Genomic DNA, 128,490 nt, shown 5'->3' on the forward strand with positions numbered 1-128,490 from the left:
CGTGTTCCAGTTCCTGCCAATATCCAGCAACTTCGCACAGCCATCGAAGAGGAGTGGACCAAATATCAACAACCTGATCAAGTCTATGCGAAGGAGATGTGTTGCACTGTGTGAGGCAAATGGTTGGTCACACCAGATACTGACTGGTTTTCAGACCCCCCCAGACCTCCCGATACAGTGGCCAGCCTAAGGCACACCTGAGCAATAATCATGCTGTCTAATCAGCATCTTGATATGCCACACCTGGGAGGTGGATGGATTATCTCGGCAAAGGAGAAGTGCTCACTAACACAGATTTAGACAGATATATGAGCAGTATTTGAGAGAACTAGGCCTTTACATAGAAAAAGTCTTAGATCTTTGAGTTCAGCTCATGAAAAATGGGGGCAAAAACAAAAGTGTTGTGTTTATAATTTTGGTCAGTGTACATACAATGAGATACTGAGTCTATTAAACAGAGAGATCAGGCATAAGTGTATAATTACTGTTGATCTGTTGCAGAAATTCATGATTAGAAGTGATGCATGCGTTGTTAAAGCAGGATATGGGTGTTTGTTGTGCTATGTGCATATTTAGGTGATGAAAAGAACAAAATAAAGATATAAGGGGAAAATAAAGATGAAGGCAGATAAATAAATGGTGTCGGCAGCTGCAAAGAGAAAAGATAATCAGACGTAGCAGACTCCACATCGTGCTGAGGTGATAATGTCAAACATGAACTTATGGCCACAAACCAATCAGTGACACCACAGGGGGTGTTTTGTATTTTAGGTTCAACAAATGCTGTGAAGCTTAGACCTGACAGATCTGATGCGGCTCTACCCTTTACGACACAAATTAAACTGCTTGTTCTAAATATGGCCATTAGGTGGCAGTGGAGGTCTGACCTACGTGGCTGTGCTGCAGTAGAAACATGCCTTTGCTGGGACAAAGTACGCAGGGATTTTTAAACTTTTTAAATATTTTCTCTTGTTTCCTCACAGTGGTTGGTGTTGATCCTATTTTTGGATTTGATACAAGCTGATTTTTAATGTTTCACCTTATGTCAGACTAAGAGGATGTTATGTCGATAATGATGACTGACTGTCCTAAATGCTAAAAATAAATATGATGAAATAAAAATGGAATTACTACTGATGCATTGTCTTGGCTGACACATTCGACTCCTTTCTTTGTTTGTTCTGGAGGAGTATAACACAAAAACAAGTCTGAGCTCAGTGGCTTTTTCACAGATAAACAAAGCCTCTCAGACACAGCCGGTCCTGGTGGTCTGTTTCTTATCCAAAAATGTAGCGCCTCTAATCGATTCTTCTGTCTACCATTAAAGCCTCTGAACAGCCATAGTCCACCCACACAGTCATTTTCACTTATGGTGCTTGATTAGACTTCTCATCAGGACTGTGTAGGCGTGTTCGAACTGACATCTCCCTCCCTCATGTGCACCTGCACTATTTGACAAAGCACCTGTACAAACGTTGCCCTTCACCGTGCATGAATTGTACGAGTCCATTTGCAGTAATATGTTTTTTTATTTATTTATTTTTTTAAATGCAGGCTCCACATTCATTGTGACAGTATAGTTGGTAGTATTACAGCATCTATAGATGAAGTGATGAAAAACACAGATGGTCAAAGTAAGCAGCACACCTACCTGCACAGATGTTTCGAGATGTTCACCTTCAGCAACAACATATTCAGCTCATCTACAAACCAAACGAGTCTGTGTCTGCTGGAGCGAGCAGAGCACAAACAGAGCCAGAGCTGCAGTAACTGGCAGTAATTAAAGCTCATTTCACAGCGCTGCAGTTTGTGATGCTGCACACATGGAGCTATTTGTCAAAATTAGTTGGGATGCTCAAAAGCACATCATACCTGTCAATCAATGCACAACCTCTCTGACCACTGATGAACAACACTGCTGCTGGCGAAGGCTACGAGGCTGAGAGGCTTTGGAAATGGCTGTGAGGAACCGTGTTTTATCATCACTTGCGTTGTTTAATCTCAACCACTCAAATCGCTCAAATTGCAGGGAAGAAGGATGTGTATGAACCCAGTGGTTTATCATTCTTAATTTGCAGATGAATATAGTTGGTCAAATGAAAAAGACAAGAACTCTGCAAATGTATATTTATGTGACAGTGACAGTGAGTTTATGTCCCCAAATCTTTGCTTTTCCTTTGGTGCTTTTCTGAGGTTTAGTAGAGTAACTGTTTTCTAAAGTTATTATTTCTGGCCCTGAGAAGTCTCCAGAATTCCTCCGCCACTATTTCATTTGAGGATGGCTCTGAGAGAAGCACTTAAGATGTTCATGTTGGGGAATCAAAATGTACAACACTTATATTTAAGCAGTTGATTTTCTCAGAGTGCTGACAGGTGCACTGGGGGAACTGTGTTTTCAGTGTTTTTAACTGATTGTCCCTGACAGCAGCAATGCAAAGAGCTTCTGAAACAAAACATGTTTTAGTTGGTTACTGCTGGAGGTACTGGTGGATTTAAGCTGCAGCAGATGTTGATGAAGAGGAGAAATCTGTCTGTATATTCCTTTCCATGCCAAGTTTTCCTCATTACGAGATTTAAACCTTTTAGTCTCGACCTCATAGGTGTAAACTTTATAGCATCTGCTGCCTGGCTTGGCGTTGCATGGAACCACTTAGCTTTGCTTTATGAGGCTGGTTCAGAGCTTTAGTGTTAGGACAGCTGGGAAAAGAGAGACCTTCCATCACAGGAGGGTCACAGGGACAATTATTCCACAGTTAACATGTCTGTCTTTGGTGAAACTCTTAATCTGTCCTAACCGATTCCAGACCAGGAGCTGCCCCTGATCTCTGAGCCCTCTTGGTAATGTGGGCTAGTCATGTGTCTATCCAGTTGTCATGCATACAATGCAATCGATAACGCAAGAAATGCACTTGTTTCACACATTAGTATGTACTGTGATGAATAAAACCTGTATCCCCCCTGCAGAATAAAGCCCTAATTGATGTGCAGTAAAATTAATTTCTGAGTTTTATGCCTTTATCTCTGACATCTGAAGAGATTTTCTCTCAGTTGAAAACAGACACTTCATACAAACCCAACACTTTTTTCAACGTTAGTCCAGAAAGTTTCTTATTGGTTTTCAAAAAAACCCAATGTACCATGTCCATGTTCATGTTCTCATAATTACAGGTCATATTCTAACCCCCACTCCCCTCCAGCCCATCTGGCTGTAAAACAAAGCTGTAACTAATAAACAAGGATCCAGTGTCACAAATGCATGAACAGGTTTTTCACACCTTGAAAGAAAACACAGAAAAGATGCTGATCACAATCTTATAAGTGTTTCACAGAAACACACAACAGCGAGGGAGGAGTCATCAGCCTCTGTGGCATGTGAACGATGGCATGAAGTTATTCCCAGTAGACAGTGAAAACCATCAGGCAGCTGACAGACAGTTGGAGCAGAAGCCATCAGAGGAGAGTGAAAGCTCTTCATGTGTCCAACTGAATGTTGTCAGTCAGACACACAGATCCTCCACCATCTCCTCACAATATGACACAACACGGACAAAACTGCTGTCACTTACATCACGAGGCTGTTTAAACATAATATGCACTATATATATACTTGGCACAAGCTAGTTTGTTTAACGCATAGTCCAGTCTTCACTTCCTGCAGTTGGAGCTATTAGAGAGCTGAGCACAGTGAGGATGAAGAGGGAAGATTCAAGGACAGTAGGTCATTTGACTTTAAAGCAACAAGCTCTCTGTCATCCAGCCTCTGTCTTAACCTGATGAGCAATCTGGAGCTGGAGCCACATCTGCTCACATAAGGCTGAGTTTATCACTTGATAAACTTTATTGAGGTGGACAAATTATGTATGCAACATTACCCAGAACTGATGTGTGTGTCGGTAACGTTAGAGCGGTGGGTTTAACGGCAGAATGTGAACTGGTGGAGGAAGAAAGAGCACGTTAGATACTGTGACAGTGGAGCTGACTGTCTTTATCACCCCTGCTGTGTAGCATCGTTTTGATTTGTTGGTGAAAAACCTTTTCAGTGCAATAAACCATAAAAACTGAATTTCATCCCTGAGTGAGAGACATGAGAGTTGAATTGATTGGACGGACATTGGAAGAGAAATAAAACCTGAGATGGACGTCTGGTGTATACAGTATATTCCACGGTGGGTGTGTTTGATCTCTACCTTTCTTTATAAGCTTTTATTATGACCACTCACAACCCTGAGACAAAGCTGGGTTTTTTTTTTCTCTACATCGAAGAACCTTTCACTTTTTATATGTGTGCACTTTCATTCCCAGCAGAGTTTTTTCGATTTTCCAGCAGGGAGCATGTTAATGTGTGTGTGTGTGTGTGTGTGTGTGTGTGTTGGGGTTTGTCCCAGTAATTTGTTTGTCCCACAGAATGAGTTTGCCTCCTGTCATTAAAGCAGCCATGCAGGGAGAAACAGTTCGTCTGTCATGGGCCCCTCCGTGGCTGTGAGTTCAGCTCTCCCCCAACTTGCCCTTCATGAATCTGAATCTCCTTCTTATGCAGACACCATCTCTACCTTTAACTCCAAGTGTCTAATCAATGTTCTTATGCAGAACAACGCACTCAAGTGGAACAGTAAAACAAAGATCTTAAATAAATCTCTACGCAACAAGCTGGTAGGCAACTAGTAATGCAGGCAGGGAGAGCAAAAACACAACACGGTATTATCCATTTATGCCTCACAAGAGCCCAGAGGCAGGATTTACTTCTACAGACAAAATGAATTTCTCAGCAAGATTAGAAATGTAGATACAAGAAACTGTTTTCATAGTCCATAAATCTTTTTAGAAGAAAAAGGTGAAGAGCCTTGCACTTAAAGACTAAAAGGGTCAACATCCAAAGCACAAACATGGTTTGAAATGTGTGTTCAAGGCTGCTTTAGTGAGGTCGACCCACCTTTTAACATCCTCACAGAATCTCGTGAACACAGATTCTCCAGACTGATTCATCAAAATCAACAATAAAAATGAAAACGTTCTCAATCTGTGAGTATTTACAGAGGTGATGCCTAAAAATGGGACAGCCTGTTTGTTAACCCTTTCCAGCCTACCGGTCTCAGTACTGGAACCAGGTCCTACCTGCCACCATCATGTGAGGAAGGCTGCAGAGCGTGAATCCTTTGGCTCTCCAAAGCTACAAAATGACTAACTATTGGTGCCGGAGCGGCCGACCTCCAGAGCGACCTCAGTCACTCAACGGCCCAAAGGGTGGTCAACTTGGTCCACACCTCCTTACAGGCCAGTATAGGGGCAGACCCCCAGACTTTGGACTGTCTCACCCCCACCCGCCCTTTGGCACCTATCTCCTTTGTCCCCTCCTCCCGCCCAGGATCTTTGTATGCACTGTGGCCGTCTGGGAGCCGACCCTTGAGGGAGGGGTACTGTCATGATTCCCTTTTTGGGAATTCCACCTTCACTTTGTATTGACTTCCTTTTTCCCTGCACTGGTCTCCGGCAGATTTGTGTTGATTAACCCTAACCAGTTTCATCTGGGTTCAATTACCCTTTTGTTCTTCCCCTGTATATGCGCCCTGCTTCCCTTTGTGTGTTATGGAAGCATGCTGAATGCTTACTGTGAGTTGTTGTTGCTATTTCAAGCTACCATTATATTTGGTTTATATTCTGTCCTGAGCCCTGAAGAAAACCAGAGAAATAAACCTTTTTCAGTGTCCTGCCTTTGGGTCCTCTGCCTCTCCTTCTCAGCACACTACCACCACGTAACAAAGGGAATTTGTAGCACCAAACCTATTTAAGAGCGTCATAACAAAGGGGGTGAATACAAATGCACACACCAATTATCTGTTTTTAGTTTTTATCACCCTTAAGTATTTTTCATATTATTTCATCAATGTGGCCTATTTTGTGCAGCTCCACTACATAAAAGCCGAATAAAAATCCATTTAAATTCCAGGCTGTAATGCAACAAAATAGGAGAAAGGCAATGGGGGCTGAATACTTTCGCAAGGCACAGTACTGCTCCAGTGCTATTGTATCCACATGAGTCATCAGCAATGCCAGTATTCAAACAGGAAGAAGGAGAATTGCTCTACAACAGGCCGTGTGATATAGTGCATATTGGAATGGCCATGATCTGAATATGAGTACGTCTGCCAGTGTGGATGGGTTATCCGTAAATATGTGTGAGTGTATATGTGTGCTGTGATCCTTTATCTGAACCTCCCAGCTCCAGACATTTCATTTACTGTATATATGGATTATTTTCTGACAGCCCAGTCTATATTAAACCTGTTTATTTCCTGCTATGTCTCTGAATACTCCCTGAGCTGCAGCCTCGTTCTCCACTCTGCTGATGTGAAACTCTCAGGTCTCATACATTTCAAATAGTCATTTCTTTTATGGATGAAATGAGATCTGGGTACATGTCTGTCTTCCAGCTGTCTGTTAAAGAGCAATTCATCTATATTTTGATATTAATAATGACGGCTATATGACTGCAATGTGAAAGGGGTCGCTTGTTAAGACAAACCAACAGAGGACTATTACAAACCTTTACAGCTACATAGCATTTAAAGCTGCATTCACACTGAAAAAAGAGTTGCTTTATATAATATAATATAATATAATATAATATAATATAATATATGGACCCAGAGGAACAAAACAAAAACAGCTGTTAATGTGGTGTAATCATGTCCCCCCAATTACATCCAGGACCAGAAACACATGTCAATTGGGGTATTGGAGGTGATCTGATAATATTTAATATGTAATGTAAAGGTAGATACAATATTTTAAATGAGCAACCACAATGTGAGTGCAGATTTTGGTCTCCATAGTACGAGTAATACCAGGCATGCACACACACACACACACACACACACACATGCACGCACGCACGCACGCGCGCGCACACACACACACACCTACAGGTTTTGTGCTTACCATGGAGTTCCTGCCTGTGCACATGTACCCTGAGTTTTCTGTTTGTTCTGAAGTTTTCCTTGTTTGATCTTTGTTTGCTTTGTGGATTCTGACTCCTGTTGGTTCATTTAGACTTCAGCTGTGTTACATTGGATTACTTCTGGTTGGACTAGTTAGTTTTTGGATACTTACTCTTTGTTTTCCAACTGTTTCTGCAGTATGGACTCACACTCAGCCTCTGATTCTCGTTGCCTCCTTATTAGAAAAGTTATGGACAGAAGATCAAAATAGTTACCAACACTTCCCAAAATATATAATATGTTTAGGCACAGTTTTAGATTTTTGTAGTCCCTGAGCTGCAGCCTCACTGCTCTGCTGATGTAAAACTCTCAGACATTTCAAAAAGTCTTTTATCTAATGGATGAAATGAGATTTGGGAATGTTTTTCTTCCAGCTATCTCTTAAAGGGCAATTCATCAATATTTCTATATTGACAATGGGCTGTATGGCTGCAATGTGAAAGAGGAACAAACATGCACCTCTGCAGCAAGAGACTATTTAATCCTCCACAAAGTGACTCATTTGTGGGCAAATTTGAAGAATAAATAAACATAACAGCTGCAGGTTTGGAGGGTTTCATATTTTAATAAATTTTGAAGTATTAAAAAGCATCAATGTGTTTTAGTTCAAGCCCCAGCAAGCTGTCTATTAGCCAAACAAATTACCCAGAGGAAGTAAAAGGAGAAAATGAGGACGAACCCAGAAAACAAAGGTTATATTAACCCAAAGACTTAGAACAAGAGAAACACCTTGGTGTTAAGATGCTTTTGGGAAATTGAGTCCAGGTCTAATACCTGGAGATGTAAGGCTGGATCATATGTTGATATATTGGTGATATTTACTGTGGTTTACTGACTTTCTGATTCTGTGTGTGTGTGTGTGTGTGTGTGTGTTTGTGATCCTTTTTGCACCAAGAGAAAAATGAGGTAACAAATCAAGTTCAGTGTTTGACAACAGATGTGTCTAGACCATCAGGGATCACGATAGTTATTGATCCTTGATCGCTTGATGACTTGACTCCTGTCAGAGACAGAAATACAGACTGATGAAGAATCAAGTGCTGAACAACAACCAAACCAACCACCAACCAAATCACAAACCAGAAAAGAGAAAACAGATACAGTTTCAGAAAGACGTCTTCAGTTATTACAAACTGTTGCACATGTCATTTTAAATTCTGACTGATTTCAGTTTGGGTTTGGAAAAGTTTTTAAACATATTAGAAATATTTAAAATCTTCAAAAGTAAAGGGGTTGAGTAAACAAACTGTCATGGTCCACGACCTGACTTCCTGTTCTGGACTCTTATTTTGGGTCTTTGTTCTGGTCTAGCCCCTGGTAGGTTCATTGGTTTGATCAGTTTCACCTGTGTCTGCTCTGCTAACGTGTCTCTCTCGCTCTGTGTCTATGATCCAGGCAATGAGGTGATGAGCCACACCTGTTCCCCAGTTGTCCTTGGGAGGAACCTTAGATCTAAAGCCAATTGGGTCAGGGACTCAGGGGTTAGGAACCCAGGCGCTTTAGTGTTATCCTTAGAATACGGGTCTAAACAGCTGTAGACTTAAATAAGGGGTTTGGAACCTCCAGCTGTAGTCTACTTGATCCTAGACGTAAGAGTCCGGGACTCAGGATCGTCTCCGCAGATAGTCTGTGTTGAGGTACTTTTAGTCCATCAGGGATGGGACAAACTGAAAGTAGGGGACCCACAAATATGGGTCAGCGTGGTCCGATAGTCGATATTATAAGGGGCAAATATGGTGACAAAGCGGTGGCATGCCTTTTATTTTTTATTCTTGCTTATGTATTTTTAACCTGTCTTTTATTTCTGTAAAGCACTTTGAATTACTCTGTGTATGAATTGTGCTATATAAATAAACTTGCCTTGCCTTGCCTTGCCTAGATATAGACCAGCTCTCCTCTTCACCTCATTGCTGGATTGTACTGTGCCCTGTGCTTCTCCATATCCTGTCTTTCCCTGTTCCTGTGATCCATGTCCCTGGACTCCAGTGCTTCCCCCGGCTCCGGTCTTCCTCTGGCTCCAGCTCCTTTGTGAGTAAGTCACGCTCCCGTGAGTCTCCTGGATTTCTCCCTCTTCTGGTGTTTCCCCATCATCGGACTCCAGGGCCCCTGGTTTTTCGTCCAGTTTCTCCGGTTCCATGTTTTCTAGCTCCTGTGTCTCGTATTGGTGACCTTCACTGTAAATACTTCAGTTCTTCTGAGTTTCCCTGGTATGTGTTTCGTCTGCAACCTTGGGCCCAACATAAATTTGATGACATCAATCATGACACAAACAAAACCTCATATTTATGATGATACAGCTAAGAACAGTGAAATATTCCAAAACCCCAGAGAGTCCAGTAGAAAAATTTTATTATTTCTCACACTGGGCTTTGGTCCAGTGAAACATGTTATAGAGCTGTTTAACATCCCAGGTCATTAGACAGTGCAGAGAGACTTTTAACTTTATTTCCCCAAAGAGGAAGAAGTGAGCCCCATTTTACTAATGACACTATCATCACTCTATCAGTACCGGTATAAGCAAAGATTTGAAAGTAATGACACCTGCTTATTCATTTCTGGGGCTGGTGAGGATGTGAAGACGATTTTATTTCAAGCTGGAGAAGTGATTTTCCTGCATCACAATGTGTAAACTTAATTAATCTGGTGCCTTATAGAGGTCATTAGTTTTAGAGTTAGGCTGGGAGTTAGTAGAGTTAGATGAAGTGAATTTCCCCTACTGTAATCACATGGTTATTAGTGCAATAATATTAGCAAAGTCTTTTTCCATTTCAGGCTTTTAGTTGGCATCATAGGTGGTAGTAGCTGTTTTAAAACCCAAACCACAATGGGTTTGGGTTTGGGGAAATACCGCAGCTAAAAAAAAAGTTATCCTTTAGCGTTTGATCTGGAGAGAAATGCATTAAGTGTTTGGATCAAATCAAGTTATTTTTATTCTTTTAAACTTTATCAAACCTGTTATTGACTCTAAGTGCTTCATTATCTTCCACCAGGTAGTTGCCAATTTCCTCTGCCTGCAGTTTGGTGCTGAGCGGGTAGTCCACACTGAGTCCTGAACAGTCCTGACCTGAACAGTTTCAATGAGCTAAACCAGGTTATAAAGCCATAGATTCCTGTGATAATCCCATTCATGATGTTTTCATGGAGTTATTTGATACATTAGCAGCTTTAACCATAGGAAAAACTTTTTTATTTGAAGAAAAATGTCTTCTCCTGTGTAAACACAAATAAATAAACAGGTTTTTGACAAATACATTTAAAATGGTGTCATAAATATCAAGGAGACCAAAGACAGATGCCAAAAACAGACCGTAAAGGTAGTAAGTACCGAGGTACTAAGCTCTTTAATAGAAGTCATTAATAAACATCTTTAAAAGGTCATTAGTGAGAGCCAGTAAATTTCTGTAGTAAAAGTCCTGTCAATGTGTTTGCTGAGGCCCATTATTGGAAACCTTTATTCAAAGAGTTTTTAGAACTTACCATGCCGTTCTTTAGTAGGAGTCATTAAGAGTCTGAGTAGAATAAACAGCACCCTGCTCTCCCTCTGTGACACTGCAGCTCATTAGCCTTCACTCTCCTCCTCCTGCACTTTCTCCCCTTCAAGCCTCTTTCATCCTCACCCTCCTAACCTTTCTTCATAAGGCAACCCTTTGCTCTGACTCTCCAGCCTCTCATCCCCTCCTTCACTTTGTCCTGCATCCTCTCCTCTGGCATGAAAGTCTTTTCTCTGACAGAATGATGAAGAGCTGGTTTGGCTCCATCTCATCTTTTCAGTCGGCAGTAAGTCAGTCTCGTGAAGCAGTTGGGTGTCCCAGTATAATCCCTGCTCTCATTGTTTGCTCTCACAGTTTGTCTCATAACCAGAGGAAAGCATAGTTTTGCTGTGGAGAAGGGAGTGTTTTCTGTCTCGATTGGTGTTGTAAATGAAGTGATCGTTGGAAGAGAAAAGGATCTAAATTTCAGTCCCTCACTTTGAACTCTGTTTCTTGTCTTGTGGTTGTAAGCACTTTTTTGCTGCTTTTTCACCTAAGGCAGAGTTTAAGATGTCAGAGTTTCATTTGTTAACATGCCTGTGGAGAGAAAGTAGAAAGTGGAGACACTGATTTAAAACTGCCTTGAACCAGGAGCATTTAGAAATGATTATGAATTATCCTTCCAGACTAATGAGATAATGACGTGTTGGAGACTGGGCAGGTTGGTGGTGACCAAAATGATTTCTTTAACTTTTTGTAGTGAATAAGAGTCAACAGCCACGCTAGTGTCTGTGTGGGAACAAAAGTTGGTGTGGGACAATTAATTTTTAGACTTTCTGATAGAATAAAATGATCTAATGTTGGCAGCAAAATAAGGTTCATTGGCAAGTTGAAGGAATAATTGTTTTGCACCCATTTTCAAATTTACTGGGCTGGTTTATTTCAATAGGCTGGTACAAAGGTCAACATGTGAGGTCACTTCCAGGTCATGTCTAGTGGATAGGTGGGGAAAGATGAGAAATGAGAAGCTAGAGAGAATATTTCTACATTCCTGTCAAGAAAAGCAACATTTAACCCAGAGGTCAATTAAGCCTGAGAGGAATGTTGTCAATTCTGAAGATGTCTGGTCGTGAACCAAAGTAATTTTGAGCTGCTAGAGGAAATCAATGGCAGGATTCATCCTCTGAGGAATATAGGAACCATCCACTGCTTGTTGAGATATTTGAGTCTGATTCATCCCCAGAATATCAGGATGAAATGAGAATAAAAAGCCAGTCCTTGTGTAAAAGCACCATAGTGGGTCTAGAATTGGTTTGTTTCTCAGTGTCTGAACCCTGCTCTTCACCCTATGGGACCCTGTATGTTATGCTGTCAGCATGTTTCAGTTCACGGCACTGCTGTTCTGGGATCCTTCAACCCGTCCAGTGGAGAGAGGAAATAAGCAGAGCTGCTGAAGCTTGAAGAGAACCAGCAGAGTTGACAGCACGTTACCATTTCAGATGCAACCACAGCTTCAACAGGAAGATGACGGAAGGTCCTCCTGCAGGTTAGACAGTGGAAAAGTGAAAGTCCTCAAACCAGCTGAAGGTCATTGCAGTAGCTTGTTGAGAAAGTATTTTTAAATGCAGCAGATTTAAGTTCTGTGGATTTTTCTTAAGACTCAATCAAGTCTCCCTCCGCCTGGGGTTATATTTGTCTTCTGACCTTTCCATCCAGCTCCAGGCCAAATCCTCTGTCCAGTCCCTCTTCACTAATCAGTGTCAGTGAATCTAGGTCCCAAACATGACTGATGGCAAGCTGCCCTCTGAGAGACACAAATGAACAGCCTGTGGTACAAAACAACCTTGAAAGTTTATACGAGGCTGTAAGAAATTAAATTGGGCACATAATTAAAAGCACATGATTTGGCATTTCACTCTTCAGTGACATACTTTGTATGAATGTTCCCTCTGCACCCTGTGGGCTGATGTGGATGATTTATGAGCGCTTGTGACTAATAATATTTTGTTCGCAATCTGGAAGAGAAAAATGGATTTTGGTCAGAAAACAACATGCAGCCTGAAGTAGTGACACAGTTCTTCCGTTTACATTCATTTAGAGGTGGAAGATGAGCTGTCATCAACACCAAGAGCAACACTGGGCAGACTAAGAAAAAATGATTACCAGCTGAAAGTGAGAACGATCAGGCAGGAAGGTAAGAGGTGGCCCATTTTAACACAGTGCCTTAAAGTCCAACTTGATTCCTCGCAGTAGTTGTTTGGTTTCTCCTCCAATGTAGAGTTCTGAGCAAGCTTCTCTGCACTGGACCACATAACTAGGGTCTTATATAATTCTTGTGACAAACGCAAACACTGTGTTGATGTAGTATTAGTTCAACAGTTCAACAAAAGTGCAGTTGAAGATGATCAAAGTCTGAAAATCAGATCAAAAGTGATTTCAGGGCAGAAATAGTCCAGAGTTAAATCAACTCTTCTTAATGACTGGAGCACCAGCGCAGACACCTAAGAGCAGTTTGGGTTCACACAGAATGTAAACCTCAACACAAAACCTCACCACGACCCTTTCTTTTGGATCCAGCCCACCAGTTGAGCTGTTGTTTCTTTTTACCTTAGGTAGTGTAACCAATTAGCACCAGTGTTGAGCTGCTTGTCAAATTTCTAAACTCTTTTCTTGTTACCACCAAAGTCTTGTGGTCTGACCTGTGTCAGGGACAGGAAGTAGTGTGGCAAAGCAATGCAATGTTGGAAGCACGACAGCAGCCATTGTTTTTCTTTCTCCTTTGGATGTTTAGTTTGTTGTTGGGAATGACAGTAATTAAGTTAAATATCTGCCTTTGCTTTTTTCAAACTTTGTAAGTACAATGGATCAATCTTAGAGTTTTGTTTGATAATGAAATATGTGCAGTGTTTGGATGTAAACAAACAGATTATACATAAAAAACATGAAGCTTGGATTATTTATATTTGTAAAGTTATTCATTTATTATTGAATTAAAAAGGTACAAGTTTTGACCAGGGCTCTGCCTATTATTCCATTATTGGAGGCACAACTTTGTTGAAACTCATATCAATGAAGGTGAAAACATAATGAATGAAATGATGTTATGTAAGAAACGTGTTTGAGATGATTGTCAACCACATCAGTTATGACCAATTCAAGTGTGTACCTGTGTGTAATCATGTTATCTGTTGGTCCACATTCTGCTGTGCTGTTTGTACTAAACACTCAGCTGAACTGATTTGGATTTTTCAGGCTGCTCAGCTTCATTTGCACTTTCAACAGCACAAAGAGCCAATCTCCCTGTTTCCTGCCGCTGGTGTGAAGACGGAGCTCAGGAGATTGGAAACTGGTGATTAGATTCTCCTCAGAGATGTAATATGGCTTTTAAAAGTCAAGATGTGAGCCAGATAAAGTTGTGTTTACGGGCTTTGCCTCAAAATAAATCAGATGTCAGTGCAGTGTGGTAGGTGTTGATCATTTAATTGAATCAGTCTGATTTCTACAAACAGAGCAATGAAGTGTCACGTCTCTCAGGTCCATTTTGCAATAACATCACTTGAAAAGCGAGCAGAAATGTAGAATCACTGTGCTAATGTAGCAGTTAAGAAAAATAATAAAAAAATAAACATCAGACAATGAGGCTGAGGTCCTGCTAAATGAAGTTTGGTTAAATCAAAATGGCTGTGGCTTTTCAAAAGTGGCTGCTCTGAACCCAGAGGCAATGATGCAGTAAAGAGACAAAGTGAAATAGAAGAATAGAAGAGTCTTTTTACTGGATGCTGGCACAACAAGGGGACAGTTAAACCCTTTTAACAAACCATATGCATATATATGTCACAAGCAATAGATTCAGTGCACACATTAACACACCTAACATCTTCTTTTACACACATCTTTGGGACTTTATAGAGAAATAATTACATCAGCAGTAATTGTGATGTGAGGGTCTTGGTCAATGAGTCTGAAATATTCAGCAAAATACAATAGCACTGCTTACTCACATACACTGGAACACAGATTACCCATGAGCCTCTGAGGCGAGGCCAAGGCCTGCAGACAGAGTTGACACAGTAACAAGCAGTGACCCGGCCACCTTCTTGGAAGGCACAGCTGTGACAAAGTCCAGACTGAGACAGAAACAAAGACTCAGAAGGTTCGGACTCATGATGAACAGCTGCTGGTGGTTTTACAGCAGTGAGGATTATAGAAGGAAGTGACACTGTAAGAGAAGCAGGAAAGTTGTTGCTATTAGAAGAGAATAACAGGTATTAGAGTTGGAGAATAATAAATGGAGCTGCAGAGTCATTCGTTGGTCCCTATGTTTTGGTGTTGGGCTCCAGAGTAATGAGAAGGTCTGAGAAACTGCACAGAAACAAGCCAACAAAGGGCTGTACAGAGGAGATGTGAGGCTCCTGGGAAATCAACATAATGAAACCTTCTCACCTGAAAACAGACCGTTGGGCTGTGGAGCGACTGCTGGATCAGACAGAAAAATGAGCAGATGACAAACAAGATTTTTAGAGAGACGCGTTTAGGTGGCTTGTAAAGACCTACCTCTGGTGTTATACAGGGTGTTAGACTGTAAATGATGTGCTGCTTTGGAGAACTGAATACGGAGACGCAAAGGGAAACATTTGTTTAGACATATGTTAGTTGCTTGAGAGCAGAGTGATGGGAACAGACTTAAGGAGTAAAAATGTCCCATAGAGGTAACACTGGAGCAATGTAAGGCTCTGAATCTATAAATACAATAAGACAACAAGGCCTGCATCAACAATGGAGAACACATGAGTAATGGATGGTACTGGGTTGCACTTCAGGCTGGGTGCTGCAAAAACTACAAAACAGCTCAGAACAAAGCTGTGACAGGTGGTAAACAACAACAAAAGAACATGTTCACATCTGTAACCCGTCTATTGTATAATGCACTAATGCACGATATCACTATAGAGCAAAATGAGCTGCTAACACATTAAATGCTATGTTAATGCTGCTAACTTGGATCAGATCTCATTATGACTGCAGGTGTTTTCTTTCAGCCATCTTTCTAGTCATCCATATCTGTGTGTGTGTGTGTGTGTGTGTGTGTGTGTGTGTGGAGGAGAATCCAGCATGGCAGGGAACATTTGGTGTCAGATAGTTTTTCTGCTGACTGCCATTATGAAATGATGAACATCCAGCTCTGTGACATCTGTTCTGCTGGTTTGAACCAAAGGAAGAAAAGAAACTGTGACAAGTGTGTGGATGCATGTATATCCATTTGTCAGCGGAGGCTAAGAAAAATATATGTAAGTTGCCAGTTAGCATCATGCTTCTCTGCAAAAATAGGCTTGAGCCAATTTTATTCTAACTTAATGCAGGTCAATCAACAGATATGCTCAGGATATATGCAAAGTTCTGTTCGTGCAATATGTGGTGAAAGAAGGTGAGTCTTCATACTGAATTGTTTTCCTTTGAGATCAGTTAAACTCCCTTATGAGCTGCACACAGAGAGCTTTGTAGAACCACTATTTCACATTTTTGCTGTCATTTTTCTGTTCATACCAAGGCTTTTCAGAGCTGTGAAACCCCTGAGGAGAGTTCAGCCATGCCAACTCTTATCAAAATTCCCAAGACAGGAGCTGGAAACAACAGCAGGGCCGTCGAACAAGGAGACCCAGCAGTGGAGGCTGAAGTAACGAGCTGCTTTATTGTGCAGGTGTAGTCAGCTCAGCCGTGACTGAACATGAAAAGCCCACAGCAGGTTGTTGTTTTCCTCCCCAGATGAATCCCCAGAGATCTCCTTTCCCACTTTTCAAATAAAACAACACTGATTGTGTAGTTAAGAGCGAAGAGCGGCACAAACAGAAGTTGAAAACAATTGTTAAATAATGATTTAAAATTGAACAGTGGGAAAAAGGTAAGACAAAGTTGAATCAGTCTGGATGAGATGCATCAGTGCTTGAGTATCCAGACCAAGACAGGCTGCTGTGAAATATCCATAAAATTAGAATCACTATTCTTAGACTTCAGCCCATATTTCACTTTCCTCTTTACTAGCAGCCATCAACTATTTTGAAAAGAGGTTTACGTAAAAATAGGAGGCACAGTTTGTCAATGAGGTGGACCACTTTATTTTTTATTTAACTTTTATTTAACCAGGAAATAACTAAAACTTAAAAGTTAAAAAATCTCTTTTGCAAGAGTGTCCTGGCCAACGCAGCAGAATTACATAGATCAGTTACAGATTTGAACCGTTCATCCATACAATAAAACATACGACTAAAACATCACATGCAGTGTTAATTTTGACAACAGATTTTAATTGAGTTTTAGTCATAGTCTTTTGACTAAAATGCAATTTTAGTTTTAGTCATATTTTAGTCATCTGCTTTGTTTTAGTTTTAGTCTAGATTTAGACTAAATCTATTGGGTTTAAGTGTAATTTAGTAAAACTATTGTAATATACAAAATATTCTAAATTAAAATTAAATGAAAAACAAGTTTCATTAAACATATATGGAATATGGCCTTTCCATGAAAGACCAAAAATTAGATGTGCGTTGTTTATAACCTGCATATGACATTCTTCATTCTTTAAAGCAAAAGAGAAACTCCAAAATATTTCAGAGAGAAACTGTATTTAGCAGTAATGACATTACATCAAACTGACCCATATATCTTCTCTTTGTTTTCTCCAGCTGTTTCCATTTCATTATAGTTGAAGTCAGACACAAACCCACATCCCGCTTCACTAAGTGGATCAGTAACTTTTCAAATGTGCGTCTAAGAAGATTAATTCTGACTGGGTCTTTTCTAAAAACGTCCCTCACTCAGATTTTGGTCTCGTTTTTATTAGTCAACGAAAATGTGAATATATTTTTATTTAGTTGTCGTCGTCGTCACTTAATTTTTATTTAGTTAACGTCTCGTTTTCGTCAGTGAAAACTTGTCGTTGACGAAAATTATAACGAAAATACTTCGTCAACGACATTAACACTGATCACAATAAAACATACATGCAATACAAGGTACCAACAGTCTGCATTGTTCCTAAAGCATCCATTAGCTAAAACATCCGCCGCCAGAATTTACAATTAAGAAGTTACGCAATCTTCCTTGATAATGTGCAAAGTGACTGCAGGTGGAGCTACAGGTGACACAGATCACAGCTTGATCACTGAGGACGCAATTACCCAATAGGACGCTTTGTAGATGTTCCCAACTCTGTATATAAAGCGCTTTCTGTCCTTGCCTCAGTTTGGCCAGTTGCTCTCATACTGGCTGACTGAAGAAAATAATCTACCTCAAGTGTGTTTTGTCTCCCTGGAAAATTCAGCTTTTTTGGGTCCATTTTTCAATTCCCTCTTTGCTTGTGTGAAAAGCCCTGAAAAGTCTATGAAACGTTCAGTGTTGATTTTATGTTACTTACAGTCTCTGTCAGACTGAAGGATGAACAACATTCCTACACTCTCCCTTTGTGGATTCACTTGTGTGTGTCAAAGCACAGAAAATACCATTTTAAATCACATGCTAGAGGCTTCCATTATATATTTGATAGCAAGTCTAATTTTCTCTTTTGTTTGCTGGAAATTTCAATTCAGTTTCATTATAAAGACTTTCAAACACTCATTAAGTTAATTATTGTGAAGACTCAAAAGCAGCTATATAAAAGTGGGTCTTCAGCCAGGATTTAAACACAATAGCCAAAGGGGAAGACCTGACACTAAGTGGTTACCTGATCCACAGCCTCAGAGCTGTGGTGGTAAAGACTTTAAGATCTGACGAGAGCAGGGGTGTCAAACGTACGGCCCGCGGGCAAGATCAGGCCCGCAAATGGGTTTTATCCGGCCCGCGAGATGATTTGAAGTTTAAATTAGCTGCAATTTTTCAATGAAAGAAACTGCTGTTCTAAATGTGTCCACTGGGTGTCGCAATAGCGATTATATTAAGCAGGCAAACTGTTTATACCGGGGCTGAGCAAGTAGGCCTATACCTGTCAGCTGGCCCGGAGCTAGCTGCCTTCTGTTCTGCCTATTAAATCTTATACTTCGAACATTAGTAGTAGACTTCAGTAGGTTTTACCTCCGTTTGTATGGTGTGGTGAGTTAGCTCAGGATTAAGATGTGGAAATGACGAATGAGGTATTTGATACCTAGAAGAGTATTCTGTTCAATCCCAGATAGGCTGTGACTTAAAGTTGTATGCCTTTGTAGATAGAGTAGATAGTAGATACACTACTCACAAAAAGTTAGGGATATTCGACTTTCAGGTGAAATTTATGGAAAATGTAAAAAGTTCATACTACAGTGATATTATATCATGAAAGTAGGGCATTTAAGTAGAAGTATGCAATGGTAATTTCTTCATCTCAAACAATTTATTGAAACAAAAGCTAACAACAGTGGTGGGTATACCACAACAAAAAATGTCAGTGTCTCAATAACTTTGTTAATTTTTAGGTGTCGTCTTGGTCTCATGATGTCAAAATGTGAACAGCATGATGAAGAGGACTGTTTAAATACGAACTGTCATTGAACTTGAACATTTAGTGGTCAATGGTCATGGATCAGACACTTGTGATTTTTGTGGTTAATCACCTTGTTAGATAACACCATGTTATGCAATAAGTACTGAAACATTGAACAGTTGGACATGTGCATTCAAAAGTTTAGAGAAGGTCAAATTAAGTTCAGCTGTAAAGGTTATAGTGCATTTTAGGTGCATTCTGAAATTCTGAAAAAGTCAAATATCCCTAACTTTTTGTGAGTATTGTAGATATGAGACCAAGGCAAGGCAAGTTTATTTATATAGCACAATTCATACACAGAGTAATTCAAAGTGCTTTACAGAAATAAAAGACAGGTTAAAAATACATAAGCAAGAATAAAAAATAAAAAGGCATGCCACAGCTTTGTCACCATATTTGCCCCTTATGATATCGACTATCGGACCACGCTGACCCATATTTGTGGGTCCCCTACTTTCAGTTTGTCCCATCCCTGATGGACTAAAAGTACCTCAACACAGACTATCTGCGGAGACGATCCTGAGTCCCGGACTCAGTAGACCAGTAGACTCGAGTAGACTACAGCTGGAGGTTCCAAACCCCTTATTTAAGTCTACAGCTGTTTAGACCCGTATTCTAAGGATAACACTAAAGCGCCTGGGTTCCTAACCCCTGAGTCCCTGACCCAATTGGCTTTCGATCGAAGGTTCCTAACCTAATCACCTTAGAGTACTGACCGTGAGTCCGATTGTCTTCCCCAACTGGACAAAAGTAGTGACAAGACAGTTTTAAAAAGGTAAAAATAAATAATAATAAAAAGTTAAAAATTAATATTAAAGGAAACTGAGTGCAGATAGATCGGTTTGGATAAAACACTGTCAGGGCTAGTCTGGTCATATGTCATATGCCACACTAAAAAGAAAGGTTTTTAGCTTGGACTTAAACATTGCCAGAGATGAGGCTTGTCTAACATCATCAGGAAGACTATTCCAGGTTTTAGCTGCATATAACTGAAACGCTGCTTCTCCCTGTTTAGTCCTGACTCTGGGCACAAGCAGAAGGCCTGTCCCTCATGTTCTCAGAGTTCGAGATGGTTCATATGGCATCAACATGTCAGAGATGTACTGTGGTGCTGAGCCATGAAGAGACTTATACACAAGCAGTGCTGTTTTGAAGTCTATTCTCTGAGAGACAGGAAGCCAGTGCAGAGATCTGAGAACAGGAGTAATGTGGTTGTACTTCCTGGTTCTAGTCAGGACCCGAGCAGCAGCGTTCTGAATGTACTGTAGTTGCCTTACAGCTCATTTTGAGAGCCCTGTGAACAGGCCGTTACAGTAATCTAACCTGCTAGAGATAAAAGCATGGATGAGTCTTTCCAAGTCTGGTTTAGACATGATCCCTTTGATTCTGGCAATGTTTTTGAGATGGTAAAATGCTGACAATGTTATCGATTTAATGTGGCTGTTAAAATTCAAGTCTGAGTCTATGATTACCCCTAGATTTCTAACTTGATTTTTAAATTTCACAGAAAGAGACTCGAGGTGACTGCTGACACTTTCTCTTTGTTTCTGAGGCCCAAAGATGATTATTTCAGTCTTGTCACTGTTTATTTGGGGAGAGTTGTTTTGCATCCATAGAGTGATCTGTTCAATACAGCTGCACAGTGAGTTGACTGGTCCATATTCACCAGCTGTGAGTGAAATGTAAATCTGAGTGTCATCTGCATAGTTATGGTATGACACATTATTGCCGTATATTAACTGGCCTAAAGGAAACATGTAAAGATTGAACAAAAGGGGTCCCAAGATGGACCCTTGGGGGACCCCACATGTCAACACCATTTGGTCTGAGACACAGTTACCAACTTCAATGAAATACTTCCTGTCTTCGAGATAAAACTTAAACCATTTAAGGGCAGTACCAGAGATGCCTATCCAGTCCTCTAACCTTTGTAGCAGGATCACATGGTCCACTGTGTCAAAAGCAGCACTTAGATCCATCAGTACTAAGACAGAGACTCTGCCAGCGTCGGTGTTCAGACGGATGTCATTTGTCACCTTGATGAGGGCAGTTTCAGTGCTGTGATGGGGCCTAAATCCTGACTGAAAATCATCAAAGCAGTTGCTTAGCATGAGAAAGTCAGTAAGTTGTTGGTAAACAACTTTTTCAAGGATTTTGCCTAAAAACGGCAGGTTTGATATGGGCCGGTAGTTGTTCAGTACCATGGCATCGAGACTGCTCTTCTTCAGGAGAGGCTTGATGACAGCAATTTTCAAGGCCCTTGGAAATGTTCCAGACTGTAATGAGTTATTAACTAACTGAGTGAGTTGTAGTAACAAACTGCTTAGTACTGATTCCAGAAACTTAGTGGGTAAAACATCAAGGCAACAGGTGGATGAGCTCAGACTTGAGATGGTCTCTTCAACTGTTATGTCATTTACTGGTGTAAAGTGTGTCAGTTCTACCAAGTGTTTCCTGGGTGGCTGCAGAGTTGGTATCTGCCTTGTGCAATTTATTGCTTGTTTAATACCCTGAATCTTGTCATTAAAAAATAATGCAAATTCATTACATTTAGATGTTGAAATTAGTTCCAATGGCAATGGAGATAGAGGGTTTGTCAACCTACTCACTGCAGCAAACAGGACACGTGAGATGTTACTGCTGTTGTTGATGATTTCAGAAAAATACATTTCTTTCTTTCTACGTAGAGTTTCATTGAACACACACAGCATCTGCTTATAAATGTCATAATGAACCTGGAGCTTTGATTTACGCCATCTTCGTTCGGCCTTCCGGCACTCCCTTTTCTGTGCCCTGACCGAGTCATCATCTCTCCACGGTGGCTTTTGCCTGTTCCTGATTAATTTATCCTTAACAGGAGCAATCACATCTATGACATTTAGAACACTTGAAGTATATGAATTCAACAAATCTTCAACATGAGAGAAAGTGGTATTTTCAAACCTAATCATCTCCATGAACAGTGTAGGTTCAGTTGCATCTTTGAGAATTATGGACAAATCAAAAAAGACACAAAAATGATCAGACAAAGCAACATCAATCACAGTGATATTAGAAGCGTTAACACCCTTAGTAATGACAAGGTCCAGAGTGTGACCTCTATGTGTCGGCTCCCTAACGTGCTGGCTAAGGCCATACGTTTCAAGGACGGCAGAAAGTTCTTTAGCATATCTGTCACAGGCCTTATCCATGTGAACATTAAAATCACCTGTAATAACCAAACAGTCAAACTCTGTGAAGACAACTGAAAGCATCTCAGTAACTTCATCAATAAAATCTTGACAGAATTGGGGAGGTTTGTAGAGGATAATAAAAAGTACAGAGGGAGATAATTTTTGCTCCATTTTAAAAGATACATACTCAAATGATAAGAACTCCCCAAATGACAGCCTGTGGGTAACCATATTATCCCTAAAAAAGGCACAGACGCCACCACCCTTTTTGTTTTCTCGTGTTTCTGATAGAAATGTAAAATTAGGTGGGGTGGATTCAATAAGAACTGCATTTGCTGTCCTGCTATCTAACCATGTTTCTGTTAAAAACATAAAATCAAGATTGTAAGAGGAGATAAAATTATTGATTAAAAATGATTTGTTACATAGCGATCTAACATTGAGCACTGCAAGTTTCAAATTAGTTTGAGTAGGACCTGAAACTATCTGTCTGCAAGGGATTTGAATTAGATTTCTCTGATTGGACAGTCTTACTGTCACTCTTTTAGCCACTCTGCGTGTTTTGACTGGAGCTATAGCACTAGGGGAGAGTGTTCTCTCCCTGGGCCTCAGGTCGATAAGTGGTTTATTATGGCTATAAGTCCTAGAACAGCAGAGGCCCTGGGTGTCCTAGTTACTGATAGCAGCATTAATGCTAGTCAGGATCTTTGGTCCGGGAGCAGGTGCGGGGGGTCTGACAGGGGTACTCTTAGGAAAGACAGGTGTTTGCTGAGGGGATGAATTGACTGGCGTTGATGATAATACCCGTGACCTTGCCAGGTTGGGGATCAGAGGCACCATTTTAATTCCTGATTTCACCAAGGTTTCCAAATGATTTGCAAATCCCATTGGTGAAGCCGGGGATGGTATGGTCAATGATGAGTCTGCAGAGGATGCGGATGCAGCTGGGGGGACCCAGGGCAGTGAAGGGGGCACCATTGAAGGTGCTGTTGAGGGGGGATCCTTGGCTGATGAGGGGTCCGTTGCTGGTGTGGAGTGAGTGTTTACTTCACTCCTCTCTTCTCTCAGAGGAGCCTTTAGCTGTTCAGACGGCCATCCAGACCCAGTGTGGTGTCAGAGAGTGGAGGTTATCCGTTAACCGTCTCACTCCACTCCTGCTCAAATATGGGCCCTTTCCCTTGAACAGGTCGTCGCGTTGCCAAAACAGGTTGAAGTTATCAATGAAGTGCACTCCTCTTATCTCACAGGCCTTGGACAGCCATGTGTTCAATGCAAGCAGCTGGCTGAATTTATTAATCCTCCTGTCGATGTTTGGGAGAGGTCCACTGACAAATGACTGGATTTTCAGTTTGTCAAGTTTCTTTAATAATTTAGAGAAGTTCTGTTTTAAAACCTCTGATTCTTCCTTTCTGGTGTCCACTGCACCCACATGCAGGATCAGCTGTTTGACTCCATGGTGTTTTGAGATGACCTGGGGGAGGAGAGCTGCTATATCAGTGACCATGGCACTTGGGTAGCTGCATGTAATAATTCTGCTGTTGTTTATGTCACTGATAGCACCGTCTCCAAGCAGAAGGATATCTCTGTCCTTCACATTTGTCACAGATTCTTTGTCTCTGTTTCTCTGACTGGCTCCATGGCTCCTGTTTTTAAAGTTATTGCTTTTTTGATTTTCAGGCACAGCAGACATTTCTTGCTCAATAAGATTTAGTTCAGACAGTGGTTGAAACCTGTTACTGAGCTGTATGTTTGTTAATGCTACATGTGGTCCTGGGGTGCCACCATTCTTCTTTCTAATTCTGTGACGCTTTGGCTTGGCACCAAGTTTATGCCAGGTGGCTTCATTTTGATCAATTCCCACTCTTGAAAGTTTTGGGAAAGACACTGTATCGTCCAGGTTCAGAGTAGCGTTTTGGTCAACATAACACTTATTATTGATAGTAGGTTTTGGTTTCTTACCTGAGAAACTTCCTGTTTCTCATGTAGTCCAAAGCCTTGGAAGTGATAATTATCCATCACTGCACTCTGACCATGGGCCATTATCAGCATCACTTATGCGTTGCAGCAAAACCGTTGTCATGTTATTTATAGTTCTCAAACAGCAGTAAAATTAGCTCCTATAATTGTCTGTCTCACTGTGGTTTTTGTAGTTTCCATGATCACAGAGAATGACCAGTTAGAAAAGTTGAAAACTCAAAACATGTGGGAGCAAGAAAAAACTGCACTTCTTCAGATGCTTTAGTTTTCAGAAGGGAAATGTACCTAGGGTAGAGGGGGGAGGGAAAGGGAAAAAAGATGGGGGAATCGAGGGGAGGGAAGGGAAGGAAAAAGAAGGGAAATCCAGGGTAGGGAAGGAGGGGAACAGAAATCAAGAGGAGGGAAGGGAAATCTAGGGGAGGGGAGGGAGGGGAAAGGTAGATATGGGGAAGGAAGTGAAATCAAGGAAAGAGAAGGGAAATCAAGGGGAGGGATGGGAAATCTAGGGGAGGGGAGGAAAAGGAAGGGAAAAGAAGGGAATTCTAGGATAAGGGAGGGAGGGAGGGGAACGGAAATCAAGGGGAGGGGAGGGAAGGGAGGCAAGGACAGATATGGGGAAAGAAAAGGAAAGGGAAAAAAACAAATCAAGGGGAGGTAAAGGAGGGGAAGACAAATCTAGAGTAGGGAAGGGAAAAGGGGAACTCTCGGGTAGGGAAGAGGAGGGGAAGAGAAGGAAATTTAGGGGAGGGAAGGGAAACTAAGGGGAGGAATGGGAAGAGAAGGGAAATCTAGGATAAGGGAGGGAGGAAGGGAAGAGAAGAGAAATCTAGGGGAGGGAAAGGAAACAAGGGAAATCTAGGAGATGGAACAGAGGGGAAAGGAAAGTTTCTGGATTTTACAAGGAGCCAATGAAGGATGGGAAAGTTATTTTGAGAGAGGATGTTCCTAATTTTGACAATATTGCACGTAAGTGAAAGAAAGCCGTTCTAGAGATTTGTTTTATGTGTGAATTAAAGGACATATCTCTCTTAGTCAAAAAGAAATCCTAGGTTTTTCACAGTAGTACCAGAGGCCAACACTATGGTTGAGGTTTCTATGAATTTAATAGCAGAAAGTTACTGGTCATCCAGGTCTTTAGACATGCTTGTAATCTACCTAACTGTTTTTTGTCATCAGGTTTCATAGATAAATATAGCTAAACCTCATCTGCATAGCAATTGTGCAATGGAGTGCTTCCTAATAACATTGCCTAGGGGACGCATGTATAAGGCGAAGAGAATCTGTCCTAGCACAGAACCTTGTGGAACCCCATAACTAACTTTTTTTTGTGTGGAAGGTTCGTCATGAACATGAACAAATTGGAATCCATCCATCAATGATCTATACCCACTTATTACTAATTTGGGAATAAGCAGCTCTCCTTGGGTGAAAAGCAGGGGTAGATCCTGGACAGGTCACACCCTGGACAGGTCACCAGTTCATCACAGGGCAAAAATTGGAATCTGTCCATTAAATAAGATTGGAATCACTTTAATGCTGTTCCTTTGATTCCAATTGCACACTCCAGTCTCTGTAATAAGATCCTGTGGTCGATAGTGTTAAATGCAGGACAAGTACAGAGATGAGTCCATTATCTGAGTCTAGCAGAAGATTGTCTTCTCCACTGTCAAAAATTTATTGGGCCCTCCCGATACTCCTCTCTTCCCTTCACTCTCCACCATCTTGTGCAATAACTTCCTGGATTTCTTCTCATCAAAAATCGAAAATATACACCAGCAATTTCCCCCCATCTGTGACACTGCGAACTGCCTCCACTGTACCCTTCCCTCTCTACCAGTATCCTCCCTGCTTTCGAGTTTTATCATTCCACCCACCACGGTTATCTCTTCCCTGATCCTCAAATCCAAACCCTCAACCTGCAAACTTGACCCCCTACCAACCAACCTCGTCAAGCTCTGTCTCCCCTCTCTCCTTCCTCATCTTACCCACATTATTCACACTTCCCTCAGTTCTGGCATCGTACCCCCATCACTCAAGACAGCCATCATCTCACCAATTCTAAAAAAACCTGGTCTCGATCCTGCCGACCTTAACAACTTCCGCCCTATCTCCAATCTCCCGTTCCTCTCCAAAATCCTGGAAAAAGTTGTTCACCACCAGGTCCATACCCACCTTTCCGCCAATAGCCTATACGAACACTTTCAATCTGGTTTCCGCCAACTTCACAGCACTGAAACTGCCCTGGTCAAAATCACCAACGACCTCCTAGTAGCCGCAGACTCTGGCCTTGTCTCCATCCTCATCCTCCTTGACCTAACTGCAGCTTTTGACACCATCTCACACAATATTCTCCTCCATCGCCTTGCTTCCATCGGCATAGCCGGCTCGGTCCTCTCATGGTTCACCTCCTACCTATCTGACCGCACCCAGTCCGTCCATCTCCAGAACTTCCACTCCCAGCCCTCTACTGTCAGTTGTGGCGTGCCTCAGGGCTCTGTCCTGGGGCCCCTCCTCTTTATTATTTATCTCCTTCCTCTCGGAAATATCCTTAGGCAACATAACATCAATTTCCACTGTTATGCAGACGACACCCAGCTCTACCTCTCTGCTGCTCCATCTTCTACCCTCCCCCCTCCCTCCCTCCTTACCTGCTTACATAATATCAAATCCTGGTTCACCCATAACTTTTTGAAACTCAACCCTGACAAAACTGAAATTCTCCTCGTGGGCACCAGATCCACCCTTTCTAAAACCAGCACCTTCTCCATTCAAATTGACAACAATACTGTCCTCCCCTCCCCCCAAGTTAAAACCCCCCAAGTTAAAAGCCTGGGTGTCATCCTAGACGGTACTCTCTCCTTCACTCAGCATATCAATACCACTACCCGGTCGGCCTACTCCCATCTCCGTAACATAAACCGCATCCGTTCCTCACTCACCACCGATAGCACGGCAATACTCATTAACGCCTTTGTCACCTCTCGTTTGGATTACTGTAACTCACTCCTCACTGGTCTACCTCTCAAATCACTTCGCAAACTTCAACTTGTCCAGAACTCTGCTGCCCGAATCATCACCAGAACTCCATCCTCACATCATATCACCCCTGTCCTTAAACAACTTCACTGGCTCCCTGTGTCCTTCCGTATAAACTATAAAATCCTCCTTCTCACCTACAAAGCCCTCCACTCTATTGCCCCACCATACATCACTGAACTACTTCATATCTATTCTCCGCCTCGGCCTCTCCGCTCCTCCAGTTCCACTCTCCTCTGCACCCCTACAGCGCGCCTGGCCACCATGGGCGCTAGATCCTTCAGCCACACTGCGCCCCACCTTTGGAACATTCTCCCTCATCGCATCCGGTCGTCTCCGGACTTATCAACTTTTAAATCATCACTCAAAACATATCTGTTCCGTATAGCGTTTTCCACCTAACTCTCTTAACTTCTCAAAGCAGCCCGTGATGTCCTACCACCCTCTGCCTATTTCATATTGTCTCATACTGTTTCATATTTGTTGTTCTGTCATCTGGGTTTCTGTATTTCAATTTACTTTTACTGTACTTCGCCCACTTCCTAGATAATCCACGCTTTTGCCTTTACATTCTCTCCCGCCGTTTATGTATTCTTGTTACTGTTGTTTTAATGCACTCTATGTACATCATGCTGTATGCTTCCTTTTCTATCTGTAAGGTGACCTTGAGACTTTGAAAGGCGCCATGAAATAAAATGTATTATTATTATTATTATTATTATTATTGTTGGTGCCTTTTAACAGTGCTGTTTCTGTACTATGATGTGCTCTAAATCCTTATTGAAAATCGTCAAATAGTTCATTCCTGCGTAAGTTGGTCTGATAGGTGCTTAACAACAGCTTTGTCAAGGATTTTAGACATAAAAGGTAGGTTGGATACTGGTCTATAATTAGCCAAGACTCCTGGATCAAGACTGGGTTTTTTGAGTAAAGGTTTGATTACTGCAGTCTTAAAAGCCTGTGGTACGTAGCCTGATACTAGAGATAAATTGACAAGGTCTAATAAAGATGAGCTCATTAATGGCAGGGTGTCTTTAAGCAGTCTAGTTGGGATGGGGTCTAAGAGACATGTTGATGACTTAGATGAAGCAATTGTTGACATGGTCACATGGTCAACAGGAACCAATCACCACCCCATACAGGTCACACCTAGCCACACCTGTTCACATGCAGACACATATGCACACTTGTGCAACTGCCTACTAATGTGCCTGCGTATTTTCACACCTGGTATGTGTAAAGGGACCAGTATTTGACTATACTTTCTAAAACCTTCATTTCAACAGAGTTAAATTTGCCCAGTGGGGAAATTAAAGTGTAGCTGTCAGCTCTACCTCAGCTGTGCTGCTCCTTGTATATACACACAAACTTGCAGAGAAAACCTATCTTAGTTTAAATGGATTCATTTGGAAATCCATTATTCATGTTCCTCCAGTAAGCACTAATATATTTTTACCTGCCACTATGTTTAATTCATTATTTGGAGACATTTCTCTGCCTGTAAACTGGTTGAATAAATTCTGAGATGTGCTGTGTAATATTTCTCTGAGACTGTGTCCACTCAGGCTGCATGTCCCAGATGGCACTAATGATTCCTCCAGCACCGAAATCAACCTGACTTTAGCGGTGAATGTCTCTGTAGGGGTTACTAAATTGGGACAAATAACGGGCGCTATGAATGTCAGTTTGTGACAAAACTGTTTTTTTCCTGACAGGGTCTAAAATGGCATCAAGACTAATGAATAACTACCATCACCCTGCAACACCATTACAGCAACTTATCTCAAATGTTGCCAGAATGCAACTTTGCTGAACTTTGTGTCCAAAACACTGACACTAATGGATCACAGGTTTGAGTTGTGCAGGATGGACCTGGCAGAAAAGATGCTCGAAACCTTGCTTAAATGACTTCCCCTTTGCAGCCTAGTTATTGGTTATGAGTTTTAAGGTTAGAGTTTTAATTCCAAAATGTTGTGAAATGATGCCACTAAACTAATATGCCACAAAAAACAGCAGTCGAATTAAATTGTCAGTGGAATTAAAATGTTGTAGGTGGTGTTAAAAATGACATATTTTACTGTGAACTGATTTGAGTTAATAATGTTGCACCGCCATTAATTGGTAAAGTTTGAGAAATGACTCTCCCTGCGATTTATCTGACCTCAAAAGTACAATTTGTATGAAATTATAACACAAAGATAAGAAGAAAAGCAAACAATAGTGGAGCCAAGGAACAGTGTAAAAAAAAGCAGAAATTAAACATGGAAAGACAGGATGGGAAGAAACGGTCCACTTAGCTAAAAGTCACATTACACTCTGTGTGCAAGAGCAGCAGAAAATAGGACTCCAGTGTAGAGTAAATGTCAAGATGTAAATGTGCGTAATGTGAGAGGAGCAGCGGGCTAAATGACACTTTAGTAAGTGATGGCCTGAAGACGACAGTGTGGAGAAAGTCTGCAGAGAAATAAGCTTAAAGTGTATAATTGAAAACAGAAGTCTTAGATGAGTTTCATCCCTATAAAGTCACAGATTGTTCTCACTGGTGTACCTTCCACCAGTAAGCACTGACACAGAGGTGGTTAATGTTGTTAGCTTTATCAACAAATCCCATTAAAAAAACAAAAGAATGTCCAGTTGTAGCAATTCAAGATGTCACTTTTTTACTAAGGGTGCTGCAAAATCTTTCAGCCTGTTTGTGGATGTGCAAATATACAGCAGCAGCTCAATAATCATAATCTGTTACATTGGGTTTCATGTACTGTATCTAGTCAAAGACCCATTAAACACAGAGCACAACTCTATAAGTTACTAAAATAGTAAACACTGCGTACAGTTTGCTAGAAATAAAACATCTTTGTGAAAACTCATTTCCAGTCTGATGTCACACAGCTGTTGTCACAACCACGTCTTTAATTTTATTAGCAGAAATATCGTCATCTGTGCTTCATTAAAACACAACAGCACTGACGACAGAGAGGGGAGACAGGATTTAAAATCAACTCACCCAGACTTATGACCACTTTGGATGTCAGAACTTTTCCTTGTTTTAACATACAACCCGATGCAGGCTCTGAAGGATGCTGATCCAAAGAAAAGAACCCTTCAGCTGTTTTTATGTTAACCATAAGTAAACATGGACATTTTAAGTCCCCTGTGCATAAAACTGAAGAATTAATCCACAGGGAAACAACTCCAAATGTTTGATGTCTTTAAGCTCATTACCTTAGGGGGTTCGAAAGTCGAGGTTGTGTGGATGTAGCAACAGTATGTCGAAGGTCTGCTCTGATAAGACTATGTAGAGGTGAAACTGAAAAAATGGTTTTGAAAAATCAATTTATTATTGGATAACAAGCCTGTAAGGTGGCTCATCTGTGATACAGTAACTGATATGCATCAGGACAAACACTGACTCCTGTGTGGATACAGACAGAGGAGACACTGGAAATGTTTTAGAGCAAGAGGAGGTGATGAGTGTGGGGATAATCCTTTAAAAGTACATGTCCCCTGCAGACAGCCATGTTTAAAAATTTGTCCTCCACTGCTGCTATTTCACGGTCACAGATTAGCTCTGTTTCTCAGGGAACTGTTATTTTTCCATTAGAGATTAGACCAGCGTTATCTCTTATTAAAAAGGGAAGCTGGTAGGAGTCAAGGTGCTCTTAAAGCAAAGCTGTGAGACTGTACAGCAATCTGATAAAAATTCTCAATTGGCTTGAGCTGTTCCATGATAAAATAAAATAAATTCACTAAGAACCACAGGAGGGACAGAAACTGTTAACTGCCCTCTCACATTTCAGTTATTTATCAGAAGCTTGATGAAAACTGATGAACCCTCTTTTAATCAATGTCATGACAAGGACTTTTACAAGGACATTGGAATATCAGGTCATTTCTGGGTGCCAGACAACAGGGTCTTGCTCTGACATAGGAGCTTGTTGTAATTACTGCATCAGTGTTAAACATTTGGTAAGAGAAACTATTTAGGCTTCACTGGTTTAACTGAGGAGGCTGGAAGTTAAAATTGTAATGTTGACAGGAAGGAGACTGGTGAAAATCGGACTGGATATAAAGCCAAAACCAGCAGAGTGCAGGTCTCTGACAGACTGAGCTGTGATCAGAGTAGACAAACACAAGACAACATCGTCATTACCAACAACAGCTAAAAATGTCAGATTTTGAACAGAACTTACACACATTATCACATAAAAGACAAAACATCATATGATAATGTGTGACTCGTGAAGGTTGTCCCTATTTTATCATTATATAATAGTGAAAATATCAAATTGCAATGGTACAAGTCCTGTAAAATGACTGTACTTTCTCATTAACTCTGGTGTGTGCTCTTCCTCATATAGACTTCACTTTCTTAAATGGTAATAGATTTTAATGAGCTGTTCATTTGAAGCGGGTCCCACATTCAACAGATGTTTTGCATTAAAAAGACCACACATGAATGAAATGAAAGGCGTGTTAGATCATTTGTTAGATAAGAGAAATGAAAAAGGAGAGACAGTGGACTGACTGTGTTCTCTCCTAATGCTGTAGGTGGGCTGATAATTAGGGGGACAAACACTGCCATCTGATTGAATTCAGACTCCACAGTCAGAAACCTTCTCACAGCCGCTCAGATTATTAACTGTAGGTGGGCTGGATAACTACCAAGAGCCTTCTTCTCTCCCTCCTGCAGAGCGGCATAACAAACCATCAAGGGCTTTAAGCTGAAACTCAACTGTTTAATAAGACAAGATCCTCCTTCATCCAGTAGTGTCCTCATCTCATCTCGTCTGCTGCCAACCACAATCACACAGGAAGCCAGTCCAAACCCAGCGAGTTGATGGTTCTAAGGTCTCTGGGGGAATAATCTTACCCCAAGGTTCATTTAGAAAGTTTTCCTGGAACTTTCAATTACATTCTGCAGCCTTCACCATGTAATGTTTGAGTATGTCCCTGTAGTGAGTGAAGCTTTCATGAAGCTGTGCAGCTACACACAAAGTGAAGGTGGAGGAGAGGACAGCCGCACAAGAACATTTAAAATGTTTTATCGCATCACTGATCTAAACTGACCTTTCAAAATAAGACTTTAACTTTGGTGCTTTGCCACTTAATATCTGCAAGAAATAATCTCACAGGCTAAAATTCCAGCTCGACTGTTTAAATCTTATCCTGTCATTAGTTTTAGATGGGATAAGGAAAATCAATATGAGGAAATGGCAGATTCATCTCATCCGTGCATGTCGTGGAAAGAGCAAGTGTCCCTGGTATTTGTACATACAGTGTATATCCGCTGCCTAATGCTGGACAGATGACAGGAGGTGGTGATGTTGATTTGCTGGTTGATGATTTTAAAAACAGCAGCACAGGAATCTTGTGACTTTGACCTTCTGAAAAGCTGCAGTGAGTAGACACTGTGGGTGTGGGTGCTTAGAGTCAGTGAGGTAATGCAGTTTAATTACAGAGTACAGAACAACACATGATTCTCCTCTACTCCTACATTTTAATCTTGTTTTAATCATTTCGGTTTATTTATGAAGCTTCAGTCCAGTTTGGATTTAACAATAAATTATTACACTTGAGTGGACCATTAGTCCCCACCTGAATGTCAGAAATAATAACTTCTGATATTATGAGAATGTGTAACCATAGCAATTACCCTGAAACAGTAATCAGCAGTTCTGGTAATAGCTGCAGAGAAAATAGCCTGAAAAACAGGAAGCTGATTCTGGATTTGTGAGCCACTCAGAGCCAGAGCCAAACATTTTATTTCACTGAAGTCAACATGTGAGATCTTTTACAAGTGTGGCGCTGCTGTAATATCCTCAAAGGAATCCTGGAAAACACACACAAGCACATTTACACAATAAGGAGAAGTTGCTGTGGATAAACTGTGAAATAAAATTGCAGGCATGCTGATTTCATAAACTCTAGTCTGAAAATAATCATTTATTCTGTTCATTGCTTTTCAACCACATTAAAAAATGCTGATCTTAATCTTTAAATTACTTTTAAGAGGAAATATGCGATACAGCATATTGTTTGCCAGCAACAGTGAAAATGCTGGCCATTTAAAATCACTGCAGACTTACTGTGTTGAGCTATTCTTCATATAATTCGTTCAGCTTTGCTCTTTCACCTCAGTGAATAAAATAACACAAGATCCTAATCTTTTAATTAAACCCTGATTTTTACATGCTAAGCCTTATAAATGAAACCTGTGGATGCACAGACATGAGTGAGTGGGTGTCGGTCAGCAGGAGTCAGAAGACATGATGTTGACATGATCAACCTCATCCTGTTAAATATCTGCATCACCTGGAAAGCAGAAGGGGGGCTGCTGATCTGGTCTGGATGGAGAGAGAGAATCCTGGATCTCTGCAGGAATCAGATTTTCTTTGTTGTGCTTCATCACCACCACAGCTGTTTGTTTCACTCCCAGACTGGAGTTGGAGTGTCCCTAACAGAAGAAATCGTCTAATGGATGTTGTTTTCTTTCACTGCAATTATGAGTCTTAGTTTTCACGGCAGGACATGGGACAAGTTTCTACAAGCTTTCCTGAATTACTTATAATCCACTTTTCTTCTGTCCATCCATTATCTTATTGACCATTCTGATAAAACCGCTAAATAAAAGCAACTTAAGTTTTTCATGTGACGTGAAAAATCGTGATGACAGCTAAGTAAACACCCTTGAGTTAGTAAAGAACATCATGGCAAAAGTAATTTCAATGCCCCTATTTGCTTGTGCTTTTTTGATGGAAATGTATGTAACGTACTGAGCATACTGCTGAACAGAGTTCTTTGCAGTATACACTGAGGACAGGGTGGAAATTCTGCTTATTGTGCTTTATAGTACTTTAATTACAACTAGTGTCTCACTGGCTTTGTCTTTTTAGCACAGATTTACAATCTGTGTTGGTGGCTGCGTATCAGCAGCTCATTCCCTAACCACAAGGTCCAAATCTCTGACTCCTTCGGTCAGTGGGCAGCCATCGCTGCGGTGCCCGGGGAGCAACTGGGGGTCCGGTGCCTTGCTCAAGGGTCTCACCTCAGTCGTGTTGAAGGTGGACAGAGCGCTGGCTATTCACTCCGCCGCACCGACGATTCCGGGCGGTCCTGAGACTCGAACCCGCAACTTTTGGGTTGCAGGTTAACTTACGGTTATTGATCCTCTTACACCACAGTTTGAGGTAGATTCATTGATCCTTAGATTGTTTGAGTTTCCTTCAGCTGCTTCAGTTTGAGTCCTCGGGTTTTAAAGCAGGCAGAGAAGTCAGACAGATCCCCGTCATCCTCTGATCATGAATGCTTTGCAGCTTTACATATTTCTCTTCTCTGCATGAAAATGCATGTTAACAGGCAGTGGAGGTGTTATGATTGGTGCTAAACTGATGGCTCATCCACAGAATAAAGGCTACAGAAAACCATACGAAATGAAAAAAACAATGTTTTTTTTTATTTTCATCAAACAGGATTTTGTCTATAACCAAACAACCAGAATATAGTTAAAATCTTCTGGATATTATTTTTTATGGCATGTCACTCAGACTCACTGATATCACTGTTATTCACCAATACCATGAACCATTACATTATCATAGTCACACTGATAATTCTTCAGCTTAACTAGAAATCTAGCTGGGAAACAAACCAAATCACCGTGAGGCCAAATACTGTATGCACCCGTTAAAATTGTCATTTTCCAGTGTAAAGGTCTGTTTTCTTCTCATTCTAGTTTCTTGGTGTGATTAGACCAGTTAAGGTAGTAACATCTTTTCTTTGTCTTGTTCAGAAGTGAAAGATCATGATTTGACATATCTGTTGGAAAGATATTTGAGTGTGGATGAAGGGGTGGATCAACCAGCAGATACTGGCATCCTGAGTTTGTTACCATGCACCTCTTTTATATAGCACAAATATAGACAAGGTTACATGCTGCTGCTCAGTGTGTCGAGAGCGAGCGGCTGCTGCAGGAGCGATAGGGCTTGTTAAAAAAGACAACACAGGCACAGCTGAGAAGAGTCTTCATCAGCTACTCACTTTGTTGTGGGATGAGAAATAAAACATGAACAAAAGGATGAATTTTAAAGATGTACTTGTCCTTTTAGGATCCCATCCTTGCTTTGGTCTTGCAGATGGATATTGGTGCGTGTGTGTGTGTGTGTGTGTGTGTGTTTGTCTGACAAACATCTGCTTCTCAGCTTCCCTCTATCAGCAGTGCTTCTTTACACATGAGCTGTATTAACACAGAGGGACTGGCTTCATTTTCAGTGTTGGTATAAGAATGTGTTTCGACTGCATCTGTGTCTGCTTCACACTCTCTCGGAATATCTCTCCATCTCGCTCTGATCATCTCTCTGCTTTCTATTGAGTCACAATCCACCTGTCAGGCTGAAGCAGATTAGCATTTCAAAAATACATTAACTGTCTCTGCGGGCAGTGAACGAGGTGACAGACAGCCACAGTGTTACAGAGTCTGTGCTGCTGTCGCTGTTAAAAGCTTTAGTGTTCAGAGATGCTTAGAGAGCTGGGAGAGGACGGCTCCCGTCAGGCAGCATACAGCAGGGAGGAGAACGCTTTCAGGTAGAATAGAAAGAAAAAGCAGAGTGAATTCAACGTAAAGGCTTTTGAGGGACATAAACGTGTGATACAAGCGTAGAAGTGATTAAGATTCATGGATGTGATCTGGTTTCTTCACTATTCTTTGTTTCTGTGTTTAGAAAAGAAAGGAGGAGGAAAAAATAACTCGCTCCCTGCGTCAGTCCACCACAACACTGATTTTACACATCTCAAACCTTCACCGCTGCACACATCCACATAAAAATGTGTCTAAAAATCTTAGAAATGAATTCGAACTACTGACAGGGAACCTAGTTTTACTAGAACTAAGTTTTTAGAGTTGTTTGAACCATTCGACGTGAAGAAACTGCACTCTGCACAGCTTGACTTTTTTTCATGAAAAGTTTCAAAAAGCATTTTTCAGGCTACAGAACATAAGAGAAGCTGCGTTCATATGTTTTAGATCAACCTTTGTATCTAGAAGCTGAATCATGGCAAATGGAACCAACCTGAAAGATAAATTTGAGTTTCCTACCATCTTTCCCTTGGACTGACGAAGCCACTTGGATTAGTGGTGAAATGTTTCCACCTAAAACCAAAAAGGACTTCAGTTAATTAACCACTACCACACAGATCTGCTCAGACATCTGAAGCTACAAAGGTTAATGTCTGGGAAGATTCTCACTGAAGTCCTTAAGTCGAACAATTGTATTTACATTTTGCAGCTACCTTTCACATAGTAATTTTACTTGTTAGTTGTGGAATCCATGGTTTCTGCTCTGGATTCAACCTGAAACATCGATTCTGGTGCTGCATCAATTTTACACATCATCTGTAAAGAAATGTGTAAAACATATATAACGCCTTTTGTGTGAAATCTGAATTATCTGAAGTGAATTCACTTGAAACCTGTCCAGGGTGAACCCCTGCCTTTCACCCAAAGAGAGCTGGGATAGGCTCCAGCAGATCCCTGCGACCCTGGTTAGGAATAAGGGGGTCTAGATGATGGATGGACTTAACTTGAGTGAGTGTTGGTTGGGCTGAAGTTTGGGGTTCAGAAAGAAGTGAGTTTACCAGACAGCTGCAGCTGCTCCTCATCTCTGCTTTAGGCAACATTAGTCCAATACTAGCTTAACACACGCCAATTTTCACATGAACTGGTTGACTTGCATTATGGGTAATGTGAGCCATAAGGTTTTCGCAAGGAAGAAAAAACAGACCAGATCCCTGGTTCTGCTGTCCATTGTCAGTCTGCTATAAGAATATGATGTTGAGTTGGTTGTTTTTTTAGCCTAATAAATGCACAATGATTTTCATGTATTTGCAATTTGGTGAAAGAAAACCTTCACTCTAAGTATTACAGACCTTGATGTGAAGGAGAGGGGATGAAGTTGAACGTATTGTGAAGTATCCCTGGTGCGATCTTGTAAAATATGATTTAAATCATATGATCATAACCAAATCCTGAAGATTGAACTTCCAGGGGAAATCCATGTAAAGCAGACTCTTCCACTTCTGTCCCTCCATGAACTCAGTTCTCTCCAGGAGAAACCCTACCACCACAGACACTCCCACAGCGCCATTATTTCAACATTTCAACCTGACAAAGTGATGTTAGCCAGAGATTGTAACAAACACAATAATTCAACTCTTACATTTGAGAATATTTACAGCAGAAACGAGGATACCGACACCTTAAAGTCCAACACTGTTGCCTGTTTGTATCAGTGTATTCACAATTTACAATAAAGCAACAGAAAGACAACACTGTGAATAGTTAATGTTTTGCCTTCCACACGCTGTAGTGCCACAAGCCTCCAACAACGTGTCCGAGTGGCTCTGAGTGCAGTGTCCTGAGGCGTGGAAGAAAACCCTGTCTGCACCCTCAGCTCCAACAATCAGCAGTTCATCAGGTCATAGAGGCCTCCAGTTAGATGAAATACTCCTTTGGGTTTTCACTGGAGACGTTCTGGGAGTCAGTCTGGTTGTTGAAAGGGAAATCTGGGCTGTCCTCCTGTTTGACTTCCTTCACATCCTGGTTTCGATATGTTTCTTTTCTCCGGTACAGGAATCTGGCAGTAACTGCCAGGCCAGTCACAATCACAAAGATCACCACTGCTATGACACCTGCAAGGCAGAGGAGTTAGGGAGACTGATATATCTGATAACTGTCAAATTTCAAAGCACATGAATTCTGATACTTCAACACCGAGAAAATTACAGGCCTGTTTTATCAACTCCCATCAAGTCTTTCCAATCTAATTTTCAAGTACTGTCAACACTATTTCAAATCATTTGAATAAATCAGGTTTTACTGTTGAGCACATTTAGGAATATGTTCCATTTAGCTGGAATTCTGAAATACTTCTGAAATCAATTTAATACTATGCTTTTTAAAATAACAGCACAAAAGTTTTCTCATCAGCAGGTCATTCCTGCGTAGGTTTAATTAGGTGAGCTGGCCTTTGTGCACCGAGACAGTGCAGTTAAATGGACAGTCTTAAATGACTTTTCTGTGGGTCTCACCCTTTTTCTATCTGCACAATTATAGATTGAACCTTTTCAGTCTTCACTTTGAATCAATCTGTGCTGGCAGAGCAGCAAAGTTTTAAATGAGTTTTAAATGGATGCTGCACCTGAGTAATGGTGATGTGTGACCTTTAAAGTCGACTTTTTTAAACTTTGTTTAAAATATATTTAAGCATTTTTTATTTATTGATGAACAAAGTGTAAAGAAAACAGAATGGTTCACTTGTCTCTGTTGCCAAAAAGGTGTTAAAAACCAATATGCTGGTTTTATACCAGTACAGGGTGAAACAGGTTCTTTTACCAGTACAATGAAAGATGGTGAAACAGTCCAGTACCTCCAATGAGAGCCGAGTCAGTCCTGATGGCATTGACTAAAGGTTGACCTGAACCCACTGAACCAGACTGGTCTACAGCAGAGAAAGAAAATGAGCAGATTGGCAGTGGGAAAATGGAAAGGAGGAATATAGAAGAGCAAAAAGAGTAAAACCAACCACCAGGAGAGAAGGTGTTGAGAAGAGTGAAGGAAAAACCGAAGTTATGTAGAAAACATGAAGAATAAATCAAAAATGAGAGAAAAAAATGAAAAAGCAAAAGAAAAAAAAAAATCCAAATTGGGTAACAGTGTAGAAGAAAAGAAAGACAGAGGCAGGATCAGATCATCATCATTCAGAGCAGACGGGGAAATACAACAACTCTCTAAACGAGTCTATAAACGCATCAAATACTGGATGAGCATGAGGCCTGAGGAAAGAAATCCCAAAGGAAACTCCTCCTCCCCCTGTGGTCCAAATGAATGAAATCGTTGATCACACTGTTATTACCCAAAACAAGGAGCATATTGCATGTGATTAATGAGCCCATGATGAGCAGGAAAAGCAGCTTTCAGTTTACACAGACACACTGAAAGGCAACAGGAGGTGCATGAGACTCAGAATAAGCTCAAAGACACACAGAAACATAGAGTCCTCCCTGATTTTAACCTTTAAACAGTGATTATTGAAGAGAGTTGGTCAAAAGCAGCTGGTTTGTTAGTTGCCATTCACATTCACATTCTTGTTTCTGGCGTCATAGTGTATTGAGCTTCTTGTGACATCAACAGCGATAGTACTGCAGCCTCGGACCAGCTCGGACAGAAAGGAACTTTGTTCACCCATAGTGGGCAAACTGAACAACAACACAGTAAAAACATGTCAGGTCTGAATAGTCTGAGCAGTGGAGCGTGTCATGCTCCATAATAAAGGCTTCAGCCTTGACAAGTTAAGCCCAATACAAAATACAACAGCGCTCCACTGTCACTGTCAGCTGCACTGACTACATTTTCTTTTGTGCTACTTAAAGAACAGAGTTGACAGTACTGACATTTTTGTTGCTGTCAGCAAAAGCAAAACAATATAAAACCACAATATGTTGGTAAATCTTCCTTTCCCTGTCTGTAGAAAATTGTATTTATTTTATTTCATATCTTCTAAAATTCAATCATGTGGAAGCACAGATATTACGAGTCTCAATGCTACAAATAAATATTTAAAACAAAAAATGGAGCTCATTTTTGGTATTTGCTCTTTGTTGTTGTTTGACAAAACTGCGAAGAGAAACTTAATTTTATGCACGACACTGCTGACACAGTGATGGTTTTATTAACAGACCCGACTGCTGCTCTTACCTGACAGATGATGTGTGTTTTCAGCTGAGTAGGGATTAGCTGAAGCAGAGGATCCACAGCTGGACTGGACTAAAGGTCCAGTGATGATAACAGGGCTGGTGTCTGGGTGGAGCAGGGCAGCTTTCAGAGGGCTGATGGAGTTAAAGTGAACCACTGACAGACAACCGGTAAAACCAAGAGACGCCAACCTGGCCAGGTCTGGATCCATCTCATCTGAATCTGGAGACAGGAAAGTCAGTCAGTAGGAATTAACCTCTGGGGAACATGAATATCTGGAGAAAAGATCCTAGTGATCCATCCAGATGTGAATATGTATCAGACTGGACCAAAGCCATGGTTGTAATGCCAAAAATATGAGAGGGACCTTGCAGCAGACAAGATGGCAAATTGCAACCAGGAACCAGGTATTGCAACCCTAAGCCATAACCCTCACACCAACCTTTAACCATAACCCTAACCCTGAACGTATAATCATATCTCCTACTTCCATTCCTTGCTGAACTCTGACCCTGGAGCCATTTCAAGACCAATATCTAACCCAACCTGTTCCTAACCATACAAAGAGATGATCCATCTAACCCCAAACAAAATGATTCTACTAACTCTAACCCACCAGGACCCATGCCAGGAAGATCTAAACCAGATCCCTAAAGCCAATAGCCAAACCAAACCCAGTGTAAATGTCTGTAACCCTAATCAGACATATTAAAGGTTATTTGACTAAATGTTTCACTTATTAATGTACTGAAGGGTCTTCTGTTATCCTGCAGGATAATCCTTCAGGGATCCTGTAGGGAACAGTCCAATCTTTCTAAGTGATAACCTACCATCTTCCTCACTCTAACTCAGCACATAGTGAGAGTATACACTGACAGGTTCACTGACCAAGCTGCAAATTCCCCTGATATTTATCTCATTGTGGGAGCGTTTGTTATAGTACACTGACTTGAACTAATTAATTAAAAATGTCTGTCATTAACTCCTGCTGGGTTGAACACTCTTATCTGTTGCAGATGTATTTTTTCACTCTGCAGCGACATGGCACAGACTCACATTGCATCAGCAGCCATCATGTTCATCCCTCAACCAACCCAAAACAATGCCTTATTACAACATACTGTCAATTTCATCTATCACTCCACAAGCCATACAGGTACTCCTGTCCTCTGTCTGTTCAGTTTATTAAGTTAAATCCCTTCATCATTCACCTCCACTCCTTGGCAGCAGCGTAAACAGCAGCTGTGAAAGCCGACATTACCGCTGGGACCAGCTGCATCAGTGTCTGTTCAGGTGACTGAGAGGTGACTGTGGTTTTACTAGGACACATCTGCATGTCGGAGAGAGCAGCAGGAAACATTACTGCAGCCTGTAAGAGCCTCTCAGCTGATCCTCTCTTCACTCCATCACCTCTCTCCATCTGTCTGTCTCACTGTACTCCTCCTGGCTCCATTAGTTAGGCTGATGGATGACAGGCTTGGGAGGAAACAACAGAAAACCCACTTTCTCTGCTGCTTTTCGGATCCTGATCTGACTCTGGTTTGACAGAGGGGAGGACCGGTCACATGCGGACATGACTGTTGAAACCCTCTGAGCTGCTTGACTCACTGGAGTGTTGCAGTATAAAAGATAAAGCATCTTGGAGAATGTTTATTAGTTGTGCAGTGTCCATGGCTGACATAAAATATAGATTTACTCAGTTGTATAATTAAATTAATTTTCCTTAAATAGCGTGTAAAACCTATGCTCTGCCAGATATGGGTAACCAAAAATCACCAATCTGTGTACTTGGTATGAAGATACTGATGATTTTTTAACTCTCAAAAGCCTCAGTGAACTGAAACATCAGCTGAATTTAGTAAAGTAAGAAAAAATGTAAAAGTTTGAAGTCAGTACTGCAAAACTACTGGAATGTTACATTATATATTAAAAAATACATAATGTGCAGTACTACATAAAAACAGCACACACACTTGGGCAAGCTTTAGCTATGCAAAATTAATTTTCTTATTTGGAATAAGTGAAGGACACCTCTGAAGAAAGCTGGTCTAAAGAGCTGAGTCAAGTTTTACTAATAGCGATAGTGTGTTTCCTTTAAACTGACAGTCTTATCAGAGAGCAGTGACTGCAGCCTGTGGCCTTTCAGCCCCTCATGTTATTAACAGCTTATATCTCTGTCTGTCTCTGAAGGGGCTGCTCAGAGGGAATATGAATAAGTCATGACAGCACCAATTACTGTCACACTCTGATTCTGTTACAGGTCCCTGCCCAGAAATTCAGCGCTAAATGGGTGAAGCAGTGCACTAAAACACCCTGTGTTGGTGGCTTTGCAAAAAAAGCATCTATTTAAAAGGCTTTCTCATTTTCACATCTGCAGAGGTGATAATGAAGACACGGAAGCGACAGTTAATTAAGACAATTGACGTCATTTGGAAAAAAGATAATGACGCAACATTTCAACATGCAGATTCTTCACTTTGGAAAACAAAATGAGTTTTTCAATTAGGGCTGGAAAGTATCACTAATAACCACCATGATGGTTCATTTAGAGGAAATTCACTCTATAGTATCTTCCAGTGTCTGACTGGCTGAACACACCTGATCCAGGTAAACAGCAAAGGGTCGGGCAGGGATAGATGGAGAACAAGCATGGCAGTGGCCCTTGAGGACCAGAACTGCACATTCCAACACTGATCTCATAACTGGCTATCAACACGATCTGAAAGACTTTACTCAAAAGATGTGCTTCCTGCAATAAACATGCATGTTCTTGACAGTTCTAACAAGAATAAATTATGTGGCTGCAGCCAACTTAACTATCCGCTGAAGTAGTTTTCTGTTTATAAGTCAGCTCAGCACTACTTACCACTGTGATAAAGTGATTTCCTTTTCAACATTTCACCTTTGGCTACATTTATTTCTGTAGATTTTCAGAAGAAAGCACACACACAGGCACACAGTGTTGTATGAGTCCAAACGTCTTGGAGCTGTTAAAATGTCTAAATGAGCACTCTAAGTAAAAAAGCCTGGTCTCTGCTTTTACTGCCTCCTCACTTACTATGTACTTTGCCCAACACCAACGACTTGATGGCGTTGAATTCTCCATCGGACGTCAGGTTGAAGTCTTCTCTGGCATTCTCGCCGATCTGAAACAACCAACACATTTCTCTTATTAACTGTGGTAAAAACTTTTTTGTGCTTCACCAGACAAATAAAAAAGAGTAACTTCAAAAGGTTCTGTGCAAAGCATTATTCTCCCACTGTAGAAGTCTAAAAGTGTGGATATCTAGTTGAATTTTTAAACCAGCTTTCGACTCCCCCTTTATGTCGGAGTGAGTCCATACTTCCAGTAAAAACACTCAGCCAGTGGGGGTGAAATTCTCCACTGGATATTATTTTAATGAGGGATTTCTACAGAGAAAGTCTCACCATGTGGCTGTGGAGATGAAAGCCAGTCAGAGCCAAAACTGAAAGTCAGCATTTAAAGCATATTTAACACCAAAGCTGGAAGAGATACTTAGCTTAATATTTTTTTTTCTTTTTAATCCCATTTCACATTGCAAGTAAGTTTCAAATACTGTTTACGTCAAGGAGGTCTCACTTGACCTGAAACTGCGGTTGAAATAGCACTGGGATCATAATAGTAGACTTTTATTACCTTATTGTAAGTGTGATATATGTGACCAATGGTAGTAAACGCAAATACTTGAAACCCCCTTTGAGATGGAAACCGTGAGGAGGGTTAAACCACCACTACTGCAAAGAATTTGTTAAATGCATGACCTACCATAGTTTTGGATACTGGGTGTAGCTGGATGAAAGTCAACCAGAAGGGGTACACACTCTGCTTTTCAGTCAAGTTAGTTTTCAATAGGATTGAAAGTGGGTTGAATGTTAATTTACAAAAAACTCTTAACTCACTTACCCATGTAAAACATTCATCCATTTTAAGAGCTCATCTCCACATCACTAAAACTCGCACACCTATGAAAAACTGCAGATGTTGCAGTTAAATAGTATTATTAAGAAATATGGAAAGAGGTTACAGGCACGGCCCCTACTCATACTGGAAGATAAACTCTAGATAGGGTTTTGTTTGACTTTTATATTGATATGATTTATTTCACAATAGGATTCTAGATATTATAACCTGGAGTATGTTGTGAGATGAAGAAACAACCCTCAGGTGGAAAACACTGGACTCTGGCCTCTCTAGTATCAGTATGAAAACAGATGATGCAGGATAGCCCAGAGTGATTTAAGTTTCTGCGAGTCATTTTTCAACAGGACATCTGTTCAGGGTATGACAATGTCCACTTGTGAGAGCAGCGTGGAGACTCTGCAGTAAGTTGCTAACAATATAATAATTCAAAGTGATGGACACCAAGATGAGATGCAAGTCATATTTTACAACACAGTGAATCAGAAGGCTGCATCCATGCAAGACGAGGTCACCTTGTTATTTATTTCACTCTGCTGATAATTATTTAGACATGCGGGCTGCTGGGTCCTGGTTAGACGATATTTGCCTCATAATTTGAAGCTGCTGTTAACAAGAGAAGAGACTAAGTAGATACAGAAATGATTATGATGCTTCATATTTCATCTGGAGCTCTTCTGATGTGTAGTTTGTCCCTGGTGCCCAGCTGTCATAACTGGGGGTTTATTAATACTGAGAATAACAGATCTGCAGAGAAGGCACGCCACACATAATTTTAATGAGTAAAGAGTATGAAATAAACCCATGCATGTGATCTATCAGGTGTTTCTGGGAGATCAGTTCCTGTATTATGTGACAGCAGCTGTGTTATTAATATTAGTCTGATTACAAAGGCCTTTGGGCAGAAAACTGGAATTTGGTGGATGTCAGGTACTGATCATCATGATGTGTGTAGAGAGTATTAGCATGGAGTCCAAAAAATAAATGCATAATATATGATGTTTTCTGAACATATAAACTGTTGTATAGACAGTTTGAATTCTGTACAGGAGAACTGTACAAGAGGAGATTTATACAGTGCATTTAGACAAACCTTACAATCAAGAACTAACAATAAAACCTTATTTTGCAGGTACTGACAGGCTGCACATTACACACGTTAATTTGAACAGTCCACAGAATTAGATTTGTACTGAAATCTTTTGTCATTTATATATAGCCGTACTTTTCAGTCCAATTTCCCAAATTATGTTACGCAGTATGTAGCAACAGGTACCTGGTGTCACTGATACCTTTGAACCGTGTGTGTGTGTGTGTGTGTGTGTGCGTGTGTGTGTGTGTGTGTTACCTGCACAGAAACAGAGTCTGCCACTCTCCTGATGGTAACAGTGTGCAGCTGTCCATTTGCCAGGCTCCTCCCTCTGCTCCTCAACACTTCAGCTTCTCTGCTGCTGTCCAGCTTGTATCTCACTTCCAGCTTATCTTCACACACAACAAAGTTTTTTCCAGTTTAAACTTTTCTCCTGCTAGAAAACATGCAGGTATTCATCTCTTATCATTACTTATGTTTTTTTTTTTTTTGCCTGTGATGAATCTGAATGATGAATATCTGAAAAAAAAACCTATTCATAAACCTTTCCATATTAAAAGGATTAGAAGTTAATCCCCTGTCAATAACAAAACTCCAAATCTGATTAATTTTAGTAATATTTGGAATATTAAAAGTTGATTTAATGAAAGCCCAGTGTAAAAACATGGAGAGAAAATCACATGTGCATATTGTCCTTCAGATATTTATCATATTTTAATCACAGTTATTAAACCCATGAACATGATTGTTCATGATTCACTGTTTTCGTTTATTACAAATGTGTATTGACCAAGAAGGACTAATTACTTGGTGTAGGAGCTCATCCAGTAAGCTGTTGTTTTGATAAATCATGCATGTATTCTTGAAAACAGGTATTAACTGACTGATCAGGGATTTCTGTTTGGGCTGAGGAGGTTCACCTCTAGCAGTGAGCAAAAAAGCCAAACAAGAGAAAGCTCTCAGGGATTTAATTGGACACTTTAGTTTAAGAGCATTTACCTGACGACGCCACAGTCAGCACGAAACCTTAATGCTCTGCTGTCCATCAGCTTTCTCATGTCATTAACACCAGAAAAAAATCCATTTCCAGCTAATCAAGCAGCAAAGTGCTGGTTTTATTAGACTCCTGGATGCTGAAAATGGAAGTTTAAAGTCAAAGTGCCTCCTACTACTTTTAAAAGCCAAAGTCACAACATAATTATTGGACTCAAAAGTTTCTAAAACACTGTTTCCACTGTTTTATTCAGCACATGCTGACCTCCCAGCATTAGCAGCCCACTAAATCTTTACATCCTCAGCATCAGTCATCAGGTCTCAGTGATGACACCACTGAGTACTTTTCAAACTGAGACAAAACAGAATAGGCGGCCCAGCTGGACGGATTGAAAGGCAGCAGAGGCTGATGGGGTGAATCTTAGAGAGAGGAAAGATCTGACAGATCCTGATAGATCAGGTACAGCTGCAGAGCAGAGGATGAGGAGGGAGGAGTGGAGAGACCAGGTGGAGAGGTCGGTATCAGGAGAAGATGACAGGAAAGATGATGAGAGGAATATAGAAGGAGAGTTTAGAAAAGAGGCTGGGAGGAAAGTGTGTTTGGAAAAGGTTCACAGAGGAAAAGGAAAAAAAATGAAAATATACACAAAAGAAAGAAAAGAGAGAGAAACTAAAAAAGGAAAAGGCAAAGAAGTAAAAAGATGTAATTAACTAGAAAGCCAAGATCCAGGGATGTGTTCAGAGGGTAAAAAGAGACTGTGAGGCAGCAGTAGGCAAACAGGCAGAGAGGATTATAAGAAGCTTTTCATAAATAATATAACACATTCAACCTCAAAACTGGATGGCTTGGAGGAGAGAAAAGAAAAGAATGACAAAAAGAAATGAGAGAGGGAGGTAAGCAGGAGGAGAGGTGTTTCAGAGGTTTTTCCCTAAAGAGAGACACAGTTAATCTTGTGTGGAATCTTGCTTTAAAAAGCATTTAAATAAATAAAATGTGCATGGAAAAAGAAGTAGGGATATAAAAATTTAAAAGACAGATACACAAACTCCACCTTGGCCACCCATTAGAAGAAAGCACCTCCTTCAGAATAAAAGCCTTGACTGCGTCCTCCTCACCATGCTTGTTGATGAGCAGGGCCAGGTACTCTCTGTAGTAAGAGCTGACGTAGAGCAGCAGAGCCGGACTCTGGTTCGTCCTGAAGCTCAGGGAGACGTTCTCTCCTCTCAGGGTCATGTCAGAGTAGATGGAGGAGGGCAGGGCGCTGCTGTTCCTCATTAACTCATATGGCTCTTTGAAGGTGTAGCTGACGGACGTCCCCGACCTGAAGCTGGCTGACACCTCTGGAGGAAGAGACACAGTAAAGCTCAGTAGATGTTGATATCTGGGAACAGCCGAAATGGAAAAAAAGAATTATACAATATATAAATATAAAAGGTTCTTCAGAAACGTGCATCATATATATACATATATATATCTATATATAAATGGCCTCATTTTCTCCTACTGCAGCATTAACTTACATTCCCTGAGTTATAACGATATCATTTATATAATAATATAACAGTGCTTTGGGTCTGAGTAGGAGTGGGGGGTAGTCTTGGGGGGAGGGGGCAATGCATTTAAAGTTTTCACAGTTTTGGGGAAAAGCTGGCAGGAGACTGAATAGGCTGTGGGAGAGGTCGCCTCAATACATCATTCATAACCCCAGTAATTAGTTTCAGAAACATAACTGAGTGTATGAGGAAGAAAATGCTGTGACTCACAACACAATTAAACTGCTAGGTAAGTACAAGAATAAAAGAAGATGACAGTGATTTTAGAAAACAGTGCTAACGAGTTCAGCTCAGTTTCTTGACAACATTAAGAACAGTTATATCCACACAGTGTTTCATAAATAGAGCAAATCAAATTTCCTTTCTGTAGGTGCAAGGGTGCAGGAGGTAGAAGAGCTGGTGGGAAGAGGGCAATGAGAGTCCTCTTAAAACTGTTGAAATCGCTTCAGCTGTTGAACTTAGATATAAAGTTCAACGTGATGACGCACTGTTAGTGCAATGAATTTAACATCAAACAAATAATTTAAATAGCAACTAATCAGACACTACTTGCATGAAAACCTTTGAGGTCACATGGTACGTAAGTACTTCTTGATGAGTGTTAAGTGCAGTAAAATGTTCACTGGAGTGATTCCTAACCTTTAAACAGCAGAAGAGAAACACCCACACATGGACGCTCTGAATAAAGATGCCTGCCTCTAATTCTTAGCTGATGTTTATTTTATTTGCTTTTCCATCCTTTGAGTTTGAAAAGAACATTATGAAAATGTATCCTGTTAAAGTGCTATAGAAATAACTGCCCATATGCTCTAAATCGACTCATTTTATGGAGACACAGATGTTCATGGTTGAGCTAAATGGTAAAGGGCAGTTATTGCTTTGACTCTATTATTCCCCTCCTATAGGAACAGCAAGCCAACGTGTAGCGTCAAAGTAGCTTTAACCTGTCTGGTAAGATATGTGAGCTAACAGTAAAACCAGACAGGAGGCGATAGATGCATAATGTGACACTGTGTACTGGTCTCCAGAGAGGGGTCAAGGCAAGTGGCAGCGTTAATGTCGGAGCTAAAGACAAATCCATTTTATCGGCTTCAGTTTCAGAAAGATTGAGAACTTCAGCTCTTCCAGTCGCTTACTTTGGGTTACTTTACTAGATATATGCTTAGTGTCCTGTATGTGCGCACCTGTATGGCAGAAGACTCCAGTGTATGCTGACAGGCCACAGTCACAGTGGAAGCCATTGGCTCTCTCCACACAGCGGCCCTGGTTCTGGCAGAGCGATCCGTAGCTGCTGCAGTGACCCGGGCAGCCGGGTTGAACCCCAGGGGTGATCTTCGCCCTCTCCTCCAGGTCCAGGGTGACCCCGTTCAGCTGCAGAGAGCGAATGCAGCCCCGAAAGCCTTTCTGCCTGGATGCTGTGCCTCCTGTAAACACATCAACATTGCTTGGCATGTTTATTCTCTTTTTTATGTTCCATATTTCTGCGCAGAGGTGTACAATGCTTCATTTTAACATTTAACATTCCTTGTCACTAATATGACGAGCAATCAGAGTCAAGGCATCAAAGCTAGCACTGCCATACAGACTATAGCTAAGTCTGAGTAATGAACGTCTCAACCATATGTTCAGGCAATAGCATGTCATTCAGTAGCCATCATCAGTTGCTATTGGGATCACAGATGTAGGTTAGCAGGGCCCTACTTCACCTCTTCAGCAGCCTGGTGTTTCATTCATGGTTTGAGTTTGGTGAGTGTTGGTCCTGTCAGAATCAATATGGCCATTAGAGGTTGCCTAATTATAATGTGTATGGTTAATATGCACCTTCTGCCCAACTCGTAGGTGCACTTTCCCTCTTTTCCTGCACAATTACAGGTGTTTAACGTTTGATAACATCTGAAACCAGTGCACAACTTTCAGCTCAACCACGGACAACAGTCTCCTGACAGTCAAATCATTTATAAAGAGCATAATGAAGGATTTGTGTCAAGAAGATGAAAGCAAAGATCAAAGAATCCAAATGCAGATAAACTCCACCTCTGACCAAAGGAGGAAGGATGCCTTCAAGATCAGTGAGAATTTTAACCTCATGTACAATCTAGACTCTAACAAGACTATTACAGTCTCTCAACACAAGATCATACCATGAGTGCACACTGTCCTGGAGACCACAGCAGAGTGGATGGAAAAACAATTAGTGAAATGGAGATCAAAGCAATCACCAAAGGCAATGTACAAAGAAGCTTGATGTGAAGGCTCAGAAAGCACAGAGGAGATAGAGAAAATTAACAGAGCACTGTGGAATTGGTAGAAGAAACCTCTGGAACAGAAAGAGCCTCAGCCGCATATGTGACAGTAACAGACTCTGAAACTCAGAGTCAACTTGAAGGCAGGATGTTATGTGATAAACACACAAATTAAATTTGGCCAATACTTAGATTTATGACCAAATATTTCATGAAAACCAAATGGAAATACTGTGTTTATGGCACCATTCATATGATACAGAAAACACACAAGCTAACGGTGATGCAGTGCCAAGTAAACCACTGCTTATCTTTCCAAACCGGGTAATATAACAAGTAATGTGAAATGCTGCTCGCAATAAATGCAAAAAAAAAAAAATAAAAATCTTCACTTGAAATTGCTGGATGTGGATATTTCACACCTACATATATAAGGCAATAAAGTAAGTGGAGAAGCAATCCAATCCACAGCAATGACACGGGTTATTAAATGGAACAACATAATTCACTGCCTTATAAATCTGTTAATGCTCATAAATATGCTATTTATGAAGTTATGTCTTAGGAATTACTAGAAGACAACACTGCTTCATAATTAAACTAAGTAGTTTGAAATAACAATTTAGATTCTCTTCCTTATGAATCTGATGAAGGCAGCATTATGGTTCATAATAAGCTCTACATAATCATATCGCTATAGCCATGTGTGTCAGAAAAAGCTGATGTCTAAATATACATGTAGTGTATGACTGACACTACACTGATGACACTAACAGGAAATATATGAATTATTGTTATTGTTACTGTTCTTAGACTAAACAAGGAGGCTGGAAAAGCTTCATACCTGCACATCAAATCAAGACCCTGAATACAAACATCCATTTGAAATTGTTCTGAGATATAAAGCCTCTGCATTCACAGTACATCTTTCAGTATTTCAGTGTATCCTGTTGTACTTATAATTCAGAACTATGGGTTTAGGCTCACGGTGATGACCTGCCAGCTATTCAGAGCAGATTATCAGCTAAATCCATTCTGCCAATCAATATTCACCTCGATGTCCCTGCTGCTGCTGCTGCTGCTACCTTTATCCGAGCTCTTTGTTGGTTTGTTTTCCCTCCACTGTGTGTTTACTGATATGAAGTGACATACACAGTATTTAAAAATGATAAAATCTAATAATAAGTGATGGATTTTCATTTTTTCCTGAAGATCTACAGAGTCAGAAGCCGAATGGAGAATTAAACTTGTAGAATTGAACTGATGAAGCTGAGATAAATAGAGCTGCACTATTGATTAAGTTTATATTAGAGTCTCAGTGTGATGATGCTGATGATTAATTGCATGTTTTCCTAACGAATATCTTACAGCTTTAGGTTCATTTAGAGATTATTTAAACTGCACCCACTTAATGCAGGAATCACACACTGAATAATACTCCTCCCTATCCATACTCATATGTGAAATATGATTCTTGTTTAGTGGTTAGACATTCCGGTCAGCTGCACCTCTTTGGCTCCACCCACACTCACCTGTTCCTCATCTATGTTGTCATTCTGTCAGCATTAAAATCCAGTCATCCTTGTTTTTGAGATTTGGCATTTCTTTGACTAGAACATCCAAAAGCAGCACAAAAGTTTGGTGTTTGCTATTTGACCTGGCCTGAAATACTGAAAAACAGCCCGATGCTACATGGCGGCAGGTGAGACATTCCCCAGGGCCCCCCTATGGAGCCAATAATTACTTGTATTAGAGAACTGCTATGAACGCAGGTATGTCAACCTACCTGGGTCTTCACTTCACAACATTACCGTCAGCTCAGCACTTTCAGGTTCGATAGTGCTGAGTGGCTGGTTGTATTTGGCCAATAGCAGTGTAGCTTTGATTTTTCTTTCTTTCAGTGTGTATAGGTTTATAAGAGAAGGTCAGACTTCTGTCTTTGGACCCTAAGGCTGTGAACAAACAGGCCGAGGTCATACAGAATAGCCATAAAGGTTCATATCCAATAGCCCTCTGTACCCATGTATTCCTAACAAGGGTCACAGAGATCTGCTGGAGCCTATCCCAGCTCTCTTTGGGTGAATGGCAGGGGTACAACCTGGACAGGTCACATCCATCACAGGGGATTTAGCCAATATGAGATTAGTAGATATGAAAATAAAAACAGAATATTTCTATCCCTTTGCAAGGTTTTTAATGGGGATAGACAACATTCTGGTAAACCCTAGTGCCAGCCACTGATCTCTAAACTTTAATTTGTCTGGTTTTGTTGTGAAGGAAGAGTTACAGTACTGGATTTGAAACTGGTATCTTTCATTAAGCATTAGTCAATAAAGGTTTAGCATGAAATGGTGAGTGAGTTTAAGAGCAGAGAGCAGCATCTTTAATGCGAGTACCTTTATTTGTTTGTGTAAGTTCTTTTGAGACTTTCCTGTGGTATAGCTACAGTAAATGAATGTGATGTACAATGTAAAGTAATTGACTGTATCTGTGCAGAAAGCACTGTATTTGTCTTTGTTTAGCCTAATCAAATACAGTCTCAAGACAGCAAAACCAAGAATTTTATTGCCAGAAGACACACACAAAACAATCTGATTAAATAAACAGTGTGTGAGACAGAAACACTGAACTATTTGTTCTCTTGAGAGCAAAAAAAACAAAACAAAAAAAAAAAAAAAACCAAGGCAAATATGTGTTGAACTTGTAAAGTTGACAGAGACATATTGATTTTGTTCCAGTCCCAAAAGATCTTACAAAAGGGCCTTGAAAGCACCAGCACTAAGACTAGTGGGGCAAACTCACATTAGGACAACCAAGGATTTTCCTCCCTCACTTGACAATTGTGAAGCCATTTTGTTGTTGTGCACAGAAGAATATCACACTTCTCACCTATGAACAACTGGCTGTTGAGCTGCAGGTGGAAGTGTCCGTCAGCAGGAGCCTCCTGTGTGGCAGCGGGAAGATCATCCAATCGAAGAGATGCCTCCTTCACGTTCCGCTCGGCTCGGACTCGATGCCACCGGTCGTCGTTCAGCGGGACGCTCGACTCCACACGAACCTCGAGTGGGCCATTACCCACATCGAAGGAGAAAACCACCTGAGTGGAGGCTGATGGACATAACAGAGAAGAAAGGGATAGTCCACCAAAATCATTTTCCCCAAAACATTATGGTCGATCTTATATAATTCAGCAAGGTAATAATAATAACAGTAATTAGTTAAATCCTGTGAAAAATGTTAAGCTTTAACATTTGTTTTAAACAAAAAATGTAATGACAGCCACATGGAGTTCTACTAATGATGAGGGTTGCTTTTGTTGGGACAGAAAACTCAATCATTACCGTTGTTAAGGAGACCATTAAATTTAGTTTTCATTCATTGCCTCTTATGAACACAGAAAGCCAAAGATTTCTTAATTAACTTGTGCAAACGGGGCAGATTTGCTGCATCTAAATTAATGGGACACTGCTGAAACCTCACTTTGTGAGGAGACAGATGCATCTTCACATAAACATGTTGCCAAGTGCAGCTGCATAGATCTTCCTTTACAGTACAGCTGCATATTTCCACCCAAGTCCATGCAAAACTGGCCAATGCCACAAATGGGAATATAGCCAAGAGCTTTAACAAGCAGGTAGGCTGGACTCAAGGGGATGGAGACCAAACAGGGTTCTCTGGAATGAAGTTTAATTACTCACAACAAAACAACAAAGACTAAAGCCACCATGGCTTCTAACTAAGCAGCCTAGGAGACACTGTTACAGGATCACAACAAACAAAAGACTAAAAAGAGTTCGGCAAGAGCTTATCTACTAATTACTACAGTATGTTGAGCCGCTGTCCAGATTGCCAGAATGGTCTTCAGTGCAGACTAGTTTCATCCCAGGTAACCTTGCTGTAGATGATCGGCAGGTGTTCAGATTGCTTGGCCTCTTGCCGTCAGCCAGTAACCTGAACTTAACCCTTTATTGGGAACTATAACGGGTTCATTTGGGTATTTTTACACTGATGCTGTTACTTAAACCTAATAGACGCAGTGTAAACAAAGTGTGAACACAACATTGCAATATCATCACCATTTAAGCTGATGTGACAGACGATTGTTGGCAAAGACTTGTTCAGTTACACATCCAGCAATTTTGAAGAAGGACTGTCATTTATTTGGTGCTGGGTTTCTAGGTGCCTGTAGCTAAAATCACTCTTTCAGCTCTGTTTTTGGTCTCTACCAACTCCTGAGGGAATATCTGTGTGTTTCACTCCTAAACGATTTACCGTGTTCACCATCTAATCACTAATTGTGCCTGTCTGATTTATTCTGGACAGGTAGAAGCTTTTCTCACTAAAAACAGCTACCTGCTGAGAGTAGGGAGACTGACAAACTATGAACTGAAAGTCACTGTAAAGTTCTGTAAAGCCACAGTAAGCTGTAGATTCAAGTGATAATTGTCTGAGGGTTCATCAAACAACCCCTTTCACAATGTCACACTCTTTCCACAGTATCAGTTTTTATTATAAAAATATTTGTTATAGTTGCATAAACTATCATATCTGAATATTTCTTCCACCACTGCCGGCAGTAAAGTCTATCAGGACCATGGCCAGCAACCATGGGTGCTGCTCTGGTTCAGCACCATGGACAGCACCTGAACATATTTATGGTCTCCACCCATAGAAAGAGCTTAAGGAGCATACAGGTGAAGTATAGTCTTACGCTTTATGTTGTGCTGGAGGAAGGTGGGGCCGTATTACCATAAGAATACAGAAAAAGATGAAATCATAGCCCAGCATCAAGTATTAACTTTATGTAGAAACTGTTCTCGGGCCCAGAGTTACAGAGTGGTCTGAGGCTGCTGGAAACAGAGCAGCAGTATCCTGAGCTGAAACAACGACGTCCACCATGATTTCCCTGAGGAGTGCAGCTGCTGGTGCAGCAGTGTCCCTGTAGTCTGTGTGTGTCATTTAAATTCCATTTCTTAAACATCCAGTACGCAATACAACACAAAAATAACCATCTTAAAGGTGAAAGGTAAAGGGCAACCATGAATGACCCTAATAACTATTTCAAGGCATCTATACAGGCCTTTAAAAATGACACCATTGCTGTCCATAAATGTGTACTTCATGTGTACTGGTGATGTTCAATGCTGCAGTACTTTCATAACCATATACGCACAAGGACACCTTGTTGGGTAATACGACCTCATTTCAAATGACACAATCTATGGTGGGCTATAAACATACATCTCACACCTAGCCACATTTCCATGGCACCCATAAACTAAATAACACCCTGTTGGTTATTACTGTTATAATCTAAATGACACACAGACGCTGTGTGTATAACATAAGAGACAGGAATTAATGTAGGGCCAGGGTGAAAATGCCCCTGAGAGTTTGTAAAACAAATGTAAAATTAAAAACAAAGTTGCAAAAAAATGCCTGGAGTCATTTTGAGTTTCATTTTATGGGTTTAATCTTGTTCATATTTTACTGGTTGTGTGGTTCATACAACGCTGTCGATGATAGCATCCACAGAGGTGTATAACTGCACTCCTTCCTGGGAAAAAATTGATTAGTAACAACAAACATTGCAGCCCTAAAGCATAATAATAAATGCTAGAAATACACTAATAGGAACACCGAAATTCCTTACACAGCCTGTCAATAAAAAATTAAACAGTTTCATCTACAAGTTAAAAAACAAATGGGTGGGTAAATTCCGCCATCCTCTAATAAGACTTTTAGATAACATTTTATTTCCAGTACTAAAGTAAAACTGTGTGTACAAATCTCTTTAAAAATAACTTATTCACATAAAATGTGTCTGATTTGGAGTCAGTCTGCATCTTCCAATTCCTACTTACAGCTGAGTTCGATCCGGATGAAGTCTTTGATGCCGAGGTTTTCCAAGAACACGCCAGAGGAGGCTGTGGTTTTAAACAGGAAGGAGATGTCTGCGCTCAACTCTCCATGAAAGGTGGGAAAATGGAGGTACGATGTCTCCTTGTCAAAAAAAGCTGCGTTCCAGAAGTTCTCTGAGCAACACATATACAGAAAACACTGTCATGCAAGAAACAAATGAGCCAACCTATTAGGTAAATCAGCTGAAAACAGAAGTGAAAAATAATAGGGGCAATAAGTTGACATTTGTATCAGATGTATTAATTTGCAATCAGTAAATCCTGAAAATACAAAACTATTTAAAATAGTAAAGATGCTTAGTGAAGTCTCCGTGTTGCTCATTCGGCTTATTCAATAGTAAGACGAGTCAAATCAGCTGCTCGTTCACTGCCAATAAACAAATTGCTCCCACAGTGTGTGACTCACAGCCTTTATTACAGTTAGCCTGTGTTGCAATCTTTGCAATAATATACATATATTCTACACTCTAAACACAAGTGTATAGCACCTCTCTGCAAAAATATCTGAATCATGCTATTATAACATTAAAGTGTTAGCTTATTGTCCAAAAGCAGTGGCAGGTACTCAGCTTCACTGCTGTTCTGTGTTTTACTAAGTTGGTTCTCTTTGAACTTGGGGCGGCTGTGGCTCAGGAGATAAAACAGGTCGACCATGAACCAGAAGTTTGGTGGTTCAATAGTCCATGTGTCAAAGTGTCCTTGGACCCATGTTGCCCCCAGTGGCTGTTCTATCAGTGTATGATTGCGTGAGTGAATGGGTGAATGCACAAATAGTGTAAAAGCGCTTTGAGTGCACTTGAGCATAGAAAAGTCAAAGTTTAAGACCATTTACTGAAAAAACTGGCTCAATGTTGATCAACCTTGTTCTGTTCGAATTAAACTGATAGAGGTTTGCCATGCAATCGATATTGCCGTAATATAAAAGTAATTTCCATAATGGTTAACTGGGGAGAACTTACTGTCTCCATGACAACGAAGTGGTCCCACCCTGTAGGCGACCTCTGACCCTGGCCTCTGGACGTCACCCAGCACCAGAGACCTGACCGGGAGGCTCTCTTTATGAACAAGTAGACCTGAGTCTTCAGCCCTAGTGAAGAAAGAAAAGTAGGAGGAAGAAGTGAAGAAGATAGCAAACAGTTCATTTTAAGAACAGGAAGGCAAAGTCAGGAAGAAATAAAACAAGATTAAAATGTAAAAGAAGAAAATATGAAGCGACTAAATATATATATATATATATATATATATATATATATATATATAATTACCAATCTCAAAACTTGTATTATGCTCATTTACTTGGATAATGTCTATTTTTAATGTTACATCACTCCGGCGACATTATTACATGTTGTGACAAGCTGATGCAAACCTTTCAGTGCGTAGGTGTAATCTCTTGGGGCCATAATTATTTCAAAACTAAATTATAATCATCCTCACACACTTCGATCCATCCATGCCAGTTTTTATAACATCTATTCCCAAAATAAGACACCTCTTGTCCGTTCACGCCCACACTCAGTTTTATGCACTTTAGATAATTTGGCTGCCAAAGGAAGTTGTGCGCAGAAATAGAAGTGGTGTATACAGCACTTTGTGTGTCTGCTGAAATATTGAAGAGCAGCTGTATCAACTCCAGTCTGTAAAAATAGAGGCAGCGTTTCACAAACAGTTTAGACTGGGAAATGATAGAAGGTAGTGAGGCATGGCTGAATTGCTTACAATATGAGGAACGGTTAAAACTGTTTTGTTCCTTCCTCTGCTCGATTTATCCTGGATGGTTTGGTGTTTGCTAAAGCTACAAGTCAAACACAGACAGCCTACTTCTATAAAGCTATCACTAGTTGTTTGCTACAGGAAATTCAATTTAGAAAGTCTGCTTTTCATCTACTCCTGCATATAATATATATGATATTCAGATTGAGAATGAAACAAAGTGCATTTCTAAAGTGGTCTTCATGGTGTCCTAGATATTACGCAAACTAAAGAAATAACCTTTCTAACCTTTCTTGTCTTTCTAACCCCTGAGTCTTGTTTTATTTATAGAACCCATACGAATTAGCTGATTGTAGATGCTTAAAATCTTTAACATTACCTTGTGACAATAAATCCTGATAAATAATATACAACAGCTTATTTATTTCAGTACCACTCTAAGCGGTCAGCGTCACAGTTGCAGTAGTGCTGTGGATCCACGCAGTCGCCCTGCAGCCCACAGGCACACTGCCGGCTGCCTGGCTGAGCTCCACCCCAGTAAGTCTGGAGGTGACCAGAACCAGGACCTCCGAGCCACCAGCTGAATGGAGAGCCCTCTGAAACACACACACACACACAACACTGTAAATGCATATGTAAAAACGTTTTGCTCAGCAATGGCTGCAAGCCAAATCTAGAGAAAATGAAATCATCTTCCTTGTTTTATCTTAATTGTTCCAGTCCTTTTTTCCTACCAACTTTATTTGCTACAACAGAAGAAGATGGAAGGACGACTAGGATTATCCCAGGGCCCTGAAAGTTGTAAAATTATAATAACGTATGATTGAATGCAGAAATAACTGTAAAACATTTTTGATATAAAATAATAATCCTGGGTTTCCTGCCCACTTTGTCATCGATAGAGAACATAAACAAAATAATTTGTCTCAATTCTCAGTGCAAAAGAATGAGCCATCTCAACAAATCATATACAAGCCATTTGCGTGGTTCACTGATAAACAGGAAGAAAATCTTTGGAGCATTATTAAATTTGCAGCAATGAATGTAACATCACTTCGTTTTGTTTGGTAGCGAGAGTTTGAATTATTTTTGTTCTGCTTTTTAAAACCACACAGGCCTCACAACTTGCTCATTTACTGTAACATTAGATTCAGAGACAAAACAAAATTAAAAGAAGTGATTCAGTTGTTACTGCTTGAGTAAATCAAGACCTTAAGAGAGAAAAGGAGCCACATTAGCAGATTATTATACTGTCTTAAAGAAGCTCATTGTTTTGGCTCCATTTAGTCAGACAAGCCAACTCCTTAGGCTTAGGCTAAAAACAAGCTTTACCTGGAGTGTTGAGGAGACGGGACATCCTGCAGTGATAGGACAGTTCCTGTTCACAGTGCTCTGATTGGCTAATGGCAGCCAATAGCTGCTCCTCTTCAGTCATATAGTCAAAGTGAACTGAGTGCTGCTTTATAGCTGGAGAGGGCCGGACTCTGCTCAGCTCCGTGTTGTTGTGCTGGATCACCATCCATGTGTTCTCCTCTGCAGACAGACACACACAAAATAAACCAAAATAAATGGAGCATCTTAGGGTGCTGAAGATCTTTGTCATTCTTCTTACAGTCAAAAGTCACTGTTCTGCCCTCTATGTTTTTTTTTTCTTACAAAAAGCTCCTGCGCACTGTTTGGCTTATTGCTGGTAAATTTATTCATTGCAGTGTTTTTGTGTATACTCATCCATCATGGGTGTATGAACAAGCATCACAGTTACATGTTGTATATAGGGTCCTGCATACTGTATTTCCACTTTAATATTCAAGTAATTTGTGCTTTGGTGTCAAAATCTAAAACAAAGAAGCTTTTCAGCATCTTGAGGGAGGATTAGATAATTACAGACAATGACCAGAGTTGGAAAAGCAGAATAATGCACCTCATTTTGGAACAAGATTCTCAACAATCACATATAGATGTAATGTTTCAATGTCCACATACTTTTGACCATGTGTGTATGTGATGAGCCAAGAAGGGAAGAGAAAAAACTGAAAGCCACAAGAAAAAAAGCATCATCGCTAGAGAAAAGATGAATATGAAGAAAGGAGAGAAATATAAAAATTAAGTTCTACATGACAAAGACATGGGCAAACAGAAAGCGAAACATAAAGACTGAAACAGAATGAGAGAAAAGGATGAAAGGTAAAGTGGATTAGAGACAAGAGAAGCTTCATTATTTACAATGATGTGTTAATTATACAAGTCACTGAGCGATGATGGGAAGCGAGTTTGTTGAGTTTGTATGTGTCACCTGTCATGTTGCAGTAAACCAGCTGTGGTTTGACTGGTCCGCTGCCGTCCACGTCGATACAAAAATGCCCCGACGTGTTGCCGTTGTGTTTGTACGCCTCGCAGGACGGTTCATACACAGCTGGGTGGAAAATAATGAGATCAGCGTCAACATCAACACATCAGCTGGCAGACACACAGGAGCCGTGAGGGGATGAAGACAACACACTGTGGAGGATTAGAGCTGCTGCTTCATACGTATGTATCAGCACTGAATCAAAAGCAGAGTGAAGAAAATCATCTGATGTTTTATTTCTGCAGCCGCGTCCCATAGAATCCAGTTTAATCCAAGTGAAGAGGACAGTAATGACTGATGGGAATACAAAGACTCAATAAATAAAACCTCAGAGTTTTATCAGCCCTGCCTCTTCCTCTCTAGCTCCACAGATAGAGAGGAAGAGGCAGGGCTGATAGTCTGTGCCACACACACCAGTGCATCCTCTGCAGTCAAGGAATCGAGCCCTTCAAGTCAAATCCATATCTAAAGGTTGGCTCTCTCTGCTCACCTGTTTATCTCTCTTCTCCTCCACAGCCAAAGGCCTTTTATTCATCACAGCCTCAGTGTGGTTAGGAACAGAGTTTCAAAGAAACTTTTCATCAGCAATAAAAATGTGACCTGTTGCAAAAATTACTGGCATTCAGGATTTTACTGTTAAGCCATCGTTTGTAATAGCGCTTAAGCTTGACTGTAACGATTGATGCCAGACCATTGGTGGTGATTGCAGTGAGAAGATAGGTTCATGGTAAATTGTGCGTACTGAAGTTTCATTATTTAGAAATAACTGACCTTGTGCTTGGTGCAGTTTGCTACAACAGACTGGTGGAGTGTGTAATAAAGCATGTTGTATGATATTTCTTATATGTAGTTGGTTTTCTCAGCCCAGAGTATACACATTCATTCCAGTCGGAGGAGACTGAGTGTGTTTTTTATTCAGGCCAGAGGTGAACTGACTGGGAAAGTGCTGTTTGGGTTGTGAAGATTTGACTTGAAGGAATCGACACACAACCTATAAGCTCCCCTCACCACCATGGTTTCATTTATTCATTCAGGATTGGACAGTTTAGTCACAGCTACAGACTCATTAACCTCCGTCATATCACTCATAGACAATCTGGTTTAATACATTTTCTTCAGTGGGAGAACAGTGTTTTCTAGGCATCACACAGGTATTCATATTTTCTCTCTTTATTGTCCCGTGGTACGCATTATTTCTGTTCTACTGTAAGTCATATTTCCTTTTCAGTTTGCCTCTATGCTAAAATCCATTTACGATACGTTAAAGAAAATGTATTATCTGCCTCTCTCGCTGTGTTTATTTTTACCTCTCTGTTGATTCTCATTTTGATTTCATCTGTCATTGCTTTCTCCGTCTCCCTCTCTCTGTCGCCAGTGCTGCCTCCTACATTTTTGTTTATATTCTACTCAATTGCAACAGAAAACCTGTAATGCTGCCTGATTATGTTTTATATCAACACAATGAAAAAATGTTGCTGTTCATCTGCTGAGTCACAAAATATTGATACATTTAAAACACTGACTAAATGTGTATTGTATTCTTTTCCCTGCCATAGTACATCTGCTCATAGCAACTAAAGCAGGATTAAACCTGTTTATGGTTACAGTTACATCCACAGCACTTGATGAAGGTTTTGGAAAGACTGTGGCCTTGGTTAAATACTGAAAAAGTCAGCTTAAAGCTAATCCCAACATCTTACCGACCTTAACCCATAAGAACTGATGGTGGGTTTTGGAAATCTGTCATGGGTGCACATAGTCACACACGGTCCAGGACGTTCAGATTTCACTTAGGGACTTCATGAAATCAAGTCAAAGATGAAGCCGTATGAGGAAATTTCCAGGGCCTTTAAAGAGTTTGTGACACCAGTGTCACCATGAGTTCTTATGGGTTAATCAATGAGTTTCATCACCTGAAGCTAGCTGTTAGTAGTCGTCTGAAAGCAGAGTAGTAAAGCTGAAACTGCTACTACATTCATTCTCACGTTCACGTCTACAGGCAATTTAGAGCCACCAATCAATCTAACCTGCATGTGTTTGGGCTGTGGGAGGAAGCTGCAGTATCCAGAGAAAACCCTAGGCAGACACAGGGAGAACCCAACATGATTTGAACCCAGAACCTTCTTCATATGTTGCCACAGTGCCACTGTAGTGCTGTAGTAGTACTATATATAATGCAAAGTGGGCTACAGTTTCCTGGGTTCAATGTATGGTAATTAGTCTCTAATTTAAAGAACTGCACATTCGTTCTGGGATGTGCACCATCAAATGAACCGTGCCATTAAATAATTAAAACCCTTAGCTCAACCCTTATATTGTCATGTAGTCTTTGCCTCTATCTGAAGGAGCAGCTGAGGCACCAACGCCTTCAGCACCAACTGTCCAGGGGACATGTAGTGACTGACAGGTGACTTACAGCTGTGGCAGGTGGCTCCGCTGTAGCCGCTGTCAGAGCAGTTGCAGTGAAAGACCGTCCAGGACTGACTGCATCGACCGCCATGTTCACATCGACTGGGAGAGCACCTGAGGCAGAGACAGAGTGTCAAGACGTCCCCAAAGCGTCTCAAACATTTTATTTCAGTCCCCCAACAATAGCCTGATGGATATGTGTGTGTGTGAGATGCTTGTTTGGCTGCCTAAACATTTGGAAACAATTCTGCAGGTTTTAATGCCGAACGAATTACAAAGAGGAAACCTGAAGAAAAGAAACACAGAAAAGTACAGTTTTGTTGTTGGGTAGAAAAAGCAGCTGAAGCATCTTTTATGTTTCATCAGAGTGGACACATCAGGATTTATTTCATTAAGTAGATGGTACTGGGTAGAGATGGTTTATAAAGCATGCTTTGAAACATTCACTATCCTCTAAAAACCAAATCCACTTGAAATAAATGTCAAAATCAGTTTGTTACATAAACCTTTTTCATTAAAGGGCCAGAAAACATTTTAAATAATCTGTTTACTCACACATGGTGTTTGGCCGAGTGTGTGTAGGAGGGTCAGATATAATGGAACTAGTGCAAACCAAATATTTCATTTTGAATATTTAGAGATCACGTGTCTCATTTAGGAAACATGCTGTGGGAGGCTGTTGAACTAGAAACAATGAAACTGAAACTCCTTCATTCCTAATGTTGACTGGAAAGACTGAACCACTGCAGCCTTCTCTGTAATATGAAGAAATCTTTTTAGTTGATGTCCTGAAAGGAAAGATTTTCTCATGAAAGAGAACGTTTAAAAATACAGTCACAGCAGGAAGCTGGCTTTTGGTATTTGCTGCACAAATGCCAAATTCAAGTATTTTCTAAATGAGGATATGTTTTCAAAGCATATGCTTCTATTCTATGAGTGTAAATCTGAATTGAATTGTTTCAGCAGCTCGTTTACACCATTTAAATTGTTGCTGTTTAAAGCTTTTAGTTTTAATACTGTTATTTGACACAATACCATTAAAAATAAGAAATACAAAATAGAAAATGTCTGGGTGGAGTAACGTTCTCCCTTTGTTTAAAGTTTAAAGTGCTCTCTCCTGATTAACTCTCAGATGACAAAACCCTGCTAACACACTGTAGGGCTGTATTTTACTGACTGGTCTGCGCGCTGTGTTAGTTTGCCTGATTAAACGTGCCTCATGCTGCACACTGTCATTCAGCTGAATGCACCTTGCTTGCTAAGCGCTGCTCTGCCTGAGGACACATGTTGCCTGTCTACATGTTAGATTGCAGTGTTTTCTGGTAGGCACCAGTAGCTTTGAAAAATGTTCTATTATTTTACAATAAATGTGCTTCCAGCTGTCGATTGATCCTACTGTGACCATAGATTTGGCTTAGATAACAGTATTTTTATCCACATGAATTGCTTCCTTTTGTTCTGGGCCCAGCCTATTCCTGCATCAGGGTTTGACTCACACAAAAACATAATAGCCACTTTACTCCAATCCCATTTCCTCTTTTCTCAGTTGTGCCTTTGTGAGTGTGAACAGTGTGTTGGTAAATTGGGGCTCTGAGTCGTATTATGAAATGCATATTTTGAATAGTAAATGTGAAAGTATGTGACAATGTTTCAGTGTCTGCACAAAACAGATGACTGTACAGAATCTGCAGCCTCCTGTTATGGATAACACCCTGACTCAGCAGCCTGTCAGCCTGCTCCAGTCTGATTTTTACCTCCATTTATCTTTGAACAAAAATAAGCAAGTTAGAATCCACACTAAAATTGCAGTTCACTCCACAGACTGCCTTTTCATTTGAGGTGTATTTAACTGAATCCCAAAGATCCAATTCAATAAAGGTTTATTATAGTTCTAAACTAGTATTTAGTCTTAATCTCTGCAACCAACAGGGTATAAGACTTACATACACCAGCAGTGATGCCTTTAACATCACACAAAATCAACAAGTATTGCTTCCTGCTGGGTTCTCTCCATGCAGGGGAGGGACTTCAGTCGGCATGATCTCTGTTATGGGACACACCTGTGGCCCCTGCAGCCCAGGACTACAGAAATCCAGAGCGGCAGCCAGTAGTTGTGTGCTCTCTTTGTCTTTACAGCTTGGCATGTGGGATCTTGGTTTCTTTTTTGTTTTAAAACATGCGCTCCCTTACAGATTTCTTCCTACATACTTTTTGGTTTATTTTTCACATGTATATTTCTCACAGTTGCTCATTTTTATGTTTCAGAAACTGTATGTTTTTCCCCTTGTTTTGACCTTCCAAGTGCCAGCTGTGTTACACTGATTTTAAGAAAAATTTTTGTTTCACAACAGAATAATTCACATGTTACAACAGCAAAAGGTACAACAGAAGATAAAAATAGCAACAATAAAAAGGGTTAAGGTTAACTATTATTATTGTGGGTTTTCATTGCTCAAAGTACTAAGGAAAAGAAAATATAAGAATAATGACAAATGCCCTATTTATCATTATTCAGGAGAACAAAAATGGAGGAGGTGGTGACAACAGCTACTAGATACTATATATAAAAAGCAACAAATGTAAAAGCAAATGCAAAGAAAACTGAGCTGGAATCAGCATGTTGGTATATTAGTCCATGAAAAAACATAAATCCCTAATATAATAATGCTCTTTGCTACTGGGCAACAACAATAAAACACATACACACACCACCAGATATAATAAGCTGCCACACTGAAGCTGTGTCAGTGAGTCCATTTTCTACCTGACTTTACAGTAAAATATATCCCATGGGCCAAAAATTCAATCAACAGGATTACAGTGAGAAAACATGTGCTAATTTTTTTTTTCTGTCTTTATGGAGAAACAGGATTTTCTGTAGGTTTGTTCCAGTGAGGAGTCAGATGTGTCCAGGAACTGTATAGTGCTGATGAATGTAGAAAAAGGGGTGACTTTTAATTAAAACTACTGGAGCAGATTCTCCTTATCTAGCAAAGACATGTGGTTGGTTCAGTTTTTGTGTACAGTATGTTAGTGCTTACATACAATACACTTCATGTGTGTGTTAGTACTGTATGTGCATGACTGGGTGTGTACTATGCCGTGAAGGAGGGTGTATAATTGTTGTAATTGTCTCATTAATTGTGCTGCTATTTGGCATGACACCAAGACAGCAAACGATTGGTTCTGCTCTCCTTCCCTCCTTTCTCTGCCTCTCTGGGAGTTACTGCTCCAATCCTGAATTGTCTTTGAGTATACACCTATTTGCATTTTCCTTTATCTTAGAATCCCTGAATAACATTGAAAATACTTATGTTTAAGATATTTTTCATTTCAGTTAAACTCTCAATACAATGTTTTACTTACACTGACTGCACTCAATTGTATCTGAAACCTATTTTAAAGCAGATATGATTGTATCCACATCTGGGTGAGAAGCCAGAGGGACTTATAGTTTTGTTTTCCAGTGAAAAACCTCTGCAGATCCTTTGGACAGCAGACAGATGCATGTCTCTAGATGTCAATCAAACCATCTATTACATATAGAACAAAACAACCATATGTCATTTTGTTCCAAATTGCAGAACAGCAACAGTTATGTATTTGTGTGCGTTTGGTTTGGCTGCTCTAAAATGCGGCACCAGTTCACCTCACAAATCCATTACTCTGCCAAACAAAAACAAAACTTGCCCTCTGCCAAGTCGTCTCTTGTTTTTTCTAGCACAATCAAGTCAAGCTTACACTGCAAAAAGACAGTAAGAGAAGGAACTTCAACAATTTTCTGATTAAAACTGATAATGCAAATATGAAAAAGATCAACTGCATCAAACTGAGAGTTGCACACCTCATTGCAAAGGACTAAAGACCTCATGGGCTAAAATCCCATTCTGCCCAAGCTTTCACTGGTGACATGACAACATACCAACAAAAACTGTGTCTTAAACGCTTTTTTGGAAACTGACCTGTCGATGATTCCACACATGTCAATCTGCAGGTTGCTATAGTTTCCCAGCTGCTTTTGCTGCACCATGATGAGATCCACATTTTGCTTGTCCACAGTCAGGAGACGCATGCAGCCCTGAAAGATGTTAAAGGGGTTTCTACATTCTTGACTGTCGTCTTCAGTAGGACAACCTGAACAAAGGAACAAGTGGTCAGTTAGTGAGGAGTAGACATGGCATCGTGTTATCTAATGAAGCAATTTTAATTAAAATCACAAATTAATTACATTCTAGACAAAAATGGAGATTTATCTAAGAACAATGCATGAAATTGTGAAATAGATGCACAGATAGACTGGAAATATCATTTTTCTAGTTTCACCCTTGCCAAAATATAATAATGGTAAAGACTGAAACTTTTTGGGATTGATTAGTGTAATACAACTATTTTTGTATCATCTATTCAGTATAGTGTTCAAAACTTTCACACGGCTGATGCTTGGCAGAGTTTAATTGCTAAGAAAGACACTGTCGACCTGTTCCGCTCTTACCACCAAAGAAAAGATGGCTTTGTGGGGTGATGGGAAATGAGGGGCTGGCATGAGCGGTTCCGCCGCCTTCTTTATCCACAGTGATGGTCAGACGACCTCGCCTGGAGTTCAGCTCCACCAAATGCCACTGACCGTCATTGAGAGCAGAACCTGGGAACCAAAATCCCATTAACTGCTGAAAATTAGATTAAGACCTGCAGCAGATGTTGCAAGATTTTTGTTCCAAGGCAGAGGACACTCATGTAGTAATGATACAATTATGTCTCTTCACACCACAATCTGCCACACACAAACAAAATTACTATGTGGAAAAAAGCTTGTAAATCATGTCTTTCTCACACTGACAGGCAAGACTAAAAAAATATTTGGGGAATAAGTATAGATTTCTCCAGCAGATCCCCGTGACCCTGGTTAGGAATAAGCAGGTAAAGATGATGGATGAGTATAGATTTCTGGGAGGTAGATTTGGTACAAATGGGTTGCAAGTGAGTCCAGATCACACAAACATGTACTTTACTTCCTGCACCCTGTGTGTGATTGACCTGCAGGGCTGTGCCAGCCTTCTTCTGTATGCTCTAAGAAGCTCTGGAACTAGATCAATATCTCATTATCTCCTCTATTTTTCTTACTGACAATGCTTTTCTCAAGAGCACACCCTTGTCATCTTACAGCGCACGGCGTCCTGTCAGAGTGATGTGGATGTGTGACCACAGCTTTGGCAATAAAGATAATACAGGAGCTAATAGGGTGAATGCTGTACTAACTGTTAGAGAAGTACCGATGGGTAATTGTTTGTTCAATCATCAGCTCTAATTTATTAGGGAAGTGGTCATAATTGACCGGTGGGCCAGTTGTTTGCATTTAGAGTCTGGGTATAGACCAACCTGCAGTGAGCTCCAGCAGCACCCTGCCATCCTTCAGAATCTGTAGCCGGAGTCTGGCCTCACTCAGGTACAGCCAGACTACGCCCCCTTGCTGAGGGAGGTCAAAGGTGAGCAGAAGCCCCGCCTTGTTCCATGTCCTGAACTGAAACCCCACAGACCAGTCCCCCCAGGAAGACGCCATCCCCCCCGGCAGCTGAAGGAAGCTCTGGGGTCCAGGGAACGTCACAGCAACAGAAACTGGTTCAGCACAAGAAAAGGTCACATTGCCCTGAGAGACAAAGATGCAGAGTGAAGAGAGAAGAGGTGGGACAGCAAAATGATTACTAGAGAGATAAAACAACATTTTAAACATGAATATTAATCAGTTGCAGAGGGTGTGTCGATGTGACCTCGTGTCACAGTGATCTCATCAGCAAGTCTCCTTAAAGAGGACATCAGTATTACCATAATGATAACAGCAACGCTTAGGATAAGATTAGGAAAGCAAACTGAAAATGCCAAAGTCACCTAGCTGAGAGTTAAGAGAGATAAATAATCTAAATGAAAGAAAGAGAGCTTACAGTATGCCCAGTACTACAATATCTTGACATCTCTGTTACAGTCTGGTGTTTTGAGTAGTGGTAATGACAGCAGATCCGTTGCTGAAGCTGCAGCAGTAATATATTACAGTCTGAGCTCTCTGCTGGGAATATCAGCCTGCTATCTTTATAATGCTCTGGAAACACAGATGACACCTAAAAGCCCTTTGTGGTGCAGTTAAAGTGATGTACAATAATTCATGTCAGAGTGGCCTGTGCTGCAAAGTAAAAAGTTACCTTAAAAACCCTCTAAGCCTTAAGTCTCCAGCACCGAGACACAAATCTTCTTCCACCCACACTCTTATTTTCTTTGTATTAATGTTCTCCTCACAGAGCTGGGTAAAGAACAATTTAGTCTCTGCACTAAAGAGGACCAGAACTTTATGGCTAGAAATCCACAGCACCATTACACAATGGCTTCAGTTAGAGCTTCAGCCACGTATTTAAAGCTCTAAACCTCTTTACCAAGAATTCATGTATATCTGCTATCTGGACTTTTACTATAATGAGAAAACATTTATTACTCCATACAGAAACGCTTCAAAGCCTTTTTCTGATGAGCTTCCTCCTCTCATCGTGAACGTCGAAACATCTGAAGGTCCAAATAGCCAAGATGAGGAGGCATTAGTGAAAATCTAACCATCTACCCTCCTTTGTCTTGGCTCCATTAACCGGACAGCAGCTCATTTAGCAACAGCACCCTGATGAACCAGCCACCACACTGTCTGAGTGTGGTGGCTGAAAACCAATACTTCAACACAAAGATTTGATCCCAGTCGGTCAAAACATACACAAGGGGGGAATTCATTCATACAGGAGTGAATGCAAAGCAAGTTATTAAATAACCCTTGTATTTAAAACAAAATAAAACATAAGCCAAAAAAACCCTAATGCTGAAAGTCTGTAGTTATGTCTGCACATGTTGAAAAATAAGTAAGGACATAAAAGCCTCAGAAAACATATTCTATCAGTATGTGAATGAACAAAAGGGCTTTTACTGAAGGCCACATTGTGAGACAGTCTTGCAGATTTTGGTTTTAGTGGCCCTTCTCCCGTGATTGATGCTCTCTCACATAAAAACCTAAACAGCCCACAGCATCGGAGAAAGCTTAATTTTAAAAACACAAATTGCTGTTGTCTACATGATGTATAGGCAGACACTGCACCACCTTAAATGCCTCAGCATACTGTGCACTTCACACGTCCGTGTATTAATTGTGCCCTCACATTTTGTCACCAACATACCGTCACTTAGAACATAGTTGGAAACATCACACACTACGGCTAAAATGTCAGAAGTGTTTGTTTTTCTATCACTGTTGTTGTTTTGTACAGTCATTTCACATTGCCCTTAAACTTCCCCCAGTTCAACACATCCTGAAGTTGTTTGAAATGTACGTGCATACCCAGGTGACACAGAAAGACGGATTCATTTATTCACAATAAAAGCTTTTTAGATCCATGTGTTGCTTCTGTTTAGCCTGAACACAGTCAATCAACTCTAACTTACTGATTATTGTGTTCAGCCCATATATAATATGCACTTACTATTGGTGTAACTTGGCGGTCAGTGTGTTTAGCTAGCTCTATCAAGTTGAGGTCATTGTACAGCAGGTTTTCCAGGCAGCCATGGAAATTCCTCCTGGTTGGTTTCAAAGAACTGAAGCTCTGGACTGCACCTAAACTCAGCTGTTTGAACACAAAAACATGCAGGGTTACATGCATTATCTTCACTCTTCACGTCTTTCACTTCACTTTGGTGTGAAACCTTTGGATTTCATATATAATATATCTTAATGAAAGATGCAATTGTGAACAATTTATGTTAGGCCATAAAAAGATGAAATACAAATGTCTGATGTGGACCTGTAAGCAAATGACATAGCTGAGACAAGTATTAGCAAACCTGGAGTCAATTAAACCATATTGGAGGAGTGGGCTTGAGATACTTTAACTCTTTAAAAAACACTCAGCATCTGCTGATGTGAACCATAACTCACAAAACTAGACCTCAGAAGACTGGAAGACCCTGAAGAGTGTGGTAAACAAATGTTGATTTGCATAAAGTTGGAAAGGGTCAGTCCACAGTAAGAGAAATGAACTGTAACTACAGATGATTTAATTCTGTGGCTAAACCCTGGAAGTAAATGCATAAAGGAATCAATGGAGCTGGTTAATGTTTCTGTTCATGAGTCAATCATATGCAAATCGTGGTCCATGATTGCATGGAGCACTTAAGAAGCACTTGTTTGAGGTTACGCTCCGCTGCTCTTATGTTTTCAATCAGCACTATAATTGTTTAAGGCTTGTGTATAATAATGACACAAAAGATAATTGTGTGTTATTTGTCTGAACTTCTGACTTTAAGTGGTTCTTTGAATTCCTTAGTGTAAGATGCATGTATACACTGTACCTGTGGAGGTGTTTGTATATTCTGTGTGTTTCATCGTACCTGTTCCATGTCCCAGTGGCTGAACTTTGCAGGCATTTGAACCTTCTCAGTGTGTTTGTCCACAGTCAAGTTGAGGTGTAAGCTGCGCCTCTGCATCACTACATGGTGCCAGTGCTGATCATCTAACAGGCTGCCAAGGGAAACGAGACGCTGTGGCACAGAGGATAAAGTCACGTCTGGAAAAGACGAGGTAAAGGAGTTGAGAGTAGTAAACAGGGTGACGTGACCAGATGGAGTATAAAATGGGATTTTCAGATCTCAGTATAAAGATTATTGTCCATGACGCTAACACCACCAGCTTCTCAGCAAAGCTCGTCCACTGTCATCTCATTAGGGACTACTGGACATCTGTCTAGTAGAATCTGAGAACTGGAACTACATATGCAATAACGCCTAATCTAAAAAAGTGCATGGTGTGATTGCATTAATGACAGATAAGCACCATTTGGTCCAAATGAATGGATACATTTCTGCTACAAGGAAGAGAAACTGTGTTTCTGCTGAGCGAAGGTACTGAAGAGCTGTGTGCAGCCTGTTATTAAAAATGTATTAGATATTGTTTAGGAAGAAACGGTTCTAACTGCAGAGAAAGAAACACAGACAGTTTGGAAGTTGATGGACAAATGTCCCATTTTCTGAGAGGATATATTGGACTTTAACTTGAGAAAAACAACTTCATCCAGGAGAGTCAGATAGGAAATTCATGATACAGAGGAAGTCCTGTCAAAACATTTATTGCAAGTTATGTGATTAGACTGTGGACGAGTGGAACGAGACAGTGTAATCAATATGAAAGGAGGGTTAGTCACTGATTAATGGAACAGTTATTATGTTGTAGGAGACAGAGGAGAGGGAGTGTTTCATTGGATGTATGATTTGATTACTGGCTCAATGGTGGAAAGAGAAAGCAGGAATCAATATGGGAGATCAGAGGGCAAACAAATAGAGAATGAATTGATATTAATATATAGAGCATCCCTTCCCTTTTCATTGATCCATCCATCCATGTTCTATGCCATGAAAGGAAGGGAATAACTCACAAATTAAAGGAGCAATTGGGAAAAGTTGCAGTGTGAAATATGAAACAACAACAATGTCCCAAGTGTAAAACCTACTGTCAGTGAGTCCTTGACTATTCAAAGAATTCTGATGAGGGTCACTAAAAATCAATAGGTCACTTCATGATGGGAGCATGAATGAAACACAGAAAATAATAACAAGCTATGTGTCAGCACAGATAAGAAAAAAATAAAGATCAGTGTGATGGTGGCACAGAAGAAAGGTCACAAGGTCTCAAAAATCCAAACAGGCTTCATCTTTGGAGCTTAGGGTAACACGATATAATTTCTGCCTGCCTGCATTTTAATTAGAGCTGATTACACAGGAAGCCAGTGACAGCCTTTATCAGGAGTTGCTCTAATCAGCTCCAAATTTAATTTTCAAACTGTAAACATGCATTATGCATCCTACAGTATGTTAATGATACTGCTGTCATATCTCAGTCAACCTAAGCTCAACTGCAGTGATTAAAAACTATTTCATCTACGGTCTGTTTTCTATTAGTGCTTTGGTTCCCCTGTTTTCCAGAACAGATTAGCTGTTTCTGTGCAGCATTTCCTCGTGATGAAAACTGCATCTGCTCAGGGTCAGGGATGTATTAGCATTAGCAGAGCAGACCATGCATGAGCCCCGGGACAATGCACACAGCAAAAGACATAGCCTTGACAATTGGTAACCTATAAAGTCCATGTAGAGAAAAAGAGACACGATAGGGAAGGAGACTGGGAGGGAGAAAAAAGTAGAGAGCAATAATCAGAGACAAATGTGAAGGTATCCAACCACGAAAAAAAAAGGAATAATGATGAAGAGACCCAAAATACAACAATGTCAAAAGAGAATAACAGAAATCATGCAGTCGAATGATGAAAAGTGTGTGGATGAAAAAGCCAAATGGCTTTTCTGATATGAAATAAATAAAGGAATGGGAGCTCTATGAAGACAGACCAAGATAAATAACAGTAATTATAAGAGAGGAGAGAAGAAAGCCTGCTTGTTGTTTTTTGGTGTTGGTCTGTTGCAGCAGAAACACAGCTCATATAAACCTGTCTTCCTTAATTTCATCCTTTAATTTCCTCTCACTGAGACTCAGTCACTCTTTACAGTGACAGCCTTTAAGAGGGTACAGCTTTTGAGATGGCATAACATGACAGAGCCCTTCTTCATGGCGCAGCAGTGGCAGTATGCTTTGATGACGACACTGACGCTCTTTGCAGCACACTAAATGTTTGGATGGATGAATGAATGCATGCATGGATGCATGAATCTCTTCATCTTAACCCAAAACTCTAAGTATCAACCTTCGACCAGCCTTTTGAGGGAGGATGAGAATATGAACGTATAAAACAGGCACTCACCCATACAAGAACAAATGTATCTCTTTGTACAGCCTGTAAGTCCAGCCCTAACACATGTTACACTGAATGGGAACCATCCATCATGCAGCTGCAGAGACTCAGCCAGGATTTAAACGTGAAAGTGTGCGTGTGTGTGTGTGTGTGTGTTTGTGTGTGTATGTGTGTGTGTGTGTGTGTGTGTGTGTGTGTGTGTCTGTCGGCCATCTCACTCACCAAAACCAATCTAAAGTTATTTCACAAGGTTTATATCGACCTTGACCATACTCATGTTCTGTACGAATATGTATGTACAACATTAAGACACATGACAAGAAATAAAACCAAACTAATTTTCATAGTGATCAAATTCTTTTCAGCTTCTTTTACCAGACAGAGAAATGTCACCTGGACGATACAGACGGAGACAACAGGCTCCACCTGCTGCTTTTTAATACATACAGGAGAAGCAACAACTAATCACAAATCAAATCTGACATTTTACTTGGTACACATACCTTATCTTCCAGTATCCTTCTATTTATACAGCGTTTTATATTGTATTCCAAAGCAGTAGATGCAGTATGAGTATCTATAAACAGATAAAAGTATCTGATTTCAGTGTCTGTCATGTTGTACCTCTGAGCAGCAGCAGTAGTTTTCCTCTCTCTAACTCCAGACTAAGGCTGAGCCCTTCCTGTCCCTCTGCCTGCACCAGTATCCCAGAATTCCTCAGGGTTTTAAATTTCAGAGAGACAACTTCTCTGGGCGTCCTCCTCAGGCCGGGACTCAGCCTGTACACCAGACTGCTGCTGCCATCCAAGCTCACCACATCAGAAGCTGAAAAACAAAATAGTGAGACAGCGATCAGTACGTTAAGGTCATACATCTGGATAATTAGACTTATTAGTGTGGAGGAGGAGACATCTCTCAGGAAGCACTGGCTCTGTATTCTGTTCAGTACATTTAATTAAAAAAATCAGGTGGGGGTTTGGGATGAGTTGGCTGTGCGTCTTGTGAAACATGAAAAACAGAAGGTGAGTGAGTTGAACGTTACATTTGTAGCTGAACACACTGTGATGTGCGTTTATTTTCCCTCGGTTGGTGCCAGGGTTCAAACTGCATATCTTCCCTAAAATATGTTAAATGCAACTAAATACAGTGCTAACACCACATGTCAACAATGTGAAAACAGTGAGGGAAGTGTGACACATGAAACATGGTTGTCGGTGTAATAAAAGGGGTGTGAATTAAAAGGTGGAGGGGAGGAGTGTTGGCTGTAAGCCTTTGTGTTTGTTAGGGTATGAAAATATGGAAAACACAATACAAACATAAACCAACAAGGAAGGTGTCATCGATGTGTGTTAAACTTTGTGTTATTAAAAGGAAGAATCTAAAACGATAACACAACAAGCCAACACACTGTTCTGTTCACACTGAATAATGAGGTGAACATTTATATTACACAGAAGTTAAAGAGGAAAATACAGAATCATACAAAACAATTGTGTCCACTGTCCATTATGTCCAATGTCCACTGCAATGAAAACTGTGGAGAGAAAGAAGTTAAGACTTACTATAAGAGCATCCATAAATCTCCAGTCGCAGTCCGATCCTCCCGCTGAGATTCCAGTCCAGAGGAATGAGTCGAAGAAAGCGAGCGACCACCGGCTGCTGCAGCTTGTACTGAACCACACTGTCTGCGTTACTGTTACCTGGGAAAAACTGAGCACACACAAGCAGGGATGGCATTTTAACTAACCACGTTTGGTTTTTATTGAAAAAGTTTCCACTCATTTTTGGGGACAAACCACCAAAACATGACACGTATCACTTTCTTGTATGTTGCTGTTCATATTTGTCACCACTAAGGAAACTAAACATGTAGCGTCATAGTAGTCATTACTGTAACAAGACTAATAGTCTACAGCCACACTAGCAGCTCTGTGAGGGTAAACGCTACCACAATGCTAACACACTGATGTAAAACCACATTTTAGTGATTTTACTGTTGATGTAGACATGAAATGTGGGGAAAGTGTATAGGGATCTGCAGTCACGTGATATTCACCCTAAGCATGACTTCATCATGGATGTTTGTCTGAACCAAAGTCAGCACCAATCCAACAAATAGTTCTGAGGCATTTCAGTCAAAGCTGCATTATCAGTCTCATGGTGGCAGCTACAAAAGGGAGTCAGGGAATCACCATCATCTTCTGCAGGCTATGAACATCTGTCATAGCATTTCCTCTAATGCATGTGGCTATAAACACCAGCAATGCTGTAATGTTATACTACATAGTTCTGGATCATCAGTCCATTTACATCTACTAAAATCTGGATTCTGAAAATGAAGCTAAAGGGTCTGTCTTTTTTTTTGATGCTGTGCTAAATCCTGTTGGCTCGTTCACTTCATCTCTGCTAATTACACCCCTCATTTTAAGTAGTTGACATGCAGGTTAACCGACTCTCTCATTGCTGAATAAAAGCTTAGACACATAATTGACTTATTAATTCCTCTGTTATCACAAGAGAGAGGAGCTTCATCTCCTCATATAATGAAAAGAGATGCTATATTATAACTTTATAATAGTGCTATAATAATGGATGTTGTGTGTACAGTGTTCGTGTGTGAATCCTGATTATTTTATCTTGTAATGAAATATAATTATTCACGGCTGAATACACAGGTGTAACTTTTACTTCAATTGGAAAGTGTGTCCAAACATTATGGTTACAAATATATTTATTTAAAAAAGACCTTAAAACTCGTATGTGAGCAGGTTGTTAAAAAATAACATTGTGTTTTATGGCTATTAAAATGTTAAGTTCATCTTCATCACCGTTTTATTGTTCAGCTGTAAAGTAAGGAACCGTTCTCTTTGACAGTATTTTGCCTGCTGCTCACAGGACACTCAGGCTTGCTTAGTTATAATAAATAGAAATTTAAAGGTAGTACATATAGCTGTCATGTTGTAAAAGAACTCAGGGCCCAGTTACTACATGTTGATTTTTTGTTGTACACTTTGGAGTATCGTTCATCTCATCCTCCACTTAGCAGCTAATTTAATTTACATTTTGTCTAATTTCCCATTTTTAGCACTTTGTTTATACAAAACACTGAAAATGCGAAATAGAAAGAGGACAAAAAGTTATACCAATATCGTTATATAATTTGGCTCTCTAGTCTTTCCCACTCAAAGTTTAAAGGAGAGAGAGGGGAGAAAGACAGAGAAGGAGAAATCTCCCCCTCATTAGTCTTCAGCACTTTAGGATGAAGCCCAGCATGAAATATGCTGTGGTTGATCCACCAGCTCTGCCATCAACTTCCTCCTCTGACAGCCTCTTTAAGCCAGGCCAACTAACACACAGAGGTTCACAAACACTTTGAAATGTGCATGGTTTAAGTAGCATGTCAGATCAACATGTTTTAAACCGTAAGAAGATGTTCTCTGCTCTCGGCGAACATCCTCGGTGCTTGGATTTGCTGGAATCAAAAGCTTCTCTCTGAACTACTGTGACAAATGTGGTTTTATCCTGGACACGGGTCCATGCTCAAAGTGGGTTAATGTACTGTACTGTGTTTTTCCATGTTTGTTGTAGTATTTGACTTTGTTTGAAAAGTGACTTCTTGTATTGACAGGATGAAAACCTCAGTAGTACAAACGCAAGTCCAACTAGTGTGATAAGAAAACACTGAAAGGAAGCACAGGAGGTGGGAGGTGATGCCTCACCGCCTCTGCTGTCCATCTGACTGATTTCTCCATTGATCTGTTCAACAAGAGCCAGACAAACTGTTGATAGTGCGGTGTGAAATCACTAAATGGGTGAAACACTAAGCCATAACACATTAACTATTGTTTGTGGTGTACTGACGTTTTAAATTCATCCGAAGTCCAAGAGATAATTTCATAGACCTGCACACACATTCAACCAGAAAGGACGGACTTGAAATTATTTTCCACAGTATTTGAGAGAAATCCACTATTTTCTCACTGTTGGTTGGACATTATTACTGTAAAGGAAGTGACACTCAAACTGTCCAGATTCTGCTTGGGTCATGTTGTGGGATGGCAATGTTGATGTTTAGGTGTTTACCATGTTCACGGTCTTACTTTAACATATTTGCATGCTGGGAAGAATGTCATTATTTTTATATATGTGGTCATAAATCAAAGTACTTAACACTAAGATTGTGACCTCATGAAAAAAGTAAAAGATTTTATAATTCAGCCTGAGGGGAACATGGTGTTCGTGAAAATTCAACCAATAGTTGATGTCAGAGGAAAAGTCAGGGCAGAATTGAAGTCCATGGGTTTTACCCTCTGGATGAATGTCTGAACGAAATTCAATTGCGATCATTTCAAATCTGCTGAGATAGACTTCAATCTGGGCCAAAGTGGTCTGGCTGACATATTGGCCTTATCATCTCTTGAGACATGGTGCTACATGGTAAAACATCATTCAGTGTCAATCAAAACGTATTCATTTCCTTTCATCAACGTCACTGTAACATCACTAGAAGTTGATTTCAGCCTCCGGCTGTGATCCTGCACTACATGGGCTCATCCAGGAAAGTGCCACTTGACTGCCTCTGTCCTGCTCTGTGTCCATCAACAGCAGCTTAAGTGTTTTGGCAACAGGTGTGCACAGTCAGCAGAGCTCTTTCTTTGGTTCATCCATTATTAATGAAGAGTCCGAGGCTCCTGATGACTTTGATTATCTCTGCAGGATGCTCTGATCTTCGCAGACCGGCTTGCTAAGAACCCATATCCCCTGTAAATAGGACTGTAATAGCCAAATGAAGTAATGAAGCTGAGAGGTTTCATGTTCACTTGTATCAGTGGATATTTACTGAACTGACCTTTTTTAGTTTTACTACTACAATAATCAGACTGTTGTGGTTTAAGTACAGACTCCTCATACTTTCTGCTGTTACTATTCTAGTGTCTGAGTTTTTAAACCAATTTGTTGGAGGCATTTTGAGGCACGGACTCACCCCTATACTGTCCTCCTGTCTGTACTGCTGCCAGTTGTGTCCCGTGTCACTGAACATCAGTAGGTAGGATATCAGCCAATCAGAGCTGCCGTAGCGGCCCTGTGTGGCGACGGCGGTGATCTTGGTCCGTTCGCCCAAGTCGACCTCCAGCCACTGATACCTGTCTGAGGTGAGGGGGGACCAACCTCCAGCACCTGGACAGAGGGAAAGTTAAAAAGATAGATTTATGACATTTCACACTTTATGTGTGTGACGAGTGAATTTTAATTTTAAATGTTTTAGTGTTGTAACTCAGCCACAGTAAAGCACATTTCAGTGCATCACAGACAGTTTAAAACCAATTTCAGTGCAATGATTGAACACTGTGTTGTGTGTTTTATTTGTGCTGAAACAGATGATTGGTTTCATTCCAAGGCACTGCAGGAGTTTTATAATATAGAAAATGTAATTTAATTTAAAGAATCCAAGGCAAGCTGCTGTAATGTTCCCTGGTTACCTTGAATGTTCCCTAATATGTATTTCACACACAGTATATTTTGGGATTTCATGAGTCAGTTGGTCTTCATAAATCAATGAAAGAAATCTAAGAAAATGCTAACATGGCTCCAGCCCTGTGTCTGGACATATATGTAAACCTCCAGGCTTCTCAGCAGGCACAGAGGAACATGTTGTCTTTCTGTGGCAGCTCTAGAAGAAGCTATTGTTTATTTTAGCATGTTAGTTGAGAATGACTCCAATCACTGAAATATTCAAATGTCCTGACATGACAACTTGGTTAAACTATCTTCTTTGACAACGATGCTAAGACATTTTACTGGGTTAGTTCATATCAAACAAATTATAGACCTGTGTAACCCCCCCCCCAACTACATTTCCCATATAAAACCTCATCAATAAAAGGTTGTGGCCCCAGGTTGATCAGTTGCAGACAATGCCAGACCATTTTCATCAGTTTCCTAACAGAGCATTGCTGAAAGGCTGTGGCATTATTTATTGATTAGTTTTACCAGTGCACCTGTGAGTCAGCATCATTTGCTGTATAAAACATAATCAATGTGAAGTTCTGGTGCCAAGCATCGATTAGTCTCACGGTGCCCCTGCAGGTTGCCTTATCGTATTACGTATGACCAATAAGGAGCAGTGTTGTAACATATCGATTGGTTATATTATGGGTCAATAGGTTGAGAAAATACAAAGAGTGTTTGCCAAAACATACTGTTTAAATAAAAAGTGAGGAGATACATTGTGCTCCACATTATGTGTTATTATGCTGTACCAGTGTGTCTTATCCCTGTTCAGATAGAGACAAATGCTATAAGAGAAGAAGGAGCCAGACTCTCACAAAGTGCTTTGTCAGGCCATAGTGATGCCTCAGAGCTCAAACACCAGATGGACAATTCTGAAAGAGGAGGCTGCTGACCAGTCTCCCACAGAGCTCCCACACACACAACACACACAACACACACACACACTGAAAGAGTGTACATAACAAACGCCCATACAGAAGAAGAGACAAACACATAGATGTCAATAAGTTCTTGGAAAGAATTTAAAGAACAGACAGTGTAAATATCACTTGTCCTCCTGTTACCATGCTGTTGTCTACTCATGTCAGCAGGAAACATTTTGAAACAGAATTTATTTCAAGCCTCCAGGGTACAGCGCTGTGTTGTTCAGTTTTAGTGTGTAGACTGAAGTCAGAGCTGCATGTTTGGCACATGTGATTTTCCATACAAATCCAATGCAAAAGAAACGACTAGAAGCTGTTGTGTCACTCGTGTGGTCCAACTGTCAGCCAGAACCTGAAAACCTTTGTGAGTCGCACTAAAAGTAGATCAAGTGATAAACTCACCTTCAGTTATTGGCATTATTGGCAGAAAAGCAGGGATGCAGTCATGAGGAGACTAAAATGGACAACCTCCATCCTTCAGCCCTGAGGTTTTGTCTATGAAAGTCACCAAACTGATGAGTAGGTCAGCACATTCACAGACCATGTTTGACTCAACAACAGGACTGTGAAGTGCTCATCCCTGTTAAACATGCGGGTGACTCCAAAGATTCAAAGATTGGGCTTGGCTATATCTGGCTGTATATCAGAAGATCATCTTTGTTGCAAAAGTGGCTGTAATAAATGTTTAGACTGGTGCTCTGATTGTTGTTTTAGTGGTTTTAGCTCTGTATATGTGTTGAAATAATAGTTTCTTCCTACTTTGACTGTGGGCAGTGCAACCGGAAATGTACAAAAAGGAGCCTGAGCAGTGTGTGCAGGCAGGCCGGCCCGGGGAGAAAGGTCAGCAGTGAAAATGAATCAGTGTCGGTCTGGTGGTCGGTGGAACCTAATTTTTAAAGAACTAAAGGCCAAAGCTAATAAGCACTTTAAGAGATTTGTCCAATGACACCAGAACAGAAGAGTAAACACTCTGACCTTTTTCCCCTGAAGATTAGACAGTGGAGGAAAAGAGAAAGGGATCAGAGGGAAACGACTTAAAGACCGAGAGGCAACACAACGATTTACTGCGTCCACCCTGCCAGGCACAATTGGAACAGAGGTGAGCTGACGGCTGACAGTCCGAACACTCTGTCACGGCTTTAAATCAAAGACATCTCCCTGGTTTCTCCCCCTCAGTTTCTGTCAGCTCTAACCACCCACTGACAGTGTGACTTCACTGCTCTGCCAAACAATTAGAAGGCAAAGCTCTCTCTCTCTCCTGGCTTCATCAGAGGCGTCTGTCAGTGACAGCGATAGCTCATTATCAGGATATTCTCAGCAAAGAACAAACGAACATTTCCCTTGTGAATGTAGTCATACAGCCTGTATTTGTGTAAAACACATAAGAGCAACAATTATGTCACATGTGAAAAGACTGATATGAAAGTCAGCTACTAGATGAACTAGGACACAGAAGGTCACATGACCTGCTTTTCTACTGCAACAAAGTCCAAGAACTATGCTGCATTTTTTCATTAAAAGTTTTTATTGGTCTCTTGTGCATAGTACTTTGCCAAAGTACTTAACTTAAAAATGATGGTTTATATTTGTAACTCAGTGGTGCTAAAACAGAAGGAAATCTTTTTTTGCTGTTTGAGATACCTGTGCCAGATTTATGCTTGTGTCTTATGGGGCTTATTCCTCATCATGTAGTTACAATAATCCCTGCTCTGTTTGCCTTTGTGCTCCATACAGGATGCTTTATATTCTGTTAATTCATACCTCACCATTAGAGGATGTTTCACCCTGAACTGTAAAAACATCAGTAACAATCATATCAGAAATTTTATTCTTGTTTATGGATTAAATACACCAAAAGCCTTTTTCTTCTTTTCCTGTTTTCCATTCCTCCTCAAATACATCCACACAGTCACTGCTATTATCATTAGTCCTAACTCTGTTTGTGTGTTATTTATATCAGTCAGTCTGCGATGACAATATGTGCCATATCTCACCTGTCCACTAGATGCCCTCTTCCTCACCTGATCCCCACACCCACCCTGCACACCTGTCCCCCATTCACTAAATGAGCCATGCCTGGGCTTTGTTCACCCATTAAGGCTTAGTATAAACACCCTGCATGTTCTTCTCCTTTCTCCTCCATTGTAAATGCTGTCATCACGTTCTGATAACTATTGTCGTCTCCTGTTTGCCTTCTCTGTCTTTGTTTGCTTGTCCAGACTGTCATGTCATGTTATCCATAAGCCTGTTTATCGCCCACATTGTTAAATCCCTTTTAGTTCTACATATTCTGCCAATGGGTTTCTGCATTTGGTTCCTTTTTCCTGTTGCTAGTGCCATGAATTCACAGATACAATATGCCAATATGCCAATACACACCTGCTGAAACATTTAGTTACAGACTGAGGCTGTGGTGCACACATGGGGAGAGCACCTGGTTAGCTTGGTTAACTTTTGATTTTCATGGGAGATTTGCTGAAAGACGAAAAGTTTCCATTGCTGTGATTTGAAACTGCTATGAAGCAAATTAAAGAATGCAAGAAAATCAATGCAACTCCGTGTACATCAGGTATTGTGGTGTACACAGTGTCCTGGCTCATATAAAAAACCATGTATGCTGGTTTCTCAGCATTATGTGCTTTCCTATAGACAAGTTCCCTGACTGAAAGACCCCTCTCTCAGGGGGATCTAGTGATTCATTTGAATTAATTAGCTGTAGGACTATATCTTTCTCCCTTTAACTCATCCCAAATTACAGCTTTACACATTTTTTGACACAAATTTACTACAATGTTTTTTTAAAATTAGAAAATAATAGGCTTGTAATACAAAGCGTTACCCATTAATTTATGTCTGTTCTCCCTTAAAAGTGTCCTTATCAAATAATGTTAGCACGAAAATATAAAGTTTGTTATACAGTAGAGCGTACTAAGTATAGAGTAACTCAAAGGTGAGTTTCACCTGTAACGACTCTGACACCTGAAACCGGCTCAATTTGTCTGTGTTGTTATTAGAGCAGTGCAGGTATTGTATGTAACAGGTGAAGAGAACCAATTAGGACTGCACAGCTCTTCTTCTGCTTTACTGCTGAAGGGAGACCAAGCCTGACATGAGGCTGCTCTGGACAGTAGCTTCACTGTAAGAAGCAGATAGATAAGTAAAGAAAGGACTGCTGTATCATCAATAATGCACTGATATTCCACCTGATAGGTACAGAGGTAAGACAGGAACATGCAAAGAGAGGGAGAGAGACATGAGTAAAATGAAGAGTCAAGCAGAAAAGAAAAAGACCAGGCAGTCAGAGGGAGAGGTGGGCTGTTTTAGTGAAGGCAGGTGTTACACACAGACAGGTAGCTGAATGGGGAAAAAAGAAGAAAAGCTTACAGGCAAAGTGTATATAGATTTGGAGTGAGGGCTCATAATTTGCATGAGAATAGCAAGCCTGGGGATTTCAGCAGCCTGATAACGTGTCAGATGAACAGAGAGCCTAATGGGCCAGTTGCAGCAGCAAGCTGTGAAACACTGGATATCTCCTGCAGGCAAAATCCACACTACACTTCTGCTCGAGCTTCAGGTGTTGGAACTTTGTGGATTCAATAAAGTACACTGAACGCAAACACATGTAAATCAATACTAGTTTTGCTGGCAATCCATATACACAACCACAACAGGATCCAATTAGAATCTGATTTTAACATCTACTTTTTAATCTAATTCATTTATAAAGTGATTAGAGTAGCACAATAATTCTTTTTAAAGGCGGCTCCAGTATAATTGAAACAACATCACTGATAATTGTCAGTATTATGTGAGAAAAGAAAACGTTGAAACATGAAGACGCTATTATCACTTGGCACGAAGACAGAGTGAACTAAATTAATTCTTAGGGATGAAAATGTGAGTGTGGACAGAATGAAACTAATGATTAGAAAAGAAAGTCTGTACAATAGAACATGAGACAATTCATCCAAGGAAGACAAAAGAAAGAAAATACAATAGCAAGAGGATGAAAAAGGCTGGGGAAAGAAAGGAAAGATAAAACTTGAGAATAGGAAATCAAAATGAAGACTAAGACCTGCTGAGGATCCCAAAACACTGAGTCATTCATCTAGCAGGTGAAAGAGACATTCATCTTCAATCAAGCTGCCTGAGCTTTTCAGCCAGTTCTGGGCCCAGGTGTAAAAACGATGTGAATGCACAAAATAGTGTGTGCCAGAAACTGTATATTTGTATAGAAAAGAATATCTGTCTCTGTGCTTGCTTTATGCCAGACATAAATACATTTATCACTGCTGAGCTGTGTGTGATAAAACGCACAAAAAACAACCTCAAAGAAGTTTTTTTTTTTTTTTGGACGTTTCATCTGAAGCCTGTATCTGTTTGGCATGTCATAATCTATTATGCAGACAGAGATCTCATCAGAGTAACACAAATTAGCACAGGCTGTATCGAGTGGGTGCATGCAATGACACAAAAGCTGCTTTGAAACACCAGCTCTACTTTATATTAAATAAGATTAAGTAGGAGTGAGCTAACATCCATTAAATGATAATGTGAGCATTGGGTGCATGTACGTTTATGAACACGTGGGGGATGAATATCTGACTCAAAGGCTTCATATGCATTTTTCTGAATTCTTTATGTCCTTCTCTGTCATTCTGTTTGGTTTGCAGATAACTCATTACTTTCTATTACTATTCTTTCTATTACTATTCTGACACACATATGTACCATATATACCCATCATATATACCACACACACACACACACACACACATATATATATATATTCTATTAACTACAGGCCATTTATTGATAAAATAGTTAATAAATTCATAGATAATGACAATAGTTCTAGTCCTAGTAAACACCGCCTTTGGTGCTGCAGATAATGATAAAGATTAGTAAAATAAAATAATTAGATCTCTTAGTATTGAAGTTATTAATAGGTATAAGCTGGTCCCGGAGCCATCAGGCCTCCAGTAATCAGTTTTACAGACACACCAGCCTGGTTTTACAAAGTGTATAAGGAGCAAACAGAGCAGCTGTTAAACAGAATCACTCATCTAGAGGTCCATCACCTGGAGGTGCATGAATCTCTTTACTGAACTAAATGACCAAATGTTGATTATGGTCCATTGTCTAGAATCCTAAAGCCCATCATGTAGATAGTATTCAAGGGCTCTGATAATCTCTATTCATTAAGTGAGTAAATGAACTGAAAGCAAAGCTGCTCCTCTGAGAACAACAGGAGGTGGCAGAGTGTTTGCAGCAGCAGCAGGAGATTGAAATCAGCCTGAGACATTCATGATTTCCTCACCAAACCACTGGGCGTGTTCTTTGTACCGTTAATATAATGTAGCTGTGACACAAACAGATCTCCAAATCCACCAGATCTGAAAAGTTCTGAAAAATGCTGCAGTCACGGTGACGATGTCGTCAGCCGTAGGGTGGTCATTTATTCCACTCCCACTTTCTTAATTTGGCATGATCATTGTTATTGAACACATGGATGTGCATCTAGTTTACCAAACGCTGTATGTTTTAATAATAATGCTAACACAGTAAAGGGGTAACGCTGAGTTTTGGCAATAAATACAGGCTCAACAGGTTGAATTTTAAATTGCATTGATTGATTTGTTTTTGGCCACTGAGTTATGACCAGGCACCAATAGCAAACAGCTGTGTACATACGTCTGCATTCACTGGACTCTTGCAAGCTTCTCTCCAGCTCTGATTTTAACCTCAACCAACCCCAAGGAAATATCACTATATCGTTTTTCATTACACCACAACTGACAGACAATATGTCCAGGCTGAAACATCCACATTGAATTTAACAGATGTGATTCACACATTAGTTGTGTGGAGTCTGTGTTACCCTTGTTGTTTTAGATGTTTTGTCCACATGAACTACTGTTTCTTCTGTTTAAAAAGATGTCACATCGAGGAACAGTATTTAATACCTTGTTTGTTCAAGTGCAGATCAGCAAACAAAGAGGTCGGAGTTGCAGCATTTAGCAGAAAAAGCACAGTTTGTTTCAAGTTTCAACAATCAGACTGCCAGAGGACTGAGCAGAGTTCTGTGGGTTTGGCCTACTTCAGTTTCCCAGGTGGTGAAAAGCATTGTGATCCAGATTAAACTGAGTCTGGGCTTGCTGTCAGGACTGAGTGGTGAACAGAGCGGTGAAGCCAGTTCCCTGTAGAAAGCTCCACAGCAAACCATCTTCATTTTGTCAAAACGTCATATCTGCAGGACTCTATGGGGTTTTCATGCTGGACGAACAAACAATTCATATTCACATCGATAGTTCTGGCACAAACCTCCAATATAAACAGCAGCTATAACAACCAAAGACAGGACAAAGCAACCATTCTTTACTCTCTCTTGTGTCATGTCTTAGAAAAGATTCTGATTCATTCAGTGTCAGCAGCACAAACTCTTCCTCACCTTCTCTCCTGTTGAGTTTGGCGAAGCCCGGTGCATGGCTGCTGGACAGCTGGGACGAGCTTCTGAATGACGACGGAGGCAGATTGGACACCAGTGGACGGTCACACACCTCTGTCAGCCAATCACAAAGCAGAAAAAACATACACGGTTAGGGTTTCATAATTATTCAATACATAAATTGTTTGAAAATACAACATTTTATTGAATTCCTTTGCTTTGTAAGATTAACTGAGGTGTTTCTTAACCAAAGAGTGATTTAAGTTTGAGTTTTCATTAGCTAGCAAGCTGTTCATGATAATTAATGCATTTCTTGTTATACAGACTAAGCCTATTTTGGGCTTTAGAGTCCATTAGTATTAGTTATTAGTTATTGTATGGTACTGTCTACAAACCAGGGCTCTAATATTTAACAAGAAGAGGTATAAAAATTAGTATATAATGTTTTTCAAGTAACTCAAAAACACTTTCACAACAAAGAAAAAAATCTTAATTACAAGTTACGAGATGGTTAAATTGCAGTAAGGCTGCTTATCATTCCACATGTCAGCATTCATTCATAACAGACTATTAAGGCATCATATTTCAGCCTTTTCTGTCTTAAATCCACAGATTCTGTACCCAGAAAAAAATCATCACAGTAACAACCAGTTTCCAGAGTGAAGGCAACAAAACTGAGTGCAGAGAATTTGACACCCTGAATGATAAAACACGCACTGGTTCACAAAAGCTGATTTTTTTTTTTGTTTTGTTTCGTTTTGAGGAGCAGCTGAAGAGAAGTTGAGTTTCACCAGTGAGCTGTAGGAGAAATCAGTCTCTGAGTGAGCAATAAGTTGTTCATAGCAGCAGGTTGGTACAGGAACATTTCCTCCCTTAATGTGAGTATAAACGTTGTTGTGGTTCAATTAAACTCGTCTGCAGAGTGAAGAACACCGAGTGGTTCAGAGAGCAGAGACTGACAGACTGAGGATAATATCAGTCACAGGATAATATCAGACGCAGCAAGATTATTCTTCATCTCCTGGTCTATAGTGAAAAACTGGTGAATTGTTAAAACCAACTAAGTGGCAGATTGGAGTCTAATCACTGAGAAGCAGCTTTAATGTTCCTCAGGTGGAAACAGGCCTTTCAGCTGTAATGACCCCACATTGGATGAATAAACAGTGTAATAAAGTCCAGTTGGATGAATAAATGGTGTAATTCTGCTTGGATGGATAAATGAATGTTGTAATCAGGTTGTTTTATGGAGATGAATGTTGTTCTCATTAAAGACTTGATACTGACAGAGACACAGCAGCGTTGTCAGAAGAATCCTTCACATTTCACACACTTTGTATATGGATGATTGACCGCAATGAAAATATCATATATTACACATCCTGCAATAATGACTCGGAACTGAGCTCGTTCTAATCAGCATATTCTCCAGAAAACATGCACATACGGCACAAATGACTAGATCGCTATTTTTGGTAATTAGCAAAACCATGAGAAAATACATTAAAGCGTAAAAAGACACAGTAGAAACAAGTATTTGTGTCATGAGATTGTCTGTGGTCTGCAGAGTGTGACTGTATCTCAGACAGAAATACACACACAGATTCATTAACAAATCAGCTCAATAAACAGCTTCTCTCTCGAGCTCCAAACTGTAAGCTAAAGCCAAACCAACGCTGCCTCCATCTAAAGCCTCTCTGTTAATGGATGTTGTTCTCCACGGCTGAGACAAGAGCCAATTACTATGATTCACGCTGCAGTCCGATCCCGGCCCACAGCTCCGACAGCAGGGTTTTAGCTTCCATTACAGTGTCAACATTATAGTTCTTCATCTCAGCACCACAAGGATATTCACCTGATAGGCCTGATCATTTAATTTTCAGAAGGAAACACAAATAACACAGATTCCACAACAAAGAAGAATGATCTTTCTCTAATGTCTGAATTCTTTAGCATAAGGTGAAAAAGATAACACTGTTTGTTATCATAGATCACAGCTCAACAACATCACAGCTGTGATCATTTGTAAATTTAAGGAAAACAAATAAGACTGGTTGACCAAGTGATTGTTAGTGCAGGACTACAGTTCCCATAATTCCTGATATCATGACTTTATAGGTCAATTAATGGTAAAGGGGCAACTTCACAAAACATGCTCTTTTACCAAATAGCCCAGCAGAGAGACAGTCTGAAATTTAATTAAAATTCCCAACCCTGGCAATTATAATACGTCCAGATATGGCTGGTAATGTCTTATTGATCTTAAAATGCTACACATCATGCCTTAAAAATTCTGGATATGCATATGCAGATATTTAAAGTCTATGAATATTTAATCCAGCTGCTTGATAACATCAGAAAGCCTCCAGCTTGGCCCCTGTGGCACCGAAGTTCTGAGTAATTTCTTTTTGATGAGAAAATTATCGGCTATTATGTGAGGCTGTAGTCTATTTAGGACGTTTTCTTCCAACAGCTATCATAAAGCTTCCTGATCCAGTCATATTACACTCAACACTGAGTCTTTAACATTTCTATTGTTAGTAATGGAGTGGTTCTGAGCTTCATGCATATTTAATTCCACTGTTTTAAATCCAGTCCGGCTACTTGACAATCATCCCTCCCCCTGATAATCTTTATCCCCACAGGCCTTGGCCTGACAGACACTTGTCACTGTGGGTGGTGGGGCCCTCAGTGTGAGAAGCAGGTGAATTACAGTAGTCTGAAGAGGTGAAATGAGAGCGACGCCTCTCCAAAGCCGAGTGCCGTAATCCCTGAGGAGAGAACGTGTGGTGGCAGCGCAGCCTCTCTGAGGTACCGCTCAGCAGAGGAGAGTCGGAGAGCAGAGATTAAAAACACCACGTTGGTTTTCCTCAGCAGAGCTTTGGCATTTAAGAGTGGCCGTCCCTGACGGCGTGAGCAGTGGAGCACAAACGCAGACAGCTCGGAGGAAAAAGGAGCTCAGTGTTGAATACCTGCTGGACTCTGCAGCCAACGAACCTCAACACTGACCCTGGCTGTGTTGGACACACACGTTCATGAATATTAAACTGCTGCACCTTCCTCTCCTGCACAACTGCTTAAAAACAAACACACCTCCCTTCTCTCTTTGTCTCTTTGCCTCAGTGTCTAATTGAGGGTAAACTTGGAAAAACAGTTTTCTCAGGAGAGTTAACATTTTAAATGGAAGCAATCTGATTTCTCTTAGCAGCTAAAGAGTCTACTCAGACTCTAAACAAACTCTCCCTGCTTACTGCTCTCTACTGATTCCATCCCGTCCTATTTTCTCACTATGACGCGATGCCTGGGTCCGACAACCTATGCAAAAGGCAAAGCCCAAAGCTGTTCATAGCTGAATAACAAGTAAATCTGGTGATACAGTAGAGCACTCTGATTACTGATGATGTACCTAGGAAGATATTGTCCCTCTCTTTCTTTGCAAAAGAAAGCAGCCTCTTTCTGCTGCAGGTGAAAAAAAAATAAAAGATCCAGTGAAATCTCAAATTCCACTGACAAGAGCAGGAAACCATTGTGTTGACATCTGAGCGATAGGATATGGATTTTTATCGCAATAAAATATCTTCCTATCACATTAATGTTTAATAGTTTCTGGTACTTGAGTAGTCAGATGTCTCTCCTGCAGTCAGTCAGTTTTATCATTCAGGGTGAATAAACTGTGAATCTGACAGCAGTAAAAAGTCTCCAAAGACTGAAAAAAAAAATCTCTGGGGTGCCGAGGCCTTGGCACTGTCAAGCACAATTAATCCCCGCTGACATGTTACCCAGACTAATACTCAGCACTGGACGGACGGGGAGGGAGACCACGGCTCATTCACCTATACTGTCCACTTCTGTAGTGTTTTGCTCAATAACAAAGTGCCCACACTGGAGACCCTGAATACCGATGAGATCCATCTATCACCTTAACAAACAGCAGTGTACAGAAGGTCCTGCTCTTCAGAGCTCTGTAAGCTGCACAAACACAGAGTTGAGTGCTTCTCAGCGTGAGCCCAGCTGACTTATTTAGACATTCAGAGCATGTCGCAGTGAGCAGGATAATGAGGCTCCAGCAGTGGTTGTTTTTACTCCAGAGCACTAACTATCATCCTCAAGAAGAAAACGCCAACGTTCATTTTACTAATCCGCACAACTTCTGTCATCAGTTTGACCCAAAGAGATCCAGTCTAGATGAAGCGAAGAAATAATGTGTTTCATGTTGGTAACTTGATGTTTTAGCTTTGGAGTTCAGGCTGCATAACACCAGAGTCTAAAACCATGTGTTAATTTGTAATGTGAGTCTGAGCTGGGCAGAAGGATGGAGCATATTTAAGGGTCACGTAAAGGCTGCAGATGACCATTATTTGAAATAATTAACTAATTACAGTGCAGTTCCTTTATAATCTCATTGTGTAATCATTGCATCTCAATGGCAAAGCAAATCCACACTTGTGAAATGTGTTGCTACGGGCTCGGTGAGTTACTGTAGCTAGTGAGCTTTGGCACCAGCCAGGAACATAATAGTACTTATCAGACTGTCCTCTGAGCTTCTTACTGTTTCTGTACTGTGCTGGTCACATCCCACAGCATTTTGTTCTCAGTGTTGTACATCATTTCATCTGAAGAGATACACTTATTAATACCAGAAATGGATGTTGGTATTTCCTTAGTTAGCTTGGTTGCTAATACACTGACACAGTTCATAGTCATTTTATTGTAAATGACTGTTGTTTTATTACTGTCTGTAAACAATCACTCTTTCCTGGCACAAAGGGAGCAGGTTTACATCCTGTAAAACTGGAAGGTGTAATATATATAATAGACTATAACAGTTTCCTTAGTTTGACTATTTGACTATATGTCCAAGTTCATCATACTTTAATTTACTTGACATATATTTACAGGAAACAAAACACACAATCCCACTTTAATCATTTTCCAATATAAACTTCAATCTCATTTTTAACATATTCCAACAAAACAAATAAAAGAAAAGTCTGATGCTCAGAGAAAATGATTCACCTCACTAAATAAAAAGCTGAGCCTTGTGGTGACTGGAAAAAAAAATGAGAAAAACAAACATAATCACCTTGTTAAAGAATTTGCAGCAACACGCATCAGCTTCAGATACGCAGCGTAGTGTTGGTGTTATATCCAGACACTATGTGGGATTTACATTTTGACCATGACAGACAGAACAAGCTGAAAGTGCTGAATTATTCAACAGGAGTCTGTATTTGTTCTAAAGTTGCCTGTGGCTCGACTTGTTAATTGATTAATTGAAATGCAAAGCAGTGTACTGTACTAACTAATACCCTGAAGGTGCAGACATGACAGGAGCTCTCCTCTCCTGGTTTAATTAGCACTGCTTTGGCAAATAATTAATAGCACAGGATGAGAGAATCTGATCAGGCGTCTGACCAACATATGGCACCTGCCACCTACAGCCACACTGCAAACTGCAAATATCCCAATCAGTCGTTCACTGTTTATTTCCTGGTGGAATGATTTCACATGTTTTAGGATGTAGAATCATATAATCACATCTACAAATGATTTGAATTTGTGGGAGTGATTTGAATCCTTTTATTTTGGCAAAGCTACTACATTAACTCAAGAGCTGATTTATTGTTATATTGCTCACTAATTCAATTTGGGAAAATACACTCATCATATCATTATTCACTGGCATTTATCTTAGCTTAGCATAAGGGAGGGAAACTGAGAATAGCTAACCTGGCTCTGTGCAAAGGTAGAAAAAAAATCCTGCTATTGATTAAGACTCAAATTAAATGAGACGTGTTAATCAGCACTGGAAGAGCTGGTAAGTGAACTAACAGTTCAAACAAGTCCAGCTCTGAGAATGAGATGATGGTTTGAGTTTGACCGAGAACATTTTAATTTGTCATGTGGGTTTGATGAAGCTACAGCTGAGGATTATATTTCTCTGTAAACACTACATTTTATCATTTTTACACCAACTGACCTAGACTCCTACGGACTCGGTCTGTGCTGTTAGTTCACCCAACAATTGTAATGTACAGACCCACTTAGAAATGAACTTGAAAACATTTGGTACAACAGTCATTTTTTTTGCAGCAGAAACCCAAATCCTCTAGACACAGTCTAACAACAGTGTTTCTCCTTTGATGTCAAAAGACTCAAAGCATCAGATGGTTCAGAAATGCACGTTAATGCATGTGTAGAGTCAGCTGCCCACACAAATCCATATATCACTCTGCATAACACTAATGTACTGCTGCCTTTGGAAAGACAGAACAATCATCCGTCTTATTGAGGCTCATCACACTGAGCAGCGATGTGGGAGGCTGTGTGGGAGAAAGACATCAACCAAATGAAGTGATCAAAACAGCAACAAGCCACATCCCAGCAGCATTTAAAATCTCTTCATCTTTAAAGAGCCAGGATTAACTCACACAAACACAGGCAGAGCTGAAACAAGCTGCTGAGGAACAAGCCTTTCACCAGGACTCGGTTCGAACACAGCTGAAGCAAATGCTGTAAATCATAATGTCAGAACTAGAAATATTCAATTTTGGAAGAAAAAAAAGATATATATACAGGTGCACTTGTGTCACCGGCATCATCACAGGACCGTCCCTGTCCGCAGATAGTGTCACTGAAACTATCTTGTGTCATTTAAAGTTTCACAGGCAGCGCTGCAGGCTACAGCACTCATACTTAATGGTTCCATGGGAAGCTATTTATCATAAAATGTATGCTAATCCACCAGCTGTGCTAAGTAAATAAATATATTTGCCTCTTCATTGAAAACACCAACAAAGCTACATAGAAAATAAGTCATTCGTTTCAGCCGTTTAGACAAAAAGCCTGTAGACATTCAGGTGGCATTGAAAAGGTATGTAAGATATTAAACTGATTAGAGACACTCGAATCTCTTGAAATAAAAAGTCACTTTTTCATCCTAGACTTTTAATACGCAGTAGATAGAAAAATACTGTCTTTGTCCACTGCAGTCCAATCTGATCTGAGTGGGAGAAGGCCAGTAGCTTATCGTGATCTTCCACCTCGATAAGTAACATGTAAGATTGTGCTCATCACCTTTTAACTAAAACCAATATAAACTGCTGGTAGAGAGGATGCAAACCCTGGTGTCCAGTGTATTCATTCATTCTTCCACCTGTACTTCCTAACCAATATTTCACAGTTGTCATGTTTCCTTTTGTGCACACTTCCTTCAACAGCCACTCTGAAGAGGAGTGGGAGGCCTTGTAGGCATGTACAGTACAGCCATGTTGCCTGACAGTCTGAGTGGCTTCATTCATATTTCCGCCTCTCAAACGTAAACAATAGACCTCATCAGTTAGAAACTACTTGCTACACCAAACTTGGGTTCATAAAATCCACCAACCAAGGACAGAGCTGGGAAAATACAAGTTTGATTTTGAACAACACCTGAACAGAAATCGGTGTGACAGGTCCTTAACATTTTTGACACACATGGCTGCGTTGTTTGGTGATGGTGGTGGCTGCAGTGAACACAGTCCGCTGCAGTAATAAATGGCAAGATCTGCATTTTCCACCCTTATGAGGCCAAACCAAGAGCCTCAGTGAGAAAACTACCTGTTTAGAGAATCTACTACTGCTGGTTCTGCAGTAACTGTTTAATTTTATTTAAGCTGGGAGAGTCAAAACACAATGCATCTAAGGAACTCTTTCTCTGTGTGTGTGCAGCCTTTTTACACGTTCACTAAACCACAACAGGAGCTCCACTCACAGCATCTACTTAGTTTTACTTTACAGCCATCCTCCCTCAGGAGACATTAGGAGATAAGTGCTCTTTAAAAAAACTTCTCTGCAGATAATCTGATGTTCTCCATCTTCCCCTGCCTCACAAACACCAACAGTTCAGCTTTCCTGAGGCACAAAACCCAAAGACTGCAGATTTCTGTAGCTAAGAGTCTGTCATCTCTGAAAGCTGTGGAGGCCTGAGCTACTAAACCTTTACAGGACAGAGTAATTGGGAGATCAGATCTGACTTACAGCACTGCTTGCATCCTTCTGAAAAGACTGATGGGACAGAAATTTTAGTCAGTGTAGTTTGCAGTTCCATAACAAGTAGAACACTTACAATCCACAACCTTTATATAAACCATGTTCCTCACACCACAGAGATTCTCTGCTTCCGCTTCAGAAAAAATCTTCTGGTTGTGGTGATGCTGGTGGTTTGGGAGCAGAGGATTGTATGCAGCATCGCACTGGACCACTATTACACACATTTGTTCTCTGCCTGACTTAAATTTAATCTTTCTCTGGAGGTGGAGAGTGTTTTATCTCTGTCTTGATAATGCACTTCACAGAAATTACATTTTTTTTTTGTTGCTTGGTGCCAGGATGAAATTTATGTCATTGTTATGTTATGACCAGTCAAGACCTGAAACTTCCTGCAGCTACTTTCTGTTCCCTGAAGACCAAGAGAGTCCAGTAACGTATGAGCCCACATATAGGTTCTGCAGTGTTTTCCTATTTTAGTATGTTTATAATGAGACCTGACAAAGCATAAATCTCTGTAATAAGCATGTTTTCTACCTTTGCTAAAGAAGGGTCTACAGCGGTGCAGAAAGCCAATCCACCAGGATGTGAGTACAAGGAGATTCTGAGCTGCTGTTCAGTTATTCTTAAGTGCAATCCAGTGATATTTAATGCTGTTCTGAAACACTACACATTGGCCAGCTTCATGGTTCAGAAAGTGTACCTGATTTGTCTAGATTTCAACTCAGGATCTATTAAGTGCTATATCTATGATGCCTTGAAGCATGTGAAGTGGCTTCAAAATGTGAACCTGACATTGGGCAAATAGGAACCTGCGACTTTCATACAATGGCAACATAACATAACCTTGACTGGCAGAGCACTCAAACAAATAATGTGTGGAGAGACGTCATAAATGACTGTTATTGGAATGATGAGCTATAGTTGAGCTGTCTGAGGAATGAAAGCTTGAGGAATGAAAGCTTGAGGGGCATCTCATTGGTTTGAGCAAACTGCATAAATTATCCTTTTCTCAGATTGGTTATAGTTTTTAAATGTCTTTAGTCTTCTGCAGTTTCTAACATCAGTATGTTTCAGTTTTTGTGTTGCTACTCTCTTTCTTAGAGAAATGTTCGTATAGAACCACTGTTGTCTGCAACTGCAAATGTGGTTTGAGGTAAATCTAAAGACAACTGAATTCAACATACAGTATAATGAGGACATGTTGCTGACCAGTATTAGACAATATTCAGAGATAAAAAAAATTAGTCTTCTGCCAAAATATCTGACCTTTGCACTACAAGAGCTACTAAGATCTAGACAACAGCATTATTAACCTTTTTTGTGGAAATGTTTTAGAAAGAAGAGGGACAGAGGAAATCCCAGTTTGACAGGTTGTTTCTTCAAATTTAAAATATCACTTTGGTCAAACATTAATATTTATACCAGTCCGATCTTTAAAAAAAAACACATACAGATACACACATGCAAACACACAATCACACACACATACACACAGAAGTCAGCAGGGGTTGAAATTGTAGATGCAGTTGAGATTGTCACTGCAGGGAAACTGACTGGATGAAACTGCTAAATTCTCTGAGCAAAACTATCTCATCAGGCACCCAGTGGCTTCTTCTGACACTCCTGACTCATCTCCACTGACTCCTCTACTCTTCCTACTAACCTCACATTTATCCTTTTCCAGCTTTCCTATACTTCAGTGTTTTCCTGTCCTCATCTCTTTCCTCACTTTCCTTCAAACCCTCTGTCTTTCCTGTCAGCATCCTCTCATGAAGTCAAATTATCTCAAAGATGTGAGGTGGTGCACCCAGAAAGCAGATGGTGCACACACATCCAGCAAAGTCACTGAGGGATAAAATGGCAAAGAAAGTAGAAAATGTCACTGCAATTGTGAGCAACACAGAGGGAATACTACAAGAGCCTCTTCCTACTCTTCCTATGTCCAAATGCAGCCTCCTTCAACTTCATTTTTGCATCTTCCTTGCCACGTTCACCCGTCCTGTCCTCCATCCTTCTCTGTTGTAACTCAAAGTGCTGAGCACTGAATCAGCTCTGTCTCATTGTGTTGAAATCCAGCCTCATCCTTCTGTCTTTAATGGCCACTGACTCAGTTCTGTCCTCCTCTCTAATGCAAACTGACCGGCCCTGCTTCTTCTCATTAGCAGTCACCACAGTGCATCAGGCTGCCGAGCTGTGGTCACGCAGTACTGACTTCATAAAGAATACACAGCAGCGACAGCAAAAAGCTGCGATCAGCATCTATTTTAGTGCGTAATGAGGTCACATTAGAGCCTGGACTGTGAGGTATGAGGTTATGTGGATGCACTAAAGACTAAAGATATTAGCCAATTAAACTTGCAAAAACTTTGAATAATGCACAGTTCATAACTACAAAATTAAGGGGCCACTTTCCAGATTTTCAAGGTGAAACATATTATTCTAATGTGAGTGAGGACGTATGAAAATATGACATTAAAATTCCCACAGCAGTTTGCGTCTCCAGAGCTCAGCCACCATCTGTCTCCTTTTGGCTTGATGGAGAGCCTGTATTTCATCATTTTCAGTAGGTTGATGTGAAGGTAAAGGTAATACTAAAATGTCACGAGACAAGTCCTTACAGTTATAGCAGCTTGCAGCTTGTGGAAGTTGACAGTGAGCAATAGGACTATCACGTCATAGCACCACATGTGACTTCAGTAATATAACGTGAGCCCAGTCCTCTCCTACGGGTGGTTGGTGTGAGGTGTAAATGTTAAATGCTATGTGTTATATGTAAGCACTCGTAATTAATGTGGAGAGGCTCGTTTCTTTAACTGTAAACTTGTTCAAACTTTTGAAAGTTTCTAAAAGGTCAGAAAATGAAGGGGAAGGTTTGCTACCTCTCTAAAAATCAGAGTGACAGCATATCATGGCCTCTGCAGATCCAGATCCAGAATTTGAAGCAGGATGATGACAACTCTAAATGATTAATAGGTTCAGTTTCTTTAGGAACCTGACTTCATCTGGGGGCAGCCTTCGACAAATACAGCAGTTCAGAAGGTCCTAATGTCAACTGGATAGACTGCATTCCTCACTTAACTACCTGTTCCTGGGCTAATAAATCCAGATTCATGACTGGAGGCTCCACATTCGTTCAGTAACCTTGACTTCATCAGATTTCATTCATGGCTCCACTTTGCCTGCACATATTTCCATAAATGACACTAAAAAGGAAATATGAAGGGGACGAACCCTCAGCGACTTTCCTATTTCTTCATCCTGACTAACACTGACGCTGCCCTCTCATGAATCATGGACTAACAAGTTTGCTGGGTATTTTTCTAACAGTTTATGTTCACCAGCTCAGTGAAACACAATAAATACTCATAACTGAAACAGGCTGCGTCATTCTCAGCATTTTCTTCTCTGGGTTAATCCTTTGGAGAAATGAAGGGCAGTTCATAAGGTCAGAGATTTATTCAACACCCGTAATATTCCCCCAGAGCCTGTGCAAATTAAATAACCGACTCTTTTAGAAGAACTCATTGAACCACCAGCATCTCAGTAAGTCCCTTTAATATTAAATATGAGAATAACCAAACCATGCGGTGTTCAGTTTGATGTAATTAGCAGAAACACTAGTGCTTGGCTCAATATAAAGACACAAGTCATGTTTGCATGCGATCAGAGGGCGACTGGAGGGCAGGTGGTAAAAAATGTCGAATCTGTCTGGATATGAATTAATTTCACTTCGACTTTCACAACCGGCTGTTTCACCTGACAAAACATCTGACTTCCGAACAGCTTTTCAAACTCAACAACTGACTTTGAGACATGAAAGGACAACTTTCTGCTCACAGGCCTAAAGTAAACTCCCTACTAATAACAGTTTAAAACCTGAACTGGGAGTAGGGTGGCTCAGAGCAACCAGTGAGTGAGGAATGAGGCTGGAAATGGAAATTAGCACACACACACACACACACACACACAGTAGGAGTGCAGTGGTATAGTCTGTCATTAGGCTAGGATTAAAGTCATTTAGTGTTCTTCAGATTATCTGCCATTAGGCTATGATTATAGCACACACTCCAGTGGCTTTAAATCAGCTCAGAGGGGAGATAAAAAGAAAGCCTGATGAGACTGAGAGAGTCAGAGTAGAGGACAGAGGAAGACACACAGCACACCTGAAGATGATGGTGGGCAATGAGAGTGCAGATATCTATCCTCCTGACATTTGAATCTCTCTAATAAACGTTCAGCTAAGTGTGAGCATGTGTGCACATACACACAGTACATTTGTCTATAAATGACTCACCTTTCTTTTTGTCAAGCCAAGAAACACAAACACTAAACATCTCAGGATGTTTCAGCTCCTTCAGTTCCCAATGATAAACAGCTTTGGACAGACCTTGGCCCTGGCACTGACAGAGCACTGAAACAAATTACATGTTGAGAGGTCATAGATGATTGTTACATGAATTATGAACAATAGGGAGGCTCTCTGAAGGACATCCCATTGGACTGAGTGAGGTGTAGATTATGTTATGACTTTTAAATGCCAGATACTTCTCTTTGTCCAAGTCCCTTTCATTTGAGGCAGTAAAATCTTTAGTCTTTAATTTGGATTTTTGGAGTCTCTAACATCAGTTCTGATTTAAGCTGTTGTCTGTTGATACTAGTGAAATATGATGGTCTGTGTCATATTTGTTTTCATCTCTATTGGTTTTCTCCTTCATCTGCCCATCTTCTTCTTTTAGTTTGATCTCTCAACAGTAATTTGCTTTTGGAAATAGTGCAGTATGTCTGACATGATGTCTATTCATCATCCTTCCCTCACCATTTTGTATTAATCCATCTTGAATTTACTGACTTATGGTTCTGTCTCATCCCTGAGTCAGTGCTGGACCACTGTGAGCACAGCAAAAGATCTTCTGCATCCCTCTATCTCACATTTTGGAGAGAAATTATCACACAAAGAAAAAGTTCATTTGAGCAACTGCATTGTCCTAATGTGTCAACAGTTACTATATTTAGATACCCTGTATGTAACCTACAAATTCATGCTCCTGAGAAGTGTTTTAGTCATAGTAAGATCTATTCAAGTGTATTTCCTTGTATATAGAACAATATCTGCAGGTCAATTTGACCCATTTTCAAAAGTTAATAAATAAGCTAAAAATGACATGGATGGTTCCGTACTATAGGTGCAAAATATATGTTAATATGTTGGAAACAAGTTCACTAAAAAGGTAAAACTAAAAAACTGGTGATCATTTTATACCTCATGCTTTATAAGCAGTCAAAACAGAAAGGGTAAATTTGACCCGGGAGGACAAAAGGTGTGTTGTATTGTCTTCAAAATTTACTGCACACCTTTTGTCTTCAAATTGACCTGGAGACAACAGGAGGGTTAAATGGCACAGCTTTGTGTTCATTATACAACAGTTTTTTATGTTTATGTCTTTATTTGTGAGTAAATTCCTCCTCATCATCATACTTTGAATAATTCCCTTCGAAACAACCATACTCTCTGTTTTAATCTCCCTCTAATTTTCTTCTGTAAATACACACTGAGGAGCTTAATGTACATTAGATCCTCTGCCTTCTGACCACCACTGCACTTAAATAACCATTTAGACTGGGTATACATTCTAATTAAGCCTCGGCCCTGAGGAGGTGAGTCCTCTCCTCCTCTGAGCAGCTATACTGTGTTTAACAGCAGGTCAGATGTGTCTCGTTTCACTCCAGGCAGCTGCAGATTCATAGTAATGAGCTTACACTCAGCAGCTTCAGAAAGACACTGTCCATTTTCTGGTCCTCAGAAGTTCCCCAATGATTCAGCCATCACAGGTGCTGTCTGTACAGATACCTGAAAGCTAGGAATCACTTCTGAATTTGTGTGGTCATCACTAGCGTTTTCCACTGGCCTCCTGTCATTGGTTACTGGTACAGATCTCCTGAGCCCATCTAAGATAAAGACTAAGAAGAAACACCGTACCGATGTCTCTCTGCACTGTGGGAAGACTAATAGAGCAGAGTTTATATTGTTATTGATAATGTTATTCAAAAAAGGTCTGTAAAAACCTTCTGCTATTTTCAGCTTTATTATACACCAATGCCACACATTTACTTCTATATTTATGCTAGACACCGCTCTTTAGATAAAGCTCCACTACTGTAATCTACTCTAAAGTATCTTAACAGATCCTGGGTGGAGTCTCCTGATGTCCCATACGAGGTTAATGAATCAGTGAGTTTGGTTTATGAATGTATTAACTCTGTGGCTCCTCTGACTTTTTGTCATCATGTGCATGTTCTACCAGAAACAAACTGACGGCATCACTTTGTGTTTAATGCAGTTTGCAAACGTAAGCATGCTAATATGGCAACAATAAACACTGTACCTGCTGAAAATCTGCATGTTAGCATGGTCAGTGTCAGGATGGGAGCATGTCAGGTTAGCGTTTAGCTTAAAGCACCATTGACCCTAAATACAGAGCTGCTGTGGACTCTGAAGCTTGGCTCAATACAAACATAGTTTTTTTCCTGTCACCAGCTGAATTACAGGTACGTTTTCCAACTGGCAACCCTCCACTCATCAGCAGAACACCTATTCACAGCTGTCCAAGAACCTGAACTTTCTAAAACAGATCAGAAACCTTGATCGTGTTGTGAAGATTATTTCTGTGCAGCTGCAAACTTTAGTACTATGAATATATATTTAGAAGTAGAAGTGTTTCTCTCTGCTCTATCAGACTTTTGAGACTTGATGTTTTTCCTCTTCGGCTGCTGGGAAACAACCTGCATCTCCCTGCAGACCGAAGCAGGTTAAAGCCTCAGTTTACAGGAGCAAAACTGATTCCGTCATGAAATATTCAGACACTGCTACACCTCATCACTCTGATGTTAAAAACTTAGAGGAATTCACTTTTTGGATCTACAGTACCCACTCCTCATGTAGGCTATTACTCCTTCAGCTTGTTCAAACACTGAATGATGATAACAATAAAATTAATAAACAAAGAGTTGAAGCTGGCCTGCTGACTTGTTTGTGTGCTGTATTTATAATGACAGCTACATGCTTTATTCAGAACACACCATGCCCTGAGGCTGCAGTGGATTGTGGTCTGTTTCTGCTGCACTGACTAGAAAAATTGGTCTCTCTTGCTCTTTACGATGGATTTCTCACTGTATGATTTTTGAACCTAAATATAAAGCCGTTACTCTTGACACAAGCCCCCTGTGCTTTTACGATGATACACGTACTAGATGTGAGTATTGATCTTTAAGACAGGAAGTTTTCTGCTCTCACTAGAGATTCTGGACTCGCTCTCTGCTTTACATCTTTGTTTGGTTACTGACTGTAAAAATACAACATCAGCAAAATACATCAAACTAAAAGTGCAAAGTAGATTCATGGCTCCTGTCGGTCACAGGAAATACAACTTTCATTTACATTATGGCCTCTACAAACACTGAGCTGGCCTGTCTGCATTCTTCTACCTCCATGTAAGAAGCTGTTTCAAAGCACACAGTGACTGTATCATGCTGTTAATATCAGAAAGCGATTAAATGCACAGTGACTTTACAGCCCTGCGGGTAGCTGTTTGACACGCTGACTTCCTTGAATCTCATTACAGAAACCCCAGCACTTCACTCCTCCAGCGAACAAGTCATCTCAGCGCCATCTGTGGCTGTTAAAATATGCATTTCTACTTTGTTGTCAATTAGCATCATCTCCATAGTGAGCAGTGATGATGGGAGAAGCTCAGTCTGAAACCTGCAGCTGGGAACCCTCCACCTCTGCAGTCTTATTATGTAGCTGTGGTTTATGGGCTGTATGATGAGTGTGCTGCTGGGTCAAGGAGATAAACAGAGAGATACCGAGTGACAAAAAAGAAAGAGAGAAACACAGAGAGAGAGAGGCCAAGCAAGAAAGAGACGATCTAAAACCAGTGAGGTTCAGAAGAGAGGGAGAGAGACACCACAGAACATTGATTTCATCTAGTAATAGAAAGCTAATACGTAATTACATATTCTGTATTGATCAGTCAGTGTTTTACACCTCTGATATGATGGAGGTTCCTCCCTGCCCGTGCAAACAGCTGAGGATTTGTAATACTGCTGTTTTTCCCATTGCCTACATGATTGAGCCTGTTTTCATTAACTCAGTCAAAGTACTGGAGAGTTTTGTCTGTTTGTGTACCTGTGCATGTGTAGAAACAGCAGCTGAGACAAGGTCATGAGGGAAATAAAGAAAATAACCTGAAAAAGCAGAAAGAAACAAAAGAGCAGCAGGACGGAGAGAAAGTGCTCTGAGAAAACATGCAGTCGGGGAACGCTGAAGAGGAAGAACTGGGAAGAACACAGCTTTCTGAACAAATACACCAGGAGGAAAGAGGTGCAGGTAGAAATAAAAAGAACTGACGCTGACACAGGACACAGCAGGAAAAGAAGACAGAAAAAAGAGCAGAGAGTCCAGGAGGAGATGATGGAGAGTTAGCTGCAGATCTGAGTCAGAAGCAGCGAGCGAGAGGAGACACAGCAGGTGGAAAACAGAAAGAAACTGAGAGATTCAGACATTTTTTTTTTTAGAAGCTGTAGATGTTTTGTTCAGGAACGAAGACTACAGGGAGGAAGGGTGAACATTTCCTCTGCCCAGCTGTAGGAGAAGCAATCTGGCTGTATCACTCTGCCTTTCATTAACCTGCAGCAGACCCAGCAGGTCTCACTGAGTCCTGACATACGACACTGCCATGATGAAACGGAGGAAGCCACAAACAGATAACAGACTCAACAAAACACAGAAAAGAAGAAACAAAGAAAAGATCAGGTGGAAGATGAGTCAAACCATGGAGGGGTAGAAAACTTTTAGAACCAATGAGCTTCAGTTATGGCTCATTACACAGAAGATTTATCTCTATGTCTCCTGGGATTCCTCCTCACACTCACAGCTCTTTACAAGACATTTTACTGCTGTGAAATAACGCGGCCACATCACCAGAGGGTTACCTCCCCAGCCTGCACGGCTCACTACCGTGTTTGCTCCACGGACTTTCACACGCCTGGTGCTCAGTCCCAGGATGCTCATCGTGCTGCACCGAGCATCATATTAACCAGATAACAAGGCCATCGAGTTATTTTACGCACACAGCTGATAAACCGGATCCTAAGAAGATTTTTCTCCTGGATTTTAGAGACTTAGAAAGCGTCTCATTGTATTTCTGCACAACAGCATCTTTCCATCACACAAAGCTCCCCAGTGAAGGAATGATCGTCTTAACACTGGGAGTCAGAAATTAAAAGGTGATAGAATCCGATGGAATAAAGAAGGAAATGAGTTACTAACATCTTTTACAAAAATACAACCTGTTGTCTCTTAAATAACTTAAATAAATCACCATCATTCACATCAGACAACTCTTTCCCTCTTACAATGGAGTGCCAATGCGCAACCGAGGCGCGCTATAAACCACATCCATTGTACAAGAAATAAATCCTCTACTTTACACAAATTGAAAGGTAAGCGAGGCAGAGCTGTAGGAAAAAACTTCCAGGTGATATAAAGGCTCTTCTCCGGGTTCTTCTTTCCCGGACTCGCTCCATCTCCTCCGGGAAAAGTAAGAAAGCGCACAGCCTGCTCACCTTCTCCGGTTGTCCCGTACGAGCTGGAGAGAAGCAGGGCGACCTGAGCGATAATCCCAGCGACTCTTTTAGTCCGCAGATCCATAGTGAAGAGGAGAGAGCGGCGGCAGAGAAGAAGCCCTGTGGCTGCTGGAGGAGGGAGACGGGTAACCTCTCCTCTCCAGCTCCAAGAGAGATCTCCTCAAACCCGACTGGAAGAGGAGAGGAGAGAGGGAGGGAGGGGGAGGAGGAGGAGCGGGGGGGGGGGGGGGGGGGGGGGGGGTCTGTATGTGAGGTGGACCTTGTTTATTTTTTTAATCATTTTTGTTTTAGATTCAAGGTCAACAAAACGACTTTCTAGTCTTTTACGTCCTTCAGTCAGTTGATACTCAAAACATGGGTCATAATCAAACCTGTGGCTATTGCTATAGTCCACATTTAAAGTAACTACTAGCTTTTAAAAAGGTAACTTTTCTTCATTCTTGTTCTCTACGCATAAATAATGTTAGTGAAAGAAATAACACACACCAGATCTCCATCCTGTCTATAAGTCTTTAAAGTGAGGATACACAACACTGGTTCTCACAGTCACATTCAGTACTTACATGTTTTCTGCTTAATGTGTTAAAACATTTATTAAATAAATAAAACATTTATTCCAGAATAAGCGGGAGCAGCATCTACCAGCATTAGGAGGAATGCAAATGTAACTATAGAGACAAAAATACAGCCCATTCTTCATGCAGCTCACGTAGCTGGCCGTGAACACAGCTCTGTTAGCTCAGATGCACACCCCTTTCAGTGAACACGAGGGGTAACCGTGAACCCGCATGGGAGAGGAGCTCTTGGTAGCATTCAGCAGGGTTTGTGCGTTAAAAGAAAAAGGCCTGAAACAGAGAGGAGAGGAGAAGGCGTGCAGAGAGTCAGCAGGGGAATCTGATAATGAAAACCTTCTGAGAGTAGAGGCAGCGGGAGAATCAGGAGATAAAGGACCTGTTGAGAGAAAACACAGCAGAGGAATCAGATAACGCTAACACCATAGTCTGTGAGAAATAAGGGATCAAATCGTGGCCTGACACATACACACTCATCATGAGTGTCTCACACCTTGCTGGCCTACAGACACACTGCACACACAGAGGCCAGCCAGCTGCTTAATGTTCAGATCAGACAGGAAGAGAAACTATGTGAATCTGATATATTTAATGGTCCCAGTTCTTCTGTCACTTTTACTGTCTGCAGCTCAAAGCATCAAGAAGATTCACCAGATGAGTAAAATGCTCATAGTGGAGTGAGGAAACCATGTCACTTTTTGTTAACTTGCTTTTTACTGTTGGAAAAAATCCTTTCACTGTCATCAGCTTTTCCTCCTGTGGAAAAGTAGAATAATGCTTATTGCATGTTCTTAGGGAAAGATTGGTTGTTGCAAATCAAATCACCCTGGCAGTTGTGTGTAAAACAGTGGGAACATAGAAAGCAATTTGTTTTTACCTCTTTGCTGACTAAAGTGTGTGTGGAAATTGCACTGTGATCAAAAGACTAGTGTTTTTGTCAACATTAGGCCTTGGGATAAAACTCGATTACCAGATTTTTAGGAATTTGTCCTTGAGATTTTTGTCTCAGGAGAACAACTTTGCTTTACAACTCGGAGACCAAGGCTGTGATTTCCTGTAGGACAAATGTGCATTAGTGAGTTGTTTCCCAAGTAAAGGAGTTTCATTTTCTTTCACAAGGCATGAGTTTGACAGGTAGATCAACAAGCACATTGTTGCTGGACCATTGAAGGAGCAGTGCCCGAAGGGGGGAGCTCAGATTTACAGAGTGTGAGTGAAGGTCAAGAGCCTGCCTTTGCCACATTCACACTAAGGCTACGTCCCAATTCCCTTAATTTATCAGGAATAGTTCTGGTCTGTCATCTAGAAGACTGTCCCAAAGCGTTTAATCCTTTTCTGAGGAGCAAAGAGTGAGAAGGCTTCCTGGAGGAGCCATGAGTGAGGATGCACCAATGTGTTTCCTTGATTCCTCTCTCCTCACATTTTCTTCCCATCTTAAATGAGCAGGCAAGAAAAAGACTCAAGTGAGGGAGCTCTCCTGTCCTTACAGGTAATTCCCTGCACTAACCTCAGGCTCTCCTGCCTTTCAAATCACCTGTTCCCCATCCCCTCATTACTTCACTCACTATATATATATACCAGCCCACTTCCACATGTGCTGCTGGATGTCTGTTTCCAGCCTTTGTGCTGACTTTTTTAAAGTACCTGCTGTTTTTTGAGTGCCTGCTTGTTTTTAGACTTGTTTGCTATTGATTTTTGGCTTCCTGCTGCTGACTTTGCTCCTCACTACTCTCCCTTGCCAGTTTTGCTTGATTTACCTTCACTAAAAGCTGAACTTTTGGGACTCAATGTCTCCGCATCATCTAATTTGGGTTCTACATGTTTACTGAGCCGTGACACTTTAAGCAGCTTATCAACATGTGTCCTTGCTGTGTGTGATTTGTGGTTGTGTGATAACATAGTATCAAATGCTGATGTGGTCAAAAGCAGAAAGGGAAAACAGCATAGGCAGGATTTTAAACAAACGACCCATGATCCTCAAATATCCCTGCCCCACCCACTGCTGGTTACCTGGATCAGGTGTGTTCAATCAATCTGAAGCTGGAAAATACCATCTCAGATGAGGATGGAAGTGAGGGAAGACAAAGTGAACTGGTTCTGTAACATAAACACATCACTGAGAGAGGGGGGGGGGTTCACAGGAGCACCTAATTCTTTGTAGTATTTAAAAAAAATTTCCAATTTATTTTAAACTTTTAACAAAAAGAAATGTGAATTGTTTGACTGAACGCAGTATTGTCATCTCTTATTTATGGAGTGTGGGGAGTCAAAGCCACCATGAGCTCTAAGCAGACCAGTTGTTAGTGGATAATGGAGTACACCAAAGCATTAAAGGCTTAAAGAGGCTGACATGATGAGTCAGTGAGCAGCTGAATAACATGGTCTATCCCTGAGCCACAGTCTCGTCTTTTTGTCCAGACTTGTGTTCATGTTGAATACCAGATGGAGCGAGCTGCTAATCGATGCTCTCTGACTGTGCTTTATATTCACAGCAGCAGCTGCAGACTGTTGGAGGCCTGCTGCCTGACCGGCCGGCCAATTGGCTGCAACAGAAAAGACACTCAGAGTTTCTCTGAGAGCGGAGCAGAGATCAAGCTGCTGGGAGCCATAACACAGGGAGAGAAATCAGAGAGGAGTCAGCTCTTCTGTCCACTCCACACTGATGCATGTTAGCTACTGATGGTTTTCCCCATCTCCACTGTAAATTAAGTAAAACAGGATTTGGGCCACATGGACGAACCTCTAGTTGTAAAGCAGTTTGTGCAGTGATGTTCGAAGGAAGTTTTCTTGATTTGGTCTTTTGTTCCCTCGGCCCAGCTTAGCAGGCACTGACCTCTTTCCAACCTGCTGGTACAGTGAGTTGACATCCTTAAGTGCTTTCTAAGCTAGCCTGCGTCCCACCAGCCTCCCTAACCCTTTCTGCTCACAGCAGTGACAACTGGAGGGAGAATATTCACATTATGAATTTTCTTACTGTCGAGCTCAAATATGATAATGAGTTAATCAGCATTTTCTAACTAGATTAGACATTTCAGCATTTGCATTATCTTATAAAAAAAAAAACAGCAGGAAACATCTGTAAAATTGGGTGATGCTTATCAGAAAGTGTAGTCAAGTGCAGTTTGTTGGTCAGTTAACTAGTAGCTATAATGCTTTGGACAAGATTAGTTCATGTTTTTGTTGTATCACACAGTGATGATGAAAACAGACTGAGATCCTCAAGGCGTCTCTGCAGCTGCTACAATATCTCCAGTCTGAGGAGAATTTTAATGTTAACTGCTTTGCCAAGCTGCATTTTACAACCGATTCCTTTGGATGCAGCAGGCACAAAATGATGCTAAGTACAGGCTGCCAAAGATGCAAGCATTGTCACAAGCTGCAGAGTGTCATATTAAACCTCCCAGCAAGACAATGAACTGGCAGCCTGCTAGAGCCAGATAACGACGTCTAACTGTATTTAAGGCAATTCAAGTGGAATCTGTCAAGCACTTAATTGGGATTTTAGCAATGACAGCTGAGCAAAATGAATTTCTGTTGATATTGTTGTCTGCATTAGTTGAGATATATAAAAAAAACAACAAAGAATACCCTACACACAAGTAAATCCTATGTATTTTGATGTGTTCACATGTTTTACATGGTTAGCACTAGCACCTCACAGCAAAAAGGTTCTAGGTTTTGAGATCCTGTTCGATCCTGGAGCCTTTCTGTGTGGAGTCTGCATGTTCTCCTTGTGTCTGCGTGGGTTTTCCCCTCCCACAGTCCAAAGACACGCATGTTAGGTTGATTCAGACTCTTAAGTTGCCTGTAGGTGTGAGTGTGAGAGTTTGTGTGTCACTTCCGTGATACACTGGCGATTTGTCCACAGTGGACCCTGCCAATCACGTAGTGTCAGCTGAGGTTGGTTACATAACCTGTGTGAGTCCGTATTAGAAACCTTCAGTGCCCAGTACTTCACTAACTACCCACACAACCACTGGCTCTGTAATAGTTTTACACAATGAATACAATAATTAAAAACATGACTCATACTGTGAAGATATGGTTAAAACACCACAGGCTGAAATCATTATGAATCATTTCATTTTCTTTGTCTAAGCTATGCTTTATACAGAGCTGTATATAATTTACTTCGCTTTTCACTGATTTAACATTTTTGGCCTCACTATGTTTCTGAGTGTTCAGACTATTTCTCGTTATGTTTAGAGAAAATTAGTTTATTGATGTCACAGATTTTATTTTGGCAGGAACTTCCCCACTGGACTTCGGTGTCCCAGATGGTGCAAGTGCCACCATCATTTAATGAAGCGGGTTTGGAGGACAGGAGGAAAATATTTCTTACAGGTCATTTATTTAAAATAAAAACAGCAGCTTTCAGTCTGAAAGGCGACATATGCCAGGCTTGATTAACACTCAAAATTCAACTCACTGCTTGAGGACAATCTGTGATTTGCAGCGCTTCGTAGCCCTTTACAGCATATGATTAGCTTCAGTGCCCTGATGTGATTGAAGAAACACTCTTGTGCTTTTTAGGTACCTGCAGAGGCTATGCATGAATGGAGTGAGAAATAAAATGGTGTTAACATCAAAACATTACAATTAAATTGATGCATTAGTATAACCTATACCCAGTGTACTTCAGACCACAGTTTCTTACCATCATAAAGAAAAGCTGTGGTTTTTAAATTTGAGTGAAATTTGAATAAACTCTGCATGATCAAACATGTCAAAAAGAGGCTGTGTAATAGCTTTCATACATTTATATTTTCCTCTAATTGTAAGAGTGTGATTGTAGTGAATCAAGTCTTATGCTGCTGTTCATTTCTACAGACTGTGCATCATGGAAATGGCCAAATTAACCTGGTAAGGTGCCACATGACAGAAATGAGCTGTAAAGTTACATATTTTATGTTAGTGGTGCAGATTTCCTAATAATTCTCCAGTTATTAAATCACCAAAACCAGATTGGGTGCAGTGAACCTGGATTTCTTTGGGGCACCTGGCAGTTATAACCTTGAGTTAGGAGTTGAAGGTAAATTGTCAGGAAAAAGTTTAGCCTGTTGCTAAAAAAAAAAAAAAAAATCAGATTTATCCAGTGTGGACACAGCCTGTAAGAGAAACTATTACTGCCCTTCACAACAAACTGTGGTGTACATTAAGCATCCAGATACACCATTAGCACCAGCTGACACTGAAATTTACCCTTTACGAAATAAATACTGTAACTTGGGACACAAGCAGAACTATTAATGAAGACAGTTTTATTATTTCAGTCTTGTCACTCCTCGGTTGCTTATGTGTGAGGCTGTCAGTAGATGGTGAGTGTTAGAGAGCCTTGGGTATGCACGGTTCAGTGTTGTTTAATTTTTACCTGACAGATGGTGTGAAATGCCTGCAGGCTGCCAGTCAGATTTTGAAGTCAGGTTTCCTCACAGGTGCCGACTGTCTCTGCTAGGTGGACTGCAGGTGAACCGAGAGCTTTTTGCTGAGCTGAAGGTTTCCTGACTGAAGATGCATACATCACTTCGTCACTGCTGGATCCTAAGAATACTATACTATGCAGCTTGGCGCAGTAAGGTTAACATCTCTAATAGTGCAAGTGATGGGGAAAATAAAATGCACTTTGAAAGACTTGTTTTTATCTTTTATTACAATACAAGTGTTTAACAACCACATGTTCATTTATATGAGACCACAAAGACTCATGTACTGGTTTACACTGCATATATAATATGCATAATATTAATTATTAATCACAAAACAATAAAAATACATAATGATAGTTTTCAAAATTTTCCCATTATGGTGTTATGAGAGTACATATGTTTACTCCCTCTGCATGTACTCTGTTTATGTCTATGTATATTCATTTTATATAGAGTTCTACTGTATTTATACTCTATTTGTCTGTATCTGTATTTTGTATGTTTCAGATAAAAACAGGTCTACTCAGTATAAAACAGTCGCTCTCTCTCTCTAGTCAGCTTCTAATAGAGAACTTGGAGTTAAATGTTTCTGCTGCAGTTTGCCCTTAAAATATCAGACGCTTGTTGAGCCATAAAATTATATTTATTTATTCTGCAGAGTAAATAGAGAGAAGTAATTGCATCAGCAGTGCAGTGATTCTGACATATGGTGTCATTCATTTACTTAACAACAGGACCATGTACGCTGCTTTCAAATAAACATTAGCTGTGACTTTCAACGCTTTTCAAAATTGTATTAGTTGCGTTTAGAGAAACAAGCTGTGATTACATCCCCTGTTGGTCCAGCATGAAATATCTTACAGACAGTAAGAGGATGAGGATGAGTAGAGGATGAGCTCCTCCTCACTGGGTCACATTTTCAGTTTGTCCATGCTGTAAATGTAAAACTGAGAACATAGTTAACATCACACTTACAAAACATCAGGCCAATCAGATGATACTTATTCCATGCACAGCTGTATGTTCTGTAACCTACCAGAACATGGTAAAAACATGAATATAAAAAGCTGCTTTTATAAAACTCACTGTATTGTGGTGTCCAACGTTTTAAAATGATTCTTGTCCTGCTGGTGCAAATAAAGTGAAGTCGTGTTAGTCAGATGAGTCAAAACCATCATTGGTACAGTGTTTGACCTTCTCACACCTTGTAGTGATGCTTTAAACTCTATCTTACACAACACCTGCTCCAATAACAATTAAAAACAGCCTCAAGGTGCTTTATAAGCCCAGATTTACAAAACCAGGTCAGAGACAAAGGAAAATCCAGATGGCATTAAAAAGTGAGCTCAGTATAACTTCCCTCTGTTTTATCCTTGAAACACTGATGTTAGACAACTGCAGAGAGCAGCTTCACTAATCCTGTTGGTTTTTCTTTCAGAGCCGCTCAGGTTTTGTGTTGTTTTGGAACAAAGCTGATTAGACTGGCAGCAGCCTTCTGAAGCTTCAGACAGTCGTGGTGTTACTCGGTTCACTGCAGCTCTCCTCTGCCAGGAATTAACACACTCACAGCTGGATTACACAGCAACAAACAGCAGCTCTAACACCCACATCATGGAGTAAAATCTTCTCACCCGCTACTCACAAAACAAAGACCCTCACATCCAATCCTCCAACAATGAAACATCAAAACAACAAAGCAGAAAGAGCCAAACAGAAACAAATCTTGATCGTGAAATTTAAAACGTGAACTAATGATAATCCATTAGAGTGCAATAACTAACAGAAGACAGGATGCAAATGTCTGTTTTATTTGGTTGGTTATGGCAAATGTATCTGACACATTAATGTTGCCTTAGCACTACAATGAACAAGTTTACCGTCACACACAACAACTGTAATGTGTTAGACACAATTAAATATTAACTACAACTTTAATTCAGACTACGTCCAGTCCACAGTGTTCAAAACCTTTTGCTCATCTATTTGGATCTAATCCTTCACTCAGTCCTGTTTCTTATGTTCATTTTATTCCTTTTGATTGTTGGGTATGACTTTATACTGTAGGCACTCTAGAAACACCACTCGTGCTAATCTTCATGTGTTTGGGCTGTTGGATCAAATCATTGATCTGTGCAGTTAACTGGAGAATATACACTGTCTCCACCTGAATCGCTATTTTTATCCACTAATGTGTCATTTGATGAAACCAGGTTTTCAACTCAGCCTGAATAGCATTTTCAATTCATCTTCTTCATTAAACAGAAAGAAATTTGTCAAAGCCTAAATCAGCAGCTCAGCTATGATGTAGAAAAATTAATCACCCGGATCATAATTAAAACCCCGACTGTCGGCTGGATGCAGCTCAACAGAAAGTACTTCTAACAATGTGCATGTTTAAAATAAATTCACTTGGGCTGATCTTTTTGCTGTACTGTGATGAAAAACTGGTTTGCTATATGCAGTAGAAGAATAAAAACACCAGGAGCTTTATCCAAAAACAGCTAAATTACCCAGAATATTGGTGGCTGACAGTGTGCAAACAGGCAGAAGGACAGAACAGAAGCCCGACAGGCTGGTGAGCTAAGAGAGTCACAGGAAAATGAAATTATTCTGCAGGAATTCATTTCAATGGAGTTTCACTTCCTGACAAAATCTTATCAGTATTTGACACATACAGACTAAAATACTGTGTTCAGACAGGCTGGCAGACAGAGTGGCAGCCACCCACACAAAACCACACTGGAGTTAGATTCATATCATTGGCTATGCTGGATGTCAGTCATATATGCAATCATAGGCTTGTAACTTCCTCTAAATTCAACAATTTAAAGGCCCTAATGTGTCCCAGAGTTGTTGCTACCAGTAACTATGTGGACATTGTGTAAGCAGCAGGTCATCAGTGTTTCAATCATGTATTCAAAAGCATTTAAACCAACACCCAATCAAACACTTATGCATGAAAGATTTAAAAAACCAACTCCAGACTCAAAATGCTCCAGACTGTAGTGACGTGTGTAATATGTCAGTGACAACGTTTGTTAGATCTGGTGAAGGTATTACTAAAGGGAATAGGCTTAGTGATTGTATTTCATCAGTTCAGGTTTGAGTGGAAAGTTTTGCTTGGGACATAGTGAAGCAGCAGATTTAAACTCTTCTGACAAGTTTTCTGTCTTTTCTTCTTTTAATTTAAGTCTGTTCAAATTGCTGAAAACATGTCTGAATAAAGTGTGAAATGTCTACACTGCACTTCCAGGAGTGTATTTGATTGAACATGAAAAGCCCCAGAAACTGAAATGTTTTGTCTTTCTTTGTTAAAGTTGTGCTTTAGATCTCTATTTGCTTTCCAGATGACATTTGTTCACACAATATCAGACAGGAGCAAAAATATACACGAAAATAGAGTGAATTGTCTGATAGCTGTGCTTGGTTTATCTTCACTTACACACTAACAGACTCAGAAGATAAGGAACAACAGAGCTCCTTAAGCTTTCTCAAATATTTGAAGGCTATGCAATTACTGTTTATCTCAGATCAGGTGGTGAGAGGTTGTGATAGAGTGTCTCACAAATGCCTTTTGGTTGAAATGTCATGTTGATCTAAGAGCTTATTTTTCTGTGTGCATATTCCTTTCATTTCTCCTGCTATGATAGAAAACAGGATCCGGAATTGAGTTTTGAAAATGCACCGTGAATTAGCCAATGATGTTTTTAGTTTTAGCTTAGTTAGATTAGCTCTCTCTGCGGACGTGAAAAGATCAGCACAGAAACAGTCAGTGAGGTATACTCTGATGTTTATACCTGTAGATATTTTCTATAGATGAAACAAGATGGTGCAGTAATGTCACAGACTTTTTCATGGGGACAGTAAGAAAGAACCAGCTGCATCTGACTGTTGAACAACCCCAGCTATTCAAACTGAGACAAGAGCTTTGACGGGATGATGTATCTGGTTTGTAGGTCCAGAATCAGGGGATCTGATCTTAATTTAGTTTAAACTCAAATGTTTATGGAGAACAGTAAATCTCATAGTCAGGCTTTGTGCTGTATTTCTATTTAGATAGATGAAAATGCAGGGAATAAAGTGGGACTGACACAGTTACTGAGTGCACGAAGGTTTGGAGCTGACAGAGGTAAATTCAGAACAACACAGAAAAGTGTTTTCTGATCTGATGGCCCCGAGAGAAAGAAGACATCATTTGTCTCTGCCTTACAAAACTCACTCCTTCTTCTGCTCGCGTCATAATCACTCTGGCCACTAGAGAGCTTTGTCACTTCACTGTAAATATATATATAATGTTGAAGCATTTGCTAAAATGACTGAAGCTGACAGGTTCTGTTATAATGTGACACAACTTTAGCCAATATAAGAAGAGGAAGTAACATTTTAACAGTGGGCCTGATGGAACTTGATGGACACCGTTATAAATACATCTGAACTGACTGTATCACTGCTTTACTGACTGATGAGCAAACTGCTGGGTGGTAGTCAGAGAGTTTAGGATCATGACATTGGCACGAAGTTTCAGTGAAGAACTGAATGACTGGCTGAGCAGGCGGCTGAATGATTCTTCAGGTTTATTTCGGGCTCCTGAGCCCTGAGGAGTGTTGTGAAACATGATAATAGACCCTGTGCTTCCCAGCAGGAGACTTCAGAGTCCTAAAAACCTCTCAGCATCTCTGACCTGTCAGCTGTGACTGACAGCTGCTCTCATCTGGAACAGAACCCAGTTAGAGGAGAAGCTGCCTCAGTAGGATGAACTGACAGGGAGAAGGCCTGTGGATTAAACCTGCTATTAGGACAGACCATCTGAATATTTGGAGAGCACTGATAAATCTGGATGAGACCAAGATGTCAGCATGGTACGGGGACAGAGAAGAATCCACAGACTACTGGAAAACATGCTGACTTTACTGAGCACGAATGATTCGAGCTGACGGACTTTGTGCCTTATTAGAAAATGTACCAAAGTTGTAGTTTCAGTGTTCATTATGTCAGCCCTCTCTTTCATTATGTTTCCAGACCATGTCAGTAAATTTAACTTTGACAGTTTCTGTGTAATCACACAGTAAAATGACAAAAAAAACGTGTCTTAAAATTGAAACTTTGGATTACAGAGGCCTGAAATCTGCCTGCTCTGAGCGTTTTATATCACTACACTGTGGTTAGATTCGTTTTATAAAATACTGCTGACTGCTGCACTGGTTTCAGGGCTCAAACCTATAAAAAGGAAATTGCTCACATACACATTTGGACAATTATTCATTTCTAATAACCTGCTTCACACTCCTTGGTAATAACATAATTTCCTGCTCTTCACTAACTCTTACTGCATTTAGTGCTGCCTCAGGCTACGTTCTCCATTTGGATTAAGTTTCTTCTCGTCCTCTGCTTCTTTTTCTCGCTGCCTGTTTCTGCTCCGTCCTCTTCCCGTCTGTCTCTCTCCCGTCTGTCTCTCTTCCCGTCTGTCTTTCTGTCCGTCTTATCAGCTCGTTCTCCCCCTTCGGTCTCTCGCTCCTCCTCCGTCTTTATTCCCATCAGTGTCTGTCATTTCTCTCTGTCGGGCTCCTTCCTGTCACAGCCGACTCTTGTTTCCCCTCCACCATTCTCCAGCTGACAGCAGCGGGGCTGATCTGAGCAAACTATTACTTCTCTCTGTAAGCATCCATTACCACGGGGACAGAGAATGAGGCAGAGAAAGAGGAGATGAGATGCCACAGGTTGTTGGTGCATCCGCAGCTCATGTGTTTTGGAGCTGCTGCAGCAAAACAAACATTGTGAAAGCTTTGACCTCAATTCAACAACAGGTGAGGACTTTTTTTCTGTGCAGGAATCTGATTATACCACAAGAACTCTGAGCTGATATGACCAAGCAATAAAATATTCTGTATGTACTGACCATGGGAAAGTCTCAGCTGCATCATAGCAACAATAAGTAAAAAACCTGATCTGAGGAATAGTCGAGGTTTATTCTTGATCTAATAACTCAGTAACAAGTCAGTCAATTTTCTGTCTGATGAATAATTAGCATTACTGGCTGCATGTTTTCATCAAGATTAGTATACATCAAGTTATTTTAAAATCACAAATACTGCAGTTGCCTTGTTTTTGGGCACTTGGGCAGTGACCAGACATTAATTAATCGTACAGTGGTAAACAAAACACTGACATACAGTATAGTGACCCTTTGAAGCCGATACGGTGAATGCACAAAGTGGCTTATTTCAGCACCGATGCTGCCAATTTCTCAAGCTGTTTTTCAGCTGCATTTTCAGAGCACAGAGGAACTTTTGAATGTCACTGGTGGTCTATCATATACAGCAGCATCTTATTATTGTTGAAACCATCATGAAACATTTATTTATAACTTATTGTGTTAAGCCTTCCTGCTCTAGATGCAGCTGTGGTTTAAGCCACTGAATAATTCTCTATGCACACCAGAGCAGTATTCACCCTGGAAGGTGATAATTTTTATTACCATCATTCTTATCCTCTACTGCTGTTTCAAGTTTCCTGTGTTTTACATCCTCTGTGCCGTAACTTCAAACTCAAGGAGATTTTATGGAGCCTTGCATGGTGAAACCTTGGACAGCAGTATCCTTGAAGAAGAACATGATGCTCTTGAAATGTTGACACCTGAGCATAAACCTGTCAGGCCTTTTGCTGCTTCATGCCAGATTTCTACTCAGCACCATCAAAGGTTTGACTTTATCTACTCTGACACTAATGCTTGGACTGATGCAGAATAAACTGAACACCTTTCCCATCAGCACTCCCCTGCAGAGGTCAAGCAAGTCAGCATTTTTATGGCCAAGCTGCACTTTCCTCAGAGCAGTCCCAGCACTCACCATCGAAATGTCCAGTCATGTCTTCTTTCTTCTTTCTTCTCCTTTGGGCTGCTCCCTTCAGGTGTCACCACAGCCAATCATCAGCCTCCATTTAACCCTATCCTCTGTATCCTCCTCACCCACACCAACTATCCTCATGTCCTCCGTCACTACATCCAAGAACCTCCTCTTTGGTCTTCCTCTAGGCCTCCTTCCTGGCAGCTCTAACCTCAGCATCCTTTTACCAATGTATTCACTGTCCCTCCTCTGAACATGTCCAAACCATCTCAATCTGGCTTCCCTGGCTTTTTCTCCAAACCATCTAACATGAGCTGTCCCTCTGATGTCCTCATTCCTGATCCTATCCATCCTCGTCACTCCCAGAGAGAACCTCAACATCTTCAGCTCTGCTACCTCCAGCTCTGCCTCCTGTCTTTGTCTCAGTGCCACTGTCTCTAAACCAGACAACATTGCTGGTCTCACCACTGTCTTGTCCACCTTTCCTTTCATTCTTGCTGACACTCTTTTGTCACACATCACACCTGACACTTTCCTCCACCTGTTCCAACCTGCTTGCACACGTCTCTTCACTTCTTTTCCACACTCTCCATTGCTCTGGACTGTTGACCCTAGGTCCTTAAAATCCTCCACCTTCTTCACCTCTACTCCCTGTAACCTCACTGTTCTACTTGAGTCCCTCTCATTTACACACATGTACTCTGTTTTACTGTGGCTAACCTTTATTCCTCTCCTTTCCAGAGCAAACCTCCACCTCACTACAGATGACAATGTCATCTGCAAACATCCTGTCATGTGTTGATTCATCCAAATGTTTGGCCTGCACAGACACGTTTGAATTGTGACTCTCAGCTGAACATTTGGAATAACAGAATTACTCTGCTGTAATGATCTTTTTCAGTATCTGCAGACGTGCTTGTTGAGTCTGTGGGCTATTTGAACTGCTGAGTGTGTAATTAAAGGAGACACTAATGACTCTACTGAATCAGAGCTGAGCTGTTTGTGCTTCAGTGGCTGCAGGTTCAAAGTGTTAATGGATCGTTTCTCCTTTAAGGCCAGGGAGACCAATAATGTGGTCATTTGCAAAGAAAAGGAAACCTTTCACCTTTAAACTTTAGTCAGTCTTTTATTGGTCCAATTTTGTTCAATTAATTGTAAATGACATTAATAATACACACACAACCAAAAATGATCTTCTTTGTATCTACATTTCTTCTTTGAATACGAACTATTGTACTTTCATCAAAATCCCAGTGACACAGAAGATTTTCCAACCACCCAGATAAGGACCAGATTCTTAAAGGGCTGACAACATTTCATGATATCTAAAGTCTATTTTTAGATATGAACATCAGTTCAGTGTCTGAAGAGGTCTTTGTTTCTCCTATTTAGCCTGCAGTAGCTCTGCAGAGCCCCATTTTCTTCTTCCTTCTCCTCCATGGCAGCACAGATGGACAACAATGGAAAGTCTGCTTTGTTAACAGCCTAAATTCTCCCCCTGCAGGACAACCTGGGGCTGGACCATCAGGCATTAACATGTCACACCGCTCCTATAATTTGCCCTCCAGCCACTAGTGGCCCCCAGACTTTGCCTTTGTTCCTGATCACCTGACCCTGTCCTGCTCACCTGTTTCCCTTTCTCAAAGCAGCTTCAGGAAATGTTAGGAATGTTAGATTGCCTGTTGTGCATCATAGCACCCCAGAATTTCTTACCTGACTTCTGGACTTTTGTTTTTTCCCTGGGATTTTTTGTTTGGATTACTTGCCTGCTGCCTTGTGACCTCCATATGTTCCTGGACTTTGCCTCCTTCATCTCTGGACTGGTTTTGTTTGCCTGGACTCTGGGTAGGTCTGATATCCTCCTTATGAAAGGACATTCACTGCATATGCCTGCCTGTTCACCTCTTTTTTTTGTTTCTACATTTGGGTCAGCTCCCTTTACTGTTTCTTATATGAGAAGAGCATTAAATCTGTTTGGGTTCTTTATATTTTTCAATCCTTTAACCTGCAAACACATTTTAAGTCTCCTCAATAGGAGATAAATAGCAGCTGTGAGTCACCAAGTCATTTATTCATCGTTGCACTCATTTATGTTCTGCCAGGACAAATTAGCTGTTTAATATTCCCTTTTGCCACTGTACGAGTAATTAATGCCTTGACCTGACCCAAAAGAAAATGAAAATCTCTCATTTTACTGTAATGAATAAATACTGGGATGAAAACTGACACTGTTATGTGACATTCAGCTGCTCTGAATCTTAATAGTGATTAAATGTATGCTGGGCACAGTAATTAAGACCTCGTTTAGATGATTCTGAAAAAAAATGTCTGGCCTTTTGCAACCCAGAACCTTTTGAACAAGGGTTTTGGGAACAAAACAGAATTATAAAGAATTATAAAGAATAAAGAATTATCTTATCTTAACAAGCATTAAGAGGCATTAAAGGGTCAGTTCGCCCAAATTACAAGGAAAAGTTGTTTCATTCGCTTCTTAGTGGTATCTATCCAGCCATGCAGACTGTTTTGGTTTATTTTGCCCAGGAGCCTGTATCATGAAACATGTTCAACACAGTCCACTTGGTTGGTGTTACCTGCACCGCTGAGCCCAACTCTGGTTGATTCAGATTTACCTATCCAGCCATAAACAACCAACACTGTTAGGACCAGAAATGAAATAAAACACTGATACTTGAGGGTAAATGTGGTGACAGCAAAGTGATACTCAAAGAGAAAAACTATAATCACATAAATAGAATAAAAAGATTTAAAAATAATTTCCAAGTAAAACTGTAATTAAGAAGAGAAGAATGTCTGATGAAATCTCTGCTAATGAATCAGATATGGATTACTCTTTTAATTAATGACAACAGAAGGTTCAGTGTTTATCATCACAAAGCTGCTGATGTTATTCTGAGATGCAGTGATGGTAAAAGAGCATGGGAGCATCAACATCATCAGGAAAGGAAAGAAAATACTCCTCACAATTAAAATGCTCCTTTTTTATCATGACTCTAGTTAGTTATTGATTATGGTAAGCTGTCCTTCCATTTGTTAAAAGCTCTGTTTTAATGTGAGCACATAGACAACATGAAACACAAATGTCTATAAATGTCCATTGTTCTTTTCACTTTATTGAAAACTCATTTGTCCCTGTCAGGATCCTGTAGGATTAGTGAGTTGGTGATCTCACTGGTAGGTGGTCGGGCTGATGAAAGATCTTTGGCTGATAGTTAAAAGTGTACACCTAAATTCAGACTGAGCTTCAGATTATTGTCAGAATTGTCCCACAGCTGAAACCGATGGCCGTTCGCCATTGTACTAAACAGAGCAATGGATTGTGGGTCGTTGTCTAACCATTCCTCCCATCATCAGATCTGAACTGGGCTCAGTCACTTCACATCAGCAGTGTGAGAGGGACTCAGCTCTGGGTAATTATCGCCCATTTGACACAGTCTGAGCGTCTCGTCTGGAATACGAATGAGGGAGATAAAAATACTGAGATCACAGTGAACCGGAGTCTTGTACCTGAAAGAATTATCAACGCCTCGACTCCCATCAATGTCCTCGCAGAGGCCTCGCTAACACCCAACAATTATCTCATTTGTGGCTGCATTGCCTCCTCACATCTTCAGGCTGGTAATTTACTTCTTTTGGGAGGTAAAATTCCTGCTGTAAATCCTAAACACGAGCTGAAGTGTTGCAGGTTTGTAGAGGCTGTATGGCTCAAAGCCCAGGTCTGCTATTGATGTGTACTGCTGTTAGTGACGCAGCAAGTAAGAGCTTAACGATTTGTGTGTGTGTGAGTGTGTGTGTGTGTTTAGGTCTTTAGTGCGTATGGGAAGCTGTCTCCAAAATATCAGAGGTCAGGTCCAGGCACATTGTCATCACATCCTGTTTACTGAGCTTTGATCAAACTGAGGCCTTTCCTCTTCAGCCTAGACTTTCCTAAAATATGCCAATCCAAAACACACAAAGACGTCTTTGAAAATTAAACTCTTTCCTTTCAGTTCCAGCGGCTGATTTGTGACTAAAGAAACTGTATCACTTCTGAAGTATTTCAATGAAAGCATGTTACTGGCTGTGGTTGAAGGTTGAAATGTTTGTTTTAATAGAGAGGTGTTCACTTCATTTCCACTCCAGGGCTGAAGCAGGTAGAGCTGACTTTGCATCACTGTCCAAAAATATAGTGAAGACTTTTATCCTACAATCCAATAACAGATGAGATGAGAATATTTCTCCTGCCATACAGCAGGACAATGATCCATCAGCTCTGAGTGTGGTTTCAAAAAAATAACATGTAGGCCGAGCTGCCCTTGGCTTTGACAAGCCTCATTTGGCCCTGCAGAGGAAAAAAAAAGCTGAAGGCCCCTGCTGATACGTTTCATCAAGGCCTGACTGGAAGGCTAATGGCCCTGCTGCTTAATTGTAGCACATGAGCTTCTATTTCTGAGAGTGGAAATCATAAATACATCTTGTCACACATTCAAGTGCATTTGGTTGGCTATAAAACAAAATGGAGACAGCAAAACATTTCATGGCTGGTTTTAGTGCAGCTGAAGGAATGAAGTGAAGAAAATTCAGGAAATACAGTAGAGATGGTCTCATTGTTTGAATGTGGCCATTTATAAAAAGTTATAGCTCTAATTTAGTGAAATCTTGGTTTGACATTTTGGAAAATTTGCTCATTCACTTAGTTTAGCATAGCTTTACCATGGATGATTATCTGTTGCTGTACATCCTCTTTATCCCTGAAGCATTAGCAACTGAGATTTGCAACATTTGCACAAGTTGTTGTTTAGGTGAGATGGAAACTGCTGAGCCTGAGGGCTGTGATATTTTTTCATTAGACTGCTATACGATAGGTTTTCTCATGCTTTATTAAAACAAAATGTCAAACTAACAGCAGGTCAGTTTACCTGCCTAATGTCACTGAAACTGATATGAAACTAACACTGATACTAATTCCTGCTCTCAAAGCCGTGATTTTGATAAACCTGCCACCTCATGACAGGAGCTGAGGCCACACCTGCACACCCACAGTGTTATCTGTACCCTGTTTTTGTTCTGGTGCGGGTCATATCATAGTGTTTGCATGCAGTGTAAGCAGTCTGGTTACTCCTACACAGTAGGATTTGTACATAGTCGTGTTAGCAGTGAACCACAAATTTGGAAAAGCAGACACACAAAGTTACACAAGAGTTAGACCCCGAAAAGTGTCCTCCTCCTAGTGTCTCTAGTCTCTTCACAGACCCAGGTCTTTGGTGCAGTGTGACCAGTGGGTTTTAGGAATTACAAAATATTTCTCGCTCCTCTTTCCTGCCCTCGGGTTGGTGGCCTATATTGAAATGAGTCCCTTTTGTCAGACTTTTAAAATGCTATTTATGAGTCTTTAGTAATTAAGTCTCACCGAATAAGCAGCCTGGACGTTTCTAACATGATTTGAGCTGATGTCCAGTCTGGTTGGTATCAGAACTGTTAGAGACACTTAGCTGCTTATGTTTGACACTGTATGGTTTTAAATTGATCTGACAGTAAATATGTTCAGCACTGAAGCAGCGAGACAGGTGTTAAGTGAATTACTGTGCACTTAGCTTACATAAATTATTTCAGAAATAAATAAATAATAATAGTTGAATCTAATCTAATCTAAATAGTAAACAGGCCCAGCTGATGGACATAAACACAGCACAGGGCTGATATATGCAGCAACAGTTTGGATGTCGGGCATCTCAAAGAAGAAGACATCATTTTAGAAACTACATGCATTACACAAACAAAAAAGACTTGACATAAACTTATTAGGATGATGTAAACGCATTACACAGATTTACACATAAACATATTAGAAGAGATTATTCCAGGACTCAACAGATAGATAAATGTTTCTGTCTTTCCAATTATGCCACTGAAGAGTTTGCAGCCACACTGATGAGACAGCTAACTTCTTCTCTGGGGGGAATTAAAATAAATAATTCCTAGACAGGCAGAATGTGGTTCAGAAGAAAAAAAAAAAAAAAAAAAGTCATTAATTCTTCATCACAATTCTGACCTTTGTCGATCAACCCCAGCCCACACAGCACTGTCTATCTACAGAAATTGTTTCTCTGTAGGGTAGGAAGATTAGACCAAACACAGACACGTTTTCTCAAACTGAAGAAGAGCAGGACATGACCAAAGCAAAGAGCAAGGAATCAAACTGAAGCCAGATTTAGATCGTTATCTTCTTTCTCTCGTCTCCTCTGCGGCACCTGAAATGATTATGTCACAGTTGCTGTTAAACACACCCACATTTCAAACTGATATAGTTTCACAGATGAATATGTGCAAATGGAATCATTGCCGGGCCATCTTGATGTATGTCTGTGCTTAAAACCATCCATGTTACATTTTCCTAAAGGGCAGCCTTACTGTCATCTCTGTTAGCTCACATGGGCTTATCATTTGTAGATCAATATCTTCTCAAAATGCATTTGTGATTGACAAATGGTGGTTCTCTACAGTGTGGTTTCCCTGGTTGTCATGGTGACACAGGATGCAATGACAGCAATTTGAGCAAAACTTTAACCATCATCAACTCAGATGTCAGTTAAAAACAGCGGTGCATTCACGAGAGTGGCCTGCCGTTGCGTTTATATCATTAAAAAATGAAGACGGCAGTGGCAGCTGCTTCTTGACAGCTTTTACTGGGACTATATAGTGCGAGATACAAACACTGCTTTTAACCCTCAAACATCCATATCTGCAGTAACACAAACGTCGTTGTGCTAAGTTATGGCAGCTGAGGTTTTTAGTGTTTATCGATTAACACAACTGGAATCACCTGCAACGAGAGAGAAGGTGGACAGATCAGGACTGTTTTTCATCATTTCCTTCCCTCCAACATGAAAAGAATGCAGAGTTATTTACTGTGGTCACTTCAGCTTTCTATGAATCTGTAGCTGATGCTTTTCAGTCCAAAAGACAAGGATAACATTTGCAAGTATCTTAACAGAGCAAAATTGTTTGTGTGTGCGTCATTGTGCTGCAGCTCAATCTGAGCTGTAACTGTTGCTGTGAAACAACAAAGACTTTAAGAGCATTCAGCTTGTTGTCAGGTACATGAATAGATTTCAACCGGGACGAGATGAGAGAGGCAGAGACAGAAAAAGATGAAGAACAAAGTGGAAGGTACAGTATTACAAGGAAAGGAGCCAAAGAGACAGAGGAACAAAGATCTGAGACTTAAAAGGAGTTGTTTGGACTTTCACGTGACATATTCAAACACAGGACGAAAGAGAGATAGAAAGTGAGAGGGATAACGGTGGTTTTTGTTCGACAGTCTTGAAGGTGTTTGTGTGGAAATAAAAGCGTGGGCAGGTTTCATCTGGTGGAAGGGGGTCAGTGAACTGAGACGGGACACTGGAGCTGTGTGTCCAGCTGGTGAATGGTGCCCCTCAGGGAGACACGTACACACAGACACATTTATTCCCTCTCTTTCACGTTTATCATGCTCACATCTCAGTCTTCTAATCCTCAGATGAGTTGCTGATGGACCCATGGGCGAGGCAGCTCATTGTGTCCCTGTGAAAGAACCTGAGATCCAACCCAGTCTAGACACCAGACTGCAGCCTAGTCACAGCCATAAAACATGTCACTGGTTGCAGTTACATGAGACATGTCTTTTTTTTATTACATTAAAATACAGATAGATAAACTACACCTGTTGTTGTTAATCATGTGGGAAGTGTAATGTTTTAGGCAGACGTGAGACATGAGGGCATTCACATCCTTAAGTAAATACTATAATGAGAAAAATATGTATTTAAAATATCAAAATTAAAAGTATTAATGCAGCAAAATGTATTAATGTGAACTCATACATTATGTTATATCATTATTATTACCGATAAGCTTAAACATGAAGCTGCATTTTGCTTTTCTAAGCAGTTTGAAGTTCAGCTGATGTTTAACTGCTTCTGTTATAAAGTCTAAACTGCTCCTTCCGTTGAGACACTTACTTTCCAGCTACAATTTGAGATTTTGTCCTGGAGCACATTTTGCTTTTTAGTTTGATGCATGAGACTCACAATGAAAAACAAAAATATTGGTTACAAAAGATCAAAACTAAATGCAGAAATAGGTTTAAGAGGATTTTCCTCGCTAAATTTGGTCATCTAATGTTTCCACGAGGCTTTCTGGTTTTAAATTATAAGTTTGTACAGGTTTTATAAGCATTATGTTTGTATTCATAGTAAAATACCAACTGGTTTATTACACAAGGTAGTTCACTGTCATCACCATTATAGTTCAGTGTGAGTATGAACCTTCACTAGTCTGTCAATACATAGAAGCTGTTGCTGTTGATGTGTTGAGAAACAGGAGCCCTGTGATGTTTATTTCAGCATTCACTGTAAAATAATTTAACATTTCCCCTGAGGAGAAGTTCAGCTTTCTGTCAGTGAGCTTTGAACACCAGAGCTCAACATAAAGACCTTTTTGTATATTTAGAGGTAGAGGGTGAAGCACACACACACACGTGCACGCACGCGCACACACGCACACACACACACACACGCACGCACACGCACGCACGCGCACACGCGCACACACACACGCGGAATAGATTTGATGCAGACTTAATTAATGATTTGATTAGTGCTGAGGCATTAAACAGAGCACAAGAAAAGGAAAAAATCCCAGTCGAAGAGTGGAAGCAGAACTGAACTGGCTGTTTACATAATGTGAAGGATTTGTCTCCACCTGCTATGACATTAATGTCTCTGTCTCTCAGTCTCATGTATACGTCAGGTTTATTTGGTTTCAGTATTACAGGGTATCTTGATACTGCTCCTTGGTAACGGTAAGGAAACACTGCAGCTAATTCTAAACTCCAGGAAAACAATAAATTAGAAAACAGAGGTAATACTTGGAGTTTAGTAAAGAGCAGCCTGCAGGCCAAATCTAACCATGTCACATTTAGAGTCTAGTTCTACTTCAGCATCATTTTCATAAATCTATCATGGACAACAGGCGTCGCTTCGCTACATGTTCCATAAACTGCATTAAACTTCCCCATAGCTACACAGCTTTCACCACTTAAATAGGCTGAAGAAGATCATTACTATTACTACTGTTAAATATTACTATCTGTTATTTAAAGTATTTTTGTTGCCATTGCTATAATCTGTAAACGCTTTGGTTGGAGCAAAGTGGATTTATTTTATGGGAATAAAAATGAAGGCAGTGCTGATGAAAAGGTCTACATAAACATTTGCTTCCACCATGATCTATTATGGTCGATGACATTACTAAACCTGGTAAAAGTGGGTTGTCAGTGAGTCTCCAGTTCAACTCGGGCTCTTCTCTATCACTGAGTACCTGACTGCAGCTCTGTTCTGCTCTCTGAGCTGCAGGCAAAATCAGCCAATAAAGAACCAGGACAATTACACACAATGACTACTGCCGAGAGGAGAAATTAAAATTTAAACTGAGCAAGGTGTGCTGCTGAATGTGAGAGAGAGCCACAGCCAGGTTTATGAAATTAGACAGAAGGACGAGAAGAGAAGGGACTGAATAAATAATCAAACTAAAGCGAGATGAGAATTAGTCAGAGTCCTTAGGGATTTAGATTTCTGGTCTCTTCAGTGCTGTTTTCTAATCGAACATTTGTATAAATCACTTTGGAAACTTTAGGTTCAGCTGAGCCTCATAACTATGTGCCTCTCTCTCTCTCTGATGACCTTATTTTCTCCAAACTAGAATTCAGAGGTCTTGAATTTAGCAGTCTTTTGATCTAAATGATGTTATTAATCAGCACCCAGAGGAGAGGAAGCACTAATGACCTTTATAATGAGAGGGCTGGAGTCAACATGCTGCTGCTTCTCTCCTCACCTTCTGTTGTGCATTCTTTTCTTTTCCTCAATTCCTTCCTTTTTCTCTCCTCTGGTCTTCTCTGACCTTTTTCAAACTTTCTTTTTTTTTTTTTATTCCGTTTCCATTCTCTGGCTCTCCTCTCCCATTTTATTTTGAACTATAGCTGAGAGATTTTGTTTTTTTCTCCTTGTACCATTTATTAAACCATGCTCCTTCAGGGCAACCTTTATAATCTGACAACTTTCAATTTTCCACATTCTTGCCTCCACAAATCCTTGAATTTCTATGGTCCTTCCCAGTCATTAAGCACATGACCACCCCACTTTCCCCACTAGTCCTAGTCACATGACTCCCGCAGCCACCTGGTTGAATCTAAATGTTTCCTCTCCAGACCTTTAGACAGAGCCTTCTGAACAAGTGTTGAATCGCTGGTAGACGAGATTCACTTTTAGATATGTCTAAACTTTTCTCAATGAGTGCCAATTATTTTAACCTTGGAAGTTTATCCATGATGTTGGTTAGCATTAGTTCCCAAAGCTCAAGAGTAGATTCTGGAAGAAGGGAAAACTGCTTTCATATACTGTTGATATGTGCTCTCCCTTTACTTCAATATGAACCCAACCATCACACTAACCAGTTTCCTCTGTCTGCTCCCTTTGCATATAACTTGAAATATAGTTCTAATACTTATAATAATACTTACCTTATAATACTACATAGTGAAACATAAAGCATGTAAATGCTATTTGTAGTATTAGTATTTTAGGACCTCTATTCTAGCATTGTCACAAAGCAAAGCAGTTTCCTGATTAGTGTACTTATTCATTCATTATTTGGCCACAAAGTGTGTTGCTGCTCCTTCCACTCTCCTGACCTTGCACCTGCCTGCACACCTGTTCCTCATTCCCTCATCAAGCCCCGGCAGGTATATCAACCACTTTCCCTCTGCCAGATGGGGTTTGTTGTATTTTGTGGAGCACTGTTGTATTTTTCTTGCCACCCCAGTTTTAACTTCTGCACTAGTGTCATTTCCTCCTTCAGAGTAGCCGGCTTTGTTTTCTGAATTTATGATTTTATGATTACAATTTCTAATTTTACATTCAGAGACAGAAGCCTGCCAGGTAAAGGTCCAGGGCGGTGGCTTCAGGTCATCCTGTTCCCCACAACAGAGTGAGATGTCCACTTTACATCCACTTTACTGCCAATGTTGTTACTCTTACTCACACACTCATCAGCTCAAAGACACAACAGATAAATGAGGACAAACAGTCAACACAACCTGTTTCTCCGTCATGTTTAACCTCACAAGGGGGAAAGTAAACTGACTGAAGCCAAAGATTAAAATCCAGATTAAGGCCAGAATGAAATAAATTAAATCTGATCCTCTGCTCATAGAATTTAGCTGGGTGTACTTTTCATTGTACAGTTGTACCGTTTCATATATAGTAATTGAGCTTGCCTTTGGTGCAGTGCTGTGACATTGTGTTTGCTGCTGCAGCCTTTCTGCTTGTTGAGATTCCAACACAGTCAGGATCAAGAAAAATGTTAATGTGGGTGGAAAACTCTGCCTGAAGGCTTAAGGCTTAAATAGAAGCATGTCTAAAGCACATGCACATATAGAAACACAAAGTCAGTACTACACTGTGGCATTTTAGAGTTCAGTAAAAGAAAAAATCATGGGAAACGAGTCCAGCAAAGCATCCCACACATAGTTTACAATAAATGACGATCATTTATTTGTAAACTGCTGACAGCGTATGCAGAGGACTCCGCTGTTGGCATCTACCACAGAATAAATCTGCCATCTCAGAGGAAGAGAAGGTGGTCTCCTGTTTCTTATCTGGCCATGCTTCTGTCCCCACATGGTTTCTATGGAAACAGAGCAGGACCAGCAGGTTCACCGCTGAATCACGGTGAAACAGAACAGAGTGACCCACCCAAAATCTCTGAACAGGAGGCATTAGATAAGATGAAACGTCAGTGAAAATTGAAATTAGATTTCAGAAATGTCTCGGGTGAAATGGCCTCGCTTTGCACTGGCACGTCATGATAGTGTCTGTCTGCTGGGTGGAAGGTTAGTGTCGTGAAACTCACAGCAGAAAGTCAGAGAAAAGGCAAGATACACTGTAAGCCATGCCCACTATGACAATACTAACATACTGATTACACATTTTCAAAACAGCACAATACACAAAAGTACAGCTTTTTCAAAGTATTAAGAGTTTGATGTCAGCAATTGGTACAGTTCGTCCTGAGGGGGGACACGAATGTCAGTAGTGAATTTCTTGGCGACCCAGGCAATTTCTGGGACATTTCA

At 40.5% G+C, this 128,490-nt stretch overlaps 1 protein-coding gene across 1 annotated transcript; it reads right to left on the reverse strand.

Moving 5' to 3' along the window:
- Positions 1-37,646: 37,646 nt before the first annotated feature.
- Positions 37,647-103,545, reverse strand: LOC113134010 (contactin-associated protein-like 4). The gene is made up of 24 exons (XM_026313175.1): positions 103,461-103,545; positions 85,812-85,922; positions 77,911-78,104; positions 74,489-74,636; positions 73,551-73,751; positions 70,522-70,697; positions 69,618-69,758; positions 67,492-67,759; positions 66,608-66,757; positions 66,078-66,249; positions 62,123-62,229; positions 59,653-59,772; positions 58,692-58,892; positions 57,793-57,955; positions 56,606-56,733; positions 55,590-55,760; positions 52,615-52,833; positions 48,667-48,906; positions 47,045-47,269; positions 45,194-45,327; positions 42,964-43,051; positions 39,909-40,127; positions 38,581-38,652; positions 37,647-37,843 (listed from the first exon to the last, which is right to left on the reverse strand). The coding sequence occupies exons 1-24, from the start codon at positions 103,543-103,545 to the stop codon at positions 37,647-37,649; spliced, it is 3,930 nt and encodes a 1,309-aa protein (XP_026168960.1).
- Between the last annotated feature and the right edge of the window lie 24,945 nt (positions 103,546-128,490).

The sequence above is a fragment of the Mastacembelus armatus genome, chromosome 17 (genome assembly GCF_900324485.2).
Source record: "Mastacembelus armatus chromosome 17, fMasArm1.2, whole genome shotgun sequence".
NCBI lineage: Eukaryota > Metazoa > Chordata > Actinopteri > Synbranchiformes > Mastacembelidae > Mastacembelus > Mastacembelus armatus.

What these genes read in the sequence shown, in the direction of transcription:
- LOC113134010 (XM_026313175.1), bottom strand. Translation starts at nt 103,545, where the DNA reads ATGGATCTGCGGACTAAAAGAGTCGCTGGGATTATCGCTCAGGTCGCC. An exon ending in GGTGTTGGGCAAAGTACATA is followed by an intron (nt 40,128 to 42,963) that starts GTAAGTGAGGAG and finishes TCCTGTCTCCAG; the next exon opens with ATTCAGATGAGATGGATCCA. An exon ending in TGACTCGGCTCTCATTGGAG is followed by an intron (nt 37,844 to 38,580) that starts GTACTGGACTGT and finishes TCTGCCTTGCAG; the next exon opens with GTGTCATAGCAGTGGTGATC.